Below are 144,179 nucleotides of genomic sequence, written 5' to 3'. Positions count from 1 at the left end.
TCCTGCTCCCAGTCCAGGGACGCCGGGGCTGTCCCCTCCCAGCAGAGCTGGTGGACCTCCAAGTTCCCAGAGGGAAGGACACCTTCAGGGGGTCTGAGCTCCTCTGCTGCTGGCAATTGCAACATCAGAATGCCTCCGGGTACTTTTCCAACATATACATTTGGATGTCAAGTGTATGCTCGAAGCTCTTTCTGGCAAATAGGCACCCTGAATGGTACAGATGTCCTGTTGTTGTTTGAAGGATAAGAGCAAATGATAAGCTGATACTCAGTATACTAGGGGTTCATACATTTAAGAGTATTAAAGGTATTTTTTTATCAACCCTTTGCTGAAGAACATTGGGTCCAGGCCTATCTCAACTAACGGCAGGGGATATCCAAAAGGAATGAACCTCGTAGGCCAGGTCTGGTAAAACAAAGCAGTTTTGCAGGTTGGGTAAGTCCATTTGGGACTATGACAGCACTGGTACCAGACAGAAATTCAAGTTCCTCACCTGCTATCAGGTCTGTCAGAGCGTGTCTCACCAGTTTTCTGCGTGTGCTTCTGCAGCTATTGTAGGCTATGGCTTGCCCAAAAAATGCACAGGTAATCCTCCTGTGCTCAGGGGCTCGAAGGAAATCCTGTACTGTGCTGGGTAATGAGCCCAATTGCACTAACGAGAGAAGACGCCTGACTGTTGACAACAGGGACAGCATGCGTATGCATTGCACACCTGTGAGTTTTACTAGAGTACTCCTCTATAAAATTGTCTTCTTTGCTGGTGCAGGAACAAAACAAAAAGAAATCCTCATAGCGGCTCAAACATGCCAATTTGATTAGAGGCGGAACGTGTTTTTGGTATAAACCACGGCCTTAAAATAAAAGAGCAATGTTTCACCACTGGATGGCAGAATCTTCCTCTGGTCTAACAATATAACAGCAGGACTATTTGCTAAAATTAGAGCAAAATTGGAACTGTCATACTCAATCCAGCGTCTGATCAAATTGGAAGGATCTACTGAAAATGTAATTGCAGGGGCAAAAATTATATTTTTTAGAAACTCCTTTCTGTCTATGACATCTGACCTTTTAATATCTGTCCTGAACACATGAACTTCAGGGCCTTTGTTCTTCTGCAGATTTGTCAGTGTCCCCAAACATTGTCCACTTTGTCAATGTGTCAATGCTCATGCCTGCACAGAGTATTTTTTCTCGAACCTCCTTTTGTGTCACAGAACTATAGAAATCAAAACACGCTTGGGAAATGTGTTTAGAAAGATGCCATAGTTGGCAATATGATATAATCCCTTAAAAATACAAATATAATACTAGTTACTGATGTTAAAGCTCAGGTAATATAGTGCTTGGGCCAGAAATGACAATATTTTTAAAGATGAGTATATATTAAATTTCTGTTAAGAGGATGTGGTGTTTTGAAATCGTTGTTGGAACTTTTCAGGAACTATTTTTAAATAGAGAAGAATTCAAGTTCAGAACCACTATATCTCTTTTTATATGCGGTATATACTGAGCAGCTTCGTTACTGTATCTGAGCAAAAGGAGAAGAAGGAAATGAGGTAAGCCTTCACCACTGCCAATCAGGAAGATGAACTTTGTTCTTAACCTCAGAGGGTTTGTTGTTAATTTCTATCAAGCAGACAGAGACTATTAGTTTTCATTAGCAGAGACCACTAACTAGTTCTGATCATTGTTAAGAACCCCAAACTCTGATTCTGTTCTGAGACATACATCCATGGGTTGTATATCCACATGAAACCTTGCTGAAAGTTTTCACGAAGGTTTGAGGAGCGTTCAAAATGAAGCAAATCAGCACATTTTTTTAAATGTTCAAAAGGAAAACTTTCTCCAAATGATTCACTTTCATGTGGAAAACAAGAAATTTGCAATTAGATCAGAAAGGACAAAAACTACGGTGGGACATAAAAAAGTTGTTTTAGTGCATGCAATGCCCATGTTATGTTTTTGACTTCTTCAGTATCCTGTGGCAATGAGTTCAATTAATTCATTATATACTTTGTTCAGAGTATGTCTTTAGAAGTCTTTGTTAATACTATTTTTACCCTCTCTTTCCAGGTCATTTCTGAATAGTCTAAGCTACACCTTTTTGTTGAAATGATTTTAGCCTGAAAGAACCAAAATAGCATTTAGACTGATAGGAATTGAAATATGCTTTGAATCTCAGCAACAAAACATACAGGCTATGATAGAAGAAGTAAAAGAGAAAGTGAACAGGGTATTATGAGGGAAAACAAACCAGACATTGTGCAGACATTTTCAGAAGGCTGGGGGATGCCACTTTGGTTGCGATGAGTTTAACATCTTCCCACTTCTCAGCAGGTGCTGTGCTGGAGCAAGGCTCGAGTAGGCAGAAGCAGCTCATGTGGGCAAACCCTAGCAAGAGGTGGGAGCTGCCTGCTCTCCTGCCTCTGGCAATTACCACCTGGGTCAGGACTACAGTTTATCTTGATTGAAATGACCCCCTGGTTGCCTAGGATGAGACCCCATCACTCCTCCATGTAAAGCAGCTCTCCTGGCATGGTCTCCAAAGAGCATCTTAACCCTGAAAACTGCGGAGCTGCATTTCCTCTGTGCAGTGCTCATCAAAGTGTGCCAGAGGGTAAGAGGGCCTCGAGAACATCTGGATTATAATTAAACAGGAATTTACAGTAACTAGACCTAAGTGGCTTGAACAACATATTTACTGTTGATAAAGCCAGACAATCCTCTGTGTTCCCTTCTGTCCTGAATAGAACACAACTGTATTTGTATTTGTATTTGTATTTGTATTTGTATTTGTTCTTGTACTGAGAGAGTGGTGGGAAATCTTCTTCACCAGAAGGCCAGTTTCAGGTCCGATAAAAGACCTCACTCAGTAGTGTTGTCATTTGCCTGTATGCTGGGCTCAGTGGAGAGATACAGGATTCAAGCTGCCAATTAAGAAATGCAACACTGGATTGGGGGAAAATAAACCATCAGACATGATGCTTGCAAATATCTTACTAAAGGCACAGTGAAAGTACACAAAGAGTTTGCTTCAGCTCTAGTTTATTTTTATAAAGGCCTTTTCATTCAGCAGGGGCACGTCAGGATAAATCCCTGTCACCTGGACTCAACACTTGCGTGCCACTGAGTGGCATAATCTGCTAGCAGGGTAGCACTTAGCTGTTACACCTGAATTAAACACAAAATATTCTATGGTCTCACGCTAGCATGCCTGGGGTGACCCTAACTAGATTTTTCAACCTGTGAACCTAGAGAGGCTGCTGGAAGGTGGTTGCCCTGACCACAACCTGACAGACAAGGGTCAAAATAAGGGTCTTGGCTTCTTTCTCCTGAGACCCTGCAATGGGTAGGCCATGCCTCTTCTGTTCACTCTTTTCTCACGGAAGCAGCTGTCTGCTCAGTCCTTGGGCATTTATTTTTCTTTCATTGGGTGCTCACCTCTCCCAGTAACCATCCATGGAGAGCGCCATCCACACACATGGGAATCCCATGAGACCTCCTCTTGTGACTTATACCCACAGTAGCACTAATGTTGGTGTCTCACATTTGACACATCTCTGTTTCCTTGTAGTTAGATAATCAACTACACGCAACATTTCTGCTCCTTTAATGCATGGGACACAGCTAACAGGGGCTCAGTGTACCTGCTAACAAAATGTGGAGGCTTTGGAGGGCAGGTCAGGTGTTGGCACCATGCAGCTGCCATGCCCTCAGCCACCACATTGTGGATTTGCTTTGGAAGGAGCTGATGAACTAATGTGGCATACCAAATCTAATGTTTCAAACTCCTTGGGTATACCAATGCTTCAAAGCACCATAATAAATGTCAGCAACTTCAGGGATGGAATGAGTTACAGCAAAATTATGGCTTAACCTGTCACAGAGTAGGCTCTGAAAAAATAGTAATCCTGCCTGTGTTTTGCAATGTTTGTCTTTGTTTGGCCTTGATATAAAGCTGATGTCACACTGAGAAGTCATTGTTGAGTGTTTAACAGAAAAAATTGTGTACAACCTTGTGCCTATAAACTAATCCTTAATTTTTGCTTGTGCTTTGAACATTCATTTAATTCTTCTATTTGCTGTCTTTCCTTCTGCAAGGTTATCCTTGCTGAATTAGTTTCCCTGTGACATGTTGCTATCTTTCAGTGTTAATGTCAAAGATAAGGGGCTCTCTGCGTCTCTATCCCCATCTGTAAAACAACTCATCTAACCTCAGAAAAGCACATAAAAAGCCTTTGGTCCTCCCTTTATTAATATCACCCACTCTGTTAATGACTGGCTGTGGTGGTTTTACCCAGTCGAGCAGCTGAACTCTACCACAGCTACTCTCTCACTCCCCCTCCTCAAAGGGAAAGGGAGAGAAAATACAATGAAAAGGGCTCAAGGGTTGAGATAAGGACAGGGAGATCACTCAACAGTTATTGTCACAGGCAAAACAGACTCAGCATAAGGAGATTAATATAATTTATTACCTATTACTAAAAAGCTAGAGCAGTGAGAAACAAACAAACTAAAAACACCTTCGCCCCATCCACCCTCTTTTACCTCCTCCCCCTGAGTGACGCAGGTGAATGGGGAATGGGGGCTGCGGTCAGTCCCTAACACTTCACCTCCGCCACTCCTTCACGGTCACTCTGCCCCTGCTGCACGCGGGGTCCCTCCCACGGGATGCCGTCCTGCCCGAACTGAGCCTGTGGGAGCTGCCCACAGGCAGCAGCTCTTCAAGCACTGCTCCCACATGGCTCCGTACCACGGGGTCCATCCATCCCCCAGGAGCAAACTGCTCCAGCACGGGTCCCCCACGGGCGGCAGCTCCCCCCAGACCCCCTGCTCCTGCGTGGGCTCCTCTCCACGGGCTGCAGCTCCGGCCCGGGGCCTGCTCCTGCGGGGGCTCTCCATGGGCCGCAGCCTCCTCCAGGCCACATCCACCTGCTCCACCGGGGGCTCCTCCACGGGCTGCAGCGTGGAGATCTGCTCCGTGTGGGACCCGTGGGCTGCAGGGGGACAGCCTGCTCCACCAGGGGCCTCTCCACAGGCCGCAGGGGAACTGCTGCTGCGTGCCTGGAGCACCTCCTGCCCTCCTGCTGCACTCACCTTGGGGGCTGCAGGGCTGCTTCTCTCACATTTTCTCAGTCCTCTCTCCCAGCTGCTGTTGCACAGCAGGTTTTCCCTTTCCTAAATCTGCTCTTCCAGAGGCCCACCCAATATTGCTTATTGGCTTGGCTCTGGCCAGCGGCAGGAGCCTTTGGAGCTGACTGAAACTGGCCCTTACCTAACATGGGGCATCTTCTGTACTATTCTCACAGATGCCATGCCTGCAGCCTCCCGCTACCAAAACCTTGCAATGTAAACCCAATATATTGGCTAATTAAGAAGTTTTCACTTATGGCCTAACCCTGCTCTGTATGGTCAGGATGAAATGCAAGGGTTTTTTTAACCAGGATCCTGAGGGTTAATTCCTGTCCTCTGGCACAAGGACTCACGAGAGGAGGATCACAATCCGTGCCTCAGATGTGGGGAAAGAGTCCCAGTGCTCATCTCCAGCCCCAGAAATCGGTAAAATCCTGTGTATGCCTGGGTAGTCCATCTGCTGGAGGAGTCCATCTGCTCATTTTACTGTAGAGCATCACTGCTCATCCTGCGCTCCCCCTGGCTTCAGGTCGCAGTGCCTGCCTATATGATTTCTCTTGGGGAATAAACGTCACCTATCTAGAGGCCTGTGCCCAAGCAAGCAGTTTCACCCAACAGTTCAAGTCCTCACAACCCTTCTGCAGGCCTGAATGGCCCCCGAGTTCTTGTACTGGCCCTCTGCATGGTTGTAAACCATCACCTCAGGACACAGCTCTCTGATTTGCCAAGGTGGAAATCTGCTTCTGCTTCAGAAAATGGGGTATGATTTGCAGAGGAATTTGGGATGAGATGGGAGATGCCATCTTTGTGACTTACTCTTTTGGACAGAATGCAAAATAGGGTAAAGATTGTATGGCAGCAACAGGGAATCAGTAGGCATGTGCTTGACACAGTTATCCAGGCAGACCGGATGGAGCAAACATATTCGGTGATAAATCTCTGGTCTTTGTCTTATTGCTGGGTTTTAAAATCTTTGCTGTGTGCATATGTAAAGGTGCTGGGAGGGAATGCAGGCACCCTTGGGGCAGAATGGCTGGCTGCAGCCACCTCTGCCTTCTTGGCCAGAGGGCTTGCACTGAGGAGGTCTTTCCACAGCTGCTGTGATTCCTCCTTGGGTTTCCTCTGTGTTTCTGGGACGCCTAATTGGACTCAGCTGGCTACAGGGCTTTGTGTGGTGAAGAAGCAGGAAAATGGGAAAGGATGGGTCTCTCTCAGTGGGATGTGGCTGCAACACAGCCAGGCAGCTGGAACAATGAGCTCTCAGAAAGCCAAGTTGAAGCAGGTAGGATTTCACAAAATCATAAAATCATAGAATCATTAAGGTTGGAAAAGACCTCCAAGATCATCTGGTCCAACCATCCCCCTACCACCAATGTCACCCACTAAACCATGTCCCTAAGCACCAGGTCCAACCTTTCCTTAAACACCTCCAAGGACGGGGACTCCACCACCTCCCTGGGCAACCTGTTCCAATGCCTGACTGCTTTTTCTGAGAAGAAATGTCTCCTCATTTCCAACTTGAGGCCATTCCCTCCAGTCCTATCACTAGTTATCTGTGAGAAGAGGCTGACCCCCAGCTCCTCACAACTTCCTTTCAGGTAGCTGTAGAGAGCACTGAAGTCTCACCTGAGCCTTCTCTTCTCCAGACTAAACAACCCCAGTTCCCTCAGCCGCTCCTCACAGGACTTGTGCTCCAGGCCCTTCACCAGCTTCGTAGCCCTTCTCTGGACACGCTCCAGGGCCTCGCTGTCCTTCTTGTAGTGAGGGGCCCAAAGCTGCACACAGCACTCGAGGTGCGGCCTCACCAGAGCAGAGTACAGGGGGACAATCACCTCCCTGGTCCTGCTGGCTGCACTATTCCTGATACAAGCCAGGATGCCGTTGGCCTTCTTGGCCACCTGGGCACACTGCTGGCTCATGTTCAGGAGAGCATCAGTCAGCACCCCCAGATCCTTTCCTCTGCACAGCTTTCCAGCCACCCTGCCCCAAGCCTGTAGCACTGCATGGGGTTGTTGTGGCCAAAGTGCAGGACCTGGCACTTAGCCATGTTGAATCTCATCCCATTGGCCTCTGCCCATCGATCCAACCTATCCAGGTCCCTCTGCAGGGCCTTCCTACCCTCTGACAGACCGACACTACCCCCCAACTTGGTGTCGTCTGCAAACTTACTGAGGGTGCACTCAATTCCCTCATCCAAATCATCAATAAAGATATTAAAGAAGATGGGACCCAACACGGACCCCTGGGGAACAGCACTGGTGACCCGTCACCAGCTGGATTTCATTCTGTTCACCACCACTCTCTGGGCCTGGCTGTCCAGCCAGGTTTTAACACAGCAAAGAGTGTACCTGTCCAAGCCATGGGCTGCCTGATTCTTCAGGAGAATACTGTGGGAGACTGTGTCAAAGGCTTTGCTGAAGTCTAGGTGGACCACATCAACTGCCTTTCCCTCAACCACCAGGCGGGTCACCCAGTCACAGAGGGAGATGAGGTTGGTCAGGCAGGACTTGCCTTTCATGAACCCATGCTGACTGGGCCTAAGCCCCCGGTTGTCCCACACATGCTGCGTGATTACATTCAAGATGACCTGTTCCATCACCTTTTCTGGCACCACGACCAGGCTGACAGGCCTGTAGTTTCCTGGCTCCTCCTTATGACCCTTCTTATAGGTGGGTGTCACATTAGCAAGTCTCCAGTCATTCAGGACCTCTCCGGATGACCATGACTGCTGATAGATGAGGGAAAGTGGATTGGCAATCACATCTGCCACATTCCTCAGCACCCTCAGGTGGATCCCATCTGGCCCCATGGACTTGTGACAGTCCAGATGGAGCAGCAGGTCTCTAACTGTTTCCACCTGTATCATGGGGGGTTTCTTCTGCTCCCTGTCCTGGACTTCCAGGTCAGGAAGATGAGTACCCCGAGGATAAGTGGTCTGACAAGTAAAGACAGATGTAAAGAAGGCATTGAGAACCTCAGTCTTTTCCTTATCCTCAGTATTCTTGTTCCCCCCTGCATCCAGTAAAGAATGGAGATTCTCCTTGGCCCTCCTCTTACCATTAATATATTTATAAAAACATTTTTTATTATCCTTATCCATAGTGGCCACGTTGAGCTCGTGCTGGGCTTTAGCCTTCCTGATTTTTTTCTCTGCATATGCTGGCAACTTCCTTGTACTACCATGAGTTGCTTGCCCCTTCTTCCACTGGACATAAACCCTCTTTTTTTCCCAGACACTCAGCAAAAGTTCTCTCTTCAGCCACACCAGTCTTCTTCCCCACCGGCTCATCTTACAGCACACAGGGACAGCCTGCTCCTGCGCATTTGAGAGTTCCTTCTTGAGGAGTGTCCAGCCTTCCTGGACCCCTCATTTCACACAGCATGAAGTCTGCTTGTGGGCTTTGTCTGGGATAAATGAGGAGACATGTACACATGTATATGGACTGAAGTGGGTTTGTGCATCTACAGTTCTTGTGGAAAAAAACTGCAGGAATGTCTTTGCAAATTCAGCTCTTCATTTTTATTATTATTATTTTTCATAAGAAAATAGAAAAGCTTCATGGTGTGGAGGTGAAACTCCCCCAAGTCTCCCCAGAAATGGTGGCTCACATTCCTCCGGAGCCTCTTATTCCCTTGATGGTCTTTGGAGGGTAATGAAGTGATCTGTGGAGGACTCCTTCAGCTATTCGTCTTCCCGGGACTGATTGGTAGTGCAGAGAATTAAAGCTCCCAGAAGACAGTGGCCATTCCCACAGCCTCAATACATTTCATTTCTGTAAGTGGAAGAAAGGCTCCAAAAGAATTATTCATCCTCCCCCCACCCCCCATAACTTCCTCCATTGCTGCTCTGTAAATTAAATCTTGCAAGGATTTTTCTCCAGAGCAGACTCTTAGGGCAAGTGCAAAACTCGTTAAACGAAATCAAATGTTCCACCCTTCCCTGTAATTTCCCTCTCCAGTTGCCCTCTTAAAAAAAAAAATCATAAAAATGAAACAGAAAAAGGTAGGAGTGTCCTGTTTTGCTAACTAAGCAGAAAGGCTGAGCTGAGCCCTGGTGCAAGCAGTGGGATCATCCCCCCCGTCAGTGGGACTGACTGAGAATGGAGAAGCGGTCTTGAAAGCAGGTGCTGGGATGCTGAGCCCCAGGGACAGCTGGCAGATAGCAGGGCTGAGGCACAAGTCTTCTCTTAGGAGCCCAGCCCCAGGCCACGCCTGGGTGCAGGGCTGTGCGCAGGCAGCGTGTCCAGCAGCAGCTTGAGAAAGGGCTCGAACTGGCCATTTACTGGCTGCAGATGTGCTCAGGGTGGCTTCAGCAATGAAGAGAAGTGCTGTGGAAACGTGTCAGCTTCAAGGAAATGCAACAAGTGAGTTACACCTCTGGCTTTCAGATGGAGGCACGAGCAGCTAAACTGCACAAGGGAATAAAATGTCAAGGTGATGTCAAACAGTGCTCCCTGCAGGAGCTCTGCCACTTTGAAAATACAATGCCATTGAACAAGAATACAGTGGAAAACACAGCTTCCTAAAGGCTTGAGGGGGACTTCACTGGGATCTATGGGTGTCTGAAGCAGCGACACTTCTGAGCTGTACCTCCTGAAGGTGTTTGGTAGGAGCACCAGCACCCGCGTGGCAGCTGTCCTCTGCCCTGCTGTGAACTGACGTCTTCATAACTCTCTGTCAGCGAACCGTATGAGCTGCAGTTCAGAGTAATCAGTCTCTCTTGGGAAGTTACCATTTGACTTTCTCACTTGCCCTTACTAAGTAATTCCATAAATCTTTGAACCGTCTGGCTGCCTCTGATCTGGCTGCAAGGCTGTTGCGTACTTGGTGACTGGAGCAGAGGAGGAGGGAGGAAAGCAACTCTGCTCTGTGCTGAAGTCATTGAGAGCACTGAAAAAAAAGGGTGGGTATGGTTTGCAATCCTAATTAAATGAGTTTGCATCATTAAAGTTTGTGCTATCACACTGCAGAGCTGGGGAGGAATGTCTATTTCCGTAACTGCGTGCTCTTTGGGAAAGTGAAAAGCTATGTTTAGTTGAATCTTGAAATGACTCTTTATAATAGGATCCTGTCAATAGCAGAACTCACAGGTTATTTGTAAATGGCAGCTCTGTAAAGTACAAAACAAAGCATTTGGATGAGACAGACTGGGGGGGATACACCTCTTGCAGGTGAAGAATGGGGCAAACCAGGTTTGACCCTGGCTTGCAGCACAAAACCCCAGCGTGACAAGTAAAGGCCATCCAGACAAAGCTTTGGGCTTCTCAAGGGTGGGATTCATCTCACCTGAGTTCAGAGCGTCCAGTCACCTCGAGTCCCTTTGGAGGCTAACAAACAGGCTCATTGCACGTCCACCAAAACGTGAAGCTGACCCAGCTCTGCGTTCCTGGTTATCTGGGTGCAGCTGCCTGCTTTGCCCCTTCATGCAGGCCAAGGGGAGCTTTCCAGTCCCCTCCGCATTCGTTATCTGTGTTGTTGTGAAGCACAAAGTGAGAGAACAGACCCATTTATAGGCTGGAGTTTAAACAGGTATTATCTAGTGGGCAGCTATCCTGTGGTGGATCAAGCATTATGAAGGGGTATTAGAGGCCAGACAGCAAGACAAGCCGTGGTAGGTGCTCCACGGAGAGACAGCCTGGTCTGCTGAAGCTACATCGGCCTCATTACATCACAGCAAGGAACTGGGATCTTCACAGAGACTGCTTTGCTCTGAATCTCTTTGCTCTGAGTTTGCAGAGAAATGAGAGTGATAGCTGTGCCAAGCAGTGCATTAAAAAAAAAAAGAAAAAAAAAAAAGAAAAAAGAGGAAATTGTACTCAATATTTGCAAATCTATCAGCCACATCCATCAACAATCGTATCTATTAACATGATTACTATTGATAATGCACCCTTCAGCTCTGAGCTTCCTTAATTTGAGCATTCATGGCAATCAGGTACTTGCTGAAAAGGTTCTGATTTTTTTCTCCTGAATATTATTAGATAAAATTATTGTCAATGATCAGAAATCTTTGAAAAATGCCTTCCTCTGGGAGTTCAATTTTGGCACCCTTTTTAATTTTTTTTTTTTTTTAATTTTGTACTCTGTAATGTCTGCAACAAGAGCAGAAATGGGAGAAAAACACATCCGTGAGCACATGTTCAGTGCTGAAACTCAGCTGCAGCACCAGATTTGAATGAGACAGCAAAGTAGGACAATAACCTTTTACTCCTGGATTCTCTTGAGGTCAAAAGGGAGAAAATGCACCATTCAGCTATCGAGATTTCCAGTTTCTGAGGCAATCACTTATTTTTGCTGTTATCAGCTACTCGTACTACTGTGCAGTATAAAAAAAAAATGACTCTCCCACCCTTCTATATCCTTGTATTGTGCTTGTTTATGCAATTTTGCAAGGCACTTAGGAAACAACCAGAGGAAGCTTGATGCTGAGCTTCCTGTAATATTATACATAGCCTACATGTGTGAGTGTATGTGTTTATGTAAGAATATATACATGTATTCCTCTGGAGGATGGCATAGTCAGGCTTCTCTGGATACATTTATGTACGCCCTAAGTAGACGAGTGTGTCTTATTATAAAAAAGGAAGCCTTGTGTTTATATAGATAGACACGTATATTATACACATAATTATGTTTCCACACACTCAGAAATAGAAATCATCTTGCACGAAAGGGACAAAAAGGGACAATCCTGGATCTAGAATAATAACGTATACTAAGGGCTCTGCTTCAGCCATGCGATGCATGGGTGGGATCCTACCAGAGGTGCCTGTACGTGGACCCAAGCCTTCTGCAACTCAAACCTGCTCAGAAGGAGACTGTGTGCCCTGTAGCCACAGACATGCCCACGAGGGTGTATTACACAGTGTAGCCTTCTGGCTACCTGCACACGAAATGTTTGTTGTGCATATGTCTGCAAACACCCCAGAAAGAAGGAGGGATGTGTGCCTTATGAGTAGCTCTCCAGTCCTTATGGGAAACAGCATTTCCAGCCTAAAATATACTAGGGTTTACTAGCCTTGAATTTCTTTTGGAAAAGAGAAAAAAAATGATCTTCATAAAGGAAGGATGACTGTAAACCAAATTTTAAATATATATATATTTTTTTTTTTTTTGGGGGGGGGGAGAAATTGGCATTGTTATGCACCAGAACAACATGAACTCCTTCCCATGTTTTGTGAGCATTAGGGAAAGCGCTAGGGATCCCATTGAGCGGGATCAGCCTGGCATCCAGCACCGGAGATAAAAGGCCAGGAGGAGGTGGCATGAGAAATCCTAATTCCCTCTAATGGTCGAGAGCGGAGGCATGAGCATCGGTTTGATCCGATGCGTTTTCTGTAGTAGCACAGCAGGTCAGCCTGGAGCCGCGCCAGCCAGCTTATTCTTGGCTTGTAATAGAGTGAATAAATATCACTGCCTGCCCGTAAGGCCAGGTCCAAGTAGGTGACTTTCCCCCGGGGAAGCTCTGTCAGCCCCTCTTAGCTATGCCATGTTCCTGTGATCAGGCTGAGTGCATTATATGCCAGTAACCCTCCCTGGTACTTTGAAAGCGCTGTGGGCTCAGAGACCAAGCTGCAGCCTCCAGCCAGGGAGCTGGGCTGCTCCTGGTGGTCACCACAATGGGATGGGACAGCATGGTGGTCATCTCACTGCCTCACAGCGATGCCTTCACAGGCATTTCTGACTGTCCTTCCCAAGCCTATCTCAGGTGCACGATGCACACGTGTTCAGATGCTCCAGGACAGGCATGCTCACTTGGGCAATTTCCCCATGCAGCCACATTGCTTGTGGCTGTTGGCTTTAACATTACCGACTTTCCAAACTTTCTTCCTTCTAAAAGCCTGGTGGAGATGTCCTCTATAACTAGGGGAGAAGTGTCTACCCCTACCAATCTCCACAGTGCCTGACAGCCACCAAAGACACCTCGGGAGGAAAGAGCCACCTACAGCAATCTCCTCATCCCTGTGTAGGCAGGAGCCAGCCCCTGCTGTACAGCGTTTTCCTCAAGATCTCCTGGAGGACTCTGCAGCCTGCTGCGGCACCTCATGGCCAGCCCACAGGATGTCCTCCAGCTTCAGAGCAAAGCCTCCAACCACCTCATCTCCCTTGCATGGAAACCCTCTTCAGGAAAGCCTTGGGTCATGGAGACCTGGTGTGGCTGGGCGCTTTCAGGAAGCTCCAGGGCTGAGGAGCACCATACTCTCTACCCATACCCCTGCCACAATGTCGGGCTGCGTCCTCTTGTCTTTTTTTGTCCACCTTGAAGACGATGGCACAAGAAAAGCGGCAGTGAACTGAAATCTAACAGAGCGTGATCTGCAAACCAAGCTGGGGAGGCCTGGATGGTCCCCAGAGCATCACGTGGCATTCAGGCCCAGTTTTAATTATTTTTCAATCAGCAAGAGCGAGTGTCTTTAGCTTAACTATGTAAAAAGCCTCTGAATTACTTGTACGAACTGAATGGGCAGCAGAAGTAATTCCTGCTGGGCTTTTAAATACGTGCTTTCTTCTGCTTACTGCTGAAGGCAATCATCTCTCCTGCCTTGCAGGACTTGTAGCCTCAAAGCTCCAAAAAACCTCCCAGTCACCTTTTTGTCCCTGCAAAAGCTTGTTACTGAAATCCAGTCTCCTGTTTTTTACCTTCTACCAGCAGAAGCCCATGGTTTCAGACCGCAGCTGGTTGCCCGCGTGCTTCTCCGGGCTCAGCCCCTTTCTTCTCCTTTCTTTTGTGCACGTGTGGCTTCCAGTTTACCAGCTCCAACAGACAAATATGTGACTGTTACGATTATGCTCCATGCCGAGTTAAATGCTGCTAACTGTGTTAAAAGATTGCTATGGAACAAAATGACTCCTGGGCAAAAATACAGTAGTTAAATGTGGAATATGTGGGTCTGTCCGTGCAGTCAAAACACAATTTTTCTGTTTTCAAAAAGTGCCTGTTTTTGAAAGTGCTTTAGTTGTGCAAACATAATGCATACCTTTGTTATCAAAATATACCCTAGATCAATATTGCTCTTTGAAATCACACGGGGGCTCTGCTGGAAGAGAGCTGTAATGAAAATTGCTCTGCCTGGGATTTCACGTTGGGCTTTGTTTGCTCACTGGGAGCGAGCAGGGAAATGCGGATGCGCAGGGTCCTGGGCTCCTCTGAGAGCCCCGCAGCCTCTCCTCGGTGTTTGCTGGCCCAGGGGTAGGAGGCAATGGGAGCGGGGCACAGCAATTTCTTCAGCTCCTGCTAAGCCTCAAGGCATTGGGTTATAAAGTCAAGACCTTATTGAGCCCTAAAAGCAGGTGGTTTTGAAAGCAACATTAATTATGATCTTCTTCTCTCCTTGGTATAGTTACATTTGAATTTACGGTACCATGATACCAATTTTCTAGAAAGAAGGCAATGGAAAGAAATGTTAACACTGCTTTAAAACTGTGAAACTCTTGAGATTTTTTATTTTTATTTTTTCCTGCAAAGGGTTATTCTGATAGATGTGTGGGGTTTGCAAAAACCCAGTAGGAACAAGCAGGTATTGTAAAAAACCAACAACACAACCATGCCATTTCCAACTGCTGATGTCCCAACTCCCTCCCTAAGGCTCCAGGCCCTCCGCGCTCCCTTGTCTGATCTCAGCCCTTTTATTCAGTTGTCCTTGCTGGGATGAAGTCCAGCCCCACTGCCCAACAGCTCCCGGGCCAGCCCTCCCCTCCTGCACCCCGGGCCAAGGGCCAGCTCCTGGGTTTGGGGCGATTCCCCCAGGGACCCCCATCGGTGGCTTTTCCACACACCTGCATGCACTCGGAGGCTTTACTCAGGATTTTGTCCTCGTGGTACAAGTGAACACGTGAGATCGTTTGAGGAATGGGCGACGACTTCCTAACTGTGTTTTTTTAAGGAAACTGCATATGTTTCGCAGCGCCTGCTAACAGGGCGCACAGGAGTAGCATGGAAATCAGCATCCCCCGGCCTCCGCTGAGCCTTAAAAATGCTATTTGGAGCAGTTTGTTTTAATTTTAGTGGAGAGAATTGCTTTAAAAGCTTATGCTCTCTATGGTATTATGAAATGTACGCCCTGAAAGGCATGTTATTTAATCTGTTTTCATGTTTGTGTACAATCTAATGCCAAAGGAAAAAAAAAAAAAAAAAAGGGAAAAAAGGCAATGCGGAGGTTTTCCGCTGTCCTCTCAGCTTACTGAGAATGGCTGAGATGCGAGGGCAGAGGACAAGGTATGTATGTTGATCCCACTGGCATATTAATCCCACTGGTAATCTTTACAGCCAGACGAAGATGAATTAAATCTGGATGCTATACGTGGGGCGGGCGCTGCACAGCGCCGCGGTCAGCTGCTCCTCTACAGCAAGCGCTCCTTCGTTTTGCAGGCAGGACAAACGAGCCCATCTGCACAGCTGCTTTGCCCCGGCCGCATCCTGCTCCCTGCAGGCATCCCGCCCCGGCACCCCGCCTCCCACACCATGTGGGTTGCGCTGCATCAACTGTTGAAAAAAATAAAGAAAAAAAGAAAAGAAAAGAATAGAAAAGATCAGCGTTTCCCACAGGTTTCCCCAGTCTCATGACGTATTTGTGATCAAAATACCCGAGGCCAGGTTTCCAGGGCTTCCTGTAAATGTGGGAACTAATTAAAGGATTTTTTTCTTGGCACAAGGGATCCTATTTTAGCTGTGGCTAGAGGAAATGGGACAAACCCAGGCAACAGGAGCTGCAGCGCTCCGGCTCGCGGCTCCCAAATCTGTTATCAGCCGTGAGTCAGCGGGTCGACCTGCCACAAGTGACCGTGCCCCGTGTGGGAGGTGGAAAGCCTTCCTGCCTGGGCATCAGGCAGCATCAGCCTCTGCCACGCGGCGAGGGCACCCCCAAATAGTGGCAGTGCCAAGGTGGGTGTGAGGTGCCTGACAGGGTAATGGCAGGATCCCAAATTTTGCTGAATATTTCGCCGGAGATGCAGAGTGCTGCACGGGGGTGGGCATTTCCCTCTGGAGCAAGGCTCAGGGGGTGCAGCTTCTGCTAAAAAAAAATAAATCAAAAAAGGAAAAAGAAATGAGTGGCTAAGCTTAAAAGCAAGATTTAGGGCCAGCTGCCTCACAATCACACACAATACTTTGCTGCATTCTTGCCGTACATCCTATATGTGTTATGTGCACTAACTCTAGAAATACCTCATCTAGAAAATAACAAGAGCAACAAAAAAGCACAGAAATCTGCTAATGCCTTTCTAAATCAATACAGCTGACAGGAATCAACTTATGTGAGTGAGAATGTACTTGATTTTGCCTTAATTGCTTGTTTGATATTTTTTAAGGAAACTAACACTTTAAAAACTTGTTTTTTCTACTGAGAATGCAAATAAATAAAAAGGCAGCTAACTCGTTCCTAGATGGACAGGCTGTGTTCCTGAGTTAATCAATGCCCTCAAAAGCAAGCAAATTAAAGTGCCGATGGTTTAATAAACAAAGTCATACAATTTTTCAGTGATTTGTGAAAGAAAATTGCAGGGTGACCCCAGTGAACGTAGCCTGTGGAGTAAGAAGAAAGCCGAAGGCTGAGCTTTCCTTGTCTCAGCATCATCATCTCAGCAGCAGCCAGGAGAGCTCTGCACGGCCCCATTTTCCTCCCTCCTGTGTCTCAATGCATCCCACCATGTCCTGCTGCATCCCACTGCCCTGTCCCTGATCGTGTACTCTTTCCAGAGGTGCTGATTCAGGGGAAAGATGCTGCTGTCCCAACTGCCCTCCCTGGCTCACATAAAGATGGCACCTAGATGTAAGCAGTGTGGTTTATTCAGTTTATGCCCATTGAATAAATTACGTCACAGAGGTAGTTTAGGCTGGGAAGATGGCTCGCTCCCCAGTCCATAAATTAATATCCATGTTGGTTGCAGAGGACCAGAGTGGGGTGAGGATGCTGAATGCCAGGTTTTACAGAATCACACATTCCACCAAGGAGAGGAAAAGAAAGAAAACACCTTCCAAAAACCAAGCAGCAGCACGTCAGGCAGAGCAAGCTGCCGCTCTCGTCACCGGTGCCGTAATGTGGGCAGTAACAGAAGGTTTTTGGGGTGAAGCCCTGTAGGACTCAGCCTGGTGGGCACCACCTCCTCCGGCAGTACCCCTGGGGAAGCAGCGGCTGCCTCTCCTCATTCTGCTTTTGCAAAACCTCTTCAGCAGTTTTGCTTTTCCTGCTGTGGCTTGCACCTTTGCATTGATTACAGAAACCAACTTAATGCCCCCACTGTTCTCCTTTCTCTGCTGGCTTCCTCGTTGTTTCTTTATTGTGCCCAAAGCCCAGCACCCCACCCCTGCACCCCTTTGTAGAGCTCTGGGAAGGGAAAGCCCTGCATGGAAAATTGTTAACCACAGGAGAGAGGGACGGGGCCGGATTTCCTAATGGGGGGAGGGCTTCTTTGCACTGGGGCGATGGAGGGACACAAGGGCTTTTGAACGTCAAGCAGCTGACTAAGAAAGAAAAGCCTACACTGTGGTAATACGGCCACTTAAATTTCCCCTTGACTTTTTCCTGCTCCCAACAAACTAGGAACAACTGAAAATGCAAATTGCTCCTCTCTTCAGACAATGCCTCTGATAAATTACCTTTAAGAACTGTTCAAGAGCCTATTACTTAAACCTGAAGATGTCTGTGTGCTTCTTTCTGCTGGCTTTGAAAAATGAAAGCTTTCTCCTCCACCCCAGGGTGCCGTGGACAGAAAGTACTGGCAGTGCACCTGTGCCTGTGAAGTTATTCATCTGGTGGAGCATCCCCAGGTGCTCATAGCCCCAGGGAGACTTGTGTCCCAGATCTGATCCTTGTTCTCTGCCCTGCCTTTTGCAAAAATGTGATATTGTAGGTTTTGTTCTTATAATGGACCTCTGGGGCACGGAGCGAACCCTGGCTGCAGCACGTGAGATGACATTGCAAAGTCCTACGTGAACAAGCAAAACTGGAGGAAGAGGCTGCTGTTCTTGCCCATTGATTCATCTCCTCTTTGCAAGGTTTGGCTTTGAAAGAGAGGGAGGTGGCCACAGGTCTCGCCCGTCACTGCCAATGCTCACCCTCTGATGAGCGCTGTCAGTGAGGCTGCTGGTTTGTGGCACCCAATCCTAATTCATGAGGTTACACACCCCACCAGTACAACCCAATACAAGTGAGTTAATTCACTTAAGTCTCAAAATTCAGTGCAAATCTGAGAGATCTTCAGGCCAACTGCAGCTCTTGATACCTTCCTTCACCTGGGTCGTTTCCACTCACACCCAGGGGAGAGGATCCCTTGCCTGTAATTCCTCCCACGGTGTGATCATTTGCCCTGTTTCCAGCATACGCCAACCCAAACTTTCTATTTCTGTCAGCTTATTTGGAGCCGAACGCTGAACCTCCTCCAGCTATAACAGTGGCATTGAGTTCCTGGGGGGTTAGCAAAACAAACTAGCTACAAATTTAATTGTGTCTGCAAAATGACAGGGATCTTACAAACTGCAAACACCCAGCCCACTCGGCATAAATTTGGTTCGTGCAGCTACAGTAGTACACAGGGCTGTAGGAAGGGGGTTGTCAGAAATTTGGGCTTTAAATAAATATAAATACTGGCAGACAAGTAGCTTTAAAAAGGTTGTTTTCACTTGGAATCAACCCTCACATTTTCACCAGCAATTTGATGAAAGAAAAGTGCTTTGCATTTTCAGGTGTGTACAGTGAAAAGCCGAATATCCCCGGTTTCTCTCCCAAGTTTCTAAGAGTTTGCAGGGAAAGGCTTGGATGAGAGCAGCCTCAGCTGCTGCTGAACCTCCTTCAGTGGGCAGTTGTGGGGGGTATGGAGACCAAACTTAGAATTGGTTGAGAGGCCTCTCCACTGCTTTCATGAACAAAAGGGCCCTGGAGACTGCTCTCCTCTGTTGCTTGCGTTCACAGAGTCACAGAGTGGCTGAGGCTGTCAGGGCCCTCTGGAGGCCGCCAGGCCCAAGCCCTGCCCCAGCAGGGCCACCCAGCGCAGGCTGCCCAGGCCCATCTCCAGGCGGCTTTGGAAGGCCTCCAAGGAGGAGACCCCACAGCCTCTCTGGGCTCTGTCACTGGCAATGTCTCACTGCTGAAACCTTTCAGACCGAGCACTATTGACCGCAGTTTCAGCAGCACAGTGTTGGTGTCCAGGGCCCATGAGGGTCTGGAGCTGGGTGTGAGGCGCCATCGCCTCAGCGCTGATGCTGGAGGCCGTTCCCTGCCCCGTGCATCTCGGAGCAACGGCCTGGATACTGAGCAGGCTTTAAAGCACAGGGCCACACTTCTGCAAAATGAATTAAGCACTTGGTAACTTGTTTTCAACTAGTGCCAGCTGTTCATTGACACTTTTTCCAGTCTCCTCCAGTGCTGCGTGTTCACTGGCAAACTATATCCGTGCCTGTGCTGAACACATCGCGGTAACACTGGGGAGACTGAGCTGAATGTTGAAGACTTTAATCTGCTTTTAACGAGGTTCGTGTTTAGTCAGACCCCTTAGCAGGCTAAATCGCCGCTGGGCGTTAGGACAAGCTGATGAAGCAGGACTTGAAGAGCTGAGCTAGCTCAAGTCCTCAGAGCCGCAGAACTGGCTGCAGGAGCTGGCTGCCGGTGCCGAACCCTCCTTCTGGAAGGATTTATGTAGTGCTGCACTTTATATATCAAGGGAGACATTACTGCACAGAGCAAACAGCCATACCTAAAAGCATGTGGGAGCTGCTGCTTAAAATAGAGATAATTCCTCATACAGCTATATAGAAAAATCTTTAACCGTTCTTTTCCCATGTAAATAAAATGCAGTCTTTGTGGCACCATCACCGATTTGAACAGTGGCTTCTGATGCTGGATCTTGGGGTTGTGGGACCACCAGAGCCTCAGGAAAACCATTTTGAAGCAATCAAAGCACCAGAGATCCATCTGAAATGTGCGATGCACTCCAGCATTTCACAGCACAGGAACATACCCGTCTACTTCAGGGTGTCCCAAATTAGAGACATTTGTAAGTCTTTCCCTATGATGAACCTCCTAAGTCAGGGCAAAAGTATTTTGCTTCTTTTTTTTTTTTTTTTTTTTTCTTTAAACTGAAGACACACAGGCTGCCTCCAGCGCATCCCATAGCATCTTTGACTACACATGCGTCTTTTTGCATGGCCATACCAGGGGCGTTCCGATGACCAGAATTAATACTGAGAGGTGTGGGAGAAAAAAATGAGATATTTATGCAATGGTGAAGGAGCTAAGTCCAGAAAAGGACCCTGTGGGTAGGAATAAAACATGGGAGCAGGACAAGGCAGGTTTGCACTACTGTGCTGATCCTTCTGTACAGACATCTACAACAGGGCTGCCTCTCCTATGGGACACTGTGATGGCCCCCGAGAGGAAAAGTGCAGGAAACCACCCCTGCATGAGCTTCTGCACTTTGTTGGGAAGTTTATTGGCTTTATTGGCTTTATGGGCTGGAAGGAAAGAAATGTAGCAACTACTAGCTAATAGGGAATGAATGTTTGCACAAGCGATCACCTCCAGCCTCCAAGTAAGTCAGTACAGTTGCGTTGCTCAATGTTGGCCAGGTGTCCAACCCCCTTAGCCGTCTTCAGCCAGAGACAAGGAGACAAATTCACCCATGGTATAGATCTAGTGAGGTCTAAGGTTTGTGCTGGGGAGCCTGCCAGCAGGAAGATGTGCAGCAACACTGTGTGAAAACAACACGGTTGGAAAGCTCTGAGGTTCCCCTCATCATTCTGTCTGCCTTGGGACTGCTGAACAGCATCCATCAACAGTTCTCCTTCCCCGCTACACTGCATCTGCAGAAACCGGTCTCTAGTGGCTTCTGCGGTGTCTTTGGCATGCATTGCAAGGCACGGGCTGTTGTATAGGTGCTGGTTTCCTGAACGTCCACACGCATTCATTACACAAGCACGCATCTAAATTTAATGCAAGACTGAATAAAGCCTGAGATGCTGAGCAGTTCAAATCAACAATTCAAAAACGTGAGGTTATTCCTGTTTTTAGTTCAGGTTTTGATGCAGATTTTAGGATTAGGATTTGGACAGGAAGTGTTACTCTGAGATGATTCAACCACGGCAATTCTGATGTAGTTTATTTTAAGCTTAATGTGTCCATATACTGCAACTGGTTTTAGTGCAAAACCCTTTTGTGTAGCACCTTTAATAGATAAAACTCCTCAAATCCTCCATATCTGCTGCGCATGGATTCGGTGAACAGCCTACAACGTTTGGGCTGTATAAGCCTTGGATGGAGCCAAATACGAGCGTGACACCAGAAAGCGGGGCCAAGACGTGACAAAACAGCACTGATTAATTGAGTCGGTAGAGCCTGCAGAAGTACGGGGAGCAAGAACAGACTGCAGCCCTAGGCAGTACCGAGTACCAGTAAATTACAAGCCAAGGTTCAGTGCAAGGTAGATGGAAAAGTTGTATCATGGAAGAAAGAGCAGTCTCTGGTTGAATATTTTGAAAGGATCTAAGGAAATTTTGCTAGTCAAAGGATGAGATCTCCTCATGAAGAAAGCACTTAAATCACAGCAGAGCATCACTGGATTTGGCCACAGTGAGTAGTCAGCACTATCATCAGTTTTCTAGTTTATGAAAAGCATAAAAGATCATTTAACGACCATCAGGAGATTCGGTCATGGTTCTACATCTGATGCCAGAGTATGGCAAACAGGTGCATGACTGTCAGCCCACGGAGCAGTGATCTATAGCTGGAGCATCTTGTAAAAAAATGCCAAAGTGTTGTTTTTTTTTGTTTTGACATTTATAAGCTTAGTTCCACTGCTCTGGTGTGTGTGTGAGATCCTATTTCTGAGGTTAGAGTGCTAACCTGATAGAAGGGTTCTGGTTATTTCTCGAAGACCTTTACACATCCAAGAGAATTTTGTACATGGATAAATCACAAAGGAGTTGGTTCCAACAAATGAGAGCAAGAAAAATGGATCACGGTGATGCTTTAATTCACAACGCTCTTCTCAGTCATTAATTTCAGCTTGGACTGCTTCATCTGGCAAAGCCTTGCAGATGTAAAAGTGCTTGCAGGGTTCAGTGCAAATACTCGAGGCAGTGTTGGCCACAGACTGAAATTGAGTATTGTTTTAATGGTCTTGTGGATTTGTTTCATAAAAGCAGCTGTGTGCTTCTTGAGGATTGGCCTCATGAATCTAAAATTTCATAAAATATGACAACTGTTCAATTGCACAGACAGGAATAACTTTATAAGTTTATTTCTATTTTATTAAAATCAATGTATACAGCTTCAGAAAGCTATTGGTATTTGCTTTGTTAAAATGTTTCAAATATTAATAGCAGCTTCAGATTGTTGTCAGGCCCTAAGGCCCAGCAAGTAATATGCTTTGATGTGTTTGTCTTCTGGCAGCTGAAGAGAGAACTTGATTTGAAATGAAAAGAATTAGTTTCCTTGGTATTTTCTTTCCAAATGTGATTTTTTCCCCTCCTCTCTGTGGTTAAAATTACATTTTCTTTGTACCGTTTTAGAATTTATCTCCCCAAAGAAAATGGAGACATCTTGCTTACTTTGACCTGGTTCTGTGCCCTAGGTATCTTGCTGTGCACTTTGGCCCACGGAGGCCCCAGTGTTACGGATCTTCCTATCTGTAAGCGTGCAAGCAATCCCGCTGAGGTCATTGTGTGCCGTTAAGGTCAGTGGGATTATTTGGTTTATTTCAGATTAAACTCATAGATGTTTGCAGGATTGCCGTCATAATGTTTTTTATCTTTTAGTGCAAAGGGAGCATTTACACTTCATATATTTCAAAATATATCTCTAAGTATCATCTTCTTTTCAAACAAAACACAGCAGTTATCAAGGCCTGATTCCCAGCTGGGGAAAAAACAAACAAACAAAACAAAACCAAAAAAAACTTGCAGAAACTGAAGCTGCTGCAATGATCTACGGGAACATTGAGTTTCCCTACATTTATGACACTGCTGTTTTGCTCACACGTTCATTTGTAGTGGCAACTAACACAACTATCTGCAGTGCACAAGCAGCTCTTGGCCCCAAAGCAACACTTTTATCCCTCACCTACACAAATAGACTTTGAAATTCTGAAAACCCAGCAACAAAAACAGATCTTGTACCACAAGGCACTGCTAGCAAGGAAGGACATTTGTTTTGATGCAGGTATCTTCAATAGGGTGCTGGGCCAAGGCCCCAGGGTACTCCAGCCCTTTGCTGCCAGCACCAGGCCTGCCCCATGAAGGCTCTGGAGTGGAGGGGAGAGCATTTTTTCTGTGTAAATGGATAAAACAATTCATGCCTCCATGGGCTGCCCTGGAGTGGCTTCATTTTTGTTATCTAAAGCTTTTCTCAGGTTCATGAGGTATTGCAATGTTTGGAGAGAGATTTCAAGCAGGCCCAGGGCCAGGAGCAGTAGCCGAGCCCTGAAAGCACCGCTTGTAGAAGGGGAACTTCCAACTGGCTGGGGGAGGCTGCAGATAGCACAGCCACAGCCTGGTCAAATAATAAAACCAGGACTCGATTTCCATCTCTGTCACCTGCTAGCTGTGCTGGATCTTAAGCTGCTTTGTCTTATTTAGCCTGCAAACGCTACAAGGCAGTGTTCATCCCAGCATACCTCCACACTGCTGCATCTCATGGGGATCCAGCCTTGGTCAGTACCAACAAGCTAGCACCTTGCTTACTCTGATCCGGAGCCTCCCCAGCCTTTTGAAGAAAGGTATCTAGCACTGAGGTGCCACGACAGCTTTCATGTGCAACCAGATGGAAATGAGCCTAAACTTGGATTGCACGAGCAGGAAGGGTGTGTGTATTTTACATTCTTTTCATAGCAGCGCTACAGACCAGTGTTTGGCTGGTGTGAGCCACAAAACGTTGCTCTGAACACCACGGGACACCAAATGTGCTGTGGAAAGCTGTGGATGAGTCAAAGAGCCTGAGAGACCCTTGCCCACCTGCCTGGGCTGCTGCAGTAAGTGGGGAAGGGCACACACACCTGACGTCCATTGCACGCTCCTGCTACGACCCCAGGACATTCATGACTGAAGGGGGCATTTAACGTCTTGCAAGCCTGTGAACCTGGTATCTCACACCATGTCCTTCTGTGAGATCCTGTCTTACAAGCAAGGCAATGTTTCTAACCAGATGGCAATATTTAGTTTCCCCCTCTGACATTAAAAGATACTGCAGCACCACATAGGTGAGTTATTTAGAATGGCAACTGCTGCACAGTTTGTGTAACATACAGATAACTAACCTTGCCAAAAAAGTACCTGCAATGTCATCCCAACAGAGTGACTATCAAGACCTAGGGGGCTGAGTCTTGATAGAGAGACAAGTAGAGATGTCTAAAATAGAAATCGCCTACCCAACTAGAGACAGCGGAGAAGGAGATTTCTCCACCTGAGCTGAGTCATGCAGGCTCCCTTTCCAGATAGCAAAGACAAAAAAGTGCTTTGAGGGGAGGACAACACCTCTGCCCTGCTTTCAAGGCCTAGAGTAGCAAGCTTCTACATAGGCACTGATGGCGCCGATGCCTGCCTGCCTTCGCTGAACCCGAACATGCTTGAAACTGTTCACAGAAGAGACTGGCAATCCCACAAATCCTTTAGCATCTTTGCTCTGTCCCTAATTCCAAAATGTTCCATCCCTAATTAATTCTAATTCCAAAACATAGTTTAGCTACATGTTGATGTGTCATGTTTAATCAGGGTAACGTTTACAGACTGATAGCTCTTATTTAGATTGCTTTCATCTCTTCCTTTCATTGGCATTTTCCAATTTCTTACTGCCGATTCTGTCTTGGGGAAGAGGCCGATGCATATACCTTTAAAAAAGACAGATCCCAAGTGGATTAGAAAGTGACATACGGTAGACACCGTGGCTTAACAGGTTGAGGCAGTCCCTGTGGGAGCCAAGCTGCCTGGCACCGTGCTGCCAAAAAATGGAACATGACATGAACAATGTTTACCATTGTGAACTTTCACAATCAATGGTAAACAAGGCTGAGACAATCTGAAAACCTGTGCTGAAGAAACTAGGAAGTAAGGCAGTTTATACATAACCGTGGTGACTAGGTATGAAAAAAAACAGCAGCCCTCCGAGGTGAAGCCCCCTGGGGTCCATCAGGTTGACACAATGCAGCAGCACACCACTACACCAGTGGCAGCTTGTGAGACACAATCCAAAACCATGTAAAGTTGGTTCTGGCACAATCTCAAAAGCAGTGATGCTCCATGCTTTTGGTACTGGGGCTAGCCTGTCTTACACCAGGCTCGGGTACCTTGCCATGACCCTTCTTGATCTCCAAGGCTTTATTTAACCTGGCTGAAACGACAGTGAAGATGTGTAAGAGAACCTTCCTCCTTGCCTGCCCGTTAGCAAGCAGGACTCACTTCTTCAGCCAAACCAGCCCCTTCATTGTAGGAATCCAGCACAAAAAATTACAGATCTCTCCAAGTCAAACTCCACAGTGGACACCAGCTGTAGTACTGCCACACAGTAGTTCCACACAAATGAGAAACAGCTATTTTTCAAAAGTTTAATAGCCTGATACGAGGTCACGACCTGTATCATACTAGGTACTCCAGGTGAAGGGCTGAGATACTATTAATGCCAGACTGGGAAGTCACTTTGCAATATGGATGGTCATTTATTTATTGTTTTATCATGACACATAAAATGCTATGGCTGCAATATCAAAATATGGTGTCTCTTATAAAATACCAGTATTATTAATGCGGTGGTAAGATACTGTTAGCATTTACAGAGAGGTGTATAATAATTCCATCGTCTTGCCTAATGGTTTGCTCCTGCGACAAAGCACTCTGGCAAGGAGACAATGGATGGAATGCAGAGGCCTATTTATTATCATGGTTTTTCATCCTTGATTACTGAATGGCCTATAACGATACCGGTAATCGGTGCTGCATCTAATCCTTTTGGATATGGTAGACAGGTCCTTTGCTTTTACAGTATGTGTCAGAAGAAAAAAAGAGAAGCATCTGAAAATACAGAGACGGCATTTCCTTACAAAATGAGATGAAAAAATAAAACAATATAAATGGAACATTCAAGTGTTTTCTTTTTATATTTAAAGCTCTTATTTCAATATACTGTATTTAAACATTCTTAAATAATCACTCTGTACCTTTGATTTTCTGTTTCATCTTTGGAAACAAATAGAGTAATCTCACTATAAATGTGTGCAAATAGAAAATACATAAATATATTTGAGGCCCATGTCATAAAAAGGTGGTCTCAGAATTGTCACTTTTACAATTGTCATATGGGGTCCCTTTCATTTTGTCCTGGAAGTTATTCGAGCTCTGTTCTTTTAAGCCTTTGAAGTCCTCATGCAAAGAAGAGCCAAGCACACACATACTGTCCTGTGTTTCGTTTTGTAAACTACTTGATGACACCTGTAAAACAGTTCCAAAGCGACTGAACAGCGGAGTTGATGTGATCCACTTCAACAAACTGAAGTCTGTTTGATCGACTGCTGGGCTCCATGGGAAAGTTGCTCCCACAGACAGTGAATCCATCTCTGAAGTGCCATGAGTAACTTCATGAAATCCCACGGACGTTTCCTGACTACTTGCTTCTGAGGGGAGTCTGTTCTCACCGTAAAGCAGAGCACCCTGGGGAGAGGCTGCCACAATCCGATCTGTTGTATGTTCTGCCTTTGTGTGCTCATGGAAAAGCGACTCATCTTTTGGAGATGCTGGCAAAGGTGTGTTTTGGTTATAAACCTTACAACAATCACTGGCATTTGAGACAAGGTTTGGTGAGAAGCTGTTTGCAAAGGGTTGCATCTGATGTATTGACTCCTTTTTGACATTTAACTTGGTCAGAAGCTGGGTGCGAATCTCTGGGGGAAGTTTACTCAACTGGCGTCCAAGCTGAAGCTGCGTTGGGAATAGTGTTCCCTGAAGCGTTCTGTACAGAAATCTGCAAGAGGAGAACATGAACATGAAAAGAACTGAAATATGGGAAGTACCTGAGGTATTGTTAAGAGAAAATATCAAAGAAAAAAGTACAACATGGGAAAATAAGAGTTTTATGTGCCTTTCTTAAGTTTGTCACAAAAAAGATTACATATGAAGAGCTCTGAATGCTGTGCTAATATTTGGATTAATAACTAGCAGTATATATTAAAAAAAAGGTCTTTCATCTTTCCTAATGTGGACTCAAAGGCAATGGGGATCAGTCTGCAGGGCAGGCCTCCTACATCTGCAAGTAGGCAAATAAATCCACAACATACTATCAGGATTTCTGTATTTTGCATGTTATCAGAGGACTGGAAGCATCACGAAAAACCTCGCAGGGTAGCAAATCTCTGCATGGCCAGGAGTTTCAACCAACAGCCTACACTTATCCCACTCCTGTGGTCTATAGCCAGGAGCTGTGGTCCATTCCTGTGGTCAGGAGCACAGAAGATGTTAGACAACCTGACTTCACGTAACGACCCACTGAACAAAATTGAGTTGGCTGGTAAGACGAAAAGAAAGAAAGGAAGAGGAAAAAGAAATCTTTCTTGTCCTCCCAATCATATGTATGAAGTGCTTTCACATATGAGAGAAGACACAATACCTGGGCAGCAAGGCAACAACTGGTGATATAATGCAAGTGAAATAAAACATCGGGTCTCCCATCAGCCTTTCCATAGTCCAGTAGGGATTGGATGGAGGATGGCATACTGGGCAGGAAGCATTGTAAACCAGAGCCACAAAGAAAAATAAAAGGATGCTGAAGATGCAAGATGACCAGTGGAGAAAAGTCTAGAACAACAACAACAACCAAACAAACAAAATAAAACACAAAGGAACAATGATTCTTTATTTTCGAGAACATGATTCTCAATTAATAGTTATTAATTTCTGGAGCCAAATCCATGCATAGCAAAGAATTTAGAGCTATATATTTTCAAAAATTCTTATTATATACACAACACTACAAAGCAATTCGTAAGTCACTGTTTAAAATCTTTTTCATGTTCACTTACAGCACTTGATAAAAATAGAGTCTGCTGAGGGAACAAAATGAACATCTTGTGTTTTTGAAGAATGGCATTAAGAAAAGAATTACGATATGCTAGCAAGTTTCTGTGTGGACTGTGGGTACCTTACCCAAGTTTTGGTTTCAATAGCCAAATGTAGTATAATGGTGAAAAGAGCTATTGTGGTGATGGGAGTTCCCCAGGAGAAAATATCCACCTCAGAATCATAGTAAGTCTGCAAAGAAGGAGACAGAATTTAGCCCAAGCTATGTTTCCAGTTCTCCTCAAAATGTTAAAAATAGAGTATCTTAAACCAAACACTTACAAAATAAGGAATGAAGAAGCAAACCAGGCTTTGATACATAGCATCAATCATGTTCATCCAAAACATGTGTGGTTGATACTCCTGTGGCAACAAAAAAAAATACCAAAAAGAAAATCAGAGCCTAAGTAAGATGCTGTTTGCTGGGTTAGGTATTTTCAGGGAAACATTCCAATGGACATTTTAAGGGCTTGTGCGAATATCCTCAACACTTTGCCAATTAGTTAAGTACCTTCAGGGATGAAGTATGAGGAGTCTATCTGCAAGTCACTCCATTCAGGGAAAGAAACTTCTCCTTTATTTTGGTTCCTTATCAGAAGGTGTAATCTGACTCTGACACTCCTAACACACACTCAGATCAGCAAACGTTTATGAAGATGCCCAAGTTTATGCACAATAGTTAGACCACTGATTTCAGGAGTTCTCTGAGGTGTAAGCACATGACTAAATGGGTTTTATATCATATGCACATAAGCACAGAGTATATATTTGCAAGAGAGAAAACAGAATATGCACCATTACTTAGAAAGGAAGATCTACAATGATTTTTGTGATAATTCATGCAGGAATTTATGCTATGTTATAAATACAAATGTAAAAACGAATTAGATACATATATCTGTGTGCATAAAATTGCTTGCTAAAAAGCAAAATTAACACTTTGAGTTAAAGCACTATACAATTGTAGTGGTGTGGATGATCATAAAAAAAGACCCGGGTGTAAGGAAAAATAGTTTGTAAATGGCAAAATATGTATGTATTTATTTTGGGATATAGGCCTCATCTCCAACCACTGAGCTCCTCAGGGATCTTCTCCTCTTTGAATACTATCATTGCAGCCTAAAAATGAGAATTGAAAGATGCTTAGAAAGAATTATGGTGTTCTTGGGTCCACTGAAATCACATGTGGTTAAGCACTGGAACAGGTTGCTCAGAGTGACGGTAGAATTCCATTCTTGGAGATATTTATAACCGGACTAGGTAAAGCCCTGAGCAACCTCACCTAGCATTGAAGTTAGGTTTGCATTGAGCAGCGGGCTGGACAAGATGGCCTTCAGGACTCCTTTCCAACCTAAATTATTCTGTAATTCTGCAGGCATTGAATTGGTGATTTCTTTTTGAAAGACATCCTACCTCAAGCAGGACTTCTGTCAAGTTTTTAAATGCCTTCTTCGTAACTATTCAGAGAAAGCACTGACCAGATTTCAAACAAACTTAGAATGGTCCTCAGTTTGCCTATGAGAAATAATTGCACTCTGTACACGGGAGATTTGTCTCTTCAGTTTGCCAGCTGAAGACAGACAGACATAACTTCCCCACAAGCTTAAGCTGTGACAAGATTTCTTATAACAAGACAGTGCCTGTCATTGGATGTGTAGTGTACCAAAGGCAGGTGTACAGTGAGAGGCAAAACAGTCACTGTATCCCTTCAGAGGGCACAATGCCAGGTACTTTTAAGAAAGGCTTCTGCCTTGGAAGTGATGCCTAGATATGGATAGTTTTACCAAGCAGAAAGATTTTCCCAAAGTAAAATGCAGCTGTAATTACCAGAAGTGGTTTTGCTTCAATCCCTCCTTCAATTCCTTCTGTCTTCTTTGCACAATTTAAGCGGATGGGACAAGGTGTTTTCAACAAAAGCTTTCTGAATCTGTCATCTGCTGATGACTACTTCCCTCCGAGTCTATCAACCTGTGTGCTTACTCCTAAAGCCATCTTTGTCTTCTGCCTATTTGTAAAGGACTGGGGCCTGAAGTTTTGAGTAAGTATGGTGAGGTAGTTCTGTGAAAATCTTTATTAATCTATAAGGTACAATCTACCTTAGTAGCTATTTGTGAGTCTAGACCAGGAGGTAGGTGTTCAGCTCAGGCTGACCTAAAGTGTCCAGTTTCCCACCTGCTACGTATTTCAAAATATAGCTGGTCTTTTTGTTGTTGTTATTTCAAGTGTACTTTTGTCACCTAGATACTTTGACTAAGATGAGCAATATCCAGACATAGTAATAGTGGCTTCTCGGACCTTTTTGTCAGTCACCTGCCCTTCAAGAGCCAGGTTGGTTTCCAGTTGAAATTGAAAGGATCTAGGAAAAAAAATACTACAAAAAGCAGAAGTTTTTACCTCCATGTTCTGGCCGCTTTTATAAAGCTGAGGTACAGCTATTAACATTTCAGCTGGCACATCCTTATCCAGCACACCAGTAATCAGTTGTGGAAGGGAAGAGAAAAATAAATTAAAGAAGATGAGATACCACTGGTCAACCATCGATGAGCCAGAGAAACCACAGTAGAACTGGTACCAGAAGAGAAGGGCCACGAACATCTGAAAGAGAACCAGCAGTGCTGTGAATACGATAGGAGAAACAGGATCATCATCTCATTGTGTGCTGATACCATTAAGCTTCTGGTTCTGCAAGGATTCATCTGTGAACTCTAAACGAATGAATTTTCTAATGAAAACTAGTCTTGAATTTGCTGTTCCTCATGCACATACCACTTAGCTAAGCCACAGTTTGGCAAACCTTGAAGTCTTTCTGCTGCTGGAACCTCAGATCTCATGAGTCAGTGCTGGCTTCACACAAAATTAACTTTCTGTTCAAGTGAAACTCTGATAGAATTTAGTTAACCATAAAAAGCTCTCCCAACCAATGTTGACCTCTAGGTGAGTACTGATCCCATAGCACTTACATTATTGTTGTAATAATAAACATTTCCATAATAATACCTCCTGCTGGTTTGAGATGTTTTGGGAGGATCAGCTAGTCTTCAAAAGGTAAATGCAGCATTTTTCCAAGACCAACATGAAGCAAGACCATCCAGAAGCAAGGAATGTGAAACAATAGGGTCTAATACAGTTGTCTTAACTATTCTGATCTTTGTGCTTTGAAATTCAGAAAATGAGCAGCTCTGTGAGCTATGATGGAGTAACTGCATCAGCCAACTAGGGAAGACAGACCCTTGTCATCTATCTGGACTTCTTTAAGGCCTCTGACATGGTCCCACGTGACATCCTGATCTCTAAACTGGAGAGAGATGGAATTGAAGGGCGGACTATTCAGTTGGCAAGGACTTGACTGATGGCTGCAGACAGAGATTTCCAGTCAACGGCTTTATGTCCAGGTGGAGGCCAGTGATGAGTGGTGTCCCTCAGGGGTCTGTTTGGGACTGGTGCTGTTTAATATCATTATCAATGACACAGACAGTGCGATGTCACTAATGGAGTGCACCCTCAGCAAGTCTGCAGACAACACCAAGCTGAGTGGTGCAGTTGATACAACAGAAGGAAGGGAAGCCATCCAAAAGGACCTGGACAAGCTTGAATAGTAGGCCCACATGAACCTAATGAACTCATTTCTCCTACAATCTCTGCCTCATGAGAGGTTCTCAGGGCTCGGGAGAGGTGCTGATCTCACCTGTGAGGGGGACACTTGAGGCCTAGAAAAAGATGGGCTGGGAAGGAAATAAACTCCCAGGCTTGGTCCTCCTAAAACTTCCATTTTAGTTAGTCTTTGTAAAGTGTTTAACCCTACATAGAAGGCAAGCAGAAAAACTATGGCAACTGTCCCTCAGGGGTTTTCCTCATTTTAACCACGAAGAAGGGAAATGACATGACCTCTCCTTTAATTTCCTCTTCTTTTAATATATTGTTCTCAACAACTTTCAACCATCTGGAATATGTTAACCCTTCATCATCTTCAGGCCTACAGAGGAAAATGTATATCTGTTTTATCTGAACCATAAAATTTGGGTGAAATTCAAACATGGGACAAAAACAGCTATGGACTGCTTAGCCAGTGAAAACTGTTGTAAAGAGAATAAGGATATCTTGTACAGGGAAATTGCCACAGAATAAGAGGCTTAGTCGTGTTGTACATGAATGAATATCTATGTATATGATATGAGAGAGATGTACAGTATGTGTATGTTCAGGTGATGTTTGCATACTACATTGAAGTAGCTTGTATATCAGTAGCAACACACCTTGCAATCTGTGAGCCCATATTATAGACTAGCCTATTAAAAGTTATATGGTCACATTTTCTTAAGGATCACTTCTAAAAGTGCTGCGTATATTTCAGGAAAAATACCTTCCTTTGCCCAAAACAAGTCTGAGTTACCAGAGCTTGCTGTTTTCCAAACAGTTGGCTGGAAGATGGCAATTTCATTTCACAACTGAACAGACTTTGAAATTTATTTCCTTTCCACACCCAAAGGACAATAAAACTTCCTGAGTCTTTTCACAAAATGGAATTGCAATAAATACATGGATTTAGATACCTTTCTCTTGCTCATTTGAAATAAACAAAATCCTGCTATTCATGGACCAAAGATATTTTCCTCTCTAGAGCCTTGCTAAAATTAACCTGTCTTGGAAGCAGTTTGGCTTTGACAAAAATGGGTAGTTTGATGAAAATACAGCCAGCTGAAAATTTTCATACCGTCTCTAATATGGGTTTTAGCAGTGCTGGCAAAGAAAGCTGTACAAATAACATTTAAATAACCAGGCTTAAATCAAATTTTTTTTTTGCCTGTGAAATTTTATTTTCGATTAAACAAGAGTTTAATTTGATCTCAAACGTAGCATGTCCTCATTTGTGTGCATTACCCCACTGAGAAACAGTCAAAACAAATTAAATTTAATGAAATTTTTGATATAATGATTATATTAGATTTTAGGTAAAAAAGGTTTCTTTTTTTTCCCCAAGATGAGATTCTGTTAGGGATTTGGCCCAAACTGGAATACCTCAGTGAAAAAAATATACGTCAAAAGATGTCCAGAGCTCTCTTGCAGACATAATGTATAAAGGAGAACAAGTAATACATGCTTATGTAGTAGAAGTTTGTTTATATGAAATCCCTTTGTATCAACTCAGATATTTTCAGTCAAGCTATGTTTCAGTCTATATTTTATTTGTATTTTTATTATCTCTACCAGGCCAAACACCCTGGATAAGCCATCTGAGTTTCCAAATGGCTTTTGTAGCAATTTGGAGTTTAAACTTTGAGTTAGGCTCTACTGGAGAATGGAAAATTTCATAATATGAGCTAATGGGAAAAACAACACGAGTAAGTAGAAAACTTGCAGAACATTTGCAGTGTAGCTGTCTTGATCTCTATGGAGAATCATCCAGAACTTTCTCTTTGCAGAAGGATCAGGTGCTCCCATCTTTCATTTTGGAATATTCCTTCCTTAAGGGCAGGCACTGTGTCAGGCATACTCACGTCTATATGCTGGATATCCCACTACAGTTTTAGAGTCAGTAGAAACAAGTATTGCTCAGAAAGCTCTGAGAGCTGTCAAGGCAGAGCCAACACAAAGACATATTCTGCAGTTATATTCTAGCCTTGAGGCAGCAGCTTCTGAAAATGTTGTACTAAAAATGGCATGAGAAATAATACTTGTAATCAAGGGAAGTTGTACCAAAGGAAATGGAAGATTTTACAAGGGCTGAACAAAAATGTAGGTATATAAACAACAGCTCTGGCTGCTGATTCCTGGAATGTCTTACGTGTATTACTTCATTATTATTATTTTATTTATTTTAACCTAAGATGGCTCTGAAAACACTTTTTGGAAGTTGATGAGATTCAATATTGTCAAACCAAAGGGTATCTTGGAAACATAGAGCACTGGGGGTGGGAGTACAGATGTTCAGCATCAGGCCTTAATACTCAGGCATTTGAACACCAGCATGTATTTCACTGCCATGTTTCAATAGGTGGATCTCCACTCACTGCAACATTATTTAAATCTGCGTGCTATTCCATACTCAGGCAGAAATTCAAACTTTCCAAGTCCCTGATTTTGTGTCTGGAAGGGTGCTTGCATGCAGTTCCTGATCAGACCACAGAATGTATTTTATCATACTTCCGTTAACACAAAGCTAGTTTATTAATGCTTTATTCCTCTAGCATTTCCTATGACATTCAAAATTTGCAGCAAATAATGGTCTTTTCCTGATAAGAAACCTACCTTTAGACTGAGATCAAAAAGATTAGTCAGGCCAAGAGGAATTTATATAATAAAGTTACCATTGATTAAAAAATTGAGGACTAGATGGAATTTGGAATGCAACTTTTACAAAACTGAGAATTACATTTGTTCTTAGTAAGATTTGGATACTGAGGATGAAATCCACTCTCCCACTCATGGTTCACACATTACCCTCTGGAGCAAGCAGAGGTCTGAGAGCTCTGGCTCTCTTCTTTTTCCTGCTTCTTCATATCCCTTGCTCCCCGGGTGATTTGTAGGTGTTGAAAGTGAGCAGATCTGTGTGCCAGGCAGTGACTCCCACGCACCTGATGGAATTTTTGGGCAGTTTTCAATCAATCACGTTTATACTCCAAGATCAATGCAAAGGGACTTTGTTAGAGCCAAGGAGGTGAGCTGCCACTGGCTCAGTGCCCGGTACTGGACTAACTCCTGTTGAATACACCAGAGACGAAAGGCAGACCCATAGTCTGTTCTTTACCTCCGTGTGCTTCCTTTCTAATGAATTCTTTGGGTTAGTTGGGAATAAGATAAATCAATAAAAAACATCTTCCAAATCTTGGCATCTGAGACACACAGATGACTCAAATTATCACAAGTCACTAGGGAAAATGTACAGTGATTCATAAGCAATTACAAGATAGGGTCAGGAAGAGAAAACACACCCAACTGCTACTTTGGACCAGTGCTGGATGGCCGTGGCATTAAAGACTCCTCTGTCTAGCTAGCTAAAATCTGCAAAACTGCTCTATAAAGAAACTTTTCTTAAGCAGTGCTTGTTATTTCTGTTACCTAATTTGCACATTCAGCAGCACACTGTAGCTGTTATGGAGTGGGTCTTGTATTTTTGCAAATGGCAGCCAGCTGTCTTTCAACTCTGCAAGTTTCTTTGCAGCTTATTTATAAACTGTTTGAAGGCTGACCTAATGCTCACTTAGCACAGAATAAACCCTGGAAACATGTGGTGCCACAAAGCTGCCAAGTTAAACACTTACTGCATTTTTGTAGAAGAAATACAGCACCATGTTGGCAAGTCGGGAATAACACCAGTGGCCATGAACAAGCAAGAGCTTCTCCAAATGCCGGAACCTTGGGATTGCAAAGTCGCTTGCCATCACCGCCTTTAATGAGAGAAGAGTTGGAACCGTTATTGTAAAGCACCACTTTCAACCCCGACAGTATATCTAGTCATCTTCTCTACTCATACAGACAATGGGAATTGTGGTGATGAGGCATCACATCCACTACAGTGCATGTGAAATGCAGCTATGGCCTTGAAATACCCATAAGCAAACCCCGTGGCTTTGCAGAACATGCCTGGAGACCTGGTCCTTGCACAGAGTAGATTATGGTGTACACTCCAGGTGGTGACAGGCAGCGTGAAAGTGAGAGGTGGGAGAATGGCTAGCAATTAGTTGCATGAACATGAAGACTCAGGGTAGTAACACGTGCGAAGATCTTGGTGTCTGTAATGTCTTTTTCTGTAAAACCAAAGGGTTACTTACAGGGCAAAATGAACTTCAAGAGAATAAAATAAGAAATAAACAGTTAAGAGCTTGCATCATAATCACTGGACTTTAAAAGACAAAACAATAAAAATACTATTTTAAAATAAAATTTGCAATCCTGGCTTATAATATTGACTCAAATGTCCTGAGATATCAGTATTTTGAGGGATTTTTTAAATTGCAGGCTAAAACCATCTATGAAAAATCATGCTAGATCAGACTCCTCTGGGGCTGTGCAGCCTGCCAAACACATTGACAAAATGAGTCACCCACTTCTCTCTACTTCTGACTGACTAAAATTCAAGGCACTGTACATCTAGATGAGACGGTCTTGTAAATAATGGTTATCACAGCTGTTTCACGGTTTTCCATATCCCTAGGATCACATTAAGATTTCATGTAATACTACTTTACATTTCAATTTTAATTTTTATATCAACACTCTTCTCAAAGTTCAGCAGAAGCATGAGGAAAGGTGAAAATCTCCAGAGGGCCAAAGTCTTCCTCATACTCTGTAGGGTATATTTTGGCAGTGGTTTTCAACAAAAGACTTCTTTCCATTTAATTCTTACTAATCCCCTTTCTTGTTAAATCATCAAAAGGGCTCAGTTTTACCAAGCAAGTGCTTCTAGAAGCTATTAAACTCTACAGTATGCAGGAGAAACAGTATGCAGGAGAAAGTATACATACAGTGTAATTTAAGCAGTAGATTTATATAAGCACTGGGACATTTTTTAATATTTTGACCCACGCTGGGATTTCTCAGGTACTGAGATACAGTTGTTATAACCTCACTGTACACAACAGTCTGATTTGTCTTGCAGAAAAGTCGCTCTTCACAGTTTGAGAGCAAAGCTGTGCCACACCTGTTTCCTTGTCCTCCACCCTATCTCAGCCTATTCCAGTGCTAACGCTTCTTTCCTGTTGTGTTTCTAGCATATTACTTCACAACGCATTGTGAGGTGTCAGTTTTTTTTTTTTTTAAATTCCATTTTGATTAGAGTGAGGAATATGGAAAGACAGTATTATCCAATTACATTTGCATGTTTATTTCACCTCAAAATATCCTCTTCATTTTCACATTTTTTCTTCCAGCTTTTTCACAGGAAAACATGATTCATACTCCACATGCTTCCATAGAATGTGGAAAGAAAATAAATCAGGCAGTATTGCTGTTTTAGACATCCAAATCCTCAACGCCTTTTGAGTATCTGCATGTGTAAGATTCTGACAGTTGTTTATAGTAAAAAGGCCTGCAAAGTTCTTAGGACCTTGGAGCAAAGGAAGGGATCTGCAAATATTTTCCACCCTATTGAACTTTCATTTTAAAAAAAAAAAGATAGTTTAATGGGTTAATGAGCGAACAGCTTTCAGATTTAAATACATGCAAAAACCAGGGGCATTTGAGGACTAGTTATTTTAAGTGCACGAGCTCTGTTGAAAGTAGCATAATGGGGAGAGGAGTTAAAAAAATGCCACAAGCATTACCTATGTCTGCATTAGGCAAAAAAGAGTGATCTGAATTAATATACAGGTGATAAGCGCTGCTAAGTTGATAAGAGATGCTAAGACCCAAGGAGCTAGGGGCAGACCTTTTTTAAATTGATGGCTTGGAGGAGACCCCACAGTCTCCTCCGGGTTCTGTGGATCTTAGCCATGCTTACAGAGTGATACTGCAGAAGCTATGCAAAGCTCTCGGGGCTTTGTTACATAGCAGTGAACGTACGTGGCATTAGCTTAATCCAAGACTTGCTTTTCTCCTGCCCTCTCCATCCACCAAAGTCAGAACCATAGGGCATATGGCTGGGATGCCATATGCACAATGAATGTCTGAATATTTTTGTGGTAGCTTCTTCCAGTCTAAGTTACAGCTGCTACCAAGTCTGGATAAGCATTTTTAATGGATTTTAAGCCTGAAATCTTTCTGTTTGAATAGCACTGATGGATGTCCACTTGCACCGGAGATGACTTCGACCAAACCCACTCAACAATTTAAACAGGAAGTAGAAAAAATGTAATAGCTCAACGGGGTCGGGTTGAAGCATATCTTCCCTAGTATTCATCTTCCAACAAGGGCCAAGAGATGATGCCTTTGGAAGAGCATATGAATAGGAAAAACATCTGACTTTTCTCCAGGGTACTGTCCCAGCTTCTGGTGATTTGCATGTCAGAAAATGCACAAAGTTGCCATCCAAGTTCATGGCTCAGTGAGATTGTTATTTCATGAGTCTGTGTTTTTAACCCAGTTAAGTTACAGTATTCATGAAACTCCATGGAATAAAAATCTATCACCAGCTTGTGCACAGTGTGAAGGAGGCCCTTCCTCCCTTTTGAACTAAACATCCAGCCAGCATTGCAAAAAACACAATGTGGGTCAGAGAACCGCCCACTGGTAACTAAGTTAAGGAGTATGCTCATCTGCTCAGGTTCTCAGGATGGAAACGCTTCCCATCTTGCCTGAAGAACTCTTTGTCATATACTGAGCTACTGTTTTCTCATGTAATTTGTCTGCACCCAGACTAAATACAACATAGGTTGTGGAAATGATGGATCTTCCTCATTCTCTGGGTCTTATTGCTACTTCTGGTTCTAGCACTGCAACTGAGCTGCATTAGCATTAGGAGGCATAGGCACTAGGTAATACAGTAGGTAAATATATCCTATAAATATACATACTCTCTTTTGGGGATGAGAGAAGTGCCTCTTATACAGTGGCAAATACAATAATAACAGGCTGAACACATCCAAAAAACTGCAGGGGAAGTCCCTTTACCTTGATGTTCCCTGTGGCAGGAAATGGGGCGAACACCAAAACTTGGAATGGTGCTGTTGGGAGCAGTGGTTCTGCAAAAAGCTGCAATTTTCTCTTTCTTGACTGATCTGCTGTCTGAATAGGGCTAAGTGAACAAGATGCGTGGGTGTTTGGACTAAGAGATACCACCACACCATGCAAATAAGCTGCTTCAGCTGAATGGGCTTGTGCAGCTATTCAGTGTCAGTCTACCAAGCAATGCAAGAGAGGAAGATAAAGCCAGAATAGGGTGAACCTTTTTTCCTGTCTAAATAATACATGGAAAAGCTTTTTTCCTCCTTGAAACCAGTATTTAATAAATGATTTCTCTAAATATATTGCTTAGAATGATCTGATAAGTTGAATTTTCTGAGATGGTTACATGTGTAAGCTCAGCACAGCTCTGAGAACAAATAAAAGCTCAAACTCAAGCTGAAAGCATTCTTATGGAGCACAACTGGCACTCCTCAGTATAACTTGCAGCTGCTCATTTATTTGTGCTGGCTATCCACAGACAGCTTCATCGAGCTAGCACATGGGAAGTGCCTATTTCACCCTTTCATGGGAGTGCTTTTCAGTGAATGGGCAACGTTACCTGCATGCCTTCTTGACCAGAGATCCCCACACCAACATCCGCAACTTGGATCATACTGACATCATTAGCACCATCACCTAAAAATGAGAAGATACAGTTTTGTTTGTCATTACTGGACCAGGAAAAGTTGGAAACAGCAAAGGAAAAGAAAACTAGCTATTATTGAGTTTTGGCTGGGTATAGTAAGGGAGATGAGGTAGGAAAGGATCCATCTTTGGAACATAAGTTTCAAAGCTTGGCAAAGCTACCGATACGTTCTGATCTTTGTAGACTGTTTTATCATGGCAAGCAAAAATAAACCAAACACTTCTCCTTTTAGTAAGACCTAAAATGTCAGGCCTGAACTATATAAACACTAAAACACTCCAAGCAAGCGCTTCCTAACACTCTTGCTTCCTGACAACTATCTGCCTGCTGTCAGGTATGATTAAGAATGAAACGTGCAAGGATGCCAAAAGCCAATGAGGATGCCTACATACTCAACAATGCAATAAAGTTAAAAAGCAAAAGTGAATTCTTGACTTGGGTTGACCAGTCTGAGATCTCTAATACTTCATCACAGGTAGATTTATCTACAGTGGTTGCACGGTCACCATTTCTTGCTCTCTTTCTAGTCATGATACTGCAAGCGACAGGAGATAAAACTGATGTTTTTGTGACTGTGCAAAACAACCCAAGTTAGCTCATGTTGGTTAAAAGTGAAATGGGACTACTTAGTTTTTAAGCCAGAGCAGGAGCTTAAATTTAACCCACATGTTTGTGTTGCTCAGAATGAAAACAAAGCTGCCCAGTCTCCACTATTGTTTTTAAGTTTTCTGGATAATTCAAGTTAACCAGTTAGATATTTTGACCATGTATGCAAATGATTATTTCCATGGTCAGTCAGCCAAAGACATAAATTAAGTGCGAGGAAGGCACAGTTGAGTTGATGTAATTTAGTAGGCATGAGAATTATTAAAATCAGCACACATTTGGTGCTGTGGATGTCACAGGAGTCTCGCAACTATTATATGTACTTAGGATTTCTGATGGGTAGGTCCAACCCACGTGTGTTGCTGTTATGATTGACCAAGATATCTAGGTGAAAGCTAGGGTGTTTTGTGACAATGTATGTTACAATTGTATCTTCTAGCGTAACGTGACCCTAAACTTGAGATAGGGAAAGAAAAGCTGGTTGATATGTCATATATAAATCATACGTAAAAATCATGGAAACATGAAAAATGCTCTAAGATTTAAACCAGGGAGTATGACAAAATCTGACCTCTGCCAATTACAATTAGCAGGGATGCATTGTAAGAGCTGGCATGATGCCCATCATAAATTCATTCTTTATACAGAGATGGTCAATTCATGCCTATGCTGTATGACGTACTTGTGATGAAAAATGCAGAACCTTGAGCTTAATCATGACAGGATGAAACAACAGTGAGCACACTTTTGTTCTGTGTAATACAGTACTGCAAAATGGTGTTCTGCACAGTATCAGCTAACCCAATTCTTCACAGCAGTGTTTGGACATGCTAAAACCTCATAGCATCCCTAGATCACCAGTATCTAACTTCTGTAGGAAGAAATCCCAAATACTACTCCAGAGTTTTATATTGTTTTTGAATAAATGTGTTAGAATGGCCTGACACATTTTCAGACATAACTAGAAGGTGAGTTGTACAGCAGCTGGAAGGTTTGTGTTGCAAGTCAAAACCCAAGATTATCAAGGCACAATAAACACCAATGCGGGCATGTTTAAGATGAGATATTTACCTATTGCCAAGGTCATTGCTTTGAGTTTGTCTCTGACTAGTTTCACTACCATGCTCTTTTGGAGTGGGGTAGAGCGACAACACAGTACTGAACGGCATCGCTTGGCTAGTGCAAGAAATTTATCTTCTAGAGTAGGTTCCAGGGCATAAGCTAGAGTCCTTCCATCAATCACTAGGCCCAAGCTGGAAAGCACAGAGGAAGAGGGTGGATAGAGAGGGGTGAACCCAATAGTCATGTTTCCAGTAGCTTCGTCTATTGTGTTGTTTGAAAATTTAGACTCTACGCATTGCAGACACTGCTCCAGCAAGACAGCACATGTCTCCTGAAAAAAAATTCAAAATAAATATGCTTGAGAGAAAAGAACATGTATTCAAACATCTGTGTTTGCTGTATATTTAAGAATAAGGAATATGGAGAATGTGTAATATTTGCTGCACTGTGAAAGTTTTAATCTCTAATATTCTTTTTCTCTATTAGCTCTTAACACAATTTTGGCCTAAGATATGACAGCAATGAAGACAAGAAAAGCTTAAAAACTCACTCATCTTTAACATGCATTATTGTATGCTAAACTAATTTCTTTTAGCTCCTTCTCAGAATAACAGTGTCGGGGAATGATATAATCAGTATCAGTACCAAGTTAAGCATGGTGATGAGCACCATGTATACGCCTACAACTCATATCAAGTAGTTAAGCATTGTTAAAGGCCAATTAAAGGTTATTTAAGCTGAATTATCTGTCCTAGACATACTCAACTAAGAGATGTTATTGAGAATATATGAACATTTAAAATGAAATGCTACTGGTTGTACAGCAAAGTATGACAAAAAACGAAAGATCATGGAAAGTCAGTTTACCAGTTCAGTTGATACACTCAAGAACGGAAAATGCTGTTATCTTTTCTTCCTTTTCGAAAGGAATTGGAGCTGGATATTGCTGGCCTACCTCTCCTCTGCTGATCTGAAGTCCAATTTTATCACCCCATTAAAGGACTATAGCACTATCGGTCTGGTTCCTTGTATGTTAGACCGTATCAGTAAACTGTGACTGTCTGGTTGCGACAAGTTGAGCACAGGAAAGATCAGTAATTCAGAAGAATTAGAAAAGGTCCGTTAGGAAGCAAGTCATTAATGTAGATGTGGTTTTCTGACTCAGAGTGCTAGCACTGAAATTTAAGCACTGCTTCTATCTCCAGAGAATAAAACACCCGAGAAAACATGAGTGACTGAGTTATCTAAATATTACATTTCAGTGGTGTAAAATAAAGCAGAAATTTTCAATTCATTTTTTTCTTCCTCAACAAGCATTTAATAACAGGCTGTTTTTGGCGCCAATAAGCAAAACTAGGGATGTTTTCAGAATGCAAAACAAAGGCAGGCATTTATGTTGTTATGGCATGTTTTCATTCATGGTGGATCCCAATACACACAGTTAAATGTCTTCAGTAAGTTTATGATACATGACACTACAACTTAGAAATAGAATTCACTGAAAAGTATTCAAAGACATGTCCTACCTGAAAATTACGGTTGAAGCAGGAAAAGAAGAAAAAAAAGAGGGAAAGGAAAAAAAGCCATCAAACTTTTAATTTTACAAGTTGAAAATAAAGCAAAGCTAGTTCACAAATAGACTTCAGTATAGTACTGGATCTGCTTACTGGTGACTCAGCATTCAGAGTGATGATTTCCTCATCATGATCTAGTAGCTTGCAGGCATACGCAATATTAACAGCTGTTTCTTGCTTGTCTCCAGTAAGAACCCAAATCTGCAACCCAGCTTTGCGCAAGTTTGCAATGGTTTCTGGAACACCATCCTGTAAATGGTCTTCAATGCCAGTTGCACCTAAACAGACAGAAAAAAACCAAATTATTCCATGTTAAATAAGCACTTAGAGTTCACCTCAAATTGTAAATTTGGATTTTTCAAAAAAAACACAACAGTCACTTACACTGGGAAACAGCTACACTAAACTAACAATGGCTGCAAGACTGCACAGGCAGCTTTTTAGAGGTATCCGGAAGGAGCAGAAAGCAGCTAGGGTAAACATTTGCATCAACAGTCAACAGCAAATCCAGAATTCAAAACTTCAAAAGCAACCTGATGCCACTTGTACCATCAGTGGTTCACAAGGCTGATGTGTCTTTACTTATTGTTTCTCTGCTCTGTATCTTTGCCATTTCTTCTGAATGGTGCTTGAAAAGATCCTGATTCTAGGAGATAGCTTTTTTCTAAAGGGTCTTGACTGCCTTTCCTCAACTAAAAGAGGCCTGGCCATTAGAGATTTCTCCCTTTCAAAGAGGAATGACAGCAGAACTGCAGCTTGGCAACTGCACATTGGGCTTTAGACATAAACCTCTTCCTGCATTGTTGCTGCTTTTTGTTCTTTCAGATAGACACTGGTTGCCCAACAAGATGTAGTAGAGAATAAATTATAAATTTGTTGGCCATGATGTGGAAGTAAAACGGGGCTTTTTCATACTTTCAGTGTATCTTCCTACTTGCTTATAATAAACTGAGTATCTTTCCTATGCTTTCATAAATCCATTTTCAAATACTATAGCAAAAGCAGCTGAGGACAAAATTCAGTGTCATCACCGATATGTCAGTGCTCCACTGAACTTCAGAGTGGTTTCAATGCAAGGACATGTAAGCCCTCACTACTAGAACGTGGAGATGACAAACATGCAAATTACCTTGAGCAACAGGAAAAGGAAAGGAAACTTCTGTCAGCTATTTATTATTGCTGTCGCTGTTGTTTGAACAAAAGCATTTTAGCAGTAGAAATCCTCCCAAAGTCTGAGCACCAGTCATGGAGGTGAAAACACATTCTTAGTGCAATGTGATGAAAGCTTTTATTATCTAAACAGTGCACAAAGGAAAAGACATTCCTTTACCAGACTCACTTTTTTATTCCCAGAACTGAAGCTTAACTGACCACTGCAAGACCCAAACCACATTATGAGGTTCCTGGGTAACAATTCCTGGCTGAACAGGTAGTTTACTTCTGGCTAGAGCTCACTTACTAATCTCACAGTTCAATTTCAGTATTTTTTTACTGAGCCAACAGGGACAAACATGGTGGGATTTTCCCAATTAATGTGGTCAGAACTAGTCAACTCATGGATCCCTTTAAGTCAGAGAGAAGCCTTGCTTCTAATCCCAGAGCAGGTATCTAAATCCGATCAAATGAACTGCACTTTCTATTTTTTTCTCTCTCCTCTGGTTATACAGGGAGCCTGAGAGATCTAGAGTAGACACATCAGAAGTTGGTTGACGTGGATCTCGCCTCCCAGAGACAGGCATGCTGGCAAATACCGAAGGTTGTTAGTTCCATCAGTGTTATGACTGTCCCAGTGCCCTTGCCAGAAAAAGCAGTTGGATGTTTGGAGTAATAGTGGATATATATATACAATTCAGAATCTCAGTGCTTTCTACATCTCAGCTGAGCAGAGAAATGGGATGACTTTGTCCTCGGAATACATTTTACATACACTGATCTTATCTACACCATTACAAAGTACCGCAATCCCCTTCCACAGAGCACACAGGCCCCGAGAACACGTGCTAAACTTGATGTATATGAGAGTTGATGCCTCTCACAACTGCAGTTTATGAGCTTTGCTTTATGAGCATCTCTGGTGCCCCTGGAGTCATGGAACTCTCTGACATGGTAAAGTGGCACTAACCCAAAGAAATTCTGTAGACAGGTTTCGGCCAAGTCCTCCTCCTACTTAGAGCAGCAGTTCCCATTTATGATATTGTGTCAAATGCATCTCTTGTTTAACTCCGCTCATTTCACTAGTGATAAAATGATTGCAGGAGCAAGGAAAACGGGATATGTCTGCTACATTAATTATAATCCCATTCCTTTGTGGTGCTGCACATGACAGCTACAACAAAGTCCAAAAGAAGCTAATTTCTGTACTGTCACAAAGCATTTAAAGGAAAGAATGGATTTCACAGCCAAGCTTTCAGAATTTTTAACACATTTTAACTTCATGTCCAGCTCTCATTTCATTACCTAGCAGATGCAGATTCTTCTCTATCTGCAGTGCTGACTGAAACAGGAGTTCTTCACGATTTTCCATAGAAGATTCTGCTTCCAAATGACTTTTTAACCAACAGGCATACTCCTCTTTGCTGAGAACCTGTTTAAAAGAGTATGTGAGGGCACAGGCAAAGTGATGCAGATGTATTCATACTTTACTGAATAAAATGAAAAAGAAAGCTATAAATCAAGAACAATAAATTCATAAATGTCTTCAGTAATCTTTGTCAAGACTCTCCTTAAAAGTGAACTAAGATCCTGCATTTACTTACTCTTTTTGCAATGCACAGGGTCCGCAGCCCATCCACAGCATACAGATTAAGGTAATTCTGGGTTTTGGTTTGGATTTTTTTTTGATGTTTACCCCGAGGGTCACCTAGATATGAATAAAAGGTGATTGAAAAATAACAGCAGTTGAATGGCCTCAGAGAATAGAAATGTGTCTACAGTACTTACTGTACCACCACTTTAAAACTGATACTTTTAAAGAGCTGTTGATATCTCCTGGAAAACTTTCAAGTCAACCATTCCATTTAGAAAAAAATCCTATCTTTTTGTTCTATCTTTTCTTTCCTCTCTCTTCAAATGTCATTGTGAATTTGTGTTAGAAAGACTGTCTTTTTCTTACTCCTTAAGTATTTGTTTGTCCTGAATACTTTGAGAAATCATGATAATCTTCACAGCAACCAATAATGTCAGAAAGAGAAGTATGATTTCAAATAGAGTATTAGCAAAGGCTTCTGTACATATCGTTATGTGCAGAAAAATGATACTTTTAAAAATAGCACTTAGTTTTCCTCATAGGTTAATATCTCAAAAGAAAGAGAAATGGTGCTCTGTTTTGTATATCTAAGGATATGAAGGTACTAGTACTACTGTTAGTACTATATGGATACTACACTACTTACTGGTCTGAGTCAATGCAAGAAGTTCTGGGTGTGACTTTGATTTCATTCAAAACACAATTTACATTTATGCAGACCTCACAGCTAGTTCTACCTTGAGTGCATCAGCACAACTTCCACTCAGTTTTTTTCCGCCTTAAAGCCATGTGTAAGAGTTCAGAATTGGGACTGAGCCTCTGATCCTTTTCTCCCTTTAGAAGGGATTGTTTCAATGTGCTCGCACTGTGATCAAAAAAGATTAATGAATATGACGGTAACGCATTTTGTTCCATCTCATTACCTGAAATGAGGTCTTCAAAAGTTAAAAACAGGTGATATGTATCTTTTTTATCATCTAGGATCAAGACAGGTTCATGTACAATGTACTGTCATAGCGACCTTCAATAATACGAAATGCAGTGTTACTGCTAAAGGAAACTGGTAAGTTTTTAGATTGAAACCATTGATGGGAATGACCGGTACCTTGAGGCAACTTTCCTATTCTCTGATGTCATCCATTTTTTTAAAAAAAAAGTCTGCATGTTTTTTGGCTTTGTAGAATCATCTCAGGATTATAATTCGTAATTGGAGCTGTTTCTTAATGCACTAGTCGTGTCACTGGTATTTGTACTGTAGCCAGTCACTGAGTCAGGTGAGCACTACTCATCACCAAAGTCTGAGCGCTTGCAGAGACCTAATATAGATGATCTGAGCTGACCACTGGATGTCCTTATCTCTCTCAACTGACCAAACTGAGGACCTATGGTCACTATGCCTTACCATAAGCAGTTAATGTAGCTATCTAAATTAGATGATGTGAATATCCTATTGTTTATACTTTTCAGTACCCATGTTCTCATCGTGCAGTCATACTCAACTTGATCTTGCTATATGTGACCGTGTGTACACATATATGTCTATCTATACACATCAACACTTTCTTATTTATACAGCAGCACAGTGCCTAATTGGGCATTCGGAGGCTTCAGTACATTTAGAAGTACTGTGTTCAGAAGGACCTTGACAGGCCAGAGAGCTGGTCGGAGAGGAACCTCATGAAGTTCAACAAGGGCAAATGCAGGGTGCAGTACCTAGGGAGGAATAACCGCAAGCACCAGTACAGACTGGGGTCTGGCCTGCTGGAGAGCAGCTCTGCAGAGAGGGACCTGGGAGTCCTGGTGGACAGCAGGTGAACCATGAGCGAGCAATGGGCCCTTGCGGCCAAGAAGGGCAATGGTGTCCTGGGGTGCACTCAGAACAGTGTTGCCAGCAGGTCAAGGGAGGTGATTCTGCCCCTCTACTCAGCCCTGGTGAGGCCACACCTGGAGCATCGTGTCCAGTTCTGGGCTCCCCAGTACAACAGGGACATGGAGCTACTGGAGAGAGTCCAGAGGAGGACTGTGAAGGTGACTGGGGGACTGGAGCATCTGTCCTAGGAGGAGAAGCTGAGAGAGCTGGGACTGTTTAGCTTGGAGAAGAAAAGACTGAGGGCAGACCTCACCAATGTGTATAAATGTCTGAAGGGAGGGTGTCAAGAGGATGGAGCTGGACTCTTTTCAGTTGTGCCTGACAACATGATAAGAGACAACGGGCAGAAACTGAAGCACAGGAGGTTCCGGCTGAATATGAGAGGGCACTTCTTTACTGTGAGGGTGACAGAGCACTGGGACAGGTTGCCCAGGGAGGTTGTGGGGTCTTCTTCTCTGGAGATATTTAAAAACCCTCCTGGATGTGATCCTGCACAATGTGCTCTAGGTGATTCTGCTTGGCAGAGGGGTCGAACCAGATGATCTCAAGAGGTCCCTTCCCACCTCAACCATCCTGTGATTTTTGATTCTGATATTGTAGGAAGGAAGGGGTTGGGTGTTTGGAATCCCAATATTCTTTTTTTTTTTTTTCCCTGTTACCTCAACCATGTGTCAGCATATTTCACTCTCTGTATAGCTATTTTGTCACCTTTAAAGACCGTTCCATCTTCTCCAGGTCTGCAAAGCTGGGAGTGCACACACCCAGCTGTTCCTAAAGGACTCCAGAAAGACTGGGGTATTCCATGCATTCCTCATCTCTAATTAAAGTCACGTGGCAAATACTGGTAGGAATATCCTGGTAGGCCTGTCTATGTATCTATTAATGCTACCTATGCTATTATACAGATTTTCTCGGATAGTGCAGATGTTTTACTCTGGAAGAGCATTCCTATGAATATTACTTGAAATTGGAAAGGCCTTTCTTACACTGTAGTTTATGGCTCCAACATACACACCACAGGTTCCTGCAGAAGCTATTTAAGCAGCTCACAAACAGATTCATCTACAACATACAGCGGAAATATACAGATACTGAACTGGCAACCTAAAAGTTTCATTTAGCTTCTTTTCTATCTGTGCATAATAGTCTTTTTGGCATATGCGAGTTGGCTGTACAATAAATTATTATTTTTTTTTTTCTGGGAGAAGTACTGCAGCACATCTTCTTGGAGGCTTCTTGTATGACTGAATCAGCCTTTTTTCACTTTAAAAGAATAAAGTAGGCAAGCACTGTTCCTAATTTATTGTGATACATCACTATTCTAGAGCCAAATGCTGTATTTCTTGCATATCCCACTCAGTCTTATGCTACCGGCTGTTTCAGTCACTCACTGATTTCAAATGGTGCAAATTTGAAAAGGTGCTTAAACACAGCAAAAGCCATTTCTACCTACTCTAAGGTTAAGTGGCGTTAATCACTTCAGATCTGTCTGAATACCATGGGCACTAACACAAGATCATAATGCTTCAATGAACAAAGACAGTAATTCTCTACAAACAGAGCTGTGCACACCACTTCCCATGTGAATTCTCAATTCCAGCAGCAATGACTGCATTTCTCTCCTCTACCAGCACACCAATGCGAGCTAAAACTCCTGCTAGCTCTCCATATGCCTTATCGGCCTTATCCAGAGATTCAGCTTGGGCTCAGAAGTTAAAAGGGGGGAAGGGATCTCTTACAGACAAAAATCCAGTTGTGGAGATTCTTTCTAGTTGGGGTGATGCAGTTCCCATGCTTAGCAGCACGACCGCATGCACTATGGAAGTGAAAACCAGTAAATATGTCTTCTAGAGAAGAATGATAGAGAGCTAGTGGCATTTTGCTTGCTTCATTTCCTTCCATAATCACAAGCTGTAAAAAGCCAGCCCAGTCATTGTTTTCTCAGTGACTTATGTTCACAGTCCCTGTGCGAGCTGGTTATTGACTCAAACAGTAACTTTCTTATTTATGAACATAGAGACTGTTGAGATAAAGTAAAAACAATATGCTTTTGGGAATCATTTCAAGGCTTTTGAAAATATCTGTGTGCTATCAGAAAATGTCAGCTTTCAGAGTCTCAGCTAGATATACAAGCAGAACGAATGGAGGGAATTCAGAAACTTTCAAGTTTTGAAGCTCACGGTGATTTTTTTATTTATTTTTTTTAATGAGATACAACTGAAGCTACAACACAGTGCTTTTGCATCTAATTTTGGGCTGTTCCTTGTGGCATTTTAAAAGGTTCTTCCTCAGAAACAGAAACTTTGTGTTTCATAGGACCCAGTTGTGCAAGGAGATTATGGACACAGCACTGCCTCGATCTTTCAGTCTGAGAGCACAAGTATCACTAAGCCTCAAAATGCACACTTGACTTGTGTACAATTTACACATCCCTGAGGCATTAACATAGCAAAACAAGAGCACTGGGATTAGCTGTCGCATTGATTCACTTATTGGTCCATTACTTAAAATGATAAATGCCTGAATTCTTGTAATATTTACATTCCCCTTCACACATTCCATTATCAACAGAGAACACCACAGACGGATCCAGCAATATATATATAATATTCATAGCATAAATCCTTGGAGGACCCCTCTACTCGGGGAATACCTCCCTGTAGCGTGAAAAAGAGGCATCTCCCTCAGGAATTTACAAAATGTCCTCTGACATTAGGATACAGCAGGCAGAGACTCTGAGTTCAATTCCATGAGTGAAGCTGTTCAAGAGAAATGTCAAACATTTTTCAGACAGATCCGCTGAAACTCACAGAATTACTGAAGCCAGCAGTGGATCAGATGGCTAGAAATTAAGGGAAACTGCTTATGAAGTTCTAGTGACTGCACTTTACATTGCTTGCAAAAGCAAAATATACTAAAACACAGTTCATTTTGGGCTAAAAAGAGAAAAAGAAAAGCACAAACTCAAAGCATCGTTCAATTCATTTGCCTGTGAAGGTGCTGAAATCACCGTATTTGCCCAGCTATGGAATTTCCTCGCTGCTAACAACACACAGGAAACCTGCTCCTGCATTTCTGATTCACACCAACTTTTGTAATGTTGCCGCTGGTTGGTTTCTAGCTGGTCTTGTTGCCCACCTAAATCCTAGACCCACCTGAATATTTGCTCGAAAATTCTTCCACCCATTGTATCTACCATGAATGTACACAGTAGTTTCAAACATAGTCTATACTATTTTTATTTTATGGAGGTGAAAAAATATTTGAGACTTGGCATAAAATAATCATTTCATTTTAATGCTCAGTTCTCATTCTGAGAACTCATTCCCAAACACTGTTTTCCAGGTATGTTATTAGTATTTCTTCTTAGTACTCCAAATTCTCTGTCAGTTCTTTAGAGGGAAACAAGTTTCCAAAGATGCTGTATGTACCTTCTGTGATATCAGATCTTTACCAGAAAATTATTCATGAATACTTTGTTGTTAGTTATGGACAAGTTGTTCTTAATTTTTTGGCTGTGCTTTGATTTATGTCGCTGTAAACAGAAAAGTAATGCCAACATTTTTCTGTATTTCATTAAACTAAAATTACACAGTATAAGCCTTTCACAATTGTTTACTCCAGCTAATGTCAACGTAACCACAAAGTCAATGCACTAGTGAAACACAGGAAGCACCTCTAGCACTTTCGGGTTCTGTCCATTCATACTGGGGTAACCCTTAAACACTCGATTAAATTCAGTGTTGAACATGCAGTAAATTAGATGCAAACTGATTCATGCCAACTGACGCCCCTGTGTTTCCGCTAACTTCTGAAATCTTACAGGGTTTTTCTTGAATTTAACTCACTACAATTAGTAGCTATTTAAAGTTGTCCCTGTTTCATGTGACACCTGGGTGCTGCAGACTTTAGGGAAGTAGTCCATGTTCACCTGTTCACAGCTACACGTCTGTTCTTTACCACTATCTGACGCAAAAAAATTCTCATCTGAACAGCATCTCTCCTTATTTTGTCACTATCTTTCTGTTCTGATGTCTGATTGATTCACAGTGCCCTTTAGCATCATTGTCAAATGCAACACAAAAACTTTGATTTATGCAAACATATTACAACAAAAGGAGGTGAAGACTCACAGATTAAACAAATAGGGGAGCTGGAGTAGGAGCCGCTTGAGTTTCATATAAAATACTGAAATAGCCAAGCACTGCCAGGCAAGTTTTCCTGAAGAAATTTGCTTTGGCAGAGTTTCAAGAAATAATAGTTTCAAAATAATGTTTGCTTGTAGAAGTTCTTGTACTGTAATTAATTTAACTAATTCTTGAAGGTAAAGAACCAGTAATTTGTTACAGAAAATTTGCTATAATAACAAAGTATCATAAAAGAAGAGAGAGGGCTGCCATTCTACCATTCCCTGTATTCACAACAAAAGCAGGCAGGTCTACATGCTAGAGCAGGCAGTAAGACGTGAGTTTTCAGCAGTAAAGCAGAACCACCTCCCCCAGGCCCCAAGGGTGAGTAAGAGACATACCTGAAGAACAGGGTAGAAGAAGATCCATAATAACTGAATCTGCTCCTTTAGTGTAAACATTTATCTCATCTGTGAGAGGATGTCTGACCACTACTGACATCCTCTTCCTGATGGAATCAAAGCCCAACGTATGTAATACTTCAAAGTTTAATATTCCCAGGTGAGGTAGCTCCACTGATACCTGGTCAGACAGCCTTCCAACCAGAGAACAGTTATATGCCCTTGCTGCATAGACGAGAGCAGCTTCATCTGGACTCTCTGCTTCATAACGGAGTTCTCCTTCCTCAGGTCCACTCCCTACAGGTGTCCTGCCTTGCTGGGAGCTGTAGCCATTGTTATTCATCTGTGCAGAGTATGCCAGCTTCTCTTCCAGTTTTAATAAAGTGCTCTCAGTAGATGTAGATGAAAGAACACTTAAACCACATCTGTGCATTGATTTATTTGTAGCTAGACTAGATGAACTGCTGCTGTTAGATCCAGAGGTCAAGCGACTGGGAGTGAATCTTCGGATGAAGTCTTCTATGGTTTTTACTGGAGATTTTAGTTCAAATCGATCTCTAACCTTGAGAAGCAATGAACAAACCAATGAAAAAAAAAATAAAGTTGCCCAAGAATTTAGACAGTGACATTCAGTCTAAGTAGCTCCAACTTAAAAGGAGAATTTCTTTGAGAGCAGAAAGTAATGGCATTTGTCATTTGAGAAGGGAAAGTAAATGGACAAAACTGACTTACTAGCAAAAAAACAACAACAACCTAAAACTTCAGAATTGTGTCTCCATGTGAAAGCATGTATGCTTGCATTTAAAACATTTTTTCTCCTTTCACCTCCTCAGATATGACTAATGGATAGACAGTCAGTGTTGGACCACCACTAGTAGTACCTACTGAAAGGCTATTGTTAGCAGGAAGCATTGGCATTCTTTGTGCATATTTGGTGAAGGTAGTAAAAAATACACTAATGCCAGAGTTTTCTTTTGAGAAGTGTGGTACCAGAAAAGTTTTATGAGAATATTCCAATGTCAGTGACGTCTTTAGTAGCAACATATTATAAATAACTTCTACTGTCTTCTCTTTTACCTTCAGTTCACTTCAGTTTATCACTTATCTTAGTTTATTTAAATCTTTTATACAATGTTATTAATTGCAATAGCATATTCAAAGTAATATATATTCAATTATTGTATAACAGTGTAGCATTCATAAAGCAGCAGAGTTTACCATTCTCCAAATGCTTCCCTGGCACAAAATCATGTGATCTTGCAGACTAGTTCAATTTTTATTCCAATTTGGAACAGAAACAGATCTCAGAATTTTCTCCAGAATGGAAATTCCAGCTGTGGGCTAGCTCTAACACTACATTCCACTATAGCTTTGTCTTACAGATCATCTTGGGATTGCATTGTTGAAGTTCTTATTCATCAGCGATACTGGTTTAGGCCAATTCAAGCATTAGTGATCATCATTTCTCACAATGAGCTAAAGATGCATCTTTTACACAGTTTGAAAGATTTAAGCAATGTTTCTCAAGCATATTCTCTTTAAAACTTTTTTTTTTTTTTTTAAAAATCTGACCCTTTTCTTAATTTAATCCATATTTACAAAACATTCACTGACAGCTTATATTCTTTTCTGGGCAGCCTTGCATATTTACAAATTTGCTTCCACACAGACTTGCATACTTACATATATACATATGTATGTGCATATACATATACACATACACATATATATATTTATCAATTAAGTTACAGTACACGAACTCAGGAAATTTTCGGAAGTACCTTGAAATTGTAGATGAAAGCATATCTCACCCTGAAGGTAAATGAAATAGTCAACATGCTTCATATAACCAATGCTTAACTGAACCTGCTCATTCACACTGCACTTCTAAGAGTCATCTTAGAACTAGTTCTAGTTGTTTCTCACTAGAACAAGCAATTTTCATGTCTCCGTCTTAAGAGATAAATTAGTATTAATAGAAATGACCCTTAAACTCTATTTTGCTGTTTCTTTAACCTACCTTCTGGCGGGGCTGATTTGGTGCAGTAACCACAACCGTATTGCATATAGTCAAAGCAATGAAGAAGTCAAAAATGTCACATAGTTCTGGACTCAGATGGGATAATGGCTGTTCATGGCTCCTCATGATCTCCAGATGCTTCGCACATTCATTCACCTTTTCTAACAAGCGAGGATCTGGTGTGATATCCTTCTCCTAATAATAAATAGTAGTGATTAATATCAGTGATTCTGCATGTTTCCAAAGCAGCATCAAGCAATCAAAGCGTCTGAAACAGTGTCAGCACCAAGAGTTTTATCGTGGCCTCATACCACGCAGTGGAGGTGGAGAGGACTGTAACACTCCCATTCTAGACAATAAACAGTTAATAATGAGGCTACTGATAGAAATGGAAATGTGAGTAACTGTGTTGTCAGCTCTTTTCCCTACTAATTATAGGGGATAATTATACTGGCAATATTCATCTACTTTGGGGATAGTGGAAAGGGGGAGAGTTACACACTAATATTCCTCTGCTCTCCTGCCTGTTGGATTGTTTGTTAGAGATCAAATACTATCCACACATTTGAGAGCACTTTGTGTGTTTTTTATACGGAAACACAGAGCACTTTCCACTCTATTTCATCAGCACTTTCCACTTCTTTCATCTATTTCTTGTCAGAGCCAACTCCGGTATTCTTTAAGATACCAGGATGCTAGGATACAAAAGACTAATAGATAAACCGAACTGGGGCTTTTTCTTCGGTAGAATCTTATTTTATCTGCTGATGCTCAGCAGCTGATGAATATGAGCAACCACAGAACCGTGTGTGTAAAAAGTGCAGCTTCAAATTGTACTGAAACAACTTACTCTTGACTGAAATCGGGAAGTTCCACCACTGCAAACAGCATCTTTCTTTGCCCATATTCATAGTTTGTTTTGAGGGTGGATTTGTGTCAACAGTACAACAATACAAATCCCTAGATAGACAAGACTTGGCTTCTCTGCTCTCCTATTATGATTCAGCTCAGGCAAAATTTCCATGGAATTACAATAGCATAAAATAATTAACCAAAGCAAAGTTGTACGGACACAAAATCATTTGAAACGTAAAGTTTCTTTTTTTTTAATACATGTGCAATCCACTGATATTCTTGAATCACAATAAAAATTATGCTGTTGTGTATGTCAGCAGTGTCTAAGAATGGAGCATTGCAGTCCAGCACTTGTTAGTTTTAAAATCCTCTGACAAAAAAGAAAAGGAGAGGCATAAGCAGAGCAATTAGAATCCGTTATCTCCAACCCTATGCTACTCTCAGCTTCTGTAAATAAAGGGGAGGCATACATTTTCTTTTCAAAATCAAAAACAAAGGTTTCAGATTCTCTTTGCCTTTAGATTGTTCCTACAGAGAAGGTATTTAGATAAGATCTATGGCTGCATTTGGTTGTTTTTGTATAAACTGAAAGTACAGAAGAAAAAATGCCAAGATGAAGTCTATGAGAGGTACGCAATGCACCGCAGCTTTCTTTATCTTTCCCTTTTCAGGACATTGTTCTGTTAAAAGATACAGGAGGCTGCACATTTAGTTCTTATGACTTACCATTGGGCTACTGAATGCAGTGTGCTTCGAGAGTATGCTTGCTCTTTTTGCTTCAGCTCTGCTACCAGTGCGGCGGTGGGTTTTGGTACTCTGGCTTCTGTGGACTACTTTGATGCTCTGATGGCTACAGATACTGTCACGCTGGGATAAATTTCCTCCTTTGGGGGCTGCTTCTTCTTCCTCGGAATCAGGTTCTTGGTACATTGCTAACCGTTTGGCTATCAGGAAAAATACACATTGCATATGTTAAATGTAGCTGAGAAGGAGGGAAAAGGGACATGCTGACTTTGTTGAAGCGATTTGGTTTTACTCTTATACTGTGCTTTCCCAGTGAGAATGAATGATTCCATTATCAGGGGATAACAACGTCCTAATTGCCTGGTAGTATCTAAGGGAGGATGCAGATAACATAATGAGAAATGTAATGCAATGCACGGCCTCCCTCATCATCACACTCTCTGTGAGGCAGTTAGACTCTGCGGTAACTCTCTGCGCTCCCGAGGACTATTCCACTGCTGAGCTTGATGAAATCAGGCAAATAATAGGGATTTCACTGCAGTCTGAGAAGGAACTAAACAATCCAGAAAACTTTCCTGTCCTTCCCAACAGCATATGGAAATTTCACAGAGTATTTTCCAGCAAAAATGTCACATCTATCCAACTGCAGCTAGCTGACACCCGAAGTGTCCTGCATCTACCCTCCAAGCATGCCTACAGAGCACGGCTTGCTCAGACTGTGCAAAAGCCTTGCTCAAGGCCAGGTTCATCTGCTGCAGTGGGGAGATGTGAACCCAGATGCCTGATTCCCATTCTACTACAAAAAACCACCCTGGGGTCTGTCCCCTCCCCTGTGACCGGCGTGACAAGTGGAGCAATGCCATATGTGGTACCACACTTACTGTACCTTCAACTGCTGTACATACACATAATGAGCCAATTTTTCCCAATGAGGCATTTCAGAGGAGTACTTTGCTAGTCGAGACTTCAGCTACAACAATTAAAGTTAGAAACCAATCCAGGCATTTCAATACGTAGAAGATAAAAGTGAAGCAGAAAGAAAAGGTGTGAAAGCGCTGTGCAATCCAGCCCATCTAACAGCAGCTTCCATTTAGTTGTAACTGATGTATAACATATTTTTCCATTCCTAAAGATCATGGGCATTTAATAGCCTGGGTTATTCATTAGACAGGCACATGCCGTTTTAACAGGTACCTATTTATTCCTTCATTAGGTATTCATTGAAAAGCCTCTCATTATACTCTCAAAATAATCCACACTATGCAGATGTACAGTGCAAGTTACATACTTGTGGCTCTGCTCTGTTTCAGTTCCCTAGTGTAACAAATTAGATTTCCTAATGTCAAATGATAAATCGCTAGCATGTAAGTTAATTATTCAGGCTTTTAACAGAAAAAAAAATTGCACATGAAGATTTTTCTTTCAAAATATTTCCTGGGAAAAAAAAAGCTTGTATCACATATAGTGAGTTTGCCATGGGATCATTTTAATGCGGCTAGCTTTATGATCAAAGAAAACCCATCCTTGCCATCAGCTGTAATTTTCAAACATGTTTTAGCTGTCAGAAAGTGGTCAGAGGAGTTGAAGTCAGACCACACACAGTATCTAGTGATAGCTCTACCAGTACAGTATCGTACATCAGAGTGTTTTTCACATCTATTTGGAATGTGTACAGGCTCTGCCTGAAATGTGGGAGCTGGGAGAGGTTCCCAGTTCCTGGCTGTAAATACACACCCAGGCCTTGCTCTGACTGTGTGCCTAAGGCAGTCTGGAGTATGCAACATCCTTAGATTTTGCTGGAAGAAAATTCAGACCATGAAGGTAGGAAGGGCCACGATGCTTCTGGGTACATGGAGAGCAGACTTCAGGGCACACTGCAGATGAGTTTTGCCCCATAGCTCATATACAGCCCTAGAGTCTGGACCTTGAGGTTGATGTAGACTAACTGGATGATTGAGGAGGTTCCTTCATTAGCATTATTTGGTGTGATTTGTGCTCTTTTGTGTTATGTGATGGGAAAGAGGTTGAGCAACAGCACCTCCAGTGCTGTGAGGGCAGTTGCTCAGTGAGCCACACAGCTGCAAACAGAAGAGCACAGCATCAGTGGCTTCTCCTTTCACTGCCCACCTTGTCCTTTGATGTGAATGACAAAACCTAGAAGACAGCTCAAAAAATGAGGGAGGTCACTGGTCTCCTTGACCGTTCTGTTGCTTGGTAATGGGCTGCATGGAAATGAAGTTCACTTCACCCGCACAGGCTGTTCCCTGTGACTTGTTGCATGAGCTTTGGGGCAGCACATAACTGACCTGTTCCATCACTCACGCGCACTAATTCTCACCTTCTTCTGCTCTGTAAGCCTCTATGCATTTTCCCAGGGGAACTGCAGATCCCTACCTGTGAATTTAATTCAACTGATCATAGGTTTGCCTGTATCAAAAGGAGCCTGCAGTGTGCCATAAGCACTGATCCAGGCCCTCGATCAAGATACGAGCCAGGCTGCTCAATGGTTTGCCCAGCATCCCAGTTTCCTTCCACAGGAAACCCAGGCATGCAAAGAAGGAAAGAGCCATGTAGAAAGTAGATACAAGACTGGAATCTCATTTAATCAAGTAAAATCTAACTCTTTTGATACTAAAGCTGTTATTTCAATTTTATACCAAGGTAAGCTTGTTATAAAAAAAGCAAAAAAAGGCCTTAGCACCTTTCAACATCTTCTCAAGTACAGTCTTACATATTATGCAGCAAGAATTAAGAAGTTTGAAGAAATAATGAAACAGTGCAATTGTTATGTTATGGCTAAGGTTCATAATGCTTCAACAGCGCGAAGCGTGCTTCTTTGGGAACATTCTGTTCTCTCCACCCACTCAGCCCTCTCAAATTCAGAACCTTTTTGTATGAACATTACAACCTGAAAGACATTGTTGTGGGATGCTTTTCAGTTTCAGCACTGAAAATTCATGGCCTTGATCTTTTGTCTGATAGAGAGTTTTTTATTAAGGGCAGAGACACAAACAGCTCTGAGAAACACAGTAATGCAATTCATGAAAGTCAAATTTCACTGTCCTCTAGTTCACTTTATATTTACAGCACAAAGAAGAAAGGATAATTAATACTTATTCCATGAACTCTCTTCCATCTTTCAGAAGACAGCAGTACGCTATCAATAAAACTCCTGTCGTAGTTGATATGTATTTGAAAATAGTATTTATTTTTGTATTTAAAAAACCCTTTTATTTCATAATTTTTTTGTTTTTGATTATCTTCTTCAGTTGTCACATAAATACACCTTCCATGCTACCTCTATTCTACCATGAGGCATCCATTTTAGAAGCTGATGGAGGCACCACTGCCATACAAGCAGATGTCTCACTAAGTAGAAAAGCATGATCAGGAAACTATAAAATAATTTGTTCCATGCAGAACGAAACTCCAGACCCCCCTAGACCAGACTAATTCAGCTGTCAGTGTGTAAGCCCTAATTTCCCCATGGAAACAGGGAAATTTCACCCCAAACCATTTGGATAAGGCTGTTACTGAGTTACCATGAAGTAAGTCTAGATGTACAGTATGTATTTGCACCACCTTATTTCCTAATTATTTTATGAGTGCAAGCTTATTTCACTTTTAAGTGCTCTCTAGTGTCTACACAAAGAGTCACTCAAGCAGCTAGCATGCAATAAATTTGTATGAGTGTGCTAACATAAGCTTAACTTAGTTTACTTTGCAAGATCTTCCTCGTAAAGAAAGTCTTGAGATTAGAAAACACCAACTTTTCCATCTTCTCTCCTCTTGGCAACCCCAGGGGTTTGAAAAGAATAACCTTAAGTCTTTTATTAAGAACTCTTTACTCCACTTAGAAATGGAGATTATCCTTATTCCTCTAGAGATTTTCCAGAGAAATTGTTAGTGTAGATATACGCTTAGAAGAGAGTATTACCTGTCTCTAAATCTGTCCATCATGAATTATTCCGTGTTCTATAGGAGTTCAAAATACAGCACTCCCAATGTATTTAGTTCTACATCTGCTGGCCCTGATTCCCTCCACAGTCTCCAATTACATTTTTTCAGAAAGCAATAACAAATGTAAAGAGAAACTACAGGAGAGCTACACAGAGTGTAGCTCTTCCTCCAGTGTGCCTGAAACACCCAGTCCTGTTAATAGTTTTGATCTTTCTGGAGAAAACCTAAATGGACTATCCTGATATCTGAAGGCTATCAAGTTGAAAAAGAAAGGCAGAGGAGAAGTCCCTTTGGAAGCAACAGCCACATTTAGGGAAAAGGCTTTATTGTTTTTTATTTATTTATGTACTTAGTAAATTTAACTTTTTAGTAAATTCAATTTATTCAGTAAATTCCAGTGTGGCTAGAATGTGCAGTCTATGTCTTTTGATTACATACAAAAGGAATAAGAAAGTTCCACCACAAAACAGTTCCACAAACTAAGAAAAAGATTTTTCCATGTAATGATCATTGCTATGAAAAGTAGTTGTTGAACAATCTTCAGCACGAAAAAACAGAGTACAGATAGAAACTCCTTTCTTAAATTCAGTGACTAAGAAACTTTGCTAGCCAAAGGAAAATCACCAGGGTTTTCACCATTTGCTTTCAAAAACTTAAAAACTTATCTTTTTCTTACATTCTCTAGAATTTTCTCAGAGTCATTGGAAGGAAGTAGGAAGAATGCAAAGATTGAAAAAAAAATTGGTTTTTCAGAATTGTGTGGTTGCATTCATAGAGCTTCAACTTGTGTTTTGTCAAAAGTTCCATACAATGGGTGGCCAAAACTAGAAAAACAGAGATCACACCCCATAGACAAGAGGCAATTCATTTAGCATTTGGAAAACATCTAGGACAAATGTCAGGCCAAGAGCATCTGGTTATAGCTAAATCATATAATGACTTTCACAAGCACAGTCAGCTTTTGGGCACCTACTCTCCCTAGGATCAGCAGATAGATTTGGGCCATGTCCAGTTTCTGGAATTGTTAGAAGCTGGTGATTAGCCCGAAAAAAAGAGCTGTGGTATGGCAATGTAGTTTTTACGTATAGGGCAACAATTCCTTGTTTTTTGGTGCTAACATTCTTTTGGGCTAGGAGGAAGCACTTGATTAGAAGAGTAAATTCTTTTTTTTTGGTGGTGTGGCACTCCTTTGCAGTATCATCTTATTGTAGAAGCAGCACACAGCAAGGTGTTAGCTTTAAGAAGTAAGAGAAAGATACCACTCCATCCACTTCTGGGATTAAACCAGAGTATAGTGCCAATGGGTATTCCATAAATGCTGAGGACATTTATGAATAGGACAATCATTCTTCCACTCAGAAAGGTCCATGACATATCCTGCTCCTGAATTAACACACTCCAAATCAAGAAGAGCCATTGAAGGAAACAAGATTTGAGAAAACGTAACACAAATATGAGATGGGAATTCTCTTCACCTGTATTTAGAATCCTAAAGCACACAGAAAATGGCATGTAATATATAATAAATCTAAATGTCTAAAACAGGCATGATGAGCTACCTCCTACAAATGATTAATTTTCTTCATTAACTGTAAAGTCACTAGATGTCTATCTTCCACATAAATATCTAAAATTAGGTAACAAGAATCTCATCCCTTTCAATATGGTCTCCACGAGGCCCACTGATCAGTTTGATCCTGATCGGTGCATATTCTGTCACCAAAATATTATAGGTGAGTTCAACAATGATGAATATTTGCTAGAGTTTGCGTCATGGAACAGCTGCCAAGCACGCTCACACCTTCCCTCTCAGCTTTCACGTGTTCTTGGATCCTCTTTGGTGCTAAGCCCTCACATAGCAGTACCCATGACTAATACTTTGTACTGTCTCCAGTTGGCTAGGAGATTCTGTCCCACGCTGGTGGAATTTACTGGCCTCTGTTATTCATGGTTTTGTCACCTCTTGTCTAGACTAAAACAATACAGTATCCTTGGGCATAGTGCCATCAGCCCCATAAGAAACGTAGAGCCAGTGCAGAATTCTGCAGGAAAATGTCTCCTCCAGCAAATTCATGAAAACTGTCCCTTGCTCCCTACACTGCCTAAAATAGTATTAAGTCTTTTTCAGTTTTTTTTTTTCTTTTTGAAACATTTGAATTGCTTCAGCCTTGCATGAGGTCCACATACGCCTCTGTGATGAAAACCATGATTAATATGCCCACTTTTGATGGAAAACAGAACTCTTCCCCATAATCATAAAGCTCACCTTTTACATGGTGAATTACATGACTCCGTGGAACAAATTTCCAAAGAAAATAAGGACACTCCCACCACTCAAAAAGACATACCTCCCCAAATGCCAAACCTAACACAGCACAGTTTATGCCTTTTAAGTAGCCCCTGAACCAACACAAATTGCGCACTGCACAAAGGGAGAAGAAGAAGGGGAACAAACAAGCTATGTATGCATAATGAATGTCACACATTGCTTAATACACTAGCGACAGGAACTCAGATATGGTGATGACAACTGAGGGATGGCAATGACTGTGGAACAGAAAAGAATGGGATAACTGTTCATAACAAAATAAATTTTATGGAGAAAATCTTACAATGTAGTACGCATAAAATTTGTGAAGGCTATGTACAATCTGTTGATTGAGCAACTAACAGATATATAGCAGTCAGCAGTCCTAGATTAAGCAGAAAAAATACTTCAGCAGAAAATTCAAGTTCCAATGTGAGGAAATTTCAGACCTCATCTGCCAGTGTGGGCATGAGTTTCCCCCTTCCTGTGTATGCATGGCTGAGCCTCAGAATATAGGGGCTTGAGATGACTTTAGAGTAAAAATTGCCAGAATTTCTTAGCATGGGAAAAGAAACGTGTTACATCTTAGCTTTATTCTTGGATACGGCTGAATGGAACTGTTCTGACTGAAATTTCTCCCCCAGAACTCATGCCTGAGGCAGACAGCTAGCGTGGAAAACTTTAACCAAACAGTTAAAAGGTTTGTAAAACTATCCATAGCTGAAAACCGGATCTTAGCATGGGAAGGGTCAAGCAACTGAAATAACAGGCACTGCTACCCAGCCACAGCAGAATAACAAACTTAGGCCAAAGAGCTCAGAACTTTTATGGTAGAAAATGACTTGTTATCTTCAGCTTTTGGATCTTGACCTGTGTACAGCAATTTTAAATTCAGTTCTACAACTGAAAGACTACTCAGAATTTGATCCCAAGTAACAAATCACTATGCCTGAACAATTATTCAGATAAGTGAAGAAAGGCACAGATCAGCTTTGAAATGGATGAGAAAAGGTAGATGCATTTTATTTCGTTTTCTTGCGTATACGGTAGCCCCAAATCACTTGTCAAGTGAAAGATTTTAGAATTTTCTAATTCATGAAATCTTCAGTAAAGCCTCAGGAGGGGAGCTGGATGGCATCCAGCAGTTGAAACATATGTCCCAAAACCTCAGAGGGGAATTCAGATACTCCAGTGTAAGACACAGAAAAGCTGCCGACAAATCATTTGCAATTAAGCACAGAGCAATGAAATGTTATTGATGAACTTACTAAAAAGGAATGAGCTGTGATAGACATCTCACTATATCTAAACAAAAAGATTTCAACAACAGAGAAGATAAGAGATGGTTAGAAAATCAGACTGTCGAGCAGCTCACAAAAGACTTGAATGAAGAATAATTTTTACTCCCTAATTATAGGGAACAAAAGCAGTAGAAATTATCCCAATTTAAGCATAAAATGGCAGAGACAGTTCTATTTTTTCTAGAAGTGAAAAAATAAAGTGTATAAATAAAGTACCAATTTTAAAATGATATTTATGTCTGCTATTTTATATCAACTGGAGTTACAAGTAGCCCAAACATAGAGGTAAGTGAAAGGAATGACAGAAAAAAGAATCAATTAGTTTATTCTAGGCGTTTAATTGATAATTTTGGTTGTAGTGAATTTCACTCTGCTTTCCTTAACATTTATATTATAACCTGAAATCATAAGATGAAAGCATGCACAAACTTAGATTTCTGTTAAGTGCATTACATTTGAAGAAAAAAGGATCTGAAAGTCAAGATTCAAATTCAAGAGCCTGAGTTCAGCCTCCACAATGGCTGATGCTCTTAAACTCATAAAAATACCCTTTCTGCACTGTTTTAGTTGGCAGTACCATCATCATTCCTCCAAGGAACACAGTACATTCTGAAATTAGTATAAATAAACAAACAACCAATGGCAAAGAAGAAAAAAAGAATGAATATAGAGTGTCATGAGCAGAACTCGGAGTCTAGAAACATACTCTTAATCCCAACTCTTCTTTCTTTCTTACCTACACTACAGAGGTAGGAAGTGATACCCTCTCCCTATTTCAGTTCTTATTTCTGTAACACTGGGGTAATAATACTATAATACTACCCACCCCCCCCCCCCCCCCCCGTTTTTTTTTAAGAGTGCCTTAAATATAAGGTGTCAGTACTAGAAAAAAAAAAAATCAATCATTTCACAATCCAAAGCTTCAAAATATCTTTTTCTACCTTGGAATCTTCTGAACTTTTTAAAGCATGTGTTAAATTTTCCAGTCTATTTGATTATTTCTCTTATTCCATATACTTTTTGTAACCTTGACTTCTGTAATGGTCTTCAAGAAAACTTCCTTATCAGTGATTTTAAAATGTTATGTAGATTAAGAAACTTAATTTTTGCAATTAGAAATGCAATACTGTAGGTATTGATATTGCTTGGTACACAGATGGAGTTTGATTTGAAGAGTTAAGATCTGTTACATAACAAACAATAACAATAAACATTAGAGGAAAACAGGAAAACAGTTAAACAAAAAAACTAAACAAAAAAAGAAAACAAACACAGGAATTCACTTCATTATTTTAAGAGAGTGACAAGATGACATAGGGATGACCACCCTCACTTTCCCTTGTGACAAAAACCAGCTTTTTAGTGTTTCAGAGCTCTGATACCTGTGCACATTCTCTCAACTGCAATGTTCCCATAGCACTGGAGGTATTTTAACACAGACACCTGTCACACAGGCGCACTGAAAAGAATCTGATAAAGGTAACATAAAATATGCTATTAGATCAGATTATGTTTCCTGTGAACATGAAAAGCAGAAGCTTTGTTTATGATCTGTTCTCAGCACACAAGGATAACCTCATTCCAGGTATTCAATCAGACATTAATCTGGCTGTGTGCTTAAAGCTGGTATTTTACATAGTATATTCAAACAAACCGTTGTGTATCTTCAGCACTATTCAATTTGCTTAAATTAGCCATGTGCTCAAGTACTTTACTAAATCAGGAGCTAAAGCTAGAAGCCTCAACTGCCTCGATGCCTTACTGTGGATGTTACAGAACGTTTTGGTAAGATTGTCATTGCTAGCTGAACACAGCCATCAAATTATAGTAACTTGAAAACAGCTATTATGGAGTCTGCCGAGAAGATACATGCAATTTCTTTTATTTTTCTCTTTGATTTAAGATTACAGCAACTTTTTAATCTACTTCAGATTGCACCAAAGTACGGCAGTTAGATAGAAAACAAGATCGTGAGCTCACCGTTATCGTCATGGGAATACTCTATTCCAGAAACAGTGCATCTTCGGAAAACCATCTTGTTTTCAGTAAGCGTCCCAGTCTTGTCTGAAAAGATAAACTGCACCTGACCTAAGTCTTCTGTGATATTTAAAGCTCGGCACTGCAGCTGAGAGTCTGTTTCTTCATCGTATAAATCTTTATCTTGATGAATAAAGTATACTTGGCAGATTTTAACTATTTCAATGGACACATATAAAGAAATTGGAATCATAACCTAGAATACACAAAAAGAGAGCGAATTAGGAGAAAACAAGCAAGGATACTCTGAATTAATAAAATCTAACTTGGCAGTGGACAGAACACAAAGAGACTATGTACTTTAAGCATCTACTCTAAATCTATTAACATGTTTGAAAAATATCTACTTACTGAGCTAGATTAGGAAAACCTACAGTGAATTGCAGATCTGAAATACATTATTATGTCTGAAGAGAAGCAAATATTTTTGGGGCTAATAAGGTGAGCCTGAAACTAACCAGGAAAACAAAACAAAACAAACAGCATGGTCAGACTCCTGTAAGTGTGAAATAATATTTTGTATTTAAAGAACAGAATAATTTTATTCGGCATAAATAATAGACTGTTTACAAATTCACTTTGCAGCAGTAAGAGAAACAAAATAAGAACTGTAAAGCTTTCCACAGGAACAATCACTGTGGCCACGGCTTTTGCACTGCAGGTAATCTGAATGAAGAACACATTCTTTAGTTGCTGAAGAGAGATGTGAGACATGTCTCCAGAGAAGATTTTCAACTGTTTACTAAAGATTGTCAAAGATCCATGAAATACAGAACTTGTACTTGAGTTTTCCCTCCAGACGTTTATTCAGCTGATACGGGGTTGTTAAGAAGCATGTTTTCTGAAAGTGGCTAAAGAAGTATACAACTTATGTTCACACCAGGACAGTGTACCCAAAGTGGCACCCTGAACCTCTGATGTGTTGTTTCACAGTGGGTGGATATGAAGCATAAAGCTTTTTTTCTCCCAGGAGGATCCATTGCATCCTCTCTCTTCCTACTTGTTTAAAATAAAATAGAATAAAATAGACCTGAGTCTTTTGCAGAAGGTTGGTTTTCAGATGGTTTTCTTCTCGAAGACCAGTGCAGTTCTGACAGCTTATCAGATTGTTCGACAGTGTTTGACAGTGTATCAGTTTGCTTATTTTTAGAAAAGTTCTCATCTTTTTACCACGGGGTAGACCATATCTTTCTTTGGTTTAGGTTTCTGGTTATATATTATCACATTCCCTGTAGATAAAATTTAAGTGACTACACGTAGTTCATTTTAGTACTTGATTAGCTTCTCACATGCCTTAGTTGTAGAAAGGGTACTACACACACTGCACATTTATACCTTTATTACAGAATGAACACAGGTGACATTATATACAACTTGTATACCTGAAAAACTATGATCGCTGTCAGAAATAAATACACGGAAGCTAAAACAGGAGACAAGTATTTGCCATCAGGCCCTGGAACATCAAAAACTGGTTTCTTCTTCTCACCGTATTGCCATACCCATAGGCCATGACCTGTAGAAGAGTTGAAAGAGAGAGAAAACCATAGTAACTCCAAGAAAAAAAGGTTCATGATACAAATTTGTCCTTAGAGATGAGTTACACAGGAAACTGATACTTGTTTTCAGCTACTCTGTCTGTCTTGAAAGTGGTCCCAAAAACGTACTTTTTTCTTACTTTTTTTTTTTTTTTACAGGGGTTAGTCACTTCAGGTAACTTTATCCAAAAAAAGCAATCTGGCTAGTCTAAATTATTAGTTTAAGCTATGAGTAGCAGCAGAGCCAACAGCAGTGAAGCTGAGGAACTAAGAACAGAAGAGATTTAGAGTCTTGCCAAAAGCCTTTTTTTATCAATCATGCTGGTAACTACATAAAGATAAGGATATTATTATTTTGGGAAAAGCACATTCTTGTTAAAGATAGAAAGTTGCCTTTTTAAGTAGCGTGCTAAGATTTGCAGCCAGTATCTTCTGAAAGAGCCCCAAGAGACCTAAAGTGCTTTGCCTGATGTTTTAGGGTTAAAACCAAGGAATAATTCCCCCACCATAAGATGCCTTCAAATTATCTTCACAGCATGTCAAAAATCAGCAAAAGAAGACAAAGGCCTATGTTAAAAGTAATCTTTTGAAAGACACGTTTTATTAGGTTTTAAACTTTTCTTTACATCTTGATACAATAAAACAGCATTGAACTCTTGAAAAATAAAAACAATACTTAAGCCAAGTAAGAAAATTGTTTTGCCCTTGTGCTACCAATACGAGCATATCATCGGACTGATGTCTGTATTTTTATTCTTGAGAGCAAAAATTGAACTCCCACACTTAGAATGACCTACATCAAGACTTGTTTTATAAATATCCTGCTTCAGATTTCCTCCCCTTACACTGTCTTGACAGGAGGCACAAAAGTTGCCTGACTCAACACAGCTTTGCACGCCTGAAGCACCAGGCACCCCTGGTTTTGAAGCACTCGAGCAAACTTCTTCCCAGCTGTACGTGGCTGCTACCACCTCCAGCGGTTTGCTTTGGCCCTCTGCTGGTGGTTTCTGTCCTTGGAGCAGATGATGCCACGTGTGTCACCTACCCTGTGCCACCTCCTCCCATTTGCATTCATACAGCCCAGGAGTCACAGCTGTAGTGAAGCCACGGTGGCACAGAGCCTGCTGCCACTGCTCTGGGGACATCGCCCCTGCTGCAGTGGCAGAGGGGACAGCTGCAGGCAGGGGCTCCCCGCAATTAAGCCCACTGCAGCACTTCTCCCCCATGCTGAGATGCTGCACAAGTGTCTTGAACTCAATGGAAACAAATACACTGACTGATTCACAGCTGGAAAAAACTCATCTTTGAGCAGTATTTAACAATACCTGGAAAAAGGCACACTGAGACTTATTAAAAAGGCAAAGGATTGTTATTAAACTACACAGTGGTTGTTAGGAAACATTCTGGTGTTTCTGCAGCATGACTCACACACAAACATTAGAGAACACACAAACATGAAGGATATGGAATTCATATGCAATATATTAACAATCATTTTGGGTGCCAAATGTAAAACTCAATTCTTTCTCACAAGTGAACAGAAAAACAGCCTGCAGAGTATTAACCTGAACCTCAGCATTTCCTTAAACACTCCAGGAAGTCTAAAGGGTTTTCTAATTGGATTTATGCAGATTTAGACTTTTATGTATTTCTTCGGGTTTAAAGCTACCGCCTTAGGGACAGTGCATATATGTTGTACGCTGTGCCCTTGATTTAATAAATAGTACTGGGGAATAGCACTGTGCTAATTATGTTTATTCTCTGCTCATAAATTACTTTGTTGACTGATTAATGGCATGTTATACTCCACCACCTGTAATTTTGAGGGCACTGCCTATAAAGTGGCTTCTTTTCGACTTGACATTTTTGGAGGTGGTAAAATCTATGCATTCAGATCTCTGGTACTATTAGCATATATTTGATTGATACTAAGAAGCTATTTAAATGGGACCGTGTATCAAAACATCTTGATTTCAAGGAAACACAACCAAAATTGGATAGTATGGAGGCAGCTATACAGATTTCATGCTTTGGCATATACACAGGTTTTTGGTAAAGCTAAGTACATGAATCCCAAATGAGTCTGATACTTAAGTTTCTATTTTTAAAGAGTACTTACCAATGGCAGAAAACAGACACATGATTAAAAGTATGAGGATACACCAAAGGACATCAGCATTCATCTGTCTTTCAAGCTTACTGCGCTTGTAACGGGGTCCATTATTATTTAATAAAGCTTTGGTCTCATGCCCTGCAAAAGCAATTGCATCAAACGATGTAATAGGGATTTCTGTTAGTGTTTCAAGGAAACTATGAAAAGACAGGATGAGCAGTCAGACAGAAAAACAACTTTTACCTGCGTAGATTACAATTCCTGCAACTTCTTCTGTATTTCTAATAGTGCATCCACGTAACAAAAGATTTTCTTTGAACAGTCCGTCTTTTTTTCCATTTTTATGTATGCTGCAGAAAATTTAAAAACAGAACAAAGCACAGCATATCAAAACATTAAGCTTATTAAATCATACTACTCTGTAATATAAGCCCAGGAAACATCTTCAAATTTTAAGAAGTTTTGTCAACCTGAATGTGAAATATTTCCTTATATCTTCCTCCTGGGAAGATCCTCTGAATCCCAGACATGCAGCAGCCCAACTGGAGCAGTACCAGTTGCTCTGGCTAGGCTGTGGGATATACAAGTGGGATATACAAATGTACTGGACATACGTTCACTAGCAATACGAAGGTCAAATCTACAGCACGTGTGCAGCCAATCTAATGTTTTGAAAATGCATTGAACTTTCTGTGCTTGTACAAATTGCGCATGCACAGTTGTGCATGTCCAGTCACAGTAAAACCAATCCATCTAAGAGCAATTGTGTAGTGCATAACATTCACAGGGCATTCACGTTTTTATCAAAAAAATCCTAAAACGAAATATGGGGAAACTGGGAAAAGGCAGTGCTTCAGAAGCAGTGACACTAAGGAAGATGTGCCAGGAATAATACATGTAAGTTCAGTGAAAAAGAAAGGAAAACATATCCATGTGTTCATCAGTGAGAACAAGACAGATTCTTTTCAGAAGTGTCTCACTGTCTAAGAAAGAAGAAATGGCACGTGCCCTGATGAGTCTTGTTGATTTCTTGTTGATTTGCACCAAAGCACATGTGAAAATCAGAAAGTTATATTTCCACTGCAACTTCTACTGTGTATGGATGGAGTGACTCAAATTTCAGTTGCTGGAGAACTACAGAAAACAGCCTTATGAGAATTAACTGTCACAAGTGAAATGACAACAATAGTAACAACGATTAAAACATAGCATTACAATGTTTTATTAGGTAAAAAAAAAGAAAAATCAAATAATCATTTCAGACCTTGTCTGCATGAATAAAATTTAATTTAACAGACTGCTGTACCCTAATGCCTCAGAGCACGTTAAAGCAATCTGAAATGTGTCCATGTTCTGCCTTCACTTGCAAAGCATCAAAACCATCACACTTCCAAGTTATAAAAAAACAATTGCAATAAGAAATTAGCAAAAGCTGGGAGTGTAATAGAAACCCTGCAAAACTGCAATGTGCTAAACTAAAATTTACACTGTGCTGTTATAACGTCAAACGATGGATACCTAGATTTCAGCGTTTAAAACCCTGTGTTCCCTGAAATCTATAAATTGGCTTAAAATTGTGATTTTCACACACACACAAAAAAAAAGTGGAGTTGTGGAGTTCTTTTTATTTGTTTTCTATTTTCTATTTTCTAAGCCTTCATACCTGGGTTGTATCTTCATGCTTTTCTCTGTTAGAATTTTTTATTTTTCTAAATGAAAATGAAAACTCTAACTTTAGCACATGCTTCTAGGACCTCAGGCCTGAAGACCTGTATCGAATCCCCTGAGATATGCAAGAAAAAAAAAAAAGGCTCAGAATGGTGAATCCTTTGTAGTCTTTCCCAGGCCAGTAGGACTGCTTGCAGATTAAGGAACTGGTCATGCTAAGTAGCCTCTAGTCAGTGCTCTGAATGAATGGAACATACCCATAAATAATATATATACATATACATATGTATATATATATATATAGACACATGCACAGTCCTCTTTATTTCAGTATAATATATTATACCCACTCCCTGCTTCTAAAAGCTCAACAAATTAAAAGCATGGGTGTTCCAACAGGTACGCTTAGCTTTTCTCTGCTAGGGAAATGGAGAAAAAGAGGTGGATCTGAGAGCTGAGGTAACTGCAGCCGGCCTTATTTATTTATTTATTTATTTATTTATTTATTTATTTATTTTCATGAGGAGAAGACTTCCCCTGCTCAGTCCATCATCCCCCTGGGCCTCATGTACGAGGGGAGAGGTTTTGCTCAGCAAACCTCTGTCACTCACTGCCTCTCCTTTTGCCAATGGAGCTTCAAAAACTGGGGGCTGCCCAACAGCAGGTGTCAATTAGTGTAAACATTGATTGCCACTGGAGAATTACCCACATTTAATTGGGCTTACACTATGGGAAATATTTTTTTAATGAATCCATACTGTAGAAATTATGCTACTTTCAGGGTTCTGCTGTTCCGCCAGCTTTTTAAGACCGAATTGTACATTAGCTTTCCTTCCTCATAAATGAATGTTAGCTTGAGTTTTCTATGACGTCTCTAAGCCACAGTTACAATTCCTGTTAAAAAATGGACTTTTTAAAGATAAACCTACTTAGAAAGTAATTACTCTGGTTTATGATCTTATAGCTTTCATCAGTTCTTTACACTTGGCAGTAATAGTGGACTGCAATAGGCATATTGTTCATGGCAACAATTACTTGTGTACTTTTCCTATACTATTAGATTTTGTTCTCATTTAGCTTATACCACATCTGATCCTGCTCCACAGCAAGGGTGCAGTTATCTGAAGATAACCTGTAGATGTCAAGACCATTGGGCTGCCCGCTGTCCCTGCCACTTCTCGCTCTTCTCATCGCACACAGGCAGTGCCTCAGTGTCCAAAACACGCCTGTACCATGCGGTATGGGAAAGGGACCGACCAGACACAGCTAGCTGACACCTTGCTACAGCACTGTGAGAGGGCTTGTGCAGAAACAAGCCTCCTGGTTTAATACAGTAACTCCAACACAAGTCCGACAAGCGTTCACTTCAGCCTTCTTTCATGCTTTTCCTTGTTCGCCAGCATTAAGTAGCAAGGTGACATATCAATGCTGAATTCAAAAGGCAGTATTTTCTTTCATTCTGGTATTTCAAATTTCTTACAAAGCAAATGGTGGAGCTGTCATTGCTTCTCAACATGTGAGAATCCCAAAGAAAATACTTAAACGTCACCATCCTCGATCAGAACCTTCCCGACTCAACACCGATGAAACGTATTCCAGTTTGATTTGGGGAAATTCTGAGTCACTACAGCATGTCAGAGAGACAACGATGCCTAACCTTTTTTCCTTAAAAAAATGCAATGTGATTTTATATTATTTTGTTTTTGTAAACTTAGGACAAGTTTGAAATAGAAATGCACACATGCATTTATATATATATATTTATTATTATTATTATTATTATTATTGTTCCTTCTTACACCCATTTTGGAATTTCCTAAACAATTTTTCTGATATCACATGATTAGATAATGTTCTTTTCTAATGACATAATTTTTACCTTTCAGAGAAAAGCCGAGAAGCTGGGAGACTACTTCTTTTTCTCCTTTGCACACATACACACAAAAAGCTAGGAACAAGATTTTAAAGCCAATTTTGTTATTTTTTGTAACCTGAAACAGGATTTTTGAATGCCTGCCATGCATACTGTACATACTCTGGCTAGATGCACACAGTCAGAGGGCACGTAAGGTTTTTCTCTATTCTTTTTACCCACAAGACTTCTTATAGAAGAAATAAGAAAGAAGAAATGTTTCTGAGGGTGCAGAAACTGCAGAACAGTATTACAGCAAGCACTTAAGAGAGGCAACCTCCCTGCCTGTCTTGCACATACAGAGCATGTTCAATGCAGGTTTATGTTATCGTTGGTTTATATTATCTCATTTCATCCCGAGCTGCCTGTGCTACGTTGGTTACCTATAGTGATCACAGTTGGACTAACTGTGGAGACAAAATTGTACATGTTTATAACATGCACACACACAAATATTTCTATTCCCTTAAAGACTTATCATCATGGACCTTAGAACCAAAGGTGTTCTTCATATTTCAAACAGAAAAAGATAGACTTCTTCAAAAATGGAAACTTACTAAGTTCATAGCTTCCCTATTTAAATATCTTAGTAGCATTTCTTTGCAGTTGAGATATTATCAGTTTGGAGTTATCTGAACCTCTCTTTCAAGCACTGACTACTGGTAAGATTTTGAACAAGAGTTAAGGTCTGATTTTGACACAGTAATGACATGTTTCAATTGAGATGTGCTAATTACTATTCATCTTGCTAACATGCGATGTGAAATATACTCTTGATTTCATCATACTAATGAAGAAAATCTGAAAAGAGGGGGGAAAAAAGGCTCTCTCCCTTGACAAATCGGGAGATTGAGATTTTATTTGTTGATGGCTGCCCCCACTCTTCAAATGCCCTATGACCCTTCAGTTGTAAATCTCTTGCGGCATAGCTGAAGAGAACTAGGAAATGAGACTTGATGCTTCCTGCCAGATTCACAACTTTTGTCTTGATTTTTTGCTGGGTCAAAATAAATCCACATCATTTGTGAAATAGCCTTCCAGAACATACTACAGTATTATCTGCTACATAATTCAGTTTTGTAACTTACGTGCTATAGACATTTTTCACATGGAATACATAAATAAATACATAATGAAAGACACATTTATACATATCTTCTACAGCATTCAACTCTGATCTAGTTTAAAATGTCCCTTCCCACGGCAGGGGAGTTGGACCAGACGATCTTTAAAGGTGCCTTCCAGCCACAACCATTCTATGATTCTATGATTCTGTGCTCAATATTTTGGGGACTAAGATTCACACGCATAAAGTATGCTAGAAAAGTTGCCAAACTTTCCATTTCCATATCTGGAAATGTCATTTCTGCAGTACAGCAGGCTCTCTATTAATGTAGACAAGTTGCACACCCTCACACAGTAATATCTAATACAAAACTTTTATCTTTAAATGAACTGTAGGGTTTTGCGATGTTAAATAAAGGAACACATTTTCCCACACTACAACTTGATGTAGTTTTGAAAAAGCTATCCTGATTTACACCAGTTGACAGTACATCCTACACAATCTGTGACATCTGAGAGTAGTAACCGAGCTGGTAAATAGCATCACTATAAAAAACTCTCCAAGCCCCAGCAATTTTCAGTCTTCGTGCTATTTACGCAATTCAATACTGCTCATCACTCCTAATCCATACGGATAATAAATTATGGTATTCTAAACAGAATTAGCATCTGTTTAGCTCTTTTCATTAAAATTTAGACAAAGAAATTAAGTATCCTGGTCTTTCATGCTGCATGAGGTTACAGACTGCAGAAAAATAAGTCACGGAAGAGTGCACCTCCTAAGTCACCACTACTGTTGGCATGCCCACACACTACAATCCTGGCTACATTAGAAGCAAAGCGTTCTGTACGTACTTAAACATTTCACATTTGTTTCTGAGTAGGCCTAATTGGCCAGAGATGAGCACCCAGTTAATGCAGTTCTGTTTGTTTAGAATTAAGTCAAGCGGTCGTACGTGATTCTGCATGGTAATGAACAAGCACGCCCATTGTATGAGATAATTGTTTTATTTTGTCTGAATGAGAGTAAAGGAATACTGCTGTAGCTGGAGAAATATCAGTTTTGCCTTCTGATTTTCCTCAATGACACTTACATTAAAAGAAACATCAAACAGACACATCTTCATACAGAGTACAACAGATTGTGCTTGTTTGTTGGCTCTCTTGGACTGGTTTTCTATTTCCTCCCATTTCCAGATGGGCTTTTCTGATCCTTGGAGTGAGGGAAAGGGAGAAGAGTGTCCGTAACTGCACTGCTTCATGCATTCATTACTGGAGTTTAAACTGATCAAAGCTACCAAATACATTCGTCCTAAGGAATGGAAACGTGAGGCTCCCACCTCCATTATAGGAGAGTATCCTCTACAAGAGCTTGAATATGCATCCCTAGATATTTAGCATGACGATGGCATAGCTTATATAACACAGCCCAAACAGAAACAGCATGTACTTAATTCTGTATCAGAGGAAGGGAGTGTATACTGAAGGATATTATATGAAATACTCACATGTAACCTCGAAACCTACTTAAGTCGTTGTTTGGATTCTCGCATTCAATGACACTGGTGAACTTCAACGGGTCAAATTCTGAGTCCTGGAAAAATAAAAATACTAATTACTTAGTGCAAAGACTTGCAAATTATAGTCAGAATCACTTTCTTAAATAGCTTTCATAACATATTAAAGTTCATTTTTTCAAAGGCAATCAGTTGAATGACACGGACCACTGGCACTGAAAATTAAATGGACCTGAGCACCTGATTTCTGTAGGTACCTTGTAAAATCTCCCTTACAAAGATGACTTTTTTGTTCTGCAAGTGAAAGAATACGAGTTTCTAAAGCCATTAGATACAAGAAGCCAAACCCAGAAGTCAAATGAATTTGATCTGGACTCGAAAAAGCAAATTTACCTGGGAAGGCTCAGAATACTCGAAAGTATCACTATACATCAAGTTCTGTGAAGCTACTGCAAATCTAGGACAACATAAGTCAATATATTGTCCATTCTGAAAAAGCTAACATGAGGTTTTGAAATATTACCTAGATTTCTCAAATGCTTTATGACAACAAAGATAAATTATTCTACTACAGTAAATTAGAAACATATAGCAGAATAACTTTTCCTAATTAACACTTTAAAATCTTCTTGGTTCTCTACCACATTAGTCTGAAGCTAGTATTTTTGCTGACTGCAGATAGGTTTACCTGTAGGCACCACCTTGTTGTGCCTGAGCAAAAACATCCTATCAGAGCATAATTATTCGATTTTGTTAAATACAAATCAAGATTCTTCCTTCTTTGCCAGACTAAACAAACTACGCAGTGAAATGAGAGATGCCCAGTTGTGGTGCTGCTGAGATAGCTGTTTCTCCCCATCAGTGAGGACAACCATTAGAAAACTGCTTTGCACACTCTTTGAATGAAAGAACCAGTAATGAATCATCATATTATTGAACTTTCAACAGTGATCATACTGCAAATGTTATGTTTTTTTTTTTTCTTTTTTTTCTTTTTTTTTTCTGAGCAGCTGTAGACCCCAACCACTACCTTTATGGGAATAGCTGCCTGAGAATCAGTAACCAAAGGACAGTCCTATTGCCAGCTTCTCTGAAACACACAGGTGTCTCAATTTATTATTATTATTATTATTATTATTATTATTATTATTAACTCCACTCAGAAGATGTGCGAGAAACTACATTTTAAATAAGAGATAAAAGTGACTAGAGGATATGTCAGGATTACCATCAATGGTCCTCCTTAAAGGGGGGTGGTGGGGAATTTCTGCCAATTACGCTTGGAAGAAAGACAGCCTTATAGTATTATAGTGCACAGGAGACAATTCAAACCACCTACACCTGACACTTTTGGAAACCTTTACTGTATATTTGAGAAAGAAGAGATGTAAGAACTGTGAAGATGGGCTGTCACTTTGAGACAGCTACAGCCCACTGGAGGGAAGAATCACTTTTACATGCAGAATTCAGATTGTAAACAAGGAAAAAAATAAGCAGCAAAAACAAAGGCCAGCTTTGAGCAAAGATTAAGACTCCCATGCTGAGAATCAGACTCCCTAAATTACATCAAAGTCAGCAGTCAAGCACGTGAGCCTTAGCAAGAAGTCCAGGTGATCTTCTCCACACCAAATACTGTCAGTATTTAAGCTCATTAGGTATTTCTCTTGGTCAGCCTTAACTTTCTCTAGGTGACTGAAGCTTGATCCAGGGAATGCTCAGAAGTACCTAGTCCTGTGGAAGCAGCTAAACCTTGATTAGGCTGCAGAACGGGGCAGCCGCTGTGAAGCTGCACATCCACCCCCCTTGACCCTTATTCCTCTTCCTTATTAACACCACGCCAGCAGCCAGCAGCGCCCTGCAGCAGGCTTTAGGTCAGCTTCTTGCAGAGGGTGAAGTTCAGGCAGAAGCAGGTTGTGCTGGGAATGCCTGCGCTGTCTTTGTAACGCCTGCTCTGCTGCCCCAGAAAACCATCTTCTTTTCTTTTATGCCTTGGTATACTCCTTTGCAGAAAAAAAATAAACCAAAGTACGGGAAAAATAACCTACAAATAGTGCTCGAGGTGTTTAAATAATAAACTCTCTGACTGCCTAAGTATTGTGGTAAAGAAGAGTCACCACAGTAGATTAAATTGCATTTGCAAATTGGAGGGAAAAAGTTGGCTGGAAAGAGAAACATTTTTGTCTTTTGGTTACAATATACACATTGTGAAGAGTGTTATTCAGTTCAGTGCAAATTTTCATTTAGTGGTCCTAAGAAAAGAAAAGAAAGAAATCTTAGTATCTTTGATGAACGCCTCTGAGAGACTCCTGGAGACACCTAACAAAACCAGCGTAACCAAATGGTTTTCTTTGGTTGCTGAACTCAGCAAAGAGAGCATGGTTTCAGTGCCACACGGATGCATTAATTTGTACAGCAACCCAATTTCCTTGCTGCTGTGAATTCCTGACAGCAAAGCCAACAACTTTACAAAAAACAAACAAAAACAACAAACAAAAAAAACAAACCGAACCAAAAACAAACACAAAAATATATCAAGATCAGAGATTACTAAACCTACCTGACTTCCACATCACTATGACTGAACATGCTCTTTCTCCTGTTTGTTGGGTTCTTTGTATTTCTGATTCAGTTTTAGAACTAAAAATCTTGTATCATTAAATCTAACCGTCTGTGTACTTGAGTACTGTTACAATTATCTTGAAATATGTGATTATGGTTTTTAACCAGATAATATCTGGGAGGGGAGAAAATCTAATTAGAATAGTATTTTACATAAGGGAACAAAGCTGCTAAATTCTGATTTATTGCAAAATCTCTTTGGCTTATTAATAAATCAAATAGCTGCATCTCTTTCCTATGAAATGGAAGTGCAGATACATTGTATATTACACCTAATGACACTGTTTTGAAATGAAAATGTTTCTGGTAAATGAATGAACAAATATGTTACACGCTGCCTGTGTGCAACTGCTTTCACTGGCTATAAGGAAGCACAATGTTAACATAAGATTTCACAGTGTTCAAAGTTCTGTTCCTTTTTATGCTGATACCCACACTTCAGCAACAAATAAAACATGAACTGTGATGATGTTCTACTATATTAACAGCTATGGGGAGCTGCAGCTAGAAGTAAGTTAATGCGAAAGTATTGCTTTTGAAGTGCATGAATCATGATTTGTGCTGTTTTCTAGGTCCATGAAAAAAATATTAAATTCTCCCCCACTACCTTTATTTTTTCTCTTACAGTGAATTACCGTGTCACTGTTAAGACAAAGAATGTAAGATCAATATATGGTCGAAAATGGCCCTTCCGCAGACCTTTGTGCAGCAGTTATCTCATGTACCAGGTTTTCAAGTGTTTTACTTCCCACTTAGAGAACTGCAGGGTATTAAAGCTGTACCAGCCTTGAGAGGATGCAAAGCTCCATGCCTAGCCAGACTGCAAGCTGAACTGAGTTTTTTCAGTGCCTAGTTTCCTGAAAAAAATGACATTATTTGGTGTTCTCATGCTCTCCCAGTAGTCGTCAACAAGATCGGGTCACTCACAAAAAGCAGCTGAAGGTATTTTTTTTTCCTTTTGTAGCAAACATATTGCACAGTATGTACATCTATCATATGGTTCCTCTGCATGTCTTCCGAGTTTGTGTGTTGTGCACTGTTGGTTTGAACAACTGATTTTCTGATTCATATAAACCAGGGAGATACTGGCTGACTGCAAGTAAGTTTCCCAGAGTACTTCACAAAACTAAGGTCAGGGCTAAATTATGTTCATGTCAGTCAGACTGTTCTCTTAAACAACTTGTTCTCCTTTTGCTAGAATATAAATTTTAATTGCCATCACTAATTCTAAGGATGAGTCCCTGTAAGCCATGATTAAGGCAAAATAGCTTGCTTACCCTTAAGGCACAGTTCTTACTACTAAGTAGGGCTTAATTCAGTGCACAATCTGGTTGTTGTTAAGACATCATAGAAAATTGTGCTTGAAAGGATACATGAAGGTCACTGGAGAACCAAGAAGTCTGAAAGAAGGGCCAGAAACGTTTATACTAATCTCTGTGAGTGCCAACCTTGAAAAAAGCCTATATGAGCACCATGTACGTCAAAGTCTAAGCAAAGTCAAGCGCATGCAAATACTCTAAAGAAAAAAGAAACAACAACCAGAACTCAAAAGTTTTTACTCTTGCATTAATGCTCAAAGGCTGAACGCAATTATATTCCCTCCAGTCCAATCAACCTTGAATTCTCTTAGAAACTGTGAAAGAGCTACAGTATGAGAGATGGATGGTATTTAGGAGCCAAGAAACGCAGATTTGTCTTCCATGAAACTAAAAAGGGAGCTGAACCCTTGTTTCCCTTTCTTTTCAAGAAACTGGACCAGTGTATAACTAACTCTCTACCCATCCTATTCACACTATCTGAGCACTTGCAGACTGAAAAAATGAGTAACTTCATTCTTTTCCAAATGTTAGGTATTCCTCCTGCTTTTTTGATACAACAAACACAGATGTAAGCATTATTCATATGGGCTCCAATTTTGTTTTCTGCTGGTTTTGTTTTCTGAAAAGACTGATGCTGTTCCTCCTGTTGAGTTCAAATTTCACATCACCATCATGGTATGACAGCATTGTCACCCTCCAACAGGGGTCCAAGCTTTAATACTACCTGCGTACCAAGAGTATGCAAGTTACTTGAAACAGGAAACACAAAAAATGTGTCTGTTTGCCTTTACTCTAGAGAACGTAGGGAATAGGTGGATGGTTGTTAAATGCTGTCTGAAAAACTGAATGAATACAGGCCTGGACACAGCAAATGAAGAGATGGAACTGGTGGCATGCCTCATCCAGTGATGCGTGGTCTTGAACCCAGGAAACTGTTGCTGTGACTATCACGATACAACACAATTCTTTTTATGCAGGTAAATCACAATAACTTCAATCATTTATTCCCATATGGTTTGAGAATTTCAGAAATACAGAAATCAAGAAGAAATACATTATTTTGTCAGCCACAAATGCACAGAAACATTTCTGCATATCGCCATATTATGGTCATATATATCCCACATTCTAAAGCTTTTGGTGACTAAATACTATGCACTTCACACTAGAAGTAAGAATTATTTCTTGGCAATATCATTTTAAAAACAGAAAACCTGAAGGTTTCTGCAGAATGAAATGATAGACAAGATACATCACATGAGTGAAGACCACTTCTTGCTTAACTCTTCTGCTGTATTATGGCATATCAAAATGAAAAAAAGAAAAAAGAGAAAAAAAGAGAAAAAAAAGAGAGAAAAAAAGGGAATTTATTTCAATAAGAAGAAACTGACTTTCCTCAAATACCTGACTTCACATTTTGACTTTGCCAAAGTAGCCTTAGTTCACTGCCTTCCTCTGAAAAAGTGCTGACATTTTAGGAACTCATAAGTATTTCTGAAAGGTTGAAACTTGTCAAAAGGACACTCAGTGATACTTATATTAGGTATTTTATGTACTCAGGGATTCCACAGAATGTATTTCATTTCTTCACAAGTCTTCTTGCTAGGAAAATGTTTAGTACCCTACCTATACGTCTTACTCCTTCCAATTTCTTAAAAATATGGGAAATTCATTCCTACTCTAAACGTAGCAATGGGAAAGCTTGTTTTCCATATGTAAGCAAACTTAGTCAAATTGCAAAAATCTGCTAAATATTGATTCCTTCAAAGCTGAATTTCAAATTAAAGTTCATTTAAATTGCAGATGTAAAGGGTTTTGTAAGTAGGCTTTAACAATGCTCTACTGAAACCTATTAAACCTGATAAGGAGTTCCGTTTAAAACAATAACATAGGTCTACAATAATAGGGCTGTGTCTCTTGGGGAAACACAGAGGTACAAAGGAGAGGAAAACATAGTGGAAAGAGCTAAAGGAAAGGTGTTTTCTTTAAAATTTTCCTTAAAACAAACTGCTCTCCCTTACGTCTCTGGCGACTGCTGATACACCACCCTATGAAAAGCTTATATTCTAACAAGGCAAAGTGTTGAGGGGAAGATGATGTCACAAGGCCTCTTCTACAGAGTGGGAAACCAATCGGTAGGCAAATCAAGTAACTATAGGGATCTGTCACAAAAAAGGCAACTGAATTTAGCTCTTTCCAACATGACTTCAGGGCTCTGAGATCATTCTGAATCTCTACAGTGAAATGCCAGCCTTTCCAGCTCTGCTGGCAACCTCACGAAACTGTCAGTTCAAGACGCAAAACATGCTGCTCTGCCAAATGAGTTAGTTCGACAATTACACAGTGTTCAAACAACATATTCCCCTTCATTAAATGTGTGTTGTATGGGTGATTTAATGGCCTGCTAGTGATATTAATAATGCATAGTTATTAAATGTTTTCCTTTATTCATCTGCCCTACTTTGCTGCTGCAGAAACCAGAGTTTGATGTTCAGTCCTTCCTTCCAGTGGGACAGCATGAGCACACCAGGATGCCCTTGCATGACAGTGACATTTACCCGATTTATCATATTCTGTTTATTGGCTATGGTGGGGATCTTATCCAGACTTCTCCTTGCAGTACAATTGCTGGATAAGGGTTCTGGGATTTGTTTTGGCGCGTATGTCTGGAGGAAACAAAAGGGGAGAAATGGAGTCATGGGCGCAACTCAGAGGAAATATTTAATAGACAAAAATCTGCCTCAGCCAAAAAACAGCTTTCCAGTTTAAAAGCTTTTAAGTGCAATAAGAATGTATCCCCCTAATGCATTGGTCCATCCTATTATTGCTTTATATAGCAGTACCCTGCATTTACCATATAAAATTAATCTGACCTTTTATGAATGTGCAACCGGAATTACATATTGATTTTATGTATCCAAAGCATGCAGACTGTTTATACACTAAAACAGTGAAACGTTTTAATGTCTAAACTGCATTAGTCTCTGGCAGAATTTATTTGTGCCACTAATTCACAAGAAAAGGAAGAAACAGTCTGATCTATGCTATTTAGGAACTAAACAGATCCAGCTGTACATCAGAATTTAATAGCTTTGTTTTCCACACTGACAACTACTACTATAATTGGATTTTTTTCAGTACTGTTTGTTTAAATGGAACAGAGATGTCCAGTATTTAGAAACAACGGAACAGCTGAACAAGCCAAATAGACGTTAGGGGGCTGATCTTCCTGCCACTGAACTAAGTAAAAGTTTTCCCTTTTGTAGAAGCCAGTATGAGGGAACAGCACAATAGTCAACCTGCAGGACGAGAAAGGTGTTGTTGGTAAGGCCTACGAGGACCTCAATAATTCTACGACAGACAGCTGAAGAAGCTGCTTTTAGGCAGTCATGAGACAACCCTACCAAAAGAAACGTTAATGCTGAAAACACAGACATGCAAGTTACGATGTCCCTTAGGATGACGGCAAGCCGTAGCAGTGCACTGAAAGTTACAGTGATGTGAATGAATCAGTTCAGTGAACACAGCAGTGCTGGGGAGAAGTAAGGAAACAGAGTACGTCGAGGCTGAAGGATGGATCCAGACCTGGACAATTAAGAAAGCGGTTTCTGGCTGTATCAAAAGCCAGCCACTAAAGTAAATGAATGGGTTCATAGTTTTGTATGTAATACCTCGGTATTAGCTCAGCCCTTAAACTCAACCACAGACCAAGCCTCTTAAGGGCTTACAAAACTCTGCACACAACCTGCATTGCTCCTCTGGAGGCTTCTTCTCTCCGTTTCCACAGACTGTGGCACACTCCCCACTCGCTGGGACTTTCCCCTTTCTGGAGATATTCCTAGCAATCTTTCTGCTGTGTTTCGTAAGTGCTGGAAGAAATTTCACTTGATTACTGGCAGAACCACTGCATGGTCATTTTCACTTGGGAACACCACACAGCTCAGGTCAGCTTCCAATTATACCTTGGCCTACTCCTGCTCTCACGCTGGGCAGTTGGCCAGTCCAGCTTCTTGTGGGATGAAGTTCTGCCAGCAGAAACGGGAGTAGGAAGGACTAAGACCCTTAAACAAGAAGAAGGAAGTGCCAAGCATCTCTCTTACATCACTTCACAAACAAAAAAAGATCACCAGAGTCCCAGTAGGAGACCGAGCATGGCTGGTAATGAAGGCTTTTCCTTATGAGCAGGAAAACCTAACAGGAGAGGCTGCAGTGTCCGGATGCTGTCCCATGCACCAAAGCCTGATGTGTCTGTCTCACCCTCAAGACAGAAAATCATGACAAAAGGAGCTATACACATTATGTTTAAGAAAGATTTGATGGGAATCTGTAGCATACAGCAACCTCCCAAGTACCAGAGAGATTCCAGTCCTTACCAGTCAGATGAGAACATGGAGGCAAAAAAGCAATCCTAATGAAAACAGATGTTTCATCCCAAATATTACAGAGCAGCATTCATATCGGCACTGCTACAGTTTTGTCAGCCTTTCCCTTAGTGTCTCTAGCATGAGGTTATACACCCAAGTAACATATCTCCAGGCTGGACACTGGCATACAGTCTGCGCTTGGAATTCTGTCTTGTAACCACAGCCATCATCCCTCGCCTGCTCTCATAATGCTCCCAACGCAAACGCGGCATTGAGAGCATTGTGGGCAAGAGCTTTGCTGCCTGGTCCATCTGTTCTCATCTATTATCCATGCCATTGATCAAATTCCTTTTCAATCGATACACTAAAGACTCCAGAAGCGAAGGTCAAACTCAAAGAATTCAAGGTGTGATTTTTTTTTTTAGATACAAACTAGGCTTTATGAAAGAAATTCACGATGGCCTTGACAGCTACAAAACAGGACAGCAGAGCTGGGAAACGATCTGAGGGGGACAAACATTTGTCACATGGGTAGGGATTCAGGTTCAGTTCCTCAAGCTTTGGCATGCGCAAACTAACTCCACTAACTCCATATGCCTTTTGGTTGCTTAATAGCTGACATGACCCACCTCTGTGTAGTTAATAGCAGGACGAAGCCATTTTTATCCCTTCCTGTTGCACTTCAACAGCCTGCAGGTCAGATCCCTGTGATCTTTGCCATACAGGCCACACTGCTATACAGGTGCATGAGTATGCTTAACCATTTGAGACACGGTTTTGAGTCCGCTACTTAATCGAGTCAGGCCAAAAATATAAGACGCAAAGAAGTTTGTTAAAGTTAAGTAGAGGCTGGTAAATGCTCATGACAACTTATATTTGCTTTCTAGCCACGTTGTATGGTAAACACCAAAATCTCTTCCTCCTAGAAACCAAAAGGGTAAGTGTTCCCTGCTTTGATATAAACCAGTCTGTTACTGTGCCATGAAGAACACTGAATTAGGCTGCTGTCCATAAATCTCCATGCATTACTGATGTTTTTAATTCGAAACCAAATGGAAGTATAAGCACTATAGTTCTTCATAGAGAACAGTATCATCTCAAGTCATGAGCCTACAAGACAATCATAGCTTTCTCACACACATATACACATATAAAAAGTGACTGACCATCACAGAATCATAACAGAGCCTGAAAATATGAGCCTGAGTATAACCAATGAATGGAAATTGTCTTGAATTTCTTGAAATAACAGTTCTGAGACATACGGCCAGCCACTTCCCATGTAAATAATATTTTAATGCAAATTTCTACAGCTCTCTGTGGCTTTATCAGTACTAAAACTGAAGGTAGATTGGAGGGTAGCAGGTGGAGAAAAGAGAAGTGGGATTAGGCTTATATCCTAGATGCTGAGATAAGTGCAGGACTTCCTCATTATGTTCCTCTGCCTTTTCTGGAAGAAAAGCAGACCCTTTCCCCACCTCAGTGCTTCCAAAGGAACGTGACACCATACCATCATTGCTGCAGGTACACATGGCATAATACCGTGAACCCTCCTGCTTTTGATACCACAGCTGGGATTGTGAGAGAGGAGTGTATTATGATGTGCTTGCATTTCAAAGATCCTGGCCCTAAAATCAGAAGTTCTCAGCATTATATTACAAAACCTAATTGCTGAGAACAGTTTCCAGGTATATCCCATTCCCAGTTGAGAGGCCAATGTATGGTGAAGGAATAAACAGTTTGAGTTTTTGCTTAGTAAAACTGAATTAGGCCAGGAGATCAGAAAAGTCATGACAAAGCAATACAAAAAGATGACTTTAATGGGAAAACCTCTTCTTAAATTGCTTCACGTGTAAATCTTTACTTCTCTTTAGAAAGGAAGCAGCATTTTGTTCTCTACAGACCTGGAATATTCCTTTGTTTTTTAATACTTTTTCAGAGAAACAGCAGAATGAGGAGATGTCGGACTAGCCATACAGTGAATGAAATCTCCTGCCTCTCTCGAGGTCAGCTGCGGCACAAGCACTGGCATAACACATTTCCTTACATGGCTTCACCACTGTTCCACCGGTGCAGGAAGTCTTACCCTGGGGATGGGAGGTCCCTCGCAGCCAGGGCATTCAAACTTAGATTCATCACTTCAGCCCCTTTAACCCATATTTAAACACAAAAGCATAAACAGCTAACATCAGTGGTAAAAATCAGCTACTCAGCACCCTTCCGAATCGGGATCTTTACCCTACCTTTCACCCCCAATGCTTAGATCGAGAATCCAAGATTTTGTCTCACATTTACTCAAATTGCTTGTCCCTCTCATTAATCTTTCTTGACAATCAAACTTGTGGCCTGGACACCTGCACGATGGAAACCAGAAAGAGATGGCAACCTTGATCGAAACTGGCTGAGCAGGAAGTGAACCATCGTTCTTTAGTTTTTTATTTGCATCCTTTGCCCTCACCTCCCAGTGTGAGCCTGCTGACTAAATGCCATGGCCAAGAGTAGAGTGAAAAACTGTACTCAGCAGTCCTCTAGGACTCATGGAGAGCACAAGAGTTTGCCAAAGCACTGACTTGGATCCTGCTCTGCAACAGGACGTTCTGCACACAGCTGCTATATGCTCGTTTTCTTCGTTAGAGAGATGGTAGTCGCTTCCTCTTTAACTAGTGATGTTCATGGTTTCCACATAAGTCATCTCTGAACATGGTGCTATCCAAAAAAAGATACAACAGTATAGATGTAGAGTCTTTCATAGTGATTCAACTTCCATCAAAGAAATGTACTGAACATTCAAGGTGTGACCTCTAACAAAGGTCTTCACAGGGTTTGACATGCGAGTGTTTTTCACTGACAAACCCAAGTTTTCTTACAAGGTTAGTTTCACTAAAATCCACAGCTAAAATGCAAGCAAATAGCTTTTAATTTAATATACTGGTAGTGCATAGGAAAGAACATTATTTTCTTTTGTTTGCTTGGTTATTTTTTAAAAAAAAAAACTTTTTTCCCTCAGGGAAATCTAATTTTGGCAATGTGTGTGGGACGGAGCACTAATCTTCTGTTTTAACATGTGTGTATCTGGAATTTTCAAGTCACTTTTCCTAAACTTGTAAACCCTTTCAAAATACTGCAGAAAAAGCAAGGCATAAGGGATAACCCCCAAAAGATGCTAGAAATACATTCACTGTTCTTGTGGCCCGATTCTACCCTTTAAAAGTGCTTACAGTCTAAATATGACTGAGTATGCTGATTAGTCCTCATTTACGTGATTATAACAGAGTACTATTCCCACTTACCTAAGTGGGACCACTCAGTGGATAAGGAATTAGCTGGATGGTTACATTCACAGAGTTGTGGTCAATGGCTCGATCTCCAGGTGGAGACCAGTGATGAGTTGTGTCCTCCAAGGGTCTGTATTGGGACTGGTGTTATTTAACAACTTTATCAGTGACAATGCACAGTAGGATTGAGTGCACCGTCAGGAAGTTTGCCAATGACACCAAGCTGCCTGGTGTGGTTGACACAGTGGAGCGAAGGGCTGCCATCCAGAGAGACCTGAACAGGCTTGAGAGGTGGGCCTGTGAGAACCTCCTGAGGTTCAACAAGACCAAGTGCAAGGTCCTGCACCTGGGCTGGGAAAATACCAAACACAAATACAGGCTGGGTGACAACTGGATGGAGACTGCAAAGTGGAGACTGCAGAGAAGGACTTGGGAGTTCTGGTGGACAAAAGGCTGCATATGAGCCAGCAATTTGTGCTTGCAGCCCAGAAAGCCAACCGTATCCTGGGCTGCATCAAAAGAAGCGTGGCCAGCAGGGTGAGGGAGGGGATTGCACTTCTCTACTTTGTTCCAGTACCTAAAGTGAGCCTATAGGAAAGCTGGGGAGGGACTCTTTGACAAAGAGTATAGTGATAGGACAAGAGGTAATGGTTTTAAACTAAAAAAAAAAGTATGTTTAGATTAGACATTGGGAAGAAATTCTTTACTCACAGAGTGGTAAGGTGCTGAAACAGGTTGCCCAGGGAAGTTGTGGATGCCCCATCCCTGAAAGTGTTCAAGGCCAGGCTGGATGGGGCTTTGAGCAACCTGGTCTGGTGGGAAATGTCTGCTCATGGCAGGATGTTGAAAATAGATGATCTTTAAGGTCCCTTCCAACCAAAACCACTCTGTGATTCTATGATTCTATGATGACAGCGTGAGTTTATTACTGGGACAAGTCGTGACAAGGAGGTTATAACTATGCCCATTCTTGTGTTGATTTAGAAGATTCAGTCAGAATCTTTGAGGCAATAAGCTTGTATCAGCAAGTTGAAAACTAGTCTGTCTGGGAAGGCTGCTGTTTCAACTTCACCTGTTCTTGCACACTGCCTTAGCTTAACTAACAAAGATGGCTACACAAGAAACCTTAACTTCCTTTAGTCTAAATCAAAACTCAGAAATTCCTTTCCTTTCCTTTCCTTTCCTTTCCTTTCCTTTCCTTTCCTTTCCTTTCCTTTCCTTTCCTTTCCTTTCCTTTCCTTTCCTTTCCTTTCCTTTCCTTTCCTTTCCTTTCCTTTCCTTTCCTTTCCTTTCCTTTCCTTTCCTTTCCTTTCCTTTCCTTTCCTTTCCTTTCCTTTCCTTTCCTTTCCTTTCCTTTCCTTTCCTTTCCTTTCCTTTCCTTTCCTTTCCTTTCCTTTCCTTTCCCTTTCCTTTCCTTTCCCTTTCCTTTCCCTTTCCCTTCCCTTCCCTTCCCTTCCCTTCCCTTCCCTTCCCTTCCCTTCCCTTCCCTTCCCTTCCCTTCCCTTCCCTTCCCTTCCCTTCCCTTCCCTTCCCTTCCCTTCCCTTCCCTTCCCTTCCCTTCCCTTCCCTTCCCTTCCCTTCCCTTCCCTTTTTCCTTCCCTTCCCTTTTTTCTTTTCTTTTCTAGGAGAAAGTTTGAAAGAAAGAGAGCTTGAATGCAAAAACATCCACACTGAGGCACTGGGCTGTTTTTGTGCCAGAAGCATGAGCTGCCCTTCCCAAAGTATCTCATAGATAGTGCAGCCTACAGACATCAACACAGCCAGGCTTAGAGTGCAGCCCTTCTAGAAAGCAGTCTCGTCTTCTCTTCTGGACCAGTTTCTGCCTAGGGCTTACAGGGAAAGAAAGAGGCATATAAATGACCTAATGCTTGGAACAGGGAGCTGTGGGACTGCTTCTCTAAGTCCAGCTGTATCCTGGATGCTTCCTCCACTGTGCAGCAACAGGTAGGGCTGGATGAAACCTAGAGCTGTAAACGCAGCCCAGCTTCCAGGCTGGGATAAAAGAGCAAATGTGCTTGCAGTAAGCATAGGCTCTGAGTTTATACATATTCCAGAAGGGCTCACATACTGACTTGCAAGTAAATCAGCCTGATGAGTTATTTTGGTGCTAGTCTGCATGCAAATGAACCCTCCAAACAGGCAGACACCATAATCAAATGTGCTTTTTAGACAAAATAAATAAGCAGCCACAAAGTCATTTGCGAGGCCTATCTAAACCTGTTTAATCATGCTAGTACAAGTCTGTTTTGAACAAAGGTCTACTCTTACGAGAAAAAGAGAGAAAACAAATCTATCACCTACTCCCACCAGCTCTCAGGGGGGATACATGTGCCTTCTCAAATGGGATGGCAGCTGCTAGATTTAACTTAGCTTTCAGCTGACCTGAAGCTTTCCACATAAACATCCAGGACATGGCCAGTGGTTAATAAACCATAAGCTGCTCCAGGATCCACAGTGAGTCTTTGTGGACTTTGTTGAAAGGCATACTGAGTAAAAACAGTGGAGTATTTTGTTTGTTTCGTACTACAAGGCAGCGAGAAAATGTAAATGTTTTTCATGAGTCTAGATTCATACTATCAAAATATCCTAAATCAAGTTTATGAGACCTGAAAGGGAGTTTTGAGCTTTTGCAGTCAAAGCTGTATCTGCTTATCCACTCCATGAAGAGCGGCTGAGAAAATGTTTCACATGCATGTAAAACATTCCACACGCAATTATGCAGGGTGTGGTGGCAAAGCAACCCAGAGAGTCATACAGAAAACACATTGATTCTTCTTTCATAATGTGTCTCCTATTAGATCCAGCGCGCCAGAAATGGCTGCTGTGACTAGACAGCAGCGAGGGTGGGTTAGAAATTAGATGGAAACTGGTGCAATACCAAGAAACACTTGCTTTTTTCCAAGAGATGCTTACTGGTCATGGCTAACACCATTAGATCAGCCACAGGGGGATTCAGTGAAGTACTTTCTCCTAGCTGTGCTCTCCAGAGTGTCACGCTGCACAGACAGAGCTGATCTGTGTTTGGATGTGACGACAGTCTACTATCCTTCTGACTTGAAAGGCAGAGCATGCAGAAATCCATTTCTGACTATTTTAAACATTTCTAACACACCCTGTCACTATAGTATCTGGATAACAAGACCGAAGTATTTTAAATCTTGGAGGAAAAAATGAAAAATCTCCTATTTCTAACCTACTCGCTGCATAATTTTGTTACTTGCAAGACTGACTGTCTTGAGTGTCCAACGACGTACTTGAGTGTCCAACGACGTACACACTCTAACTGGAATTGTCAGATGTACAAGCCACTGAGGAATGAACGTATCGACGGCTCTTCACAGCTTGCCTATTGATAGGATGTAGAATCGTGTACAGAAAGCACAGTGTTGTGTCAGACAGATCACATTCGTTAACAAACACAAAGCTAACAAGCAATATGTTCCCGGTGTACTATAAATTACTCAGACGAATCAAAGCAGCACTAAAATAAGCAGTATTTCTGGTCACTTGCACTGTAAAGGAAAACAGTTTCTTGGAATTCACAAGTGGAGAGGTCCGATCCAAGCCCACAAATGCTGATCTTGGATCTTCTGAGCATATGTTTAGAGCATAATAACGTCTGCAAAACACTGGAGACAAGGATACACAACTGCTTCTGTAATTGCTTATTGCTGCATCAAGGGTCAGGCCAAAGAGAGATCAGAACGGTACTTTTTTGAACAAAGGTTTGGAAGACGGAAACAGTAAGACCTGTTGTTACACCCACTGTGACTATAGATCTTATATGTTGTTGATGCTGAAAAGAGACACAAAGCGACACTTCAGACTATGCTGGCTGAACAGTGGTTGCTCTAGAGGACATTTCTGCCCAATATGACAGCTCTGGGCTTTCTCTCTTGTCAAAGGGGGAACTGGAGAGCGTGCTGTGGCTGCAGGAGGACTGCTCGGAGCACACTGCACTTCAGCGATTCCAAACGGATAATGAAGCTCGCTGGAAAACAGCCTGCAGTAGACCTGTGGGACTGTAAATTGCATGGGTGGGCACAGGGCAGCGGCAGAAGTAGGAAGCAATAAAAGTGTCTTAAAACAACTATTCCTGCCTCTGCCCCCACTCCTTTCCCATGCCCAGTAGAGCTGTGGGTATAGAAATAGCTATCCTTTATTGACCTACTTCACAGGCACGTGCTCAGAAGCAATCAGTTAGTTCATATAAGAAATGCAGAAATGCCAAGCTTTGTAACACAGCTTCTTTTAAAGGTTTGAGATACTGCTACAGAGACATCATTCAAAGACTGCTATGGGCAGCTGATACTTTAAGAAGAAGCTTCCAAAAAATCTTTGTTTCTTGTCCCATGATAAGCCACATGACCAGGCAAGTCATTCTGTAAGGAGGGTGGGGGATGACTTCAGCAGTGTGGGAAAGAGAGGGTCAGGACTACATAATCTATTTGTTTGTCTTCCTGCTTGAACAACAAGGCTGTAGAGTGAGACAGAACCAAAGAGCTACAAGCATAACCAAGTTATTCTGTCGTGTAAAATGTTAATAAAAAATAAAGAAGCATTCTTGTCCAATGCATGAGCAGCTTGGAATGCAGGTCCTAGAAAAGATTTCGGAAGGAGCTTTGCTGAGGTTTGGTAAAAGGCTGGTCAGCGTGTGGTACAAGAAAATGTCGGTCTTCCAAAGTACTTTATGGGATCTAACAATAAGCCCTCTCCAGTTGTGGTGACTTAGACATACCCAGATGGGAACTGAACTTCACAACCTAAGTATCACCTTGCTATTCCACGCCATGTGGCTGTGGGCCTCATACTCATCCAACATTTCCCAAGCAGCGTCCTGTATCCCACTGCATAACTCTCAGGAGGGTAACACCTTCAAGAAATAGTACGAACCCACCATTACTAATATCGGGTGAGGAATGTAACACTGGTGCATGAATTAACAGTGTGCTCAGACAGGTTTTGGCCATGACTTTAATGAGGATGGCAAGTATTCTTCTGGATGACTTACATGGCACTGTTACAGAGAGGCTCTGTGATGCTGCAGCCACTGAGGACTTGGAACTTGCAGGTGTGCACTTTGCCTACAAGTTAATTGACACAGGAACCTGGGCTTGGATATTTCCTGCTTGCTCAGCTATTTTAGGAGAGGGGTGTTAGTCACGTGTGGTTTTCTTACAAGCTCTCTTTCAATACTTGAGATACTTGAATACTTTTTCCAGTCCTGCTTTCATTGAAATGAATGAGCTTTCTGTCACTGATGCTAGTTTAACCCCTGACAAATTACTATGGAACCTACTGCTACCATAGGTAGGCATCCCGTGATCTAGAATTTATTTTAAGAAATAACTTATCCACATATTTGGGAACATACTTCTGGGATGGAAAAGTTCCATGATCATCTTATGATACAGGGAACTAAAATATATGAGGATGGGCTGGAAACAGTGTTAGGTGTCTACAAAGCTGACTACAAGTACCTACAAGTTAACTGATTTCCTCAGAATGCCTGCTCAGGTGCCATTGAATAAAGTATGGCTGAGTAAGCCATGCCACGTATACAGTGACTCTGCTGCTTGGCACATAAACCTAGCTGCGTGGCTGGTGGGCTCTCTCAGCCTTCTTCCCCAGTGAGGCTCAATTCAGTCTCTGATTACCTTTAACCTGTCTGAGGAGGAAACGACACTGCCACTCACACATACAGTCTAAAGGTTAGAAGTCTTGCCGAACTGTACAAAATCCAGATTTCAGCTGCCTGGTTTAGATCAGCAACTTAAACCTCCGCAAGTGTGACAAACACGAGATTGCAGGGATAGTCCCTTCCCACTTTTCCCGCTAAAGCTGTACTACAGAATCACCAAACCACAGAGTGGCTGAGGTTGGAAGGGAATTCTGGTTGCCATCTGGTCCAACCCCCTGCTCAAGCAGGGCTACCCAGAGCAGATGTCCAAGCAGGCAGACCCCCTCTCTGGGCAGCCTGTGCCAGGGCTCCTCACCCGCACAGCACAGAAGTGCTCCTGGTGCTCACAGGGAGCCTCCTGTGGGCCTGTTTGTGCCCAGGGCCTCTGGTCCTGGCACTCGGCACAACTGAAATGAGCCTGGCTCACTTTATACCCTCCCTTCAGGTATTTACAGATGAGATCCCCCCTGAGACTCCTCTTCTCCAGGCTGAACAGTCCCAGCTCTCCTGAGCCCTTCCCTTTATGAGAGATGCTCCACACTATCTTAATCACCTGGACTTGGTCCAGGATGTCTGCATCTGTTGTACAGAACCCAGAGCTGGCCCACCACAGCAGAGTACGGAGATCATCTCCTTCTACCTGTGGGTGCTAACTCTTCCTCATGCAGCCCAGGAGGCTGCAGGCCACCTTTGCTGTGAGGGAGCATCGCTGCTCGTGTTTAGCTTGGGCACTTGGACCCCCAGGGCTCTGCTCTGCAGAGCTGCTTTCCAGCTGGGTGGCCCCGTCTGTAACGGTGGTGGGGGTGTTCCTCCTGGGTGTCAGGCTTTGCACTTCCCTTTGCTGACCTTCGTGAGGTTCCTGTCAGCCCATTTCTCCAGTCTGTTGAGATCTCCTTGGATGGTGGCATGGCACTCCAGTGAATCCACCACTGCCCCCCGTTTTGTGTTACCTGCTAATTTACTGAGGGTGCACTCGACTCCACCATTCAGATCATTAATGAAGATGTACTAATGCATGTATGTGTTTGTTGGATAGTGACAGAAGAGTGGCTCCACAGCTTGTGGCTCAGGCACACATTTAGGGGTCACGGCTTCCAGCGCAGGGGTTTGTAAGGTTGACAGGTACCCCCAGGAATCACACTCCAAGTGCTGAACCCTGCCTGCTGTCAGGGAAGCCGTGGATCCTAATGAAGTAAAAGGGATTCCTCCAGGCATCCTCTTGTGATGCTCTGTACTTGTATACATCATTTTCTTTCACTGTATTTACCAACACCTTCTGCTGTGTGTCAGAAGGTCTTGGATCATGAAAATCCAGCCATCTGCTGCAGATGAATGGGGCAGCTGGTACCTTCCTCGGTTTTCTTTTGAGAGAGAGCTGGGCCATGCCCTTAACTTCCAACTGTACATAAGATAATGAAAGCATCCCTGTATTCAGTAGCCTATATGCCATCTACAGCTTTTGTCCTACATAATGTGCCTGAGGTCATGCAGGATGTCTGCGTTAGCAGAGAACTGGGACACATCATCTGAGTACCTCCCTGGAGCTCTACCCACTGGGAGAAATTTCCTCTCGGTGGGAACAGGATAGGACTTTTAAGAAGCAATTTAATTAGCTTCTTTGGAACAATCAGAGTTTTTGAAACATTTGGCCTGTAGCTCATTAAGCTTCTCGTCACGGTGGTAGCTTACATGTGATGTTGAAATTCTATGTGGAATTCACTTACAATTAAACAAGTCTTTATCTAACATTTTTACAAGCTATTCACAGAAAGGCTCTGTCTATCATAAACGGTTATTTGGAAGGCACATTGATTTTTATCCTATTGATTGGGCTACAATTTCATTAATACTGATACATATCAGGACAGCCATAGGCTTCTGTAGTTAACCTTTGATGACAGTGGTAAGAGCAGAAGCTCCCATTGTTTGCAAAATCTCTCAAATGAGAATTATGAGGGAAAAAGATGTAGCTGAATTCTATAAAATATTTTTTTTTTCACAGCAAAATACAGGAAACTGGGGTTACTTTGCAGGAGAGGTGGGAAAGGAGGGCATACAAATAAATACTATTTCAGTAAGATTGTTAAATCAAGTAATTTCCTTCAGGTAATTTCCGCTAATTCTGCTGACAGCAACTGAACTGCTGGATTTTGTTTTGTTTTAAAACAGTGCTGCTGGGCAGAGATAAGTACAGTGAGAGAGCAATAAAACAGATTTTCAGCACACACACCTCCAGAAGGCATGCATCCTGCCCCTTTAAATCTTACAAGCTTTAAGTGCTGGAAAGAGATTCTGCAGCACAGAGTTTTAGGCAAAATTCTCAACTGAAACTGATCTGGTCTGCAGGCAGGAAAAGTAGTTTGTTTATATTTGAGTATCTTCTCATTGGGCGGTTAAAATGTTTTCGAAAATCAAGCTACAATAGAAGCCAGCAAAACCCCCCAACATTTTCCAACCGCACACAATTGCCCCAGATAATTCCTATTCAAATTCAGGGAACAAAAATTATGGTAAAACTTCTGATACTATTATGAGGTCAGCTGCTGGCAAGTGCCGGTGTTTAATGACAACCATAACAGTAACTCATTAGCACTCCTAGAAAAAGCAGATTTAGCTGGTGTGAAGTGGATTGGTGAACAGTTAACTCACCTGAAACAAATTCTTATCTTAAGTGAGAGCCAAGAAGGGTGACTTACCAGCTCTAAGAACCTCCTCACCACCTGTCTCTGTTTTAAGTTAGTTTCACCATCCAGGTTAGCTGTTTCTATATGGCACAGCCCATCGGGATCACTTGAAGAGAGCAGCAAGATATCAGCAGGTATAATTTCATTACAGCGAAGCTGAACAAAGTCTCCAACTTGCACTTCTTTCCAGTATCTGCTTATATATTTCTTCTCATTCCTGGAAAAAAGACATTTATAGAACAGACATTAAAAAAATATACATAGACTAGAATGCCTCACATACTATACAATTTAATTTGTAACAGGAATACGGTGCCTTTGGAAGGTCCTCAGGTACTCTCAAGTTATGCCAGCAAAAGGTTATGAAGGCTGCCAGGAGGTGTCTTGTCACCAATTCAGCCCCAGGTCAGAGTTCCCAAGTCCTCTAAGAAAACCAGATGCTCTTTAAGGCCCGAAGTACCATGTGATATTTAGATGAAAGAGATGAAAGTCTGTTAATGAAAGAAAATTCCAGTATTTGTCACTAGACCTAGGATTACAAGGACATGTCATGGAAAAAACACAGTCCTACCTGCTCTACAGGGAAAGGACACAGTCCTTTTAAAGGACTCTTCTTTTTAAATATTTGTGCAGTATCTTCATATTAGCCATAGTGTCATCTGTTACATAGGCAATTTCTGCTTAGTTCCTCTGAAACTTTCCTTTGGGTTGTAATTTCTTTGTCATTTCAAAAACTTACCCACTTGAAACACTGATCCATGCGTTGTCTGTTTAGACACAGTCACTAAACCTGTCTAGTTTTATAGGTCATACTAGTTTGTTTTTTTTCATTTTTTAACTTTTTCTTGAGAGCATGAGGAAAAGGACACAGCTGATTGCTTAGTTAATTCCAGCTAAAACTCAGGTTTTTAGTTTTATAACAGCCAGGCTCGAGTGCTTTCTTGGCATTTGTGTAAATTGCTTTCTTCTGCTGTGTTTTTGAAAGAAATGCACCTCAAAACAGCTACAATACTACCCTGGTACAATACCTCCTGAGAACAGGAAGCCGCTGTTCTGACACTTTCCCAAGCTGTCACAGCACACCGCCTTGCACGGTGCAAGCGGTGGCACTGCTGTCAGCGCTGGCCCCCTCTCGCTGACGCTGGAGCCAGGCTCCCTTGCCAGCACTTTAACTGGCAGGATGGGATCCTGATGGGGGGTTGTCATTTTACGTTCTATAAAATATATCATTTAAAAATACATTACTTATAGTAGTAATGTGAATTGACTCGTAAATAGGAGGAAATATGGAACTCCTGCTAACGATGTTGCTTTGGAGTTACTGCTAGTGATGCTATGCCTAACTCATCCTTGTCATGCCTTTGTTGGTGTTGCAGGAATTAGAAACCTAGTTTGCTTTTATTCATTTATTTAGCCTAAAGCCTGAATGATATCACAAAAGGTAGCACAATGAAGTGTGAGTCAGATCAGGTTTTATTTCCCAGAATTTCACTGCCTTTTCCTAACATCCAGTTTACAGAGAGGAATGAAAACATCGGCTGTGCTTTCTATTTTGATAAAGACTGAAAATGATTAATAAGAGCAAAGTGTAAAACATGATAGTCTCACAAGGGCAGGTAAGCTGCAGATATCACCCATTCCCTTCATACTCAGGGTGAAGGCAACATTTAACTTTTCCTGCTAAGGAGTGTACGAATTGCTTTGAAAACCAGCACGCCATAATGCAGTACAAGTCATCATGTCACAGATCTGAAAGGCTTGTTAGCTCCGCAACCTGTAACTCCAAATCACTTCACACGTGGCCCTGATCCTTTTCAATTTAACTGTGTGACTGGGTAGTGTTCAGAAGCATGTACAGAGTAGCAGTGCAGACATATGATCAGGCTACAAATAGCAAGGAGTCCCATACTATGCTATAAGGACTACATTTTTTTATTTAACTTGCTTGAAAAGCATTGCTATTTTAGCATTTCTTCATTCCCACCTGTGTGGCATCAATAAATGAATATGAGACTTCCTGCATATGCACTGGGACTGTGGGGTAGAGCCCCCTTCACCAGTGGCACTAGAATAATTTGTCCCATTACTGGACTTGATGAAGCTCTCAGCTAACAGGGGCCAGCAGCCGATGAACTGCCAGCCCACAAGGAAAATGACTTTCTAATCCTCCTCAGCCACGGCTGCTTTAACCCAGTCCCTAACTATAATTGTCCCGTTGCAGCACATGAATTGTCACTGCAAGTATTTAGTACAGAGTACGGCACAACACCACCTTCAGACCTGGAGGTTTGGACACTAGGTGCACGAGATAGAGTTCAGGCCTTTTGGAGCACTCCTTTAATGTGCTTGTCCTGTTCTTCTGAGCAGATGCTCTAGCACGCTTAAAACCAGCTTTCATACCTCTGTGCAGTTCAAACACACCAAGTGACCCTGTTAATACAGTTGCAGTTTTGCCATTGACTCTAGTAGAGACAGGACTTTATCACTCAAGTGTTATATCACCTGCTAAATGTTTATTCTTGCTGTTATATTCTATCAGTAAGCTCCAAAAGTTACATGAAAAAGAGTTAGAAATGCCACACGTCTTTTAAGAGAAAGTCTGTCTTTAAAATTTACACCCTTCTTTGTGTTCATAAGGTGTGGCATACAAGAATGTTTGATGTAAATTTTATTTGAAGTTCAGAGATTTGAGCAGTTTTGCCTCAGCGTATCCTCCAGACATTATTCTGAAGGGACCCTTTCCATGTCTCTAACGATTTACATAGCATCAGCCTGTTGTGATAAAAAACCTGAACTAAACACACTCTCCATGAGTAGGCATACGTGCATTGTTACGTCTTCAGTGTTGTTTTCAAATGGTTTGCTATACTTCTCACCTTCAGAGCAAGCATACCAGCTAGGCAGATGCTTCAGCTGAGCTCTTCACAGCCACGGCCAGGCTTGGAGGACACCAGCAGTTTACAGCACGGGGCTGTAATGGGATAGCAGATCACCGAGACCCGCTCCTTGTGCCTGCAGGCACTTATGTCACCAAGACCAAGCCCAGAAGAGAAACCAGAACAGACACTATGCACTCGTACAGCAGAACATCAGCGAAACGCAATAATGTGGGTACTTGTTACTCATCCAGCAGTGAGCACGATTTTTCCTGGCAAAGTCCTGTCTGTCCATTTACCTGGTAGTTGCTTCTGAAAGGCCTTCCTGTTTCTCTGGTCTTTAACGTGCTAAACCAGCAAACTTTGCTGTCTTTCCATTTATAGTTACACAGCTGATAAATTAGTGTTTGAAGCACAGACACCTGGGTCTATTTCTCCAGGACCCTGCTATTTCCTCTGGCTTGGTCCTGATTCTTTAGCTGTGGCGTGGTCAGCACCCATCCTCCAAAGTCCCAGCACTTCACGCACTGCTCGCAAGGAATTCTTCCACAAAAGCTTTTGGCTTTGTGAATGCCATCTCCTGATATACGCTGTGGAAGTGCTCAAGGGGCTCTAGCAGAACAGGGCTGGAAGGCAGCACCCGAGGTAGTGAGGCCAGCCCCGCGCACCCCACAGGAAGGCCTGCCGTGCGTGTCCAGGCCAGAAGCCAGCAGCCACAGCTCGAGTGCTACCACCTGCCCCCACGTCTAACAAGCCTGAAGGTATGTTGCAGTGCCTGTAACAAACTTCAGGGTGATGCTGCAGGAAACCAAAGCTGCAAGCCATGATGAACAACTGGAAGAGGTCAGATATACTGATCTTATCTTTCAAACCTGGAGAAGTAGATAAAAGTCTTCCGCATCAATACTTTGCCATGAACTAATACCATTCTGCAAAAGCAACAGATACTGCTTTTACTCTCCAGTTAAATCACTGTGATGAACTATTAATTTCAGACAGCTCTGCCTGATTTCAGACAGCTAGGTAAGGTGCTGTGTGGGGCTCACACACTAGAGATGTCCAGCTTCTTGAACACTACCTAATCTTGATCAACACATCTGCAGGCAAAGAACAGATCTGTAAGTTGTGGTTGCACACTCTTAGTCACGTAAACCTTCCTTCTCCTCTCTGCCACAATCCAAAACAGAACTTGCCAGGGCTTTCACTTTTCTAAGCACGTCTTTGCAGGTAGACATGGACTGAAAACTGAAGATGGATGGCTAACAGGTCAGCTGGCTCAGCTGTGTGGACATCAACGCTGTTAGCCAACAGCAAACGTGGACCTGGCTGGAGGCAACTCCTCCAGAGGTTAATGCTCTTTGCAACAACGGCGCGCAATTACTCTAGCACACTCACCTTCAAGCACACAGGGAAGTTTGAAACTTCCTTTTAAGTGTGTAAACACAGTGAAAATAATCCTAGCTACTATCTAAAAACTTGCATTAGTCTACCTATTGCGTATATTCGGCCAACACTATGCTTTGAAGCAGAATCTTCTGCAGGTTTGTGCCAAATTTGAGAATGGCTTTGGTTAATAGCAAAACCAAAACAAAACCAAAAATATTAACTTTTTGTCTCTAAAATTTAAATTCAAATAAATATATAAATAAAAAAAGAAACTCAGAAATTACTTTTTGTTTTCCTGTTAACCATACCCTTCCCTCTTTTCTTGTTCACAGCACATGCTGATAAAGACCATGCCACTAATTTTATGTTTCTGGCCATATAAATATCAGTTTATACCTACAAAAGGCTGAAGATTGTAAATTGTCTCTGCTTGAACATTACAAAATAACCGTTTCCCTTTTCTGAACAAGTTTTATCTGTTTCAGTGTGATAAGGCATTATTCAAATTGAGCATACTTAAAGGGAGATAACAAAACTCCACATGCATAAAATTTAGGAGGAATCTTCCCTGTTCTCTTTCTCTCTCTCAAGCCCTTTTCAAACAAAGTCTGATGAAAATATCACAAGCAAGACTTGTTATGAAATGTGAAAGCCATGCAGCTACAATCTGTTCTTTTAGTACACGGCCTCCTCTATACTAGAAATTTTACACCTTAAATGAAGAAGACAGAACTACAGGGGAATTGTTTCTTGCTTCCTACACTTCTCCACTGACAAAAGTTACAGTTAATGAGTGGGAATGGCCGATGTACATTTGCTTCAAGTGAGTGGTTAGGGAATCTGAAGCACTGCCCTATCGTAGTCCCAACATAAGCTCCTCTAATAACCTCAGCAGAGCTTGGCAAAGACATTGAGCAGAAGACAGGGGATGTGCTTTTTTATCCTTTGGGGTGTTCCATCTGTGTACACCCAGTGTACTGCTTCTCCGTACACAGGTTGAGACTGCAGCCTACAAGTTTTTAAGCCTTTCAAAGCATCCAAATGAAATGTTGTTTCCTGGCCCAAGCCCATCCGCTGACCTGCTTTTGAAGTAACTATTGTCTGCACTTCAAAAGAAATCTGGCTCCTTTGCCTTCCCTGCCAGCTGAGGCTGGCCATTGAACCAGTAGGCTTTAAAAGAAACACAGCAATAAATTAATTCTGTGGAAGATCCCTCCACAAAAGGCAGGTCAAAGGGCTGTGTACAAGGCATACTTTGGAGCTGTTCTTGATGCCAGCCAAGTCCTCCCCTTCCATCTTTGGAAGCAGAAAAGAGAGTGGGGGAGAACTAAAGAAAGCATCTGGTACATCTCTGTCATCAGTGACATAAAACCTACTCGTGTCAGTTGGCTATCAGTGCTGTGACAAGTCTCCTGGTCAGGGACAAGCTAACTAAAAAACTTGAAGACAACTGGCAGGAGCCAAGCACTGCAGCATCCTAGTCTTCAAAAGCAGAGTTGGTGGACAACACTGAAATACACACAAAAAACCTGCTGTTATAACCAGCACCAATTACAATTTGAAAACTACAGGTATTGCAGAGCTTGGAGTTTAAAAAACAAGAGCTACCTACGAGACCGAGGCATACATTATACAAAGTCTGAACATGCTAAGTATCTATGGAAACACGTAGAGAACCATTTGGGTACAATTACAATGTTGTGGCAGAATTAAGGAAAAACATGTAGCATAAGTTAATGCCAAAGCAGGTTACATAATGCCCAGAATATGTCTTCATTCCACCACAAACGATAACATCTGTTTCTATGAAAATAAATCATGAAGAGGCTCCGAATCTGATATTAATCAGACAAGACATTAACAGAGAGTGTTCTTGAGAAATGTTGGAGAGAAAAAAATTTCTCCACGACTGATGTTTCTATATAGATCCCTTAATATTCACATTGTTTTAAGAGCACCAAAAAGTTTTCTTGTTTTCATGGACTTCAAATATCCATTTTTTTTTGGATTATCAAGTTCAAATGCATCTTAGAGCTGCTAGAAGCAAACGTGCTTGCAGAGCGATAACTAGGCATAAAGGTGCCTTTTAATATATTCACATTCTGAAAACAGGTAACTTTTCTGTTACAAGCCAAACTTGTTATTAAAAAAATGTACCCATGAAACTTCAGTGTTTCAGGTTTATAACGTGGAAGTAATCACTGAACTTCTCTTGGCAGTGTTATCTCCATTATACCTCTTGTTGAAATAAACCTCACTATTGTTAACTATAATGAAACATTTGCTAACCGGAATAACTAATTTTTCAGCCAAGAAACTTGTTGTTTCGATAACAACATCAAACATAAAGGCAGACCATGTAATGAAACTGAAGAAAGAAGAAGCTGTCTCCCAGAACTTGATTTTAAAATTCTCAAGACTATTTTGGAGAAACGTCTAGTATCCTATTTTTAATAAGTGGCATAACTTCCAACACTCCTATGTTTCCTGCCAAAAATGCTAACAAACTTGTATCATTGTTCCGATTAGCAGATATACTGGGAGAGAAGACTGCTAACTGCCTATCACAGATATTAAGATTGAATATTTACACTACAGTAGGGCTCCAAGTAACTGCAAAAAGATTCAACTGAGCCTGGTGCTGTGCAAACATGAAAGGAGAAACAATCCCCTGCCGGAAGGGGAGCCATTCAAATTATAGATACCTCATGATGCCTACCTCCATCTGTGCTTGCTTCCTAAACAATTAAAATGGGAACTCTTCCAAGGGAGATCTTGGGTGCCAACTTTTTGCAATTTTGCAATTTTGTCCTCTAAACTGATAATTAATAGCAAAAGGACACTTAGGAGAACTGTTTGAGTGCCGAAAATTCAGGTGCATGCTAGATACATAAATCTGTTGGACTAAATCCTATGTTTGGGTGTTCTCCCACTGAATTTAGGCCACGGTAATTGGTTGGCCATTCCAAGGGATAGCTTCATGCCTTAATGATACATCTTAAAAGGCAAATTTAGTATGGCTCTGCAGTTAATGAGGGAAATCGATTCTTTAACAGATTCAGGCACTTCAATGGAATTTTTTTTCCTTCTCATTCCCCTGGTTCCACACACCTGCCTGACTTGATCTCAGGACTACATGACCCAGTTCACAAAAATGCATTAGTATGTTCGCTACATATACACACAAAGTCATCTGTAAAGAACTGCTAAAGAAAGGTGCTTCCTAACCGCAAGAGTTTTCATTTGAAAAATCATTCCAGTTCTTTCAGCTAAACTGTTCATGTAAGAGCTGAAAGAATTTTTATTGGGAAAGGCATTTCCTGTTAATTACATGCACAGACCTGATGGAGTTGTTGATATTCAGTTTGGGAGACTATTTTTCTCCACATAACTATGACATACAAACACACCTCCTTTAAAGCTCATGTTATCTAATCACTGCACAAAAACACTCTACAAGTTAACATAATTCAGATACTATTTTATGTTAGCAAGAGAATTGTTGAAAAGAATGTTGATATTCACCACTTCTGTATTTCACAGGCAAAATCAATATCTCAGGCTGAAGCGTAAGTCTTTGTTCTTCTCCAGTTCTTCCTGAAAATTAGGAAGTTTTACATTTTCCTTCCCTTTCTTTTCTCATCTGGCTGACATATATCCATGACATTCATCTCATCTGGATGTTCTCATCTGTTCTCATTTGGACAATCGAAATTTCAGGTTGAGGATAGGAAAAGCATTTAATTATCTGTAAAATATTTACTATCTGAAAAATATTTATAATATTAAAAATATTTATTTCAGAAAAACTGAGATGATGCTCTTCATGTTGCTGCCTCTAAATTTCTTCTGGCTGCAGTTTCCACAAACTAGATTTAGTCCATACACAAGACTATTCTACTTCAAGTGCCACACAGAAGTTAACTGTTCAAAGAACTGGTAATTATAAAAAGTGGAAAAACATGTTGGCTGTAATATTATTGGAAGAATCTTGAAGAAGAAAATAAAGTTGGCTGCTATATCTTTGCGTAACATGTTAACAGTTCTTTCTACTCTGAAACTGAGATGTGAAACTATGTAATATGTGGGTTTGCAAAGACATTTGAAGTATGTTTCATTGTACTCACTTCTCAATTCTTATGAACTTTATACCTTCCCCTCTGTCAGAGGAGGTGTATTCAAGGGAGTATGCAGAAACTGAAGCCTCAAACTCAGACGTGCCTCTGTTGACATAGATGGGTACAAAGGGAGATTTAATGCGCTGGATAAACCGTGGTCTATCTCCATGTCTAATCAACCAGATGCCCACACAGAACACTCCCAGGCAGGTAAAGGGGACAGCTTTACTTGATGGTCATGGATGCTTACCAGCTAGCAGGCAAAGCAAACTGGATACGTCTATGGGCTTTCGTGACGGTGACGGAAGAAACGTTTGGCAGGATTTGTGTGCAGACATTGACCTTGCCTTGAATGCCTGCTTGTGTATAAAAGAGGCCCTAGGATGCTAAAATGTCTATCACTGTAGCACCTGGAAAATTTTTGTTGATCTGATGCTATGTACCACATTTAGAGCCTTGTCACTGGTATGATGACTGCCTGTCTTGTGCCCCCGATACAAACTCCTGGTGGGGTGAGCCATACTTCACTTCTAAGCTACTGTTCATGCTCCATCACACTTATGTCTTCCTAACTGGATACGACTCAGCGGAAACAAGGTCAACAATTTTGGAATAAATATGTTCTCGGAAGTTTTTTCCTGATCTGGAGGAACAGAAGGGTCAGCTAAGGACCTGAAATATGAACATAAAGATCTTTATTCAAGGCCTTGTTTAGTACTTACTATTTTTAACTCTTCTTTGTTGATATTTCTCCATGTAGTTTCTTAAACACGAGAGCAATGAGACTTCTCAGGAGAGATGTCGCTATGACAGTAACTAAACCAGATGCTGAAGAGCTTGAGGTTGCTGTCTTGCTCTCAACAGCGCGTAGCCAAAGTGGAAGAAATGTCTGATAACTTAAATTTACACCTATGATGTTGCTTTGTGAGAAGCAATATCAGTGTAAATCCTTGGGGAGCCCCAGATCTGAAGCACAAAGAGCTATTTCCAGCATCACCACATCCCCAAGAGTGAAGGAGCAGTAGAAAGAATTACAGCTCAAAGGAATCCTCATTCTTCTGTGTAGCTGGCAGGAGCATAGGCCTTAACTAAAACTAGTACTTCAGGCTGATCTGAAAAGCACAGTTGAAGTTCTAAACTTAATGACTTATCCTACATTACATGTACCAGTTTCTCTATATTTAGCTGCTCTCACAGGTTATGTGGTCTCTGCCTTTCTGGATGACCACTTGCCCCAACAGGACAAGAATACTAACACAAGGAAAAGCAAACAGCCTCAAGCCATACTTCAGTACTGAGATGTTTAAATTACCATATTGCTCTCCTAACAAAATAGAAGTCTGAAAATCTCTAAAATTCTGGTATAACATAGTCACAAGGTGTTTCCCAAGAATGCTTTCTAAATGAAGATCAACAAGGCTACATCCAAACTGGGACCTGGGAGGACTTCTCAATGTTACATGACTGGATTACATACACTGGGTTGAATCCTGCATCTGCCTGAAAGCAGGGAGTGCAAAAGCCTCAAATTGTGATGCTTTAGGTTCTGACGCAGTTTGAATTCAGGCCTATCAATCTTTTTACAGTACTGTTTTGCTTCTACAGACATTCACAGAGTATAAAAATGTTCCTCACTCTCATCAGAGAAGAACTAGAAGACCAAGCTCTATGCAAATTATATGTGGAGATACGAATCTTTGAAGGTTTGAGTCAAAACAAGTATGTCTATGGATGCAAATTTTAAATTCAAAATTCTCGGTGAAAATAAGTAATAGAGATCCACACTGAAGAAGTGAAAACCACAAAATGCAAAAGTCTGCTAACTGAGGAAATGTAAGATGCCTTTAATAACATTCAAATAGTTCTGATACAACGTGACTACTGTTGGTACCTACACAAAAAAAATTAGGATGAGAATTCATTTAGTGTTTTCAATGTCAGTTTGGCTATACTGAGAGCCCATGTTTTCACACAATCTGTTGCTTCCCTAAGTTAAAGATATTGGTCACCATTTCATCAATATTCAAAACTTACTAAAGCGAGTCACTGAATACATTTGAATATGAAATTCTAAGCTAGAGTAATACTTTTATTTTCACAGAGACAAATGAATTCTCTTTCTGTCCCATTGATTTGCTATAAATTATAGTCAGTACAATGGAATTATGAGGTACAGCCCCCTAACGCACACAGTACATCTCAACCTGTTAACGTGGATATTCAAAGACCTTGTAATTCCACAGCTCTGCAGGGAAGCAAGTCATCTTTGCCACTTCTCCACAACTACTGAACTATCATCAGCATAAAGGGCAATTTATAAAGAATGACTTGCTATCAATATAAATTTTGATAGCCTGTTTCCAACAGTTTACTAGACAACGTGTTTTCACAACAAAGTATATCATTCCATTACAATCATCCACACTTTTAAAAAACCATTGAGGCAGCTATAGACTGGATATTTTCAAGAGAATTTTGGTACATATTTGTACGTGTTTGAACAAATACACGTACTTACAAATATAAAATAAACCTTTCTTCACTATTGCACTATTACAAAGAAATAGGATCATTCATGAACACTGATTCATGGAAATTCCTTTTAAATTCATTTTGAAACCTTGTATTTTATTTCTTTCAAATGTAAGCAGGCCACCTAGTAGTAATGAATAGTGTGTTTTGGTTCTTTTTACATGAAAGGGATACTTCTTCAAGTGCAATCTTTCTTGTTAATTACTAAAAATTTGCTTGAAAATATTATTCTCAGAATTAGAAAAAATATTCATGCATGATTTCCACTTATTACCCACTGAATTCCACAAAAGAGGCTACAAATCTTGGCCCCAATTTAGCAAGGTACCTACACATATGTCTAAATTCAGTTGGAAAAGCATTTTTTCTGGCCAAAATCCAGAAAGCAAATTTTTCTGTAGTTCACATTCATAACTTCCTTCGAGGGGAAAGATAAAACATTGAAATTCAATACCATGGAAAAAATAAATTTCAAGGTCTTTGCAGCCAAAAGAAGAAAGCAACTGGCTGCAAGCAGCTCCGCTTTTGACAATCCCAGGAACTGAGCTTAGAGAAGGCAATTACAAAGGGACTCTTTATTGGAAGAGTTTGAATCACAGAGGGAGAACAAATTGCCTAAAGAACCTGTGAGATCTGAAACACCTTAGCAGGTGGCAGACCACCCTGGTTGTCTGCAGAAGAAAACAGCACTCTGCAGCCTAGTGTGTAGTAAGACCAAAAAGTGTGTGTTACAACCTCTAGGCAGAAGCTAAATTAGAAAAATCATGGAAATCAGTTTTAAACTCAAATTTCATTCTGATCTCTCAATGTACTATTCCAAACTAAACCCATATACTCCCGCAGGTAAAACTTGCAGACCTAAGAAGAGAATTTTTTACCCCAAATCCTTTCTCAACAAGTTTGTAAGAAATTTTAAAAGGTTTAAAAAATGTGAATCAGTTTTTTACAGAGTACATAGGTCTTCAAATTAGCTGAATGTTGACACATTCATAGCCTAATTCTTAAAGTTCCTTTGTAAACTTTTCTCTCTCCTTTGCACAACACCCTTTTCATCTCTTGTACTCAAACTCGTAATTGAGGGTTATTTTTCACACTCTCTCTCCATCATAAAAACCACACCACATCTGAAGTGTGTGCCTTTCTTTCTCTTTCTAATGCCAAGCTCTTACCAAGATGCTCATTTCAATCTTGCCCCTGTCCTTTCCACACCTGTACTGCTACCATCACTTTCCTCCTCTATCCTCAGCAATTAGTGGCTTTGAACCCAATGGCTCCTCTTTGCTCCAACCAGTTGAAAGCTAAATTGACTCCAAAGCAACTTCCTCCTCCTTTTCTAGGTTTTGCAACACCCCTGTAAATGGTGGTCTTTCTTGTTGGCACCTCATGAGTTATTTTACGTCTTCTTTTATGACTTGTACGGATAAAACACTTTTCCAGCCATTGAGTGGATTGCATTTACTTCCATACCTATGAAGTTACCTAAAGGGAATTCTCCATAAGAAAGACATCTGAGCTTGTAGAATTTGTAAAACTGATACTTATGGTTGCTATTTCCCTTCAAAAGAGGCTTGTCTGATTCATCTACGGAAAATCCTGTTTCACCTGCAGGCACGAGTTTTGACCAAGCTGCTTTGTAAAGGTATACTACCAATTCTGAAAATGCTTTTCTGACTCTTCATAACAGTCCATTTCTTCCATAAAAATGTCAAGAGTTGCTCGTGTCATCAGGTGACAATTCAGTCTAGAGGCCTTCCAACACACAGCAGGTCACTCAGTGTGATGGTGGCTTTCAGCTTTGTCTGTCTACGGAGACAAAAGCCTTACCACTGCAACCTCTAGAAAGCCCTGACCTACTCTGCTATTTGAAACTTGGTATTACTGCAAGAGAGTGGTGTCAGAAGGATGTATAAATTCTTCACGGTTAAACAAAAGATTGTTAAAAATGTTTTTGAATGTAATCCAAACAAATACGTTTCCTTAACATTTTTAAATTCATATCCATTTATTCTGCATAAAAATAAGCAGAATGTTTTATGGAGCACAGGAAAGCATCTTCAATCATTTTTTGTTTAAGATGAAAAAAAATATTGCTACTGGCCCCAAACTTTGTTTGAAAACTTTATGTACAAAGCATCATTTTCCTTCATCTTTTTAAAAACCAGGACAAAGCAGAAACAGTAACCTGATCTTGGCAGCCACAAATTCCTCCTCTGACTAGAGAGCATGCCTTCAAAAAATTCAAACTGATAAATTCTCAAAATAAATGGAAACCACTGTGTTCTGCAATGGATAAAGTGTCTGTCACATACACATTCATTTCTAACATACAGTTCACTATGGCCTATTAATAATGTATTTAGTCTCTGGAGACTGTCAAATGAACCAGGGGAAAGAGTGGCATTCTCAGAGAAGCCTCTAGTGAACAGGTTTCCAAAACCTATGCTACTGTCCATGCGCTACTCCATCACAGCTGGCAACCTGCTGGAGAAGACCAGGCCCTGGTTTGTAACATGGTTTATTTGCCACAGCCTGAGGCAGCACCCGATGAGACTCCTGCAGTAAACACTGCTTGGTGCTGTGCAGTGGGACTACTTTAAGGAAAGGCACTCATGGAATCAAACCACAGCTTAGATATAACGCAATTAATTTTGAGTTCAGACTAAAAAATGGCTTCTAACCTTAAGCACTTACCAGTCAGGATGTTCATTTTTGACAAGTAACAACAAACAACTATCTCCTTTCTTACTGTCTTGATATCAGTAAGATTTCCTTCGGGCTGGACCTACATTCTTTTAGAAGAATCCTGATTTTGCAAGTATGTCTTAGACACTGATGAAGACAGACAGCAGGAGAGTATGCGGGATGGGGACAGACTGATGAGAAGATGTATGCAAGAGGCATGCATACAAAGAGGAATGTGTGCGGAATACATGGAAAAAAAAGCCTGTAAAGAAGCCAAAAAGCAGACAGAGAAAAGGAGCTCATGGCAATTTCAAAACATAGAACAAGGGTTGTCAGGGAAAACTTTCTTTAACTTACGTAAGAGAGCAAAAGTTCTGTTTTTTGGAGAGACAGTCAGCAATTTGAAAATGGGGAGAAACAAAGCCTGGCTAGCAATAAAAGGCTACTCTCTCCATGACTGTACCTTTGCTGTGCACTCCTAAGCTTTTTTGTTAGGGTTGCAAAACAGGGCAACACTGTGCAGCTCTGTCTTCTGGCTCGGTCACACCAGTTTTGGGACCTGACCAGTTTGCAGGCCACAATGGTCTTTGAAGACCGGGGCTGGGAAATAAATGTACGTTTAATATACACCGAGGGCTGGATTGCAGTTTAACATGCACAGAAGTATCAAATGACATTTAGGTGTGGGAGATTAATATTTATTATTTGTTTCAGGATAGCTTTTCTGACTCGGTTACTGAAAGAATGGAAGAAGACAACTGCTTGTCCTGAATGTTTTCAGTTTCTCTGGTTTTCTTTTAGATGGCCTAGAACACTATTTCTTGCACTGGGAGAAATTAAATGAAGGTCCAGGACAGTTGCCAAACACAACAAAATGCAGAAAAAGTGCTGAGCGTGTTGTTTTCAGCATTAGTGATTCACACACCTATGAGGAGAGAGAAAAACAGGCCTCAAAATTTGAAAGCAGGGTTAGGAACAGAACCCGGGTCTCCCCTCCAGTAAACACGCCTATAAAGGAAATAACTACAGGCGGAGAGACGCTTGTTCCCGTTCTGACTGGAGTCAGGCTCCATCCTTTCGTGGGCCTCTCTTTAGTTACCAAGCTCTTGGAGGCCTAGCTGCTTCAGAAAATGACTTTGCAAATCCTAGGAATAATATATTGGCATTATACAAAGCCATTTTTCCAGTATTTCATAAGATCTGAATCTCAGTATTAATTCAAACGGTTTTATGGCAGTTCACCTAATAGAAATGACAATACGTGAAGTGAAGTCACCTAATAGAAATGACAATACATGAAGTGAAGTCAGAGTCACATCGAAGAAATCACTGTCTTATCTACCTTTATGGTAACCTGAAATATGGAAGCACCTGCATGAACAATGCACAGAGCCAATTCTATACTGACTGATATTAAAATCAGCAATAACCTCACATATCCTCCCACACTGATGACCACAAAACTCAGAAACTTAACATAAATAGGAATAAACTTTCATAAGGTAAACTGCAATACTTTTTTTTAATCTGTTTTGTGATGCTATTAATTTTCCTGTCGCCTCAAAACCAAAATGATGTTTACTAACAGGATTTCAGAAAACACTGAATAAATTACTAAGTATGAAGGTAAACTGATACGTGAGGGAAATAAGGTACCTGGAAGGTACATGACTGTTTAAGGAAAACAAAGGGGCTACTTCAGCCAAATTGGGTAACTTCTAACAACCAAACCTATCAGTGAATGAGAGGAACAGACTTAAGTGAAATAACTATTACTGGAATTAAGTTATCAAATGGGAAGATGTTCCCTGCCCTCAGAACAAAACATTTCTCACCTTTTCTCTTCTCTGTAAAATACCTAAATGTTACAGTTGAAATACACAGCAGGCATACTTGAGGCTTTCACAGCCAACCTTACTTTACTTGGTACAGCATTAAGAGATTTATAATTCTTGATTTCTGCACATTTAATGAAATGTAAAACTAAAGGAACCAGTGATATTTTTGCAGGTATGATATACCCTATTGTACTTTCTTATCAGTGACACTTTGTTTCCACATCTTCGTTTTGGAAGCATTATACTTATGTTCCTGCACAGAAACTATATAGCTCTATTTTTCCTGCCTTGGTTTATAATGAATTTGAACTTTTTAAAAATCAAACTAGAAACTGAGGATGGAGAGACTGAAAAGTCTTCCTGACAGATAAAGAAAGAATGATATAATCCATGCCATAAAAGTTTAACATCCATAGATTGGGATATCATGATTACTATCAACAGATTCTTATTTCTTAATAAAGTGAATTTTATGCAAAGAAATCCATCAGTTGAAAACTAGACAGTAGGCTACATCTTTCAAGCAGGTCAACCCAGATCTAGTAGTCTTTTCATCTCCTTCAACCCATAGTGCACAGAGATAGGTGAAACATGGCAGCAGATGGGCAAACAGGAATCCAGCAGGTCCCCAATTATTTCAGTGAGAATACTTTCTGTTTTCACATGCATCTCCTGATAGGTATCTTTAAATCAGAAATTTCAAAGATTTACGACTAAGATGAAATACCCCACCCTTTTTTTTTTTTCCTGAAATGATTTAATCCTGAAGCAAACTGAGTATTCTACACGCTCTTTAACAACCTTAAACTTCAACGCTGAGGTCAGTGGAGCCCCATCTGATGACAGCTACCACTGAAGCTCTCCAGTATCAAACTGGGTTCAGATGCTCAGGACTCAGGCTGGACTCAGCATTTCCCCAGCAGAACATTGCATGACATTTCAAGGTGTGGAAATTGAGGTTAGACTTCAAAACCCATCTGTAACAAGGCATTATTTATTTGAGCTAGCGCACACGGTACAGCGTCAGAATGAAAGACAGGTTTTAGATATGGGTGTGGTTGTCAGGCAATCCTGGTACTGAAACTTCAATAGGTTTAGCAGTCCAGCAGTCCTCCAGCTACAACTTGACACAGATGCCAAGTGTCAGGGTAGTGATGGGCTACTAGTTAGAGCTGACCAGTCAGTCTAAGCCAAAGTAAGTTGTGTTTGGCACAGGTTCAGTGGCACCTTCCTTTGAAACCCAGAGAAAAAGAACAAAGAGGACTCTTTGTTTTCTAACAGGAAAAGAAAAAGATATATTAAGAAAACAATAAAAATCACCAGGTCATAAAACACTGAAATAAAGCATTTTAAAAGTACAATTGTACTTTTAAGAACTATGCAGAAATAGGTAGTTGTTTTTTCATATTCTCCCCAAGTTTCCCTGTCTCAAAAAACTTGGGACATTTTAATAATGTTGCTGTCATCCTGCTTTCAGTTAAAACTTCTCGAGGGCTCTGGGTGGACAGGATGCCAGTACTTCAGCAGAAGTCACAATACCATCTGTAGATTACACTAAATTATTCTAGGTTTAGCTGTTGGAGGCATAATATAGATCAGAAAGTAGAGAAAGGTGTTTCTCCGGCATTAATCAATGACTAAGCAAACCTAAGAAATCAGTCAAATCTAAAGTCCAGTAATAAAGCCTACAACCTATGGAGGTGAATTTTCTGTTCCTTTAGTTCTAACCTATGGTTCCTTTTTATAAAAAGACATGCACTCCTTTCTTCAAGTAGAATCATATGCTTTTATACTTTTCTAAAATAGCTTAGTGGAAAAATGAGCAAAGACATAGCTCTCTGGGGACCAGCACTATTTTAACTGCTAATGTGCCTCATTCAACTCTACGCCTAAAGTAAACCACTTACTAAGGCCACTGTACATGTCTTTGCAGGGAGGAATAGCTCTGTAAATAAAAGTACTGATCTTATTATGTTATTATTGGAAAGTATTTAGTCAGTTTTGTATCAAAAATATTCTAAAAAATAGTTTATGAGAAACTCTGGAGTTTATGGAAAGATGTGGACTATTACAGTGGTTTCTTAACTGAAGCGACAATGACGAGATGTGAGCCTGAATTTTGTCCCCACTGTAACAGGGGGCTACACAGATATACTTGAAACTCTCACACTTTTTTTTTTTCCCATAAGTTTAAAAAAGAATTGGGTAATATTAGCTTCAAAATCTGCATTTTCATATTAATCACTAGAATGAACAACAATGACAATGAATCACACACCTCTCAAAGAGCTACGTGCCAAAATTCCCACCGATCACAACTGCAGGTTTTTGGCCAGCCTGTCTGGCTATAAACAGTCACAGAAAAACACCTACAAGGACATAATTCTACATGTGATTACCTTTCCAAGACCTTGTAAGTATGAGAAAAAAGAGAGTACGCAAAAGTCTGACCATGAGTGCAGTCATCAATAGAGCATTCCATGAAAGGTTTTTGGAAATGTTACTTTTAAAGGTATCAGGTGCAAAAAGCTGTGTAATATGGCTTATAAATTATTTGAAAGGCTGTTGACATAAGTTAATAATAAAATGACAGCATAAGGAGCAGCGAGAGGTAGTCACAGAGGAGCGCTTGATTAACTCCAGTTTCAGTCACCATCAAAGCTAATGATCTGTAGGCAGTTGGATGCTCGATGGCAAACCAGACACACCAGGTACATACAGAGCAGGACCTACCGAGGTAAGTTATTTCATACCTGCTTTATTACAAAGGCACAGCTATATTAGAAAAAAAAATGATGTTTTTTATTAGCAGTAGTCTGTATTCAGTCAGTTTGTAAGACAGCTCTTAATTTCAGAGAGAGGTTCTTACTTTGGTGCTTGTGGAAGAGAGATGAGGTATTTAGGTTAAGTACAAGACTTCTTATCACTGTAAGCAGCACTGCGGAGCCCCCCTTCTGAACACCCAATGGAAATTATGCGTTACAAAAAGAAATGAAGAGAGCTACTGAACACAACGCTTAAGCATGGGTTTGCAGAGTGTGGGTGAAAGAAGGCTGTGATATCCTCTGGTCAAGACACAGGCCTAGATGTCACAGAGATTAGGACCTGAGAACGCACCGAAGCACGTGCCCTGCTCATACTAGTAGCGGGTTTAGATGGTAACGCTATCTTGAAAGGCAACAGTTGAGGGTCAGCACAACTTGTAGACCAACACAGAGATGATCCCATCATCTATCAGGGATCCTCTTCTACTCCTCTTACCACTCTGCAGCTTGAAATATTGCCAGGGACCTCAGCAGTGGAACGAAAGAGATGAGAATCTGGGCAGAGTTCAGAGAACAAAAACATGGAAAGGGCTTTATGAGGAAATACAAAAATAACTAGGTTGTACAGTGCATTCAAATCTGCAGAGACGCGATAAACTTACAAATACTGCAAGCAGTTATGTGAAAGAGGGAAAACATATTTACTGTGGCACAAAGGGGCACAGACAGAAGCAGAGGAATGAAAGCCCACCAAGTGTTCTACATCTGGGCAGCATTTACACCAACACAGACTACGGGACTCCTGGAAATCCAAGCAGCACTACATCCATCCACGTTAACAGAACGTTGTACCTGTATTTTATTCCCGCTCTGGTAAGGGAAAGGCTTGATAGCCTCCTGGCTCACCCCAAGCAGTGACCCAGCAGAGGCGGTGGTACTTTGTGATTTCCTGGCTGTGTTCTAGGAAGATATTGCAACAGCTTCTCCTGTTCTGAGTACTGCTGGGCCAAGGGGAATGGTTACTGTCTCTAGCTCACCACAGACTACTCACCAGTGCTTTCCTGTAATAGGTGACTGATCACTCCGATTGCTGGCACAACTGCTGGTGTGGCTGCTTTTAAGTCAGGTCAGTTAAAACAAAACAAAACCCACTACCACGAAAAAAAAACCAACAGCCCTGAATCCCCGTCTTACAAGCGTTGAAGCTAATCTGGATCATTTTGACTGAACTGAGCTAGGAAGTGAGGCAGCAGTTAAGCTGAGCAACTGAGGAGGTGGAAGAGGGTCCTGGGGGTAACCGCATCTGCAGTGCTCAGCTGCAGCTAGCACAGGATGTGTAACCACACTGCTTGCTGTCCCCTGCTCTATTTCAGAGAGGATGCTTCTGCAGGAGCGAAGCAGCTCTTTCTCTAAGCCTCTTCAGGTCCTCTCGGCTGAGTAAGCACCACAGCCGACAATAATTGTGGTGGCCTGTCCGCTGCCCACTAAGCTAGGACCGTAACTACCTGACACTATCAGCAAACACGAAATGTCCTTACCACTATCAGTCTGGACAGGACACACACAAAAAGATCACCCTCACATAAGAAACTCTGTTATGTTTCTAATCTCCTGCCTCGTCCAATATTTTCCCTGAATCAAGGATGAAATGGGGAAAACAAAAACAACCTCCCTGACCCCTTCACACTTTCCAAGACTTGTTTTTCTGGAGGCATACTTGGCAAGTAGCTTAAAAACAAGGTACTGAATGGAACTGCTGAGTGAAGGTGTCTGTCGCGGACAAGCATCCTGTGAAATTGCTGGTATAAACCCAAACCTGAGTGGGGTGCCTCCCGCTAGAGCTGCCGTCTCTGAGAGCCGTGACCTTTCAGCCATCCAGCTTTGTTCCTAATGCGCTGCAATACCTTCACAATGATCTGTTAGGAGGATAAATGAGTTTAATGAGTAGTTCCATTCTGGGAGGCAGCCCCTGCCAGTATATTCTGGGTTGTGTGGTTCATTTCTTAAACTATAATAATCCCCAGGAAAAAGAAGGACAATTCTTGGCTGCAGGGTGGATACAGAAAGGTGGTTTTCCTAAATAATAAATTAGGTCAGTCTTTAAATAAGTCATCTCCTTCTCCCTGGATAAATATTTACTCCTTCCAAACTAATATTAGGTTTATGTGTCTCCCAACAACTTTGTTCTGTTCTGTTTTTCATTAGAAGCTCTGGAGTCAGCCATGACAGAAATCTACCAGATAGCTTCAGGGGATTAAAAAAAAGAAAAACTAAAAGAACAAAAAAAAACCCCTACCCTTGGGCTTCCAGTTTTCAACAGAACCACCCGTTGTTAACTTAACAGCTAGGCACAGCACACACTTACTCAAAGAAATTTCCCCAACAAAAATAACCACTGGAACAAACTATAAACAAGAGCAAGTGTATCCATACGGAACTTACCACTGGAAACAAGGGGTTGGCATCTTCAAAAAAGACCAGATAATTTATAAGAAATTGAAAATAAGAGAGGGTTTTTCCTTCTAGAGCCCAGGGCTCCAAACGGCCGGTGTGTCAAGGGCAGCGAAAGCATTTTCAGAAGCTTGATATTTTGCTGTTTTAAAACAACTTTGTTTCAAACTGCTATTCCCTAATGATTTTAGAACTTAAAAAAGTGTTTTCATCCAGAATGAAGAATACCTTCAAGGTTTTCAGAGATCAAATTTTGGCAATAAAAGAACATTTTGTGTCCATTAAAAAGCTTTTGTTTCCACTTCCAGCTTTTAAAATGATCTCAAGGTAAATCAAAGAAAAATTCCTTTCCATCTAGCTCTGCTTGGTTTTCTTGGCCTCCAAAACAAAGCCCAGAGAGTGGCTTGAACGCTTCCATGCGAGCAAACATGATGGGGAGAGAATGGTAATAAAATCATGAGGGAAACCCTTGGATAAGATCAGGTAGGTATAAAACTGGCCATGAAAAACTAAGGCTGGAAAGAATGTGGCTTCTAAGGATCACAGAAAACTAAACTCGGGCATCCTCCTCGTAGCAGCGGCTGGGGCAACAGCGCAGGTACCTTCAGGCAGGGCCGTGAGGTGAGCTGGCAGGAGCTGGGGCAGGGCATCCGAACCAGATCCACGTCAGCCACTCAGTAAGAGAAAGAGCTGTTGAAAACAAAGACCCTGGCACCCCGGTGAACTCTATGTAGCCCTGTGCACTGACACAGTGAGCCCTGACAGCTTTGTCATTCCCAAGCAAGCGCCCTCACTTTGAACATGTTGAGCAGTAGCAAGCTGAAAGCACGCTGCCATACGGTCGGCTAAGAGAGGCCACAGGAGCCTCACACTGGGCATCGCCGTAACTTACAGCTCCCCATCTAAAGAAGGGTCTAACAACCACCAGAGGAATGGAGAGTTGATGTCTCACCCTTGCACTTTATGACACAGAAGAGAATATTCTGATCTCTATATATTCCTTCCTAACGTTGGCAGACGGAAGGGCGAACAGGCCTAGGAGCCCTAAGCCTCACACGCAGCAAAAGCCAAGCAACAGAAACCTACGTCAGGTTAAGCTCTCAGCCGGGTTTGTGACAAGGATTTCAAACACAGGGTCTCTTGGTCTGGACCAAGTACAAAGCTCCACTTGTTTATCCTTTCTGCCACAGAGTGTATGCTTAAACTGAAGCAGAACAATCAGCTTGAGGAAACATTCCTGAAAAAAAAAGGGTTTTATTTTTTTTATTATTCAAAAAAAGGGGAGAAAAACAAACACCAAATTTCAGTATACGCCCGAGAGGTTTTTTTCCAAGAACACTTGCATTTGTTATTAGATTAGTAAGTAAGATTTTCTGGCCACATCAAAGCTCTTTAATTTATCTGTGATCAATCTGGGGTAAGCTTGTAAGAAAATATCTTTTTTTTTTCTTCTCATCGTCTAAAAAGAATAAGCAGGAAAAAATATCCTAGGCATCAAACTAATCAAGTTACACATGTTTTTTAGTCTCTAGCAGCTCCTTAAAAGCGATTTTTGAGAACAAAGCAGTCTGCTTTAAAGAGACTTACAATGAGAAATATTTGCCATTTTTTCCTTTCAGGAAAGTCCCAGTGCTTTCTCCCAAAACTCACTGAAGTCGCTGAGCTTTTTTGCAGTTATTTCCGTGTGCTCTGGAACAGGTCTCTGATACGATCAGATTTCTGCCAGCAAAAGGCTCTGAAGTAACCCCTAGGCTCCTCTGCTGGGATCGATAGGAGCGGGTTTGATTCTCACAGTGTGCATAATATCTCACACAATGTCTGACACCGTGGATTTCTCCCCATATCAATAGCTGACTTGCAGGAAAACTGAAGGCGAAACGTAGTCCCTAGTGAGCAGTGAAAAACAGAACACCGGGCTAAAGTAATACAGCAACATGTAATCTGTGCTCTGAAAATATGACATTGATTAGTTTTATTTTCTTCAACAGGCCACACTACCTCTGATTCTTCCACTTTTACCGTGCAAAAAGAAGAGACTAACTTTGCATCCATTAAAAGTAATGGGACTTGTGCTGTTGATTCAAAGTGGGAGAAGACCCCAGATCCTTTCAGTGCCATTCATAATTTGGGTTGTCAAGGATTAACATTTAACTAAAGGTCTTTGCTTGGCAAGCTGAATAGATAATGTAAAACTATGTAGGAGGAAAATCTAACCGAACCTTGAGTTTGTGGTGTATCCTGAAAAATAAGGATATTACTGGGTTTTTGTACCATGGGTCAATTGAATTTAGCAAAGAGAAGGCTGGGAAGTTCCTTGATCAAAACTTGTTCACAGCCACTCAGGAACAGCTTTCTGAGAAAGGTGATTAGGTGAGGAAAGACAAGTTTCAGTGGCTCAGAACTGGATCTAAGCAAAGATCAGATGGAAAATAACGTGCAAATTCTCCACTGTAGCACAAGGATGATGTCCAAAGGGATGTGAGGGATGCGGTGGTTTGCATTCAAATTCAATTCAATCTATCAGACAAGACTTTCTGCATCAAACACCAACTTGATGCACAAAGAAATTGCTTAAAGTGTTTGTTTCCTGTGCCATAAAGACAACATAATTATCAGACAACAATTATTTTCGTATCATTAACTCTAATCTATTTTCCATGGTTCAACACCTTTAACGTTTCTAGTCTTTGACCAAAGCACAAGTTATTGTACCTGGAGTGCCCATCAATGCTAGCAGCATTGTGCCCAGGCACAGATGTCCTGAAACTCCATGTGAATGCCCTTCCTCTTCCTAGTGACAAATCAGAAAGGGGAGGCTGTTAATTTGCAGAACGTCTTTTAAAAATCTGCTTCCTTGCACCTTTATTTGCCCTCTTAATTAGGAATGCAGAAGTGAAATTAGGCATTTGTAGATTGTGATTCTTAAAATTACTGGGATGCCTTTGTAGTCTGAAAGGTTAGAGAAGCCTTCTTTCAAAACACCTGCCGTGTTATTACTGGAAATAGTGCTTTTTCTACAGCGATTCACACCCTAATCACTTCCCATCTGAGGAATGACTGCCTATCACTGTTATTCCTCAAAAGCTATAATGAGATTGAAGCACAGTGTGAAAACAAAACTTTTACAGATAGCTGGAACACTTCCATTTTCTGTTTGTTTGGCACCTTTTTATTTTTGAGTTTTCCCAAGAGAAAGAAGCTAAATATTCTTTGGGGGAAAGAAGCTTTTCTGCTCCATTCAGAAAAGATAAGCAAGGACCCCTCTATCTGAGGCATTACCTACCTACTGTACAGCCTTCCTTAAAGAACACATGCAACTCAGCCCTTCCTACAAATCTACTCAGTTTGTATTTATAGAATAAATTTGTCTTCTCTCCCTGAAGAAATTCCCAAAATTGCTTTTGTTCATCATTGCATGGCCTAGAAGTAAACAATTGGGTGACAGCAGAAAGTGTGATAACAGAATGATTGAGCACATTTTTAAAGTAAAGTGCACTGAATTACATTTTGTCCACTTGGTATGTTTGTAACCTTCCAAAATAGCACAAAACGGTGCTGAGGCAGCAACTTAGCTGAGATGGATCAGAAGAGCTCAACTGGATGGGTTCAAATAAGGAGATGTCTCAGAGCATTCAGAGTGTGAAGCTTCAGTCCCAAACACTTCACTAAATTCACCATTTCACTTCGCATAATTGACAGCAGAGATCTTTGAGGTTCAGCTTATTTTTTACATGCAAGCACTTTCTAGGGAGGTACAGATGCAGCGTTTTTAAGCCTACTCACAATAATCTTGTTTTTACCTTTCACAGAACCTACAGGTACACCCGCCCGCATCTCCTGGGATTTGTAGATGCAGGTGGAAAACTACCGCTGCGGGCATTTCAGGAGAAAATGTCCACACAGGCAGACTGTCGAAAGTCATGGAAGGTAACACTCCAACACTCCTATGTCCTACCATTTGCCCCCATACCTGAACTGCTACAGCCCAAAGCTATTCTATATGCCTGGCAGGAAAGATCTCCATCATTTCCTCACCTTTAAAAAAAATAATAAAAAAAAATCAACAGAACTTGACAAAGTTTAAATCTTGTGTATCTGTCTCATTTTTCTGGGTCCATGAATAACGTGCATATTCCGTTCTGAAAAATAAAACTGCTCCCTTTTTTCTCATATTTTATGTAAACTTGCCTTCCTTTTTTTTCCTTCCACGTAGGAAAGAACAAAACAGATGGAAAAAAAAATGCAAGCTTGGATAGGTTCAAGAAGGTGTGTCACTACCACCAGCAGGATCTAGAGAAATTCATACTGGATGTAAAATTTCCATTTCCGTATTTCTTCACAAAACAACATACTCCTATCAGCTCTAACCCTTAGCAATATCTCTTTCCCCTCCTTATATAGGGGAAATCCCCTCCATACATAGAAGGGAAAAGCAGAACATCTGTATTGCTCAGAACAGCCTAGTGTTTACAAAACAATTGTAGAGGTACAGAAGACAGGATAAACAATGGGCAGACACTTAAAAATAGCTAACATTTTCAGATATTCCCCCATTTCATGGAGGATTCCATTTTGTAGAGATCTCAATGGGGCTGAAAATGAAAGAGTGTTTAAAATGCCTATATGTTTGATAGGGGAATGCTTCCTGCAGCAGCATCAAAGTCTTTCCCAGAAAGATGTCAGAGCTCTTTATAAATTTCAATTTCTTAATTATGGATGTCCGTAAGTAGCATTTTGGTACCCCACTTTATTTAAGAATAACCAAGTACCATGCAGAGAACATGTAAGAAGGTCTCCCAAGCCCTTTTTGTGACGGATGATGTCTTTGTTCTGGCAGTGGATCCAAGAGGGCTCGGTATGCCCCCAGCCCTGTGTCATGTTGGTTGGAGAGGCGGCAGGTGACGGAGGTAGGAGGGCTCCACGGGCTGGAAACACAGCGGTGACATTAGAGGGCTCCTGTGGCATCGAGCTCGCAGGGACTGGGAAGGCCTAGTTCTGGGCTTCTGGCTTGCTGCAAGGTTTCCTAACTTCAGTCACACTTGTCAGAAAAAAAAAATCCCTCCGGTGACAAATGAAGCATGACAATTTTTAGAAAAACAGCGCATGCACTGACAAAATTATGGGAGCTTTGATAAAATGGGCCTACAGTGGAGCACGGGATTTGGTGCTGATGAGCACCTTAGCGATGCTCTTGGCGCTGTGCGAGCTGCTTCGGAGGCAGCATGTCCCTGGCTTGTGAGAAGCAACAGAAGAGCAGTAACTAAAACAGGCTCAATGGCTCCGGTGTCCTCTAAAACTCTGTAACATTTAACCTAAAAGTCTTAACAAAGTCTGCCTTTACACACATCCACCCGTACCCTCCTGATGAGACATTTTCATTTCACCTGATGTCAGCCGCCCAGAAGTGAGGGACCTCGTCTGGGCTCCTTGCCTTCTGCAAATGGGAAAGGGGACTTCTGCTGGGTGGTTCTTCAGAGAGAACATCCTTCACGGAGGATATTTGGGACAAACAGCTCGCTGGAGATGGCAGTCCTTCCACCCAGGCTCTGCAGGGCGAGGTGGGACCACACGCCCAACATCCGAAATGCTGAAGCAAAGCAGGACAAACCTCATGCTGCTCTAGATGGCTTCAGAGAAAACCAAGCAACTTCAGCAGCTTAAATGAAGTTTGGCAGGTGGATATTGAATATAATTATTACCTTGCTCTTCCCCCTTCTGGGAATCCCAGTTTTCCCTCTGATGGGGTGTTCATGTTGAAGTCCTTTACCCTGGTGCACAGTCCAGTCCTACGGAAGCTCAGGGAACACAGAACTGGGCCTAATGCTTCCCTCACTCAGCAGCACCTCCTCCAAACAAGTTTTCCAAGGACACACACCTCTGTTTTACTGCGATGGCAGATGAGATCCTAACGTCTCAATGTTTGCGGAGCTCATTACCTACAGTAAAACCCCACGAGACTGTTGTCTGAGTGAGGTTTCTCACACTGAAATATTTTCAGAATAAACCTGCTAGAGACAGTTTCATTATTAGTTTTTTTTTTCTGCTTTGAAGCCTTTTTTAATTTGACCTTTGGAACAAATATTTCACAGGATTATTTTATTATTTGTAGCTAAGGAACACAATGGAGAAGTTGGAATATGCTCTCTTTCTACCTGCAGTTTGTTACGGTACATACATGTTTGTTCTGCGTTGTTTCTTTCCTTCCCAGTTCTTCCACGTCTACCAGCTGGCAATGGTCATTATGCAGGAACATTTTTTCAGAAGAGGCATTTCTGAAAGTGGTTATTTCTGCACATGGCACCTCCAAACACCCCCATCTCTTTTGGGGGCATCCGACAATGTTTATTTAAAATCTTTTTTTAAGTTCAGAGTTTCCCTGAGAATGTTGGGACAAGTAATTCTAATCCATTTACCACTGTAGTGTTGGGACTGATCGAGTCCTTATGGATAGCAGATACAGATTTCTTTATCGCTGGGACCGCAGATTTTTTCGTAACTTGTCTTTCACTCCATTTAAACCGATTTTGAAATCAGTTTAACCCAAAAACCCAAAAAAACAAAACCAAAAACCACCAAGCTTTTCCACATAAACTAGCTCCTTTGAAAATCCCTGACATAAGAAAATCAAGACGCTGTACTCCAATTGTTTCAGGGGAAATTGAATCATAACAAAGACCTCTTTGAAAAGTCCCAGTTCAAACCTCAAAACCCTGTGAAATAAATCATGCCCTTCCTATTTGATAGGCTGCAACTTTGTAGCACAAAAGGATAACGCAACTTGCTCAAGACCCTGTCCAAGACCCCAGTGGAGATCTCCCAAGTCCCTGTAACTGTAGTTAAAACTCAGTGCCATCCTCTTTCCCAAAATGCCTGAAGGCCTTTCAGTAATGCAGTAAGACACTAGACCAAACAGGAAAATAAATAAATAAAAAAAAAATGGGGGAGGAGGAAGGCACAGGTCAAGCATAGGGGTATTTAGCAGTGCTCTGGATGAACAGGATGGATACCGAAGCCATCTTCAGTCCCTGATGCCCCAAGAGCCCTGGGTTGTGAAGAAAATGGCTTGCCTTGGGACAAGTGGCTTTCCTTCACAGGTGATCTTGCTGCAGGGAGAGCTCATGTACTAGTGAAACAAGATTATAGCCTGTCACAATACAGAAAACTGTCCATCATAAAAAGAAACTGATGGCTGGATGTAAATCAAAACCATCACAGAGCCCCGGTCTCCTCCTGGGGATAATTTCAAGGCCCAGGCTCTAAGCACTAACAGTTCGTTTTTCTAGCATTAGAGGTCAGAACCACATTTGTCTTTTGTCCTACTTCTTAATTTATCTTAACATTGGTCTTATCCGAGAAGTCCTTCAAATAATCAAAATTTCCCCATTTTTCCCTAAATGCCTCCCCCATAACTGACTAGCACTAACTAAAACACCATCATTTTGTAGATCTTGCAGAAACAATGTTTTGTTCACAGCAGCTGGTAAGAAGCACTCTTTTCTAAAAACATGCGAGCAGAAAAAAAAAGCCTCAAGAATGCCGATGCAAAAATAACTTGTTTTGGCAAGTTCAAGTATTTTATGCATGTATATCTGCAAGGTGTTGGTAGCAAAACTAATTTCTACTTCAACCTAAACACTGTAGAAAAATAACCAAAACAAAACATAAAACCCCCAAACACCAGTACGTGCCAAGTGGGAAAAAAAACACATTGGTAGAACAAAAATATTTACTTCCCAGCATCTAAAATTATTATGGGCATCAGAGAACATTTAGGAAAATGTCTTTTAAAAAACCACTGAAGTGTTATTTTAATATCTTCAAACAGAAGGAGACAAAGCCAGTGCTACTGATCCATGAAGCCTGGCTCTGTTCTTACCTCTCCTAGCAGGCTGGGCTAAGGATGACTGCTTCGTCAGCCACCAGCCATCTCTGTGCCTGCAGAGTTCACAGCACAGCTTCAGAAGTAAAGCACTTCTCTTGGGAATGTAAAAACTAGCACCAAAAGTTGGAGCTGGCCAAAGCATGACTCCAGGTCATTCCAAGTAAAACGACTGGATTTCAACTTTCTCGGCTACCGTGCGTTGCCCGCTTTCAGTGCCATGGAAATACTGTGATTATTTTGGCCATCGGCTTCTGGAGTCTTCAGAGGCCTGTGGAAAAAGACGCACCCCTGCTTTTGTAATGATTATCCACTAGGTGGTCAAGTTTTTGGAGGTTTCTTGGTACGTGGCACAGCTACACAGAACAGACAACGGTCCCAGCATACAAGCTGCTAACTTGGTAGTTGTGAAATCGCACCTTCTCTTGACAAGTCAGCAAAACTGTCACCTTGGCTCTGAGAAAGGAAAATAATTACGTTTGGATTATTTCCTCGTATTTTCTAGTAGTTTCCTGAGTGACCTTAGACAGATGCCTTAATCCTTCTCGTCTCCAATTTTCTTTCTCCTTGTATTTCTAACCCATTGTAAAGCAGATCGACTGATGTTTACAAAACGCCCTCTGATTCCTTACAGAGAAACAAAGCCGAGTCCACTCATATAGGTTTTAAGACCTATTAAACTCCCAGTCATCTTTTTCATACTTTCCCAGTTCAAAGACTGAATGTTATGGTGCTACCTACAACTGTGGACAATTTAATCTCACTCTTTTTTCTTGATTAGAACATGTATTTAAACCAGGTTCGCAGAGACCTCTAAGGTGCAAAACAACCCTGAAACTCAACTTGGAGATGTCTGAACCAAGTCCTGCAGAGCCATCCGGATGAAAGTCCTATATTCTCATCTGGGAGCACCACGTGCCTCAAACAGACTAGCAAGCCCTGCTGAGTGGCTCTGAGAGATGTGGATAACGCTGTGCTCTGCCCACAGACACACAGCGGCCTGCTTCAGTGCCAACACACGCCTCATAAATGAGATCCATAAATGGCGGCGTAAACGTCCTGAGTTCTCCACACCAACTGCCATGGACAGAGCTCGCTACAGGGACAGACAGGGGCAGACATCGAGTACGAAAGTCAGAGAAGTTTAAGCAGGGAGTCCCAGTACCTCACACTGTGGACATCAGATCCAGCAGTAGGCAGGCCTCTTCACTGTGAGGAGGTATGTGCCACGTGAGAAGATAGTGGAGCTTTTTGGAGGTACTTTAATTTTCACTTTTCAGGCCTCTAAAGCAATCACATGGCCTGCCTCTTTGCTAGTTAACTGAATTTTCTTCCTGTTCTCTTCCAGAAGATCCCTCCCCATCCTACTGCTAGACGCTTACAGCCCAACTCTTGCTAGGAACATTAAAACCACAAGTTTGGGTCTGAAAAGTATTTTAAAAACAATTCAGTATTATTTAGTATTTATAATATTATACTACATAATTCTACAAAAATTATTTATGACTATTTAAAAATATTTTAATAACCGCTTACGGTCATTAGCAGTTTTTATTTACACTTGCTTTCTATTAGCACTTAGCCTTTTTTTGTAAAATTGGATTTAAATGTTCTTGTAAAATTCGGATTCTGCTGTGTCTGACTTGCCATAATGATCTTATTTTAGAAAGCCAGGGGAAAAATCATGGCTCAAAGAGAGTTCTCCTGCTGACTTCAAGCAGGGTAAACATTACTCTGGAACATGAGCTGCCTAAGCTGCTGCAGCACAGGTTATTTTCTTGAAGCTCTGGAAATCTTGTTGTGCTTCCTTCATAAGCATTCAAAAGCAGCTTTTTGGGTTCATTGAAGTTCTCCGTAAAAATGGATTCAGGTGGCAGAAATAATTGTACTTGTTAACATCTGCTGAATCTCTTAAGCTTAAATCCGGCTTGTTTAGTTTGCTTTTCAACTGTGGATCGTGAATCTTCTGCTAATCTTATCTGTGCTGATGTGGTAAATCACATCTATGTCATTATAGACATGTTTTTCAAAAAACCAGCAACAACAACGTTTCACCAGGATTCTATTTTTCACAAATTAATAAATTAGTTCCTCAGCCAAAATCACTCAGGAAACAGTGCTGTGTTAACTGCCAGTAACAGGAATCAGGGTTTACCAGCCACTTGGTCACACTTATACTGATATGACCCCTGAAAATAAAGCTATGCAGTTTGTACCTGCATTTATTGCAATTGAGCATGGGCTTGTTTCAGTCTAAGTATTTTGTACACTTGCGAAGTGTACAAAACGGAGCAGGGTGCAGGGCCCTATAGCCTACCAGCTATGCCCCATCCCCAAACAGAAAACTGTGTCGTGAACTTGCTGTGCTCGAGCAGATAAGCGCTGCTAAGAGGCAGCACAGCAGCAGTGGCCCACCTTGCTTCCAGAGCAAGAAGCACCCACCTCTGCACGGTGCTCTGGAGGTATTTGGACATACCTGCTGGGACAGCCCTGCTTCATTCTTACACACTTTTACACGCCTTTTATAGCTGTGAGTTTTAAGGACTGGCACTCAGGTAAGCAGTTGCCTAGGAAATCAACCTGAAAACAAAACAAAACCTCTTTTTTTCTGAGCTTTGCATATTATTTGATTTGTACATGGGCAAAAAGATGAACAGATTAAGTTTTCTAAATACCTGGCTCATATTTTCCCACTGTGAATTGTATACCTTAGAGTTCCCATTAAATACGTACTGGTGTGTGGCACCTGAAGAGAAGTTAGAGGGAACACTGACTGGGGACCCTGCCTCGTGCTGGTGGAATTTCCACACTGTGTGCGACCTCAAGGAAACCAATTGCTGTGGCATCAAGCTGGAACTGGTCAGTTAACAAAAACAGGTCAGAAAAGAGCAAGACGCATAGGAGGAGACATCTCACAGAAGTGCTGGACATCTGGTTGTGTATCTAGTAACTGGAGAGTAAGAACACTGCTCTCAAATGACCAGCAGTAGGATCTGAATTTAGTCTGAATACTGCTCGACTACCTGGACAATTCACCGTTGGCTTTAGCCACTTGTGTAGATGGGGTTGTAGATCTAAACCTTCCTTTAGGGGTGAAAAATAAAGAATACAGATCGCATTTTTTCTTAAGACTTTTTGGCAGGGTGCAGCACTACCAACGCAGGCATACTTTCTGTAAAAGTGGACAGTGGGTAAAAAAAATAATAAAAAAATAAAAACAAAACAAAACAAAAATATTTCCCAGAAGCTGCTAGATAGGACAGCTTAAGGGAATGTTATTATGACTAAAAGGCTGGATTGGCTGCACAGAACAGCTACTGCCAGTGATAAAGCATAAAGGTTAAACAACTGGGGACAAGCCTGCCAGATGTAAAATGGAAAGTTTCCAACTTAGGAGCAGCAGAGGAAGGACATGGATTAATATGCCATGACAAAATAAGCATTATAAAAATCCTCCAAGCCAAACCAAATGCCACTGAAAATAAACTCAGAAACTCTCCTCCTTCTCTTTTGCTCCCTGCATTCCAAGGAGGATTGAATTTAGAATAACCATGGGGAATTTGAGAGAAATCTTACACTGAAATGCTGAACATAAGCTTTAAAAGGTAGAGATGCTGCATGAGCTTAGGAGACACTATTGCTGTCTTTATCATGATGGATTATTCACTCTTATCTTCCACACTTATGTATGAAAAGGAATAACCTTTTTGGACTTAAGTTTTTTCACGAGTTTTATCTTCAGTGAGACTGGTAGTGATCAGACAGATTCTTAGCCAGTTTTTTAAAATAACTGATAGCGTGAAAATAACTGATAGCTTCTACTTGGCTTATTAACTGGAGAAAAATAAAAACCAAATCAATGACTGGACACTTGAAAAATACACAAAACCCACTGGTTGTTGACTTTTCATCCTGGCGACCTTTCAGCGCTAGGTTTGTGAGCTCTATGCATAGTGACACCCCGTCAGGCTGAAGATCCTACACTGCAACGCTCTTTGGCAGATGGCCTTACAGGTACACACATATTTTTCCGGCAGCTATTTTGCTGTTAATACATCAAGCTTATTACACAGTGCGGTAGGACTTAAAAAATGGAGTCTATTTTGTCAGTCCTCAAATTAAGGGAGTATCATGGATTGTTCAGTCCATGGCAAGCTCTGTTACAGACTTTAAATTGGGCTCCTGGAAAATGGGTGCAGCAAATTAGACAGCAGCACCACTAGACTGAGAGTCAGCTCAGCCCTGGCGCAGATTTCTGTTGAACATGCATTTTGGAAAGCTCCCACAGGGTTTGACAGAAATAGGAGCTCCCACACATAACCCTGATGCTGTCACCAAAAGCAGAGAGGGGGATGAAACTGCACTGGAAATGAATGAGGGACATATGTAAGAAAAACCTGATAGGAGACAGTACATTTAAGCCTGAATGAACGGGAAGAGCAGATGTCAAATACTGCAATCAAGTGAACAGAACTTAGGACTTTCAATATAGCAAACAGTGGCACGACTTCTTATGGTGCTGCACCTTTTGTATTGCTATATGGTGTGTCTGCATGTGCTTCGGGACAGGCACTGCAATTGCAGCACAGAAACTGACAACCAAGGGTAAGTCAGTGATACTCAGAATTAGCAGGGAACTTTCGCCATTGATCCCTCTGATTCTTTCCCCCACCACTCAGCATTATCCCTAGCAGGTTTTAACAGCTGATCCTACCAGACATCAAGCATAAGCCAAATAACAGCCATATGTGGTATTTGCAAGATACCTGACAGTGATGCCTCTTGTAACAGCCATACGTATGTCAAATACACATCCTCTGCATTTTTAAGAGAATCAGCTTGCAAAGACGTTTTAGTTGACTTTGCATTTAGGCACATCCAGACAAACAGCAGAAAGCATAAGCAGGAACCTCCTACCTTCTGTTTCAACACTCCTCCCCAAAAGCTTCATCTGAGGTTAAAAGAGCAAATAGCATCCCAAAATACCAAGATTCCTCATGTTACGTGGGCTGCCTGAAAAACTCCTCAGAAATGCAAATGCCTTCAGTTATTCAAATGGGAAAATTATTTATTGTTCGCGACTCATCTCTTACATTGTTTCTCAGCATTGAGATAAACTACACAAACACAATTCTCAAGTATGAACAACATGTTAATGGTTAATGCTGAAGGCAAAATGCGTCAGGAGATAAAGAGTAGATCCTGAGTTATTGCCTTCACCTGACAGGTGAACATACTCGTGTCTACAACTCTCAGTACGGAAGTCTTAAATGAATTATGAAATATAAGCAGCAGGACAGGCTTTTCTTCTACAGCCCCCAAATCGTATGGAGTATCGACAGGAATTAAAAAAATCTATTCTCTCTTAGTTTACTAATGGGATTTACCTTGTCCAAATTTAGCAGGCCATCTAGTCAGGCTTCACCTGTGTCATCACTAGAGAGAGGTACGGACCTCCTGATTCAAACTCTCCTAAGGTAAGTGTCTCCAACAAGCTGGAAGGACTTCCTCACTCTGCCCTGAAGTGCTTAATGCTCTCCGCTGGTTGCGGCACAAGTTTAGATGACTTGGTCAGATGGGACACCTAACTCTAAGCTGAAATAAACCTCTCCTCTTGTCCCAGCAAGAACCTGACAGACTGCTTCAGGAAATGCCCGTGCCAGGTCAGAGAGCGCCTAATTAGCACGTGAGAAGATTTCCTGACAGCTACAATCAGTGGAAGCCAACTACGGGCATATGCAGAAGAGGTAAGACAGGAATCAACCTGTCTATCAGGAGGACAGGGATTCCAAGCACTTCTGATAAAATCTGAACATAGGACAGCCAAAGAGGGAAGATCCAAATGCTCTCAATAAAAACAATAAATCTATTTGTTCAGTAAGCTGTGTAAGACCACACTTCTGCTTCACTGCTTTGCAGGTGTACAACAAAGGGGGAAGTACAGCAAGGGGAAGCTGACAATGGGAATACAGGAATTTGAAAAGGGAAGAAAAAGAAAATACAGAAAGCATCTAAACCCCCAAATATAAATGCGGTGCCCGCCCCCCCCCCCCAAAAAAAAAAAGTCCTACACTTGCAACATCATATTTAAGGGTATCATATCTGGTTTCTTATAATTTACTTTTGCCCCAAACAGGTATCTCTTTCTAATGCATTTATTGAATCTCCTGCATTTTTAAGGGTTTGGCTGCTAAATCTGTCTGCTGAAATTCATCCACTGGCATCTCCTCTGAGGTACCTTGCTCGGTGTCTGCACTTTGAGAGATCCTGAGCTTGCTCACTGCTGCATTTAGGTGACTACTGTTCAGCATTTTGCATGTTGGCCTCAGTATTTCGGGAGATTTCACAACTTGTCCAACAACTTGTTGGTGAACGAACAAAATCATCTAACATAGCCAAAATAGGCACATTCAGGTTGTTACTCACGGGAACCTGCCAAAGGGAAGCAGGAAGGTGAATGCACGAAGGGCAAGCATGTAGGTATATGGCTGCATGGCCCAGGAGAAGTCTAGCAAGCACAAGGCAATGTACAAAGATAAAGAACTGTGGTTACAAATGCTGTTACTTAGTGATGGACTGTCTCTTCTAAAAAACACAACCAAAGCCAGCATCAAAACTACAGAAATACCAAATATTCTGCAATAGCATTTACACTTTCTGGTTAATATAATGGCAGCAGAGACATATCAAAACTGGAGTGCAGCTGTCAGTCAAACGTTTAAACTCTTCCTTGAAGTAGGTCAGTATTTCCAGACTACCAGAACATAAAAACAAAACAAGTGACCTCCATGCCTATTATAACAAATCTCCAACAGAGTCTGGGCTTATAAAATAACTGGGCATGATGCAAATGTTGGCTTCTGCATGGGAGAGACTGGCCTACTTGCCACACCACTCCAGAGAAACTGTGGTAAGAAATGAACAAAATTGTAATAAAATAGAGATGGCAGATGTTTTCTACCCCTAAAATCATGGAATCATAGAATGGCTTGGGTTGGAAGGGACCTTAAAGATCATCCAGTTCCACCCCCCTGCCATGGGCAGGGATGCCACCCACTAGATCAGGTTTGCCAGGTCCCCATCCAGCCTGGCCTTGAACACCCTTAGGGATGGGGCATCCACAGCTTCTCTGGGCAACCTGTGCCAGTGCCTCACCACCCTTTGAGTGAAGAAAATGCACGCCTTGCTTGTGCAAGACTGTCCTCTGACCATACACATGGCTTTAAGGACATAGGCTGACCACAGCTGAGATTTTCACCTTTAATACTCTGGAGAGAATAAAACATTGCCCCTGTTGGAGCACAGAACTAGACAGTGTGCCAGCTCATAAGCCTCTGCAGTCCCCAGGGCAGAACACACCACTCGCCGGGTAGCTCGCAGTTTGCTGTGTAGCTGTATCCTAGAAACGGTGAAAGAGAGCAAGTTGTTCCTCTCAGCTGACATCCTGCACGCTCTGAAAACTCTTAGTTTGAAACCCCCTCATTCCCACTTCCTGGACATGCAGCAAAGATTAAACCAGCTCATTCAGAAATGTGCAGGTCCTCTTCCTCTAACTAAATCTGAGGCTTGCTTTATCAAATCTTTCAGTTCAAAGATGTATGTTGTGTCTGTACGCAGCCTTGGCTGAGCTCCTTATTAAGCCTACTCAAGCTCCCGGTACAGGATGTCACTCTCACGCTCTTTCTGCCTCCTCTCTCCTCCACGACACCACAAGCAGTACCTCAGGAAGAGCTACAAGCCGTGTCTTTCACACCTCTGTGTTGCGGCTGCCTTTTGGGTGTGGGTCAGTATCTGTGCTTGACATACGCCAGAGGAAGCAACTGCCTGGATCTATGCGAAGTACCAGTAAGAGGTCAGTGTCTTTTAGCTCCAGGTTGGCTCCTCGCTTTGTAACCGTGCCACTCACTGAAATGCTCTCTCCCTCGCCCGGTGCGTGGACTCTGGCTGCTGTCCTTCCCCTCCCCGTGTCCCTGAGGGCCAGGGTCAGGCAGGGCGTACTGCAGGCTAGCAGCAGGGCTCACCTCGTGTTTCTGCTGCGGATCTCTTCTGCGTAGAGGCACGACCGGCCGCGAGCATAGTTGTGCCGGTGCCAGCTCCCAAGCACAATCGCCGAGGCCGAGGGTAAGCTGTGGAAACGGGTTCGCCTCTGCAGCTATGTGAAGTGAAACAAAGTGTTCTGCTTTTCGTGGGCTTTATTGCTCTCAATGTATGTGGTTCCTAAAACCGCACCTGCACATTGTAAAGCCTGAAAACTGGGCACAACCCCGAGGCCGTGCGTTTGGCCGGCCAGCTGCAGTGCCGTCACTCTGCATACACACGACAGCTCCACCAAAAGGAGCGTGGCGGGGGGAGAGGAAAGGGCACCTGCCAGGCTGCTCTCGGGCAGAGCAATGACGCTGCAAGTGAGCAGAGTGCTGGGCTATGAGGCATGGCACCCAGATGGCACCCGCTGCTGTGTCAAGGCCGGCAGCCTGCCCATCCACCTGACAGGGCTGTGCAAGCCTGGACGGGGCCGCCCAGTGGCAGGGGGCCTCGTCCTTCTTCTCTTTTCATCTTCCCTATCAGCCAACGTCAGTCAGTCCCCTGACGCTCCCATGGTAGAATCACAGAATCACAGAATATCCCGAGCTGGAAGGGACCCACAAGGGTCAATGAGCCCAACTCCTGGCTCCACACAGCACCACCCAAAATCAGACCATGTGTCTGAGCGGTGTCCAAATGCTTCTTGAACTCCGGCAGGCTCAGTGCTGTGACCACTGCCCCGGGGAGCCTGTCCCAGTGCCCGACCACCCTCTCGGTGCAGAACCTTTCCCTAACACCCAGCCTGACCCTCCCCTGTCCCAGCTCCATGCCGTTCCCTCGGGTCCTGTCGCTGTCCCCAGAGAGCAGAGCTCAGCGCCTGCCCCTCCGCTCCCCTCGTGAGGGAGCTGCAGGCCGCCATGAGGCCTCCCCTCGGCCTGCTCTGCTCTGGGCTGAACAAACCAAGGGACCTCAGCCGCTCCTCATACATCTTCCCCTCCAGACCCTTCACCACAGTACAACTAAGGCCTCCCAGGCACAGTATGAGGGCTGCTCTCATCTGGAGGAGCGCTCTGCTGGGGGAAAGAGTGCCCTGGCTAAACTGCGCCATGCTAGCTCATGAGCAGTCCAATCGACCTGTGGCATGGTGGTCACAGTACCAACATACACATCGTCCGTTCTGCTGACCAGGTGACACATGCAAGGTGGGATCTGGAATCACGGTTTCTGGCAGAGCCAAACAATACAGGGTATTCTTTTGCCTCGTACAGTCTCTTTGGAAATACACTTTGACAGAATCTTCTGCCAGCCACCTCTAGCAGTAGGCACGATCTCAAGATGACACGACACGTGAGAGCAAGCAGATCTGCACACAAAGTGGCCACCTGTACGTGTGGGCTGCAGCCTGCTTCACATGAGCTATAGAGTGCCTACAGAGCGCAGCACGTATCCGCACAAATTAATCTGGAGGTATCGCTGGGTCTTTCAGTCGAGATTAGCAGTGTCTTCTCTGGCAGTTAGCCAGAAGCGTGCGAAACAGCCTGCAACTGCTCTCATGACATCCTATGCAAACTAAAGAGCTTACCAATAAGAAGCAAGCATTTGCCTTTTCAAGTAGTGAAACTCAGGCATCTGGAAAATGTGCCCTCCGCTGAACGGCAAATAAACCGCACGCATAGAGTGAGATGGACACAGGGGTTCTCCTGTGCATCACGGCTGGCTGCATCTTGGCAAACTGGCACAGGCTTCCCTTGCTAATGTAAGAAACTCCACTGCAGAATGAAAGTACTCCATTAGTCTGACAGAAAAGCCTCTACTACATCTCTCAGGGAGCTTACTCACTGCCAGCCTGGACCAAACTGAGGACAAAGACACAGTAACATGAACAGAGCAGCACCTCTCCAAAACTGGAGGAGGGAACACTGGCTTCTCTGACACAGATTCAGACCACTACTTTCTGCTTTCAGCTTCCTGTGCATGAAGCTCACTCACAGAGGAAACTGAGTAATCCCAGGTAGTTTCCTTCTGAATCACATCTAGTGACATTTGCTTTCTGGAAGGGATGAGACAAGTGTATTTCTTCTGGTGAGAAATGTCATACCCTGCCTGCAGTACCCGGGACCAGAAGCTACTCTGGTCTATTCGGGTAGTGTGGGAGATGATCACAACCCACCTCCCCAGAGGCTGGCGTTGCCAGGAAAATGTGTGAGACCCAAGAACTGGAGCGGCTGCACATCGAGTCCTCGTGTGGTTACTTCAGAGGCCATGAGTGGCAACAGCAGTGCCCTTGTGAGGATTCGGTGACACGGCTCTGTCTTTTTTCTCTCGGGCTGGAATTGCTTTCACTGGCGGGCTGACAGAAGGGAAGAAGAAGGAAGCAAATTTTGGAAATTGTGTGAAACAAGTTGCCCACATCAAGCCCTCTTTTCTCCTCCTCTTGAGTTCTGCAGAAGGAAATTAACATTTAATGTAAACCAGCTTGCTTTGATAGCTGCCTCAGTGCCCCATTAAACATTTTCCACACCTCGGGGGAGACAAATGCCAGGTCATAAATTCCAATTTGTCATGGATTTTCTAAGTCACAGGTTGACAGAAGAAGCGGTTATCACTCTCTGATCAGTATGCAGACACCATTACAGTCTTTCACAATACTCTTCAATGGACACAGCAAGAATTAGAGAGTAGATTTAAAAAGCAAAGCCCTTCGGTTTTAAACATAAGGCTCCCAGAAAAACGTTAGAAGAGATTATTTCACCAACACAGCACTTAGTCAGTAACAAAATGTAATTCCCTGCTGGATGAGTGCCATTATTTGTTGTGATTGTAGTTATCACTATTCATCTCCTATTCACATACCATGCAAATATATACCATACTTTGTAACAGCACACCAAAAACAAAGCCCCTGCTTAGAAGAGTTTTAACACTTTGCATCCAATGACAAATTTAGTTCTACCAAATATTTAAGAGCAGCAGTAATGTGTGCATCCTGGAACTATCTGGAGCAAACATTTACATGTAACTGCAAAGAAAAAACATGCTTTCGTCCTCCAGGCCCAAGATAATAACCCAGAAAAGTAACAAACCAAACAAGATTTCACCGCGAGGTTGCAAATTTGTGATCTCCAGTCATCGACATCCATCCCTGGGTCATGGAAATGAGGAAGAGGAACAAAGAGATGAGACTAAGGTGATCACCGAATTGCAAAAGTTATGCACGCAAAACAATATTCTGGTCTGTGCTCTAATGCCTTTGTAACTTCCCTCCAAACCAACTAAGCAAGAGTTTGTGTGCTCTTCTGGGATCCAGCCTTTCTAACGAGCACCTGCACTGAACCTAAATTCTAGGTGACCTGTGCAAATGTCCTCCTAAAGAGTGCCTAGTGTCCTCTGTCGTCTCAACAGGACAGGTGCCTTGAAAGGCTTCCAGGGAGAGGCCCTATTGACTCCTCTTGGCTAAGAAACCTTCCCTCTTTGCCTATCAAACGTGCACGCTCTTACAGGCGCACCCGCAAAATCCATCAAGCAGCAACACAAGCGTGCAGTTCTCCAGCGTTTCATTCCACGACATACGCTGCCAATTCAAAATCAACAGCTTCTTTCGATTTATTTGAAGAACTGGGTCTTTTCCCTGTCCACCCGCCGACTCTAGAAAGCAATAGCTTTTGAGGGACTCTCCAAAACATCCAGAATTTCTACACGAAAGCTGTCTCCTCCTCCGAAAGCAAGCTGCATCTCCTAGCTTTTTACTTGAGGTTGCATCATCCTTTTCTGTTCTATCGTCTGATAAGTCTTGCCAGCTCTGAGCCACTGACTCATTGATTCGGCAGCGGTTGTACGCGAACGGGTCATCTGAGTCCACGCCGCTGGGACGGCGGGAGGAAGGAGGCCTCGCCTGCACACCAGCTGTTAAGCAGCCAGCGCAGCAGGAGAGCAGCATTTCAAGCCCCGGGTTCAGATTACTGACACCACCAGGCCGTGTAGGCTGTGCCGGGGAACCTGGCCGTGGGCGCTGCCCTCGCGCTGCTGGAGCCTCTTCCTAGCGAGCCGGCATAGAGGACGCATGGCAGAACATATGCGATCTGACACGAAACTTCACTTAGCTGCTAAACATTACCTAAGACAGAGGGCTTTTCTCTGCAAAAGGTCCTGTCTCAAGCTGATTGCAGCTTGTCACTTGCTGTTGCCTGTGTTTGAGCGCTGCTGCTGGTGTTTGAAGTGGTTCTTTCAGCGGGGTGGGTGGGTGGCTGGAATGGGGGGCCCATGACAGCGCGGAGGACTAACCTGGCACTCACACACATCCCGTCTTACAGATCTACGGCCAGCAAGAGAAGGGTCTCTGCTCCCTGGTAGCTGCACGGGACTGCAGCTGTGTCCATCCACCTGCCCTACCTACGGAAGCATCTGTACTGAGGGCAGCATCGGCATCAAAGTCGGCTCCACTGTCACCACAAGGAAGAGACAGTCAGTCTGGCTTGGTCAAAAGGTAGAAGAACTGATAAAGTGATCAGCACGAAACGGATGTGGAGAGAAAAGCTGTCACTTATTGCTTCTTTACGTGACACCTACACTTCAGCATTTTTCCAGAAACAATGAGTCTGAGGAAACAAAGTAAAAGTCACATCCAATTCCTTGTGCTTCTCCTAGCACGACACCTTTTGGAGAAAACTGCTTTTCTGAACTCATGCCCAGTGACTTCCATGACCTTGATACCTTGATACCACTCAACCTTGGTTCCTGCTTCCCGCTTCAGCTCCAGAAGTCATGCACGTTACCGAGAATCTTTGTCTGTATCTGCAAAACCAGCAAGTTCTCGTCCCATCTCACCCACTGAGGCTGGAGGACATTTAAAAAAGTGATTTTGTGATGTTGAAATTAAGGATAGAAAAAGAAGAAGTATGTAGATAAAGCCATATAAAAAATCATTTTAGCTACCTGTTTTGTTTTTCCTTTTCAATTGCAGGAGTGGAGCTTTTCCGAAGGACTGCCTAAGGGTGGAAATAGTCAAACTGCTATCAGGAACTAGGCTTCTGCTGACAGCTGTAAGGAAGCATCACCCATCCCTGCTCCTAGCCAGAAACTCTATTTGAACAGCTGTCAGAGTTCCTCAGCTTCCACAGTCATTGCCCTGCAGGGATTAGGCCCAAATGCACCTTTCTTGCAAACGCAGAGACTACTGAAACTATTCCCAAATTAATCCATACAAGCGCCACTCAAAAGTAATCCAACTTCTGCAGCAAAAGGAATAACTCTCAATTTTACTCTGGCACAGTATAAGCACTACAAAGGGCAACGCACTTAGCTGTGACACCCAAAATGGTACAAGCGATACCAAGACCAAAGGTACACCTTTTCTCATCATCACATCCACCTTTTCAGCAGCAGACAGGGATATGGAAAATTGCAGGGGGAGAAACTTTCCAGAATTAACATTCCAGTGCTGGTACTCATTAGTATCTTGAACAGTTTCTGCAACAGGTATTTTTTGATTTTCAACCTAGGAGACACGGCAGCTTATTTCTAACCTGGTTCTATTTGGTAGGGGCCATCCACATTAATACTATTTTATTTTTGTGCAAGCGTAGTCCCTTACTAGCCCTCCTGCCACTCGTTTCCTTCAACTCCAGAAGCGTTCACAGAGTTAAGGGTGGCTACAAGCATGCAAGGCACTGGGCAGTGCCCTGGGTTAGTAATGCCCATGTACGTGATGTGGCTGGGTTATATTCATTTTAGTTTACAGAAAGAAGCCTATTTTATTTGTGTTCCCAGGCATGCATGTCTAGGGGCAGGGGAATATCCCAGGGTGAGATTTCTTGTGTGATATGAGTTTGTAAAATAACAAACTGAGCCTGCTGCATGCTGAAACTGCAGACTGTTCTGAGTTCTTTTTAGCATTTTATTTTTTTCACACGCCTTTCTTGAAATAGGAGAGCTGCTCCCTGCCTTCATGCTTACGTCAGCCCAGAGGACCCCTCCCAGACAGCTTGTGGAATTGGAGCTTAAGCTTCTTGGCACGTGTTTCTATTCTGTTAGATCTACACATCAGAATGAGAAACGAAACCTACTCTCTTGGAAACTATGTTCTTCTCTCAATCCCCCAAAAAATCTTAGCCTGAGCTGCTATGAGGTGACTACCTAGCATGGAGAGGAAAACAAAAGTTCTCTAAAGGTGGATTTTTTGCACATAAATGTTAATGCAAAAGACATTTCAGTCTTACTTATGGATAACAAGGACGTGATCTAAACCTGGAGCTCAGATCATTAAAAACAGCAACAAAATATCTGAAGGGGATAAACGATATAGTGCTCCAACCACAAGCTTTGGGAGATGGCAAAGTCACAGGGAATGATGACACTTGGGACTATTCACTTAGGAGTACACGTTCAGTGAAGGGACTGCCTCACATTCTCCAGAAATGCGGACACAGGTCAGGCTCACCAATTCCTGCCACGAAACCTCACACTCTTAACTCAAATGCAGACGCCTTCGGCCTCTACCCCTGGCACAGCAAAGATTTATTAGTAGATTACTTCAGTGATGTCTCACAGTACTTAAACCAAATGAATGCCTGAAACTACACACCAGTGTAACTGACCGCTCTTACTGGGAAGTAGTCGCACAAGGGCTTGTGAATCAAGCAATGCTTGCGATGCTGCTGTCACTGTGATGCACGGTCCCTCCTTTAAAACATAAAACACCCCTTAGACGTAGACCTACACTTAACTGTCGCTTACTCATAAATCTATAACGTGCTGTGGAAGTCCCACTGATCGGAGTGAATCCGCTCTCATCCAAAGGTACCGGGCTTTAGGAACACCTGCAGCTCCGAGGAAAGACACGGGAGATGCCAACTCCAAGGATAACCGAGAGCTTCTTCACGCTCGACGTGGACACGAAACCCCTCAGGAGCAGGTGTGCTCGCTACCATGTGTCCACACGTCCCCTAGCCCACGTCCCATGCACCCAGCAGCCCCGTCACGGCGCTCCCCATCCCTAGCGCCCAGCCTGACCTGCTGTACACCAGGCACTCCATGTGGTTGATCTCCTTGTCGGAGAGGTAGCGGCTGTAGTCCTCCCACAGGTCCTTGATGGCCGTGACCGCCAGGATGAAGAGCACGGGGGCCAGGGCCAGCTCCGGCTGGAAGGCGTTGACGGCCGGCGCGAAGTTGAGCAGCGCGATGAAGACGAAGTAGACGTTGGCCAGGCGGTGGAACTGCTCGAAGAGGTTCTTGGGCAGGAAGGAGAGGGCCGTGTACTTGGTGGTCTTGAGGCGGTTGCTGGCCAGCGAGGTCCTCTTGGACTTCTCCGCCTCGGCCTCGGGCAGCAGCAGCAAGTTGGAGCGCACCAGCCGCGTCTTGCTCTCCTTCCTCCTCCGCCGCCTCCTCTTCCTCTGCCTCTCCTTCCCCTCCGGCCGCACCTGGGGCGCTCCCTCGCCTCCTGCAGCGCCCTGGGACATCTCTGCCTCCCTCCGGGCTCGCTCCGAGCCGGGACGGGGCGAGAAAGGCCGGGGGCAGCGCGGGCAGCTCCCCCCCGAGGCACGGCCGCCCGCCCCGCCGCCCTAAGTTATCATCCTCAGCCGCTCGCCACGGCTCTCGCTTTCCTCTTCCCCTCCGGGGGGAGGGAGGAGGGCTCTTTCAAACCCTCTCCCAACTGCTCCGCTTGGCCCTCGCTCGCTTTCTCCTCCTCCTCCTCCTCCTCGGCCGGGGAGGGGACGTGGGCAGGCGGCGAGCCGAGCCCTCCTCCCGCGGGCCTCGCCCCGGCCCGCCGCCGGAGCCGGCCCGGGGCGCTGGGCGGGCGGGGCGGGGGGTGAAACCCTTCGTCATGGCGGGGCCGCTTCTGTGCGCCCCTGGGCAGCGGGAGGCCGGGCAGGGAGCCGGGGAAAGAACCGGGGGCGCTGGTGCTGGTGGCGGTGGGGAGGACCCGGGCGCCCCCGCCACGGGGGAACTCGGAGCGAGAGCGGCGCTTCCGCGGCCACACGGCCCCGGGGGACCCGCCGCCACGCCGCCTCGCCTCGCCTCGCCTCGCCCCGGGGCTGTCGCTTGCCCGGGGAAGCGGATCCCCCCAGCATACACACACACAGACACACACGGCCCTGGGTGCAAGGCGGCGGATGCCACGTTATCTGCCGCCTTTGACTTTCCATTACACGGCGGGGAGGTGGCGGAGGAGGTGTGGGTTGAGAGAGAAAAAAAATTTCCGCTGAAGTGCTCGCCCGGGCTGTGCCGGCATTCATCCCGGGCCCCGAGCACAGCGGGCAATCGCCATCAGTGACTGAGCCCACAGCTCCCCGCTGTAACGTCCCGATTTCTCCCTGAAGACACGTGGCAGGGCTGAGGCACACGGCCCCCAAAATACTGTGGGAATAATGAACTGGGGTTGTTTAGTCTGGAGAACAGAAGGCTCAGGGGAGACCTTACTGCTCTCTACACCTACCTGAAAGGAAGGTGTGGGGAGCTGGGGGTCGGCCTCTTCTCACAGGTAACTGGTGATAGGACTGGAGGGAATGGCCTCAAGTTGTGCCAGGGGACGTTCAGGCTGGAAATGAGGAGACATTTCTTCTCAGAAAGAGCAGTCAGGCATTGGGACAGCTTGCCCAAGGAGGTGGTGGAGTCACCGCCCCTGGGGGTGTTCAAGGAAAGGTTGGACATGGTGCTTAGGGACATGGTTTAGTGGTGACATTGGTGGTAGGGGGATGGTTGGACCAGATGGTCTTGGAGGGCTTTTCCAACCTTAATGATTCTATGGTTCTATGATTATCTCCACTGGACGTGACGTGAGGCTTCGCAGCATCTCCTCAGGCTGGGATTTAACGCCACACCACAGAACACGGCCTGATATTGGCACTGATATTAGTACTCACAAATCCTGTGCTAAAGCAGAGTACTTAACCAGTCCTGCTGTCTACTCTGTGGCTACTGCAGACCCAGCAGGGTTTCCTGGGTTTCCCAGCTCCTGGAACATGGAAATGCCTATGAGTTTTGTTGGTGCAAGGGGAAAAGGGAGGATTGGCCTGGTTTTCTGCAGTCTGTAGCTTTGTTAGTAAAGGGAATGTACAAAAATATTATCCTGCACAGAAAAAGGAGAGAAACAATAAAAAATAATTTTCAATGTCAAATTTTTTCCTTGGTTAACCAGTTCTCAACTTGCATACACATGGAGTTAACACCATGGGTGATCAGGAATGAACAAAAGTCCTTTTGCCCTATTTCAGAAATGCTGGAGTGGCCGTGGCCCCTGCCCAGCCTCATGAGCTCCTCAGACAGGGCTGCCATCTTCCACCTTGGCCCTGACACTGAAGATTGGTGCCTGCGGTTGTATGTCTGGAGAGCTGTGGGACCTAGCGGGGATGGCCTCAGCGTTGGCTCCCTGTAGGTGCTGCTAGTGACGGGCACCATGGTCAACCCTGAGACACTGGAGAGTTGCACCATTTTCTGAAAGGGCTCAGCATGTTGGGAAGCAGTGTCTTTAGGAATTTGAACTACAGTGAGAGGAAAAAAACACCCTAGGAATTAATTTGTATCTCCATCAACTTCAAAAATGTCTGGATCATCTCCCAGGTGTCCACCTAAGGTCCTACATGCAGGCTGGATTCTTCTAAAGGCCTTGCTCTACGCATAGCTTCTGAGCAGTTGAAAATCTGTAACAGTTTTCCTAAAAATGTGGTCTAGTCTCTCTATTTTTAAAAAAATATATTTATAAATGGTAGCGGAGATGCTAAAACAGTCAGGCATTTCAAATATTGAAAAGTACTTGCTTGCTGAGCTGAACCACTGAGCAATAGGTAAGTTTGTGCTCTGATCCCGTACAAAAAAGGTGCGTAGATGAGCTTTTGTACTGCATATTCAGCAAACAGTAGCTGAAAGTGAATTAAGGATTGTGTATGTGGTAATATTAAACTTTCAGTTGCAATGTTCAGCTCCAGGTAAGAAATGACACGTGTTTGTATGACCCTTAAGCTGTTTGTTTAGCTGTTTGTGTGATGGCAGGTTTGGAGAGCCTAACCCAGGGATGAATTGTACTTAGGCTATGTGATACTGGCTGAGCCTTCAACACCAGATATTCCACATTTGTCAGGCAGAACCCCACAACGGAGAGAAATAGTCTGTAAGTTGGTGGTCTGTATTTTAAAAAATTGTTTTTTTTTGTGTTGTGTTTTGAGCATTCAGGGTTCATGTTAACAAGCTTACTCCTACAAGTAAAGGAGCAAGAGGAAACAAGCTTAGTGTTAATATATTAAACAGAAGCTAAAAGTTTTTATGTAATCACCAGCTCTCATAGCTGAGTTTTACAAATAGATACAGCAATGGAAAGATTGGGTGGGAACCTCTGAAGACCTTAATTTCGAAACAGCTTAAAGACATTTTATTTGAACACTTCAGAGTCAAGGGCCACCCTTGGAAAGCTTCACCATGAAAAAAAAAGTGTAGAAGGTATGCAGTACCCCACTGGTCAAGAGTTGAAAAACTGCTGTTCTCATTATCACTGACTAGGACTCTCTTTGCTGCTAGTAAACTTTTTGGTGGTGGTGGTGGTGGTGGGGTCGGTGGCGGTTTTGTTTGTTTGTTTTAATTATTAATATAGGCAAGCTAGAATACCAGTAGGCAGGGAATTTTTTTTTCCATTGACTATAACAATCTCTCAGTCACATGAGGAATCCAAAGTCCTGGAAATTTATATTAAAACCTGAGGACCTGTAATCCATGATTAATAAAAACAAGAGTTAGCCTTAAGAAGCCTATAAAATGCAGTGGTTGCTAGCCAAAGACGATGGCAATATAGACACCCCAAAGATTTCAGCCTCTCCTTTCCCTTTCTAAGTAAAACTTTGTTCGTAAGGCTTGAGAAGGCATAAATATTTGTATCGGAACTCATATCCTAGTGCTCCCTGCCCACACCAGTCCAGGTAGGTGAGGTTGCATATATGAGTCGGGCTGCAAATTCAACCTTCAAGCTGTGCAAAACACACATGCACAAGTCTGGCCCTAGCTTTTGGGTGGCAAAATGGCAAGTATTTTGTTGTTAGTTAGGATGCATATGCACTTCCTTTTTATGGGGTCTTCTGGAGGAAAGGAGGCAGAAGAAGGTTGGCTTTAACTCACTCCAGATTATGCACGGTCCTTACAAGATATTACCATCTAGAAACATGATGCGACTGGAAAAGCTAAAGGAGCCAAGTGCCAAGGACTAGATCCACTGGATAACCTGAACCAAAGGTGGGCCCTTTGCTATTTTTTGGGTTAATTGAATTAAAGCACTAAAGCTGGGGAGTGTCAGAGGATTACTCTGTGCTCTGATTCCATTCCTGCCATCTGTAGATATCTCCTTCCTGTGCAGTTCTCTTCATGCCTGCTTCTGGCCATCCTCCATCCCACTGGCCAAACCTCTCTGTATTTTGCTGGGTGTCTGCTCTCTGATTTCTCCTGCTGTTAACCACATTCCAGCCTCCAATGCCCAGTATCTTTGAATTTCAAGCTCTCCTCAGAGCTTTTCCCATTGCTGACTCTCTTCTTCAACTGTACAGTTTTTTTTTTCCTCATCTAGGCTTCATCACTAAAGCTGAAAAGAGAGAGGTTATAAGCATCAATTATGCTGATAATATGCCTAATGAGCTTATCTTTGATAGCCTAGGCCATTAAGAGCTGAGTCTTCAGGTGTTGCCTTGGCCTTTTAGATGCCACACACCCTCCAGCTTGAAATTATTATTGAGTGCTTATTATGTGAGCGGGCTGGTTTTGTAGAGGTGGGGTGTCCATCTTTCTCATCTTCTCAGGGTCATCAACTCTGATTATATTTAAGGTATTTTCTATGGTTTTGGAGTTACGTGAGTATGTGAAGATCATTGACCAAAAAATGCCTTTGGCCTGATGGTTACACAGAAGAGTATGAAAATGGCATACACCTGAACTCTAAAGATGAAGATTTTGTAGGCAAGGAGAAAGGATCCCAGCTATATTACTGATGTAAAAGCTCATGATTTGACTTGTCATTATTTTTGAATGCTTGGAGTTATCATTATTCCATTTTAAAAATTAACTTCTTCCTATTGTCAGGAGGTGAAGCAAATCTAATTTTAACACATTTTCTAATTTACTATGCCACTTTTGTAATATTTATATAATCCTAAAATAAAGATTTCTCATGTTGGATATTGCCAGAAACATCTATCAAATTACCCCTGATTCTCATAAAGTATCACCTTTGTTCCAAAGGACTCATTTTAATATTAATATGCTTAATATTATGGAGGCACCCAGAGGCCTCAGTAAGAATCTGGGACTCGCAGAGCTATAAAAATAGCTGTAAAGACATGGTACCACGCATCAGACAAAATCTGTTATGCCCTTTGCAGGTGAGACATATCCCATCTGGCTCTCCCTAAAGGGGACAGGCTTGCACGAAAGAAGGCAAGAGGTTTTTAGTGTGAAAAGCCTGCTAAAAATGCCAAAATTGGAAGGGGAGAGGCAACAGCCGAACTGGCATCTTTCGTAGATACTGACATCATATGTAGATAGATACACACAGACGTGCATGCACACACAGAGGCGTCTGTACGTATGGACCACAGGCAGTATCCAAATCCTGTTCCTTGTTTTTGCGCTCCTGGAGGGGGAAGATTTGGGTCCCAAGGTGGGCAGGCTCCATGTGTGAAGGAACAAGAGATGTCAGTGTTGCAGTGTAGGACCTTGTGCCCTGCTGGAATGGACTTGTGTAATGGTACAACGTTACTGCCCTTGGGAAGTGCAATGCTATGTGGACCTAGCACATCCTTCACCTTCTACATGTGGGTTTTTCCCAGCTACTGCTCCTTGAGGGCACCTGCATCTTGCATCCTGCTCACGGGGTGTTGCAGCCTCCTGTCCGTC

At 42.2% G+C, this 144,179-nt stretch overlaps 1 protein-coding gene across 2 annotated transcripts; it reads right to left on the bottom strand.

The window, feature by feature from the left end:
- Positions 1-25,750: 25,750 nt before the first annotated feature.
- On the bottom strand, positions 25,751-139,729 carry ATP10A (ATPase phospholipid transporting 10A (putative)). 2 transcript variants are annotated; one of them, XM_083847825.1, is made up of 21 exons: positions 138,327-139,729; positions 94,782-94,986; positions 74,820-74,905; positions 68,910-69,016; positions 68,673-68,804; positions 66,398-66,531; positions 64,959-65,211; positions 55,392-55,609; positions 53,811-54,005; positions 51,791-52,352; positions 45,403-45,506; positions 45,104-45,230; positions 42,740-42,924; positions 41,082-41,403; positions 39,318-39,394; positions 35,419-35,544; positions 30,554-30,754; positions 28,442-28,522; positions 28,247-28,351; positions 27,711-27,898; positions 25,751-27,068 (listed from the first exon to the last, which is right to left on the bottom strand). In XM_083847825.1, the coding sequence occupies exons 1-21, from the start codon at positions 138,770-138,772 to the stop codon at positions 26,363-26,365; spliced, it is 4,560 nt and encodes a 1,519-aa protein (XP_083703951.1). In that variant the 5' UTR covers positions 138,773-139,729; the 3' UTR covers positions 25,751-26,362. The 2 variants fall into 2 exon arrangements, with proteins under 2 accessions (XP_083703951.1, XP_083703952.1); XM_083847826.1 differs by lacking the exon at positions 138,327-139,729 and having other exon boundaries at positions 74,839-74,905; positions 94,782-94,921.
- Between the last annotated feature and the right edge of the window lie 4,450 nt (positions 139,730-144,179).

This window comes from Anser anser (genome assembly GCF_964211835.1).
Source record: "Anser anser genome assembly, chromosome: 1".
NCBI classification, from domain to species: Eukaryota; Metazoa; Chordata; class Aves; order Anseriformes; family Anatidae; genus Anser; species Anser anser.
This window is presented reverse-complemented; position numbering and strand designations above follow the sequence as displayed.

Excerpts from the sequence above, each read along its gene's own strand:
- ATP10A (XM_083847825.1), bottom strand. The coding sequence starts at position 138,772 with ATGTCCCAGGGCGCTGCAGGAGGCGAGGGAGCGCCCCAGGTGCGGCCG. Across the intron at positions 55,610-64,958 it reads GTATTCCCATGACGATAACG|CCAAACGGTTAGCAATGTAC; the intron begins GTGAGCTCACGA and ends TTTTCCTGATAG. Across the intron at positions 27,069-27,710 it reads GTTGTTGCCTTGCTGCCCAG|ATTTCTGTACAGAACGCTTC; the intron begins GTATTGTGTCTT and ends CTCCTCTTGCAG.